The 136972-nt window shown below is 48.4% G+C and overlaps 1 protein-coding gene and 1 pseudogene across 3 annotated transcripts; both read right to left on the bottom strand.

The window, feature by feature from the left end:
* Window positions 1–51717: 51717 nt before the first annotated feature.
* Slc9a1 (solute carrier family 9 member A1) lies at window positions 51718–106363 on the bottom strand. 3 transcript variants are annotated; one of them, XM_004850693.4, is made up of 13 exons: window positions 105226–105360; window positions 100460–100622; window positions 65269–65729; window positions 61942–62192; window positions 60790–61007; window positions 59259–59461; window positions 57142–57231; window positions 56625–56695; window positions 56339–56512; window positions 56066–56180; window positions 55857–55958; window positions 55066–55138; window positions 51718–53804 (listed from the first exon to the last, which is right to left on the bottom strand). In XM_004850693.4, the coding sequence occupies exons 2-13, from the start codon at window positions 100566–100568 to the stop codon at window positions 53470–53472; spliced, it is 2202 nt and encodes a 733-aa protein (XP_004850750.1). In that variant the 5' UTR covers window positions 100569–100622; window positions 105226–105360; the 3' UTR covers window positions 51718–53469. The 3 variants fall into 3 exon arrangements, with proteins under 3 accessions (XP_004850750.1, XP_004850749.2, XP_087071612.1); XM_004850692.4 differs by lacking the exon at window positions 100460–100622 and having other exon boundaries at window positions 105226–106363; XM_087215486.1 differs by lacking the exons at window positions 100460–100622; window positions 105226–105360 and adding an exon at window positions 82436–82456.
* Window positions 106364–136598: 30235 nt separating this feature from the next.
* The window catches only part of LOC101702551 (di-N-acetylchitobiase-like), a 1348-nt pseudogene continuing 974 nt past the window's right edge, over window positions 136599–136972 (bottom strand).

The raw sequence follows: 136972 nt of genomic DNA, 5'->3' as shown, positions 1-136972 counted from the left end.
TTCTCTCTGTCTCTCTCTGTCTCTCTCTCTCTCATGTTGGAAACCAAACCCAGGGCTTTGTGCCTCTTACACCAGGCAAGCGCTTTACCTCTGAGCTACACCTTGAGCCCCACTCCTTTCCCTTTACATGCGACATTCCAATTTGTCAGCTAGTCCTGTTAGCTTCACCTTCAGAATACAAACAGAATCCAGCCACCTCCCTTCCTGGCTCCCAGTCCCAGCTTACTGACACCTCCATGGTTGAGGCCATCGTCCCTCCCTCAGGGATGTTTTGAATCTCCCTGATGCTATGCTTGTCTCCTACAATCTGTTTTCAACATAGCAAGTCAGGCTGATGTTTTAAGACACAAGACAGAACATGCTGCTTTAATGACTCCATGCCGCTTGGAGTAAGAGACAAAGCCCCTTCAGTCTCTGCAAGGCCAGGATCACCTCATACTCTCCCCTCCCCTGGTCTGCCTGCTCTTCAGACATGCTGGGCACACTCCACCCCACGGCCTTTGCACCTGCTCTTTTGTCTGCCTGACATACTTTCCCTTAAGACCCACATAATGTCCCTGCCTGCAGGGTCTTTTTCTTCCTACATCCTGTCCTCTGTGAGGCCTCTGACGACTCAGGATGGCAATCTCCCTCCTCACAGCAGCTAGCCTCATCTCTGCTTTATTCTTTCCACTGAACCTTACACTGGTCACCATGCTGTGGATGTATCTATTTGTATTTATTTATTAATTTATTTGTGGTACTGGGATTGAACCCCAGGACTTTGCACTGAGGTACACTGCCTAACCCTTCTTTTTTTGAGACAGGGTCTCAGTAAGTTGCCCAGGCTGGGCTTGAACTTGTGATCCCTCTGGCTCCACAACCCCCCAGGCGTGAGCCACCACACCTGGCTCATATCCCTCATATCTATTTATTTATTGCCTCTTTCCTCCTTGGAGTAGCAGTTTCAGGAGGGTAGGGATTTTATCTGGTTTTCTCTCTCTCTTTTTCTCTTTCCTTCTTTCTTTCTCTCTCTTTCTCTTTCTCTTTCTTTCTCTCTCTCTCTCTTTCTTTCCTTCCTTCCTTTCCTTTCCCTTCCCTTCCCCTTCCTTCCTTCCTTCTTTCCTTCCTTCCTTTCTTTCTTTCTTTGCTTTTTTGAGGCAAGGTCTCCCTATGTAGTTCACGCTGGCCCTGAACTCACTACGTAACCCAGGCAGGCCTTGAACTCACAGTGATCCTCCTGCCTCAGCCTCCTGAGTGCTGAGATTACAGGGGTGCACCACTGCACCCGGCTGGTTTTGTTTTCTGTGTAATCCAGTAGCTGGAAAGATATCGGTGCTCAATATTTATAGAACTGGGCTGGGAATATAGCTCACCGGTAAAACATTTGCCTGGCAAGCCTGAGGTCCTGAGTTTGATTCCTAGCACCACCAAAAACAAAAACAAAAGACATATTCACAGAATGAGTGGAGAGATGCTTGGGTAAGAGAGGAAGGAGCCCTCTTAAAAAGTAAAGTAGATCCTGCCCGGTGTGATGGCACATGCCTATAATCCCAGTATTTGGGAGGCTGAGGCAGGAGGATCTCTGCCAGTCTGAGAGCAGAACTGGACTATATAGTGAGTTCAAGGCCAGCTGAACTACACAGTGAGATCTTGTCTCAGAAAACAAACAAAAAAACCAAAACCCAGACAAACATTTATATACTTTAGGGAATGGCAGATCCCTGGAGTGGAGCTTTGAGCTGAGCCCTCCCAGGGTCCCTGAAAGTTGGCTCTTGTTTCCCAGCCAAGCCCAAAGCTCCAGTTCTTCTCCCACATTCACCTGTCAGAGGTGCTGTGACCTGGGTACAAATCACTTCCCTTACCCAGCCTGGATTTCTGGTTCCCTGGGGCACCACCACCTCCTACAGGCCTGCTTGAGACTCAGGCGATCAGTATCTTGGCTGGGAGTGGGCCGGGCCTCCTGTGCTCCCCAGGACAGGGCTTCCTTGCTAGTTTGTGGCACGTTCCCCACAGACAGGCAGACAGGATGGTTGTGGCGTTGCTTTGGTGGGGAGGAGAGGGCGATCAGATGAAGACAGGCCCTGCAGCACCCGGGGGGGTGGAAGGCCTTACTCTTTGGCCAGGGAAGGCACCCGGGACAGAGCTGCCCCATGAGATGTGAGCGGGGTGGGTCCCACTCCCCTCCCAGGGACTGAGCTGAGTCCATCCAACCCCTGTGGGAGTCGGGTGGAGAAGACAAGTGAGGAAACTGAGGCTCAAGAAGGCCGAGATTGGATGGGGGATGTAGCTCAGCAGCACAGCACCTGCCTGGCAAGCTCGAGGTCCTGAGTTCAAACCCTAGTACTGAAAAAAGAAGGCCATGATTATTTGCACGCATCGCATCTTCTCTCCTACAATGGAAGCTCCTCCTCAGGTTCTAGGGCAGCCTGCTCTCATTTCTGTCTCTAGGGCCTGCGCTGACCACTGAAAACAAGTGGGTGCTCATCAGGGGTTTCCTGCCCTAGCTGGCCCCTTTTTATAGTTATTTATTTATTTATGGTTTTCTGAGACTGGGTCTCACTATGTAGCCCAGGCTGGCCTTCAGTTCATAGCGATCCTCCTGCCTCAGCCTCCTGAGTGCTGGGTTTACAAGCGTGGGCCTCTACACCCGGCTTTCCACAGCCACTCTAAATAACAAATAGCTCACAATGCCTCTTTCCTGTATTACGATGCAATTCATAGATAATATATCCTATGAATACGCTCCTCATTAAATAGATCAACGCCCTCACTGAAATGTAGAGGAATAAGGGGAAGTAACCAGTAGTCTCTCTTTTTAACCTGTAAATACTCAGGCAGACTTCTGCAGAACAGCCCTAGTCAAATTTCTGAGTCACCGGAGTCAAGACGCGAGTCCTGAGCCAGCCGGTCTGGGGAGGAGCTTAGTCTGCATTTCCACCTGGCTCCCAGGCGTCGCCCAGGTGGGCTTTGCGGGCTGCAGATATGGGCGGCCGCCGGGTCCAGGCGTCCAGGTCCCGGGGGCCTCCGCCCAGAGCGAGCTCCGAGTGAGGGGCAGCCCCGTCCCGGGCCCGCCCGGCCGCCCTGGCGCCCAACCCCGATCCCGGATCCGCGAGGCTGGGCGCCTGCTGCCTAGGCAGCAATTTCCACGGGAGGAGCCCTGGGCCGGGTACCAGCCGCGGGCTAGGGAGGGAGGGGGGATCGGCCCCGCCCAATGACGACAGGGGGCGGGGTCCCGCGTCTCGGGTCCCCGACTGGCCAGCCCCATCCTCTTCCCTGACCCAGTTTGGGTCAGCCAATCCCCCGTGAATGGATTCACACACCCCACGCCCATTCCTCCAGCCCTCCCGAAACGACTCAGCGCTTCCCTCCCTTCTCTTTGCGCTCCCCGCCGGCAGGGGCTCCTGGAGGGCTCTGCTGGTCGGGTGCAGGGGCTGCGGGTCGTGCGGAGGCTGTGAGGCCGTCCTGATCCCGTCCTGGGCTTGGCTGGAAGGCAAAAAACCAATAGCTGCCCTTCCCTGCCATGAGGACTGCACTCTACAGTTTCCAAAGTGCTTTTCTTGCCACCATCCCATTTCATCCTCACGAACTTGGTGTGGTTGCTGTTTGACAGATGACAGAATTGAGGTCCAGAGAGGCTCAGTCACCAGCGCAAGGTGCCAGAGCTGGAAGGGCGTCCCAGGACCTGAAGCTGGTGTGCTGGACATATTTCAGGAGATGCTTCCTCGGTCTCAGGGGCTGCGTTATCCAGGAAGAAAACCCAGCCAGCAGTTGCACACAGGGCCCCAGATTTCCACCAGGATCCTTAACTTTGGATATCAGAGCTGCACAGCTATATTTCTCATTATATGGATGGGGAAACTGAGGCCCAGAGAGGGAAAGGGTCTTGTCCAAGCTCACAAGCCAAGTCAGGTTCTGGCTCCCACTCCTTGGGCTGTCAGATGAAGTTTGTGGGGCTTGCATGTCTTCCTCCCCTCCCTGAGACCTGGGGCTGGTGTTTGGGTACCATGGGGAGGGACAGTTTAGGGCCAGAGTACCTCAAATCAAAGAGAGAGCCCCCACAGGAGAGGGAAGGAGATTTAGTGCCTCAGAAAAATATATGCAAAGTGACAAAGATGTGTCTCTAAAGCAAGAAGGAGGTGGGAGGGAAGGGGGTTGATTTGATTTGATTGTTCACTGTTTGGTTTCTCAAGTAGAGGCTCAAACCCTGACCACAAGGGTGAGAGTCTTGAGGCAGCCACACAGAGCCAGCCACGCTGGGGCCTGTTTGGGCTCATGGGCCGGGCCTCCTGCTGATCCCGGCTTGAGGTGGGCTTGTGTCAGGCTCAGATGGAGGTCAGAGTTCGTTTCCTTTGGACCCACCAGGCCCTAGCCCAGAGGAGACTGGATTCTGAGTGGGCCCAGGTGAAGATCTTTGTCACTGGACTCAGGCTTAGTTCATGATCAAGGTCAGGGCTCATAGGATCACAGAACAGGAAGAAGCAGCCCTTGGTCCCTCCCAGAACAGACAGAGCCCAGGATTCCTATTCCAGGAGGGTGAGTCAGTGGCCAGCTTGGAGCGCACAACCCTGGGCTCCTGGGCCAGAGCAGAGGCTATGGGTGAGGTGATATCCCAAGGCCTGTGGCCACCATGGGTGTGGGGGGTGGAAAATGACCTTCCATCTCCATGCACACTGCTTCGCTGCTTCATACACCTTGCCTGCTGGCACTCTAGGGACCACTGACTGGCCCAGTGCTCTGGTGCATACAGAGGCAAGAGGTGCTCAGCCCTGCGGCAGCTGGACTGGGCTCAGGTTCTCTCCTGGTCCTCAGGGCTCTGTCCAGACACGAGCATTCTGGGAAGGAGGCTAACTGCACAAGTAATGTGAGCCCCCACCATGGAGCATGGCCAGCTACCCACGCCCCAGCATGGCTTCGGGACAGCACAGGGCCTGGAAGGGCATAGAGGCCTGCTGGCCACCAGCTCAGGTGCCCTCAAGGGCTTCCTATCCTGTCCTTGTGCCTGTGGCTGCGGCTGTGATCAGGGTTGTGGCTTTGGTTGTGTGACTGTGATGGTTGAAGTGTCCGTTACTGGTCTCTTTTCAGTGCCAGGGGAGGGACCAGTGGAGGAAGTATCTCTGTCCCTCAAGGGAAACTGCCAGGCCATATCACAGTACCACCCAGGACCCTGGAAAACTGACAAGACTTGAGTGACACATCCTTTCTGCTCTACTCAGGTGACAACCTGGCCTCATGTCGCACTGAGAAGGGGCCACCTCTGAATCTGTGTTCCCACCTGCACTTTCCCATCTTCTCCTCCCTGAGTCATTCCTGAGCATGAGTCCCTCCTTCATGGAAGGACAGCTGAAGTGGCTTTCTGTCAGCTGGATAATATGCCCGTTCTTCCCCCGCTGACTTTACTCCCATCTACTCCTCCCAGCTGGGCTCCTTACACTCTGGCTGCAGCAACCGCTTCTGTTTTTCGAACACAGCAGGCTTGTGCCCATCTCAGGGACTTCTAAGCCCATGCCTGCCTCCACCTCTCGACCTGTCTGTTTCCTTATCCTCCCAGGCCCAGCTCAAAGAGGCCTTCCCTAACCTTCCCTCTAGAGGGGCTCCCCTGTCCTCTCTAGCTCATCACCCCTCTTACTGCCTGCTCAGCACCAATCCCCATCTGCACAACCACCTTCATGACTTACGTGTTATCATTTTTTTTACACTTGATCTTAGCCAAAAGGCTGAGAAGCGATTGTTATCATTTTTTTTTTCAAAATGCAGTCTCAAATTCCTGGGCTCAGGAGTACTCCTGCTTCAGCCTGCCAAGTCCTGGGCATACAGGTGTATGCGACCACACCTGGCCACTCACGTGTTATTTACTTCACTGTCTTCACCAGATTGTAAGTTCCAAGAGGTAGAGACTGCCTTTTCTGCTGGTATCTGGCTGGTGCCTGTTAGGGTTGAAATATGAGGTGTCCCTCAGAGACTCATGTGTTGAGGGCTCATCCCCAATGCAGCAGTGTTCAGACGCAGGGCTGAGAGAAGCACCTGGACCGTAAGAGCTTCTCTTCAGTGAATTAGGCCATTGATGAGCTCATAGCTGAATGGGGAGATAAGGGTCCTGTTAGAGGACATAAGTCACTGGGGCATGCCTTTGGGAGGTACATCCTGTCCCCATCCCCTTTCCACACACGCTCTCTCTCTTGCTTTTTTTTTGAGACTAGGTCTATCTGGTAGTTCAAGCTGGCCTCGAACTCATGGAGCTTCTCTTGCCTCATCCTTCCAAGTGCTAGAGTGCTGGAACTACAGGTATATGCCACCATGGCTGGCTCTCCCTCTTTCTCTGCTTCTTGGGTGCTATGAAGTGAGCTGCTTTCCTCTACCCGCGCCCCCCCCCCCCGCCCCCGGCCCTGCTGTGATGTTTCTGTCTTGGAGCCAGCTGACCATGGACTGGAACCTCTGAGACCATGAGCCAAACAATACCTTTTCACCTTTGAGTTGTGTATTTCACGTATTTTTGTCCCAATAATGGAAAGGGCCGGGGATGTAGCTCAGTGGTAGAGTAACAAAAAACAAAAAACAAAAAACAAAAAACAAAAAACAAAAAAAAAGAAAAGAAAGAAAAGGAAAGAAAAAAAGAAAAGGCATGAGAGTCAGGCCTGCTTTCTGCTTTCCACTGGAATATAAAGGGAAAGGGCGAAGCTTTCCCTTGGCACTGGGCCCAGAGAGTGAAAGATGGGCCAGAACCTGCAGGGGCCCCCGTGTGGAGGCAGCAGAAGTTTCCAGGTGATCTCTCAAGGCTTTGAGTTCTGCCATGTTAAGAGGTCCAACTGCCCAGCCTTTCTTGTCTTCATTCCATCCTGACCACCAGAGTTCCCCCAGTGGACTTCCATTGCAGCCACTCCCCTTTTCTCTTTAGGAGGAGCCCTCCCTGCGTGAGTCTTTGTAGACTTTGTGGCCCCTCACTGCTCCTGAGGCTGAGGGGGCCACAGACCCCTTCCCACTCTCTGGGAGGCAGCATTTGCATATGGCCTGGGCCTGTCCAAGGGAACACTCAAGCCCAGCCCTCTGAGTCTGGCACAGATGAGGAGGGTTAATAATCCACTCAGAAATCAAAGCTTTCTAAAAGCTGAGGCAGGAGGATCATGAGATCAAGGCCACCCTGGGCTATGTAGCAAGTTCAAGGCCAATGTGAACTACACAGTGAGATCCTGTCTCAAAACAAAATAAAACAAATCCCCTCAGCAAGCAGCCTTTGGTAGCAGTGGTCAGTGTGTCTCGGTAGTCCCGTCTAACAGGGGCTTAGTCTGTCTGATGCTGCCACTTCCTTGGCTCCTGCTCCTATCCCAAATCTGGATCTCCAGGCTTTGCATAAGGTTTGGGAGCACCACAATACCTTCCTTTTCTTCATAGGTCAGCCAGGGTCAGATTCTGTTCCTTACACCCAAGAGCTCTGATTGCCACCTACCTTCACCAACTGCTATTGTCACTGTCACCTCAAGATCAAACTAATTCCAGCAGGACATAGTGCACATCTGTAATCCCTGCACTCGGAGGCTGCAGCATCAACAGCTTTCACCATCCTCATGTTCTCAAACTATCTGCTGGGAATAACAACCCCTGTTAATGTTGTTGGCAGGAAGGTATTTAATATAGGGCAAGTGAAATACATTTTTCAGAGTCAGAATGAGCAGAGCCTCCTGCAATGACTCCCAGAACTACACAGAACTGGCCCATCAAGAGAGCCACAACCAAGCCAGGTATAGTGGTACTCACCTGTAATCCCATCACTTTGGGAGGCTGAGGCAGGAGAATCACAAGTTTGAGCCTGGGCTATTTATTTATTTATTTACCTAGAGACAAGGTCTTGCTCTGTAGTCCAGGCTGGGCTCGAACTCACAGTGATCCTTCTGCCTCAGCCTCCTGAGTTCTGGGATTACAGGCATGCGGCACCACACCTGGTGAGCCTGGGTAATTTAGAGAGACCTTGTCTCAAAATAAAAAATAAAAAAGAACTGAGGATGTACCTCACTGTGACAGCCTTGGGTTCAATCCCCAGTACTGCAGGAGGGTGGGGAGGGAGAACCAACCCAAGAGTTATGAATTCAAGATACCTCCCACCCTCAACCCAAACTTCAATCCAGTGCCCCAGAAGCTGGGTTTAGGAATCTGCTGAGCCACACTGTGTTCCTTATTTCAACTGCTGTTGCAGGGCAACTAGAAAGCCAGAAACCTAGATGCTGGTGGCCCCCAGGTGGCTGCTGCAGAAAAACCTCTTGTTACTGCAAACTTGGTGGCTGTCAGAAACAGAAAAAGGGGATGAGAAATAATGTAAGATAAGATGACAGTAGCAACCACCACCACCACTCATGCAGTGCTTCCTGAGGGCCAGGCACTGGTGACTACTGGCTCTGTGTTATGAACATGAAAACGGAAACAGAGGACGGTGCTTCCCTTCAGCCGTCTGTTTGCAGCTTGCTGGGATTCAGAGGCTGCAAGGGAGGGAGGCGGTGTTGTCAGCTGTCCAGCTTCCCAGCTAGGAGGATGTAATGTCACAGGACCTGCCCTGCCACACCACTGCCATGTTGCCTGTCCATCAAGGCTACGACCTTCCACCGTCATGAATCATCACCAGAACCACCATCAAGTTATCATCAACCCTGCCGCCTCCTCTGCTGACATCAGGATCTAACAGCCATCACCTTTTCCATCACTCCACAGCGTCACTTTCAATGACACTGCCACTGCTGTCACGGTCGGGCTTATTATGTCCTTCCCCAGAGGTGGGCGGTGTCCACTTCCTGGCCTCTGTGCTCCCAGGGTAATTGCTTAATGAGACTGTGGCCGCCTTGAGTTTGCTGGTTACCCTGCACTGGGAAATCTGATGACCCAGGGAGGTTCACTTGCTGGAGGGCTCTGTGACTGTGAGGGTGCCAGGGAGCCTCCTGGAGGCCATTTAGTCCACCCCCCTGCCTCATCAATGTTTAGCCTTTGTGCTGGAGAAAAATAAGATGGCGAGACAGTTACGAGAGCTCTTAAAGTCATTCTAGGTCAGCAAGTGACTTCACCTCTCCAGGCCTTAGTTTCATCATCTGTGAGATGGGAATATGAGGTGCTGCCTTATAGAGTAATGGAAGATTTGAGGGAGCATGAATAAAGAAACTGGCATGGTGTCCAATGCCCACAAGGCTCTCAAATGGAAGCTACTAATATATTTTCTTCCTTTGGTCAGACACTTACATAGCGCTCAATTTGTGCCAGGTTCTGTTCTGAGCATTTCACAAATTTCAGCTCAAGGAAGAAGGGGAGAGGAAGGGGCAATAAAAAAGAAATAAGGGGGAGGAGATTTAGCTCAGTGGTTCCGCCACCTGCCTTGCAACCGCAGGGTCCTGAGTTCTATTCCAAGTACCAAAAAAAAAGAAAAAGAAATAAGATATGTTATGTACATGTACCAACTCCTCACAGTGAATGTAATCATGTACTGCAAATGTGTCTGAATAAAAAAAAAATTTCAACTCATACATTTAAACTTCACAAAGCCGGGGATTTAGCTCAGTGATGCCGCCGCCTGCTTTGCAAGCACAGGATCCTGAGTTCGATCTCTGGTACCAAAAAAAAAAAGTGGTAGTCGTAAACTTCACAAGGCAGGTGCCACTATTGTGCCCATTTTATAGATGAGGAAACTGAAGCACAGAGAGGTTAAAGTAGTTTATCCTAGGTTACACAGCTAGTTAGTGATGGAGGCGGGTGTTTTATCTTAAAAATTTTTTTTGAGATAAGATTTTTTTTTTTTGGTACTGGGGATCAAATTCAGGACCTTGCACTTGTGAGCCAGGCCCAGTGTGAGACAGGATCTTTCTATGTAGTTTAGGCTGGCCATGAACTCACTATGTAGCCCAGGCTGGCCTCAGACTCACGGTGATCCTCCTGCTTCAGTCTCTGGAGCTGGTATTTTAACACAGGGAGTTTAGCTCCAGAGTTTGGGCTCCTCACTTCAGAACTCTTTGGAGTCGGGCATGGGGGTGCACAACTGTAATCCCAGCACTGTGGGAGTCTGAAGCAGGAGGATGGCAAGCTCAAGGCCAACCTGGGCAGCTTAATGAGATCCTGTTTCAAAAATAAAGGAGGGCTGGGGATATAGCTAGGTGCTGGCAGCAAGTGCCTCCTGCTGTTGTAAACCTCTGTCCTTCCTGCCCTGTCCAGGTTGGAGAAGACTCTATTCTTTCTGTCCAGCACATAGAGAAGTCACTGCATGTGGTCCCTTATCTTGGGACAGAAATGCTCCCTTTCACCCTCTCTAGCCTCCCATCCCTTCCCTTCAGGGAGTCCTTCCTATTGTCTGACTGGAATTTGGGCTGAGGCAGCAGTGAAGGAGGGGCCTCCTCCGTGGGGAGGGAGGGGCCTCAGGAGATGTGTGGAGGGGCTGAGCCTGAGCTCCCAGAGTTCTGGGCATGGGAGTCGGGGTGAAGCTCTGAGGCAGGCCAGGGGCCTTGTTTCCTCTCACTCCTGGGCCTCCAGGCCCCTCGCCAAATCTCGTGAGCTTCCCAGGCTGAGCCAAACTCTGCACACTGCTGCTGCTTCTTGGTCCTCCCCTCTCCCTCTCCACTTGGTGCCTCCCTCACTGCCAGCTCCATGGGTGTGAGGCTACTTTCCACCTCCTCACCCACTTCTGATGGGCTCCACAGGGAGCTGGCAGTACCACAGCCTGGCCTGGTATCTCAGTGACACACAGCCATAGCACGAATTGAGCCCACATCTTCCCTCCCCAGCTCAGCTTCTGTCTTAGCCAGGGACCCAAACCCCAAAGAGCACTGGAAGTTGAGGCTGACTGGGTGGGTTCCTGGACACACGTATACACCCCTAGGTCCCCAAATGTGGGAGAGCTTCTTGCAGTGAGTCTAAGTAGGCCTGGCCTTCTGGTCTCTGTTTGGGTAACCCCTGAAGGGCATTTCAGGCCCTCAGCTCCCTGCAGGACAGAGGGAGGCTCTGGGACAACTTCTGCTTCACACTGCTCGAGGGGTGTCCCTATGACCCCTGCATAAGCATCTCCACCCCCTTTTGTTTCGAGGAACCAGGGAAGGGTTGGGAGGCTCTGGCTTGGCACCTGTGGGAAATTCCCTGAGGGTCCTACTTACTGCCTCCTCCCTGGGCCTCTTCATTTCCATGGCCACCACCTGAGGCCATGAGTCACCTGGTGTCTGAGTCACCTAAGCTTTCTGAGTCTGTCTTGCCTCTGCCCATCCCTTCTCCTCAGGGCTCCAAGCACAGCCAGCCGCTCCCCAGAGTCAGCCCTGCAAACCTTCCCATGGGCTTCTGACCTAGCATCCAGCTTGCCTCCCTGGCTCCTGCCACTGTCACTGTTCTCCCTACCTCCACTTTCCCACCTGCTGTTTCCTCCGCCTGCAGGGCTCTTTCTGCCCGCTCAGCTCTTTCACATCCTTCAGACTTCTGGGTCATGTTCCTCCCTAGGGTGAGCCCATGACTGCCCAGTACCTTGCCTCGGTGTGGATCAACTCTGAAGGGCCATCCCAGCTTCTTTGGGAAACTACTTCTGACCTTAGGTGAGGTGTCCTACTCCATCATCGGAGGGCTCCCGTCCTGTCACCCACAGCCCGTGTGCACTCTGTAACTCAATCTATCCATTTGCTGAGCACCTCCTGTGTCCAGGCAGGTTTGAGACACTGACACAAGACAAGCAGTGATCATGACAGGCAATAATCCCTCCCTGAATAAGGAGATTGATGATTCCAACAAATATATACTATGGTGTGAGGTAGGGATTGGTGTTCTGTGGACAGAGGCAAAGTGGGCAAAGGATAGGAAGGTGCTGTGTTGCAATGGTAATACCTGATCAGAGGCCTGTGTGAAGTGGGAGAAAGCCATGGACATCTAGGCATGGAATATTCCAGTCAGAGAGAGCGGCAAGTGCAAAGGGACTGAGGCAGGAATGTGCCCGAGGCAGGAATGTGCCCGTGAACCTGAGACACAAGGAGGGTGGAAGCATGAGGATGGGGCTAACAGGATTCCTATCACGCAGGGCCCCTTGAATTACTGGGAGTTTGGATTTGGTTCCAAGTAGGAGGCCCATGGAGAGCTCCCAGGGACAGTGGTTAGGAAGTTCATCCTGGCCGGTGTGGAGAACCATCTGCTGGGGAAGCTGAGGCTTGATCTCAGGGCACCGCAATAACCCCGGAAGAGATAGTGCCGGTGTTGGGGAGGGGTGGTATTGTGGTAAGAGATGGTTGCTCTCAGGACGTGGGAGGCAGAGCCAACAGGAGGGGCTTTGGGTGGTCTTAGACATGGAGGAGCTTGATGGTGCAAGATTAAGGCCTATGGAGGGAACTGTGGCTTTTATGTGATTCTTTGATTTGTCTGTCTTCTAAATAGAAACATTGTCTCCTTTTGTTTTGTTTTGTTTTGTTTTTGGTTCCGGGGATCGAACTCGGGACCTTGGGCTTGCAAGGCAGGTGCGGAACCACTGAGCTAAATCCCTGGCCAGGCCATTTGTTTTGTTTTGTTTTTGGTACTGGGGATCAAACTCAGGACCTTGTGCTTGCAAAGCCAGTTGCTGGAACCACTGAGCTAAATCCCCAGCCTCATTGTCTGCTTTTGCTCACTGAGTTTAGCCTATTATCTGGTAACCTGTGGATACTTCATAAGTGTTTGTTGAATGATTGAATAAAAGATGTGGCCCATGTGGAAAGTCTTATTTATCCAGGTCCACGCCCAGTGGTTTTTCCTTCCTGGCAGGCTTTTGGGGAGGCCCCAAGGAGACAGAGGTGCTCAAGTGTCGAGTGGCAAAATAGTGCCCATGAGCTGGTGGTCGTGTGGGTCATTACTAAGCAGTGGCTCATCGGATTCCACTCAGAGCCAGGCCAGGTTGTGCCCTCTCTGCTGCAAGGTGGGCACACTGCAAGGCAGGGCACACTGCAAGGCAGGCCAGCCTGGTCTGGTCTCCCTGGGAGTAACCCTCCCTGCAGGGTCTGGCCCCCGGAGCCCAGAGAGAGCCTGAGCTTGGAACAGCTGTGCCCAAAGGGCAGGTGCAGGGGCCCTGGCTCACATAACCCAGGGCCCAGGCAGTCCTGGTGCCTCAGGAGACCCAGGGGGACATGGAGGGATCCAGCACCGAAGGCAGGTCCTGCAGGCCCTGGCAGAGGAGCCGTTTGGCAGCAGCTCCCTCCCTGGCCATTCCTCCTCACAGCCGACCCGTCCAGAGTTTCAGGGTCTCATCCAGGGAATGGGGTGAGGGCTCTCCTGGGCAGGTTCTCTGAGATTAAACTGGGGCCCTGGGGACCCTCTCTCCTGGGCCCTCAGAGTTCTGTTTATGGGTGTGATTAATGACTCCACCTGTCAGCTCTCTGAGTGCAGGGACAGTGCCCACCTGTTGCCCAGGAGAGACCCAGCACCCTGCCCTGCACCTGGCTTACCTAGGATGCTCACAGAAAGTGTCTTGGGAATGAATGAAGGGATGAGGGAGTGAAGGCGCTGTGTAACTGCAAGGCAGAGGTGAGGAGGAGGCCTCAGCAGCTGGCCACTGGCAGGGTGTGGTCTGCTGCTCCTGGTCCTGCTCCAGAATCAGGAGACCTGGTGAGACTGGGAAATAACAATAATAAGGACAGTAGTTTCATCCCTATTGCTTCATTTAATCTACACAACAAAGTCACAAGGTGAGCACTGTCATTATTCCTAGTGTAAAGACTTGTAAGTGGAGGTTCTGGGAGCTTCATTAATTCACCCAAGATAAATAGACGGTAGGGTGCGGATTCCAGCCCAGGTCTGCCTGAGATCCTGGTTGTGGATCTGCTTGAAAGAGTTAGCGCTGACTCTGACCTGCCCCTTTCCTCTCCATTATTTTCATGGTGCTGGGATCAGACCCAGGGGCTCACATATCCTAGCGCTCTACCACTGAGAGACACCCCGGACCCCTCGCCTCTCCTTGTAATGTTTCTTTAATTTTTTTGGGGGGGGGACCGGGGATCGAACTCGGGTCCTCGCGCTTGTGAGGCAGGCGGTGGAACCACTGAGCCCCAATCACCCAATCTCCAGCCCCAATCACCTCTCCTTAAACTCTCTATCCCCATCTTTTTTGGTTTTTTTTGAGATAGGGTCTCACTGTATAGTTCAGGTTGGTCTTGAACTCACTACATAGCCCAGGCTGGCCTCAAACTTGAAGTGATCCTCCTGCCTCAGCCTCCCAAGTGCTGGGATTACAGGCATGTGCCACCACGTCCCAATCCATCCCTTCTTATTTCTGCCAGCTCCCAGCTCAGCATCTTTGAGCAGGCACCTGTCAGCCTGGTAGTTTACCTACCTGTGAAATGGGCACACTAATCCCTGCCCATTTGTACTGAAAGACCACGAGGACGGAAATGTTCTGTGTAAACAGTCAAGGGCTGGACAAGGTGAGGGTGAGCTAGTGGAAGTTGCTGCGGTGACTGCCCAGGGCCACCCCAGGTTGGGGAGGAACAGGCCCCTGCTGCTGGCCCTGGGGTCTGCCCTGGCACTGTGGGTGGGTGTGGACCTGGGGACCTCCAGGAGTGCAGAAAAACCCCTGCTGCTTCAAATTTTAAGGCTTCCAGGATATTAAATTTAAAAGAAATTAAATGGATTGTGCAAAACATGGTACATTTTAAATGTTTACATTTAACAAATGAATGCTTTTAACACTCACAAAATGCAATGCAATGTAATTGTGCTATTCACAAGCTAATTACAGGATTTATAGAAAATATTAATTCATAGAGCACAGTGGGGGGTGTGATCGAGTAATGAGACACACATTTAGAGTTGCCCAATGAGCGCTCTGTGCTTCTCTGCGATGTGTATCTTTGTCACTGCATGTCACCGCATGTCCTCCTCGGCCTGAGGCTTCCTCCATCTGGGCTCCTTCCTGCTCCACTTTCGCACCTACCTCCCCCATGCGGCCCCTTTCTGGCTTCCCTGCTTCTTCTCCGCCAGGGCCTTTGAGACCTGGCTTCTCCGTGCAGTCTTCAAGTCTCCATTCAAAGGTTCCTTCTCAGGGACCCGCCCCACACCATCCGGTTTTCAATTGTAGATCCTGCTGGGCAAGGTGGTGCACGCTTTAATCCCAGCACTCAGGAGGCTGAGGCAGGAGGATCACTGCAAGTTTGAGGCCAGCCTGAAATACATTAAAAAAAAAAAGTAGATCATCTCCCCTTCCTTGCCCCCTTTCGCATTTTTAAGAACATTTCAGGAACGCATATCACACACACATACACACACACACACACACACACACACACACAATTGGTTTATCTGGTGCACTGTTTCTGACCGCTGAACATAGTAGGTGCTTACTAAACTCTCAGTGGAGGAAAGCACTGAGCTACTGCTAATGTCAAGGGGCTGAGCTTTCTCCAGGGGGCTCCCCAGTTCCTTACCTGGCGCAGGTGTTGTAGGTGCTCAACAGTCAGCCAAGCTGCCCTGAGGCAGCCCCGACAGCTTTGCATTTCATGGGGTCTAGATAATGGGTCCCAAGAGTTTCTTGCTGCCTTCTCAGAGGCAGCAATTTAAACCCCTGGGCAACAGCTCAGGGTCTCTCTGTGGCCCCGCTACTGGCTCCTGGTGGCCATGCCGTGAAGTGCATCGGGTATGAGGCAACCAATCAGAGAGCCTAAAGGTTCTGCGCGCCTGGCCCTGTGTCTGCTTTGTGTCCCCGCTGCCTTTCATCCTCATCGTATCCCCGTGTGTGCACGAGGAGTCTGGGGCCCAGATGGTTGGGGGAGGAAGTGACATACCTGGCTCGCCGACCTGTACTCCGCGGACCTCTTTTCCGCTCTGCTCCTCCGTGAGCCGAGGAGTCTCAGGACGCCCCCTCCCCAGGGCCCTTGCTCAGGCTGTGCTTCTGGCTAGGTCGCCTTCCCGGCCTTTCTCCTCGAGCCTCAGCCCTGTTGTGTGGTTCCCAGGGTCCTGGGCCTAGTCGGGTGCTTTCTCTGGGCTCCCCCAAGCTCCTGTGCTTCTCTCTTGCAAGACAGAGGGGGTGCGGGTATGTGGGGTTTGGATGGGGGTGGGCACCATATCTGCCCTTCACCCATCTCTGCCCTCACTAGACTGTGAGCACCAAGCATCTTGTTTCATTTTTTGACTTATTAGCCCATTTACAAATGTTTATTGAGCACTTACCCTTTCTCCTTAAACTCCCTCACCCAGTACTGGGGATTGAACCCAGGGTCTTCACACTGAACCACATCCCCAATCCATTTATTTATTTATTTATTTTGTTTTTTGGACACAGTCTCTCTGTGTAGCCCAGGCTGGCCTCAAACTCACAGTGATCCTCCTGCCTTAGCCTCCCAAGTACTGGGATTACAGGCATGTGCTACACATTTGGCTCCATGAGACAAGGTTTTCTTAAGTCCCTATATTGTCAGGGTTTAAATTTGTGATCCTCCTGCCTCAGCCTCCCAGAGTGTTGGCATTACAGGTGTGTACAACCTCACCCAGCTCTAAGATCCATTTTGAACCCTGGGGACATAGTAGTAGTGGAGAAAATACACGATCCCAGCTCTTAGGAAGCCCACAGTTTTGCCTAGGAGTTAGATGCTAACAAGTAAATAAGGCCCTACAAGTAGTGTTGAGTACTGTGGAGGGGATTGCTGGGACAAGACAGGCTTCAGAAGGTCTGCTCTCAGTTCAGGATCGCAGTCAGCGCCAAACACATTTCAAAGTGACCTGGACAGTCTCAAGCTCAGCTGGCTATTAAGGGGCAGGGCCAGCTGCCTCAATGTCCCTCTTCTGCACACAGGAAAGCTATTATGGTCCACTTCCTAGCTGCGGGGCTTGGGAAAATCCCTTCCTCTCACTGTGCCTCATTTTCTTCACCTGTAGAATGGCATTAAGTATTACTGGCCTTTGAAGACTATTTCAATAAATAATAGTGCTAAAGGCCTGTAAAGGACTGCACACAGGGCCTGGCATAGGATCAGTTCTCCATACAGGGAAAGAAGGCTGGAGTGGAGGGCAAAGGGATGAGTAAGCTTCGGGACTGGACAGTTGGAGAAGGTTTGGTTGGTTTAGCTCTCTCTTCCTTGGACCACTCCGCCTGGGCAAGCAGTTCCAGGAATAACCACGAGGTGGCGCCTGGATCCCAGTTATGCGGAACTCGGCGAATCTAAACGTACTAGGGACAGAGAAACAGGCAGCTCCTCGGGCTACCTGTGGGTTGGGCTGGGGACAGAACATGGGTCTGCTTCAAATTCAGCCACTTCCAGTCTCTGTCTCTCCCTTCAGTTTGTCTCTTAGGGTTCCCTTTTCCGTGTTGAAGGACCCAGCCCCCCCCCCCCCCCTTGCCCCACAGCCCTTAATCTTGTGCTGATCAGCCCCTTTCCTTGCCTGCCCCTTAGTCACTTCCCCCTCCTTTCAGTAAGGAGCCAGGCAGGAGACTTAATTGAACATTAGTGGGGAGCCAAAGAAAATGACCACAGGTTCCTGCTCTTAGCACCCTGGGGATGGGTGAGAAGTGGGACTTGAAGCTGAAGGAGGGAAATGGAAAACATGCAGGAGTTACCCAAGACTTCCCTCCCATGTGGATGTTCAGAACACAGAAATGTTATCCTCATTTTGATATCAAACCTGCTGGATATCCAAAGTGCGAGTTTGTGTTCTCTAAAATCGAAGAGTGAATTCTAGGAACAAAGGAGGTTAAGAGTAGGAAAAATTTATTGAGAGAAAGATAGCTTCGATCTAAGACAGAAGGGGGACTGGAAAATGGGTTGCCCACTCACCCAACTTTTCAAAGGTGTTTTATGGAACCACGAGGTGAGGCAGGTTCAAGATGGGACAAAAGTTTAGTCAACTAGTAAGATTTCAAGTACAGTCGCTTAGGTAATATTGATCCAGTGACAAATCACAAGCTGGACAAAACTATGAACAACCAATAAGATTACGACAAGTATAGTGGCTTAGGTAATATTGATTAAATGGGGATCCAATGGGGGAAGCAAGTCACATAGCAAGCATACAAGGAATGAGCAAGGATTTTTGATAAGGGGTGGTGGGTCAGGGATCTTTCTTGGAAGATCTTGGTCCCCCATCCAGGATATTGATACCTATTTAGAATATCAATCACTGCTATTTATCCTACATGAGTATGGTAGTTTCCTCTCTTTTTACAATGCTGGCTGGCCTTAAGTGAATGTGTCTTGATTGTCCTCCATGTTGGCTCCTTGACTGTCCTCCATGTTGGCTCCTCATGGGCTGGCCCTAACTGCCTAGAAGATATCTAATTAACTTACCTATGTACAATAATTTCACAGAGGCAGATGCCAAGGCTCAGAAAGTGTTTCCCCATGTCCGTAACTTGTCCTTCCTGTGCGCCCAGTCCCCAGCGTCAGAGGTGAGCAGAGTCCTGAATGGGGCCCTCAGCAGGGACAGGAAGATCAGATCTGGCCCTTACCCTCAGGAGTTGGCAGTCTGGATGGCTAGGCTGGTAGGGACCCAGAGGATGCAAAATTTCAGGTTCCACTGAAGGGCAGGAAGGTGTGACTTTGTGGATTCTTCAGGGAATCAAGAACTTGCTCAAGTATAATTTTCAAAAAGGTAAAAATCATAATCTTCAAAAAAACCTGCATGATCTTCATACAAATAAAAAAACACATGTCTAAGATTTTCTTGAACTCATTAATCAAGAAGAAATCAGCAAGATATTGAAACAATTTTTTTTCTTTCGTTTCTTTTGAGACAGGATCTCCCTCTACAGTTTCAGCTGGCCTTGAACTCTCTATGTAGCCCAAGCTGGCCTTGAACTCCCTATGATCCTTCTAGTCTCAGCCTCCTGAGTGCTGGGATCACAGGTCTGCGCCAACATGACTGGCTCAAAACAATTTCAAATGAGACTGACTTTACAGGTTTTTACATTCTCTACTGGACAACATTCCTTTGTATGGTTATAAAAAGGATTCATTTGCATTATGATCTGTTTTCTGTAAGTTGCCTCTAACCTTAGAAGTCAGAAAGTTAATCCAAAACAATCAAAACTACACACTCTCACTAAAGAATAAGATCATCGCTGAAGGTCACCTGGTGGACACCCAGCCTTTCTCAGAGCAGACACCCAGGAACCTCTCTTGCTCTTCCAAGGGTTCCGTGTGTTTTCTTGACTGACCCTAGGAAAGATCAGGATGCATCAGGCAGCAGCCCTTCCTTCCTCCTCCCCTCCTCTCCCTTTCCTCCACTTCTTTTTCTTCTCTCTTTTTCCTGCCCTTCCGTACTGGAAATCAAACCCAGGGGCCTCTGCCACTGAGCTACATTGCCCAGCTCCTTCCCCTTTTTAGACAAGGTCTCAGTAAGTTGCCCAGGGAACTTGTGATCCTCTTGCCTCAGCCTCCCTCAGTACTGGGATTATAGGCTTGTGCCACAGCGCCCAGCTGCAGCAGCTGTTTCTGAGGGGCCACATCATCTGATTGGAGTCTGGTCCCTTTCTTCCATTTCTCCCTTTACTCATTCAGGCGACAAACGTCAAACTCTGGCCGGAGCTGGCTAGAGTCAGTGCCCGCCAGTAGGCAGCGCTGTGGCAAATGCTCAGCTGCACCAGAAGTCCTTTTGGGACTGGTAGTTGAGGGGTCGAGATGCTTTTATTTTTTTGGTTCCGGGGTTCAAACTCAAGACCTTGCGCTTTCAAGGCAGATGTGTGGTGCCACTGAGTTAAATCCCTGGTCCCTGAGATGCTTTTTGACCCTTGTTGGCCCCTACCGACCTCCAGGAGTCAGATTTTGTAATTGTGGGGATGTCACAGACTTCTAGAGTGAGCAAATCCCCAGCATTGCAGCCAGTCAGTCACAAACCCAGTTACTCATTCACAGAAGTGTCCAGGACCACTTCTGTCGTACTCTCATGCCTGGCCTTGCTGCTCCCAGAGCGGGCAAGGTCTTCCTGTCACCTCACAGAGGCTGAGCACTGCCATGTCACCAGCCCACCCCTGCCACCTCTCTGGGGGTTGTTCAGTGCCCCTTGGAAATTCACCGCATCTGAAGCTGGATAAAGGGCTTTACTTCTTCAGTCTCCTCTCCAGTTCTTATGGTCCCCACTTCACAGGTGAGAAGATATGCCCTGAGAAACTGCTGGAACCTCTGGTTTGGGGAAAGGCTGGGCCTCTCAGTGGTGTAGAGGAGATTTTTCTAGTTTTGTCCTTTTCCAGGAAAAACTAACCAGGATGGCTTCTCTGGACTGTTAGACACTTTGGAATCCTTGGACCTACCTCAGGAGAAGAAAAGGTAGACTTCTCCCCATCAGTAGATGAACAGTCAGAAACCCTAGCATTTGAATAGCAGAGGGATTGTGAACTTAGTTTGTCTCTCATAACGGTGAAGCAGGACCCACCGAAAAAGGACTAGGAAGTTAGCAGCTGCTTCCGGTGGCCAGGCTCTTTCCCTCAGTTTCCAGATGGGCCACTCATCTCCTCAGTGTAGAAGCTGAGGGAATCTGCATGGCTGCTTTGGTGCCTGGAGTCCCACTGAGGCAAGTCTGGGCCATACAACCTCATCCTGTCATCCCCTCTGTGACTACTTTTGGAGTGATTCCAAGTCCTGTTGGTTCTCATCCTCAGATGTATTAGGTATCTATTGCTCAGGTACAAATCTACCCCAAAACTTTGCAGCCTAAAACAGAACACACATCTATTCTCTCACCCAGCATCTGTAGTCAAGAGTCCAGGAGCCAGGGATTTAGCTCAGGGGCACCCTACCTGCCTCACAAGCACAAGGTCCTGAGTTCGATCCCTAGAACCAAAAAAATAAAGAGTCTGGGAGCAGCTTAGTTGAGTGCTTCTGACTCAAGGTCTCTCATGAAGTTGTGGTCAGGATGTTGTTCAGAACTGCTGTCACCTGAAGCCTTGACTAGGGCTGGAGGATCTGCTCCCAAGGCAGCTTACTCCTGCAGTTGGCAAGCTGGTGCCGGTCACTGGCAAATGTCCTCAACCCTCGGGCTTCTCCGCTCATGCATTGTCATGTGGGGCTGGCATCCCCCAAAGGTGCACTTCCAGATAGTAAGGTTGACACCACAATGTCTTTTGTGACCTTGAAAATTTAAAGTCACAGGCCTTCCCTCCTGTTCTATTATATATATATATATATATATATTTTTTTTTTTTTTTTTTTTTTTTTTTTCCTGTCACACATATATATGCTGGGCAATTGCTTTACCACTGAGCATGGCCACCAGGAGGTAGAGACTGTGAGAGCCATTTGGAGCCTGGCTACCTCATTAGCTTTTATTTATTTATTTGTTTGTTTGTTTGTTTGTTTTTTCAGTACTACGGAGATCGAACTCAGGACCTTGTACTTGCCAGACAGGTGTGGTGCCACTGAGCTACACCCCAGGCCCCCTCATTAGCTTTTAGGTAAATCTTCAGAATATAAACATTGTACACTGTGCTTCCCTTGCCTCCTAGAACTCTCTAGGCGATCTTAAGCAACTCTTCTTCCCATCAGGGACTCTGGCTGAAGAGGGCTGAGGATGATGTCCAGTGCAGACCCCAACTTCCCAATGCTTCCATCTTCCTTTGCCCCTCACTAAGCTGCACTTCCTGTGTCTCAGCAGCAAGTTCCAGCTGCAGCAAAAGTTTCTTCTCCTGGCATCTTCCAACAACAGCCTTCATGGGCACCTCGTGGTTTCCACAGGAAACTGAGCAGCAGGCTGATTTCTAAGGGTAGCCTCATTTGAGGCCCCAGGACCAACTTCAGACCCACTCACTCTGTCCCCATCCCATTCTGCCAGCCTGCAACAGTGAAGGTTCTTTTGGAGGCCAGTGACAAAATCTACCTCAGCTAAAAGTGAAATTTAAGCCAGGCATGGTGGTGCACGCTTGTAATCCCAGCACACAGGAGGCTGAGGCAGGAGGATTGCTGGGAGTTCAAGGCCAGCCTGGACAATATAGCAGGACCTTGCCAAATATATATATATATAAGGAAAGTAGAATTTAGTGGAAGGGTGCCAGAGTGTGTCAAGGATAGAGGGAAGTTGAAGAGCCAAGATCCAGGAAGGTCACAGATGGAGGAGTCCTGTTGACCTGGACAGCTGTGTTCCTTGCTCTCATTGTGGAGCACAGCTGGATGTGGCACAAAAGACCCTTATCTCTGCACCAGTGTCTTGCAGGAAGAATCTGATTGGCCCAGCTGAGTCAGGTTCCCATCTCCAGTCCAATCAGCAATGGCCAGGAAAGGGTGGCGCCACAGCCTGGTGGTGTGTGTATGGTCAGGCCCTAGAGTAGTAGTGCTGTCTTGTCCCAGTAGTCTCCAGTGACCCTTCTGTCCCTCTCCTAGCTGGAACCTGGGCCCCTGGATGAAAACCTTTTGTTCAAATTCTCCTCCTGGCACCATTTCTCTTTTATTCCTTCCTTTATTTTCTTTCTGCTTTGCTTTTCTCCAATGCTTATTTTTATTTTTTGTCAATTCTGAGGATTGAACCCAGGGCCTTGGGCATAGTAGGCACATGCTGTACCCTGAGCTATACCTCTGGCCCTTTTTAAGTCTGAGCAGGGTCTCCCCAAGTTGCCCAGCTGGCTGGAGCCTGCCACCCTCCTACCTCAGCCCCTGAAGTAGCTGGGATCACAGGCATGGCTGCACGCATGGCTAAAACTGTTTTGTATTTACATAAGCAACCTGAAACTCCTTTTTTGGAGCTGGGTGATGAACAACCAAATAAGGGAATGAATTCCAACTGTCCCTAATCCTAGAGGGTGATTAGTCCTATGCAGATGGGCTTAATGAGCATTGTATAGGGATTTCTAATTATCCTTAATGAGCTTCCAAAATTCATGGAGCATAATCGGGTGAGGCTGATTGTTACTCAAATAGCCCAATGAATCAAGTCTCCTGTGTCTGCACCCTTGTGCTGGCCCTTCCCACGCTGACTCTGCTTGCCTGTGACTTGCTCTGGCCAGTTGGATAGGAGCGACCATGACACGGAGGCCCAGCAGTGCTTCTGCTTTGGGCTTGCTCAGGCCGCTCCCAGAACTGTCCCATGAGGAACCTTTGCTCAGGCTTTCATCTTCTTTGGAGGAGAGGGAGGTCTAACCATCCTGTGGCAGCTGAATCCAGTAGAGCTATTCCTCCAGCTGAATATAACCCCACAAGGAAGCCCTGGAAAAATCAGCAGGAGAATGCAGTCAGCCCATAGAATTGTGTGAAATAAGAAATCATTGTTTTCAGCCCTAAATTTGGGGGTTTTATGTATCAACAGCTGACACAAAGGGTCGCAGTAGGAATCACAGAACATTATTTCTGTGCCACTATTTCCACCTATTCTGGAATCTTGGATTAGCCTTGTGCTACTATAATGAAATCTCAGAGGCAACTCACTTATAAAGAGAAAAGGTTTCTTTTGGTTCACAGTTCTAGAGTTTCCAGCCTAAGATCAGGTGGTCTCATTACTTTGGGCCTCTGGCCAGGGTGGCATATCATGGAAGGAGCATGTGGTAGAGCAAAAACCACTTACGTCATGAGCCAGGAAGCAGCAGAGAGAGGAGACAGGGGTGGGATTTCACAATTCTCTTGGAGGTCCTCGATGACCCAAGCCCCTCCCACCAGAATTCCAAGGTGATGGAGACCGTACTCTTCAGTGAGATAAATCAGACACATGTTTAAATACCACATTGTTTCTCTGGTGTGAGAGACCGAGGACCAAAGTGTATAATAGATATTGGGAATGGGAAGAAAATATTCAAATGGGAAGGGGAACAAGGGAGGGAAGAGGAAGAAAGGAAGGAAGGGACAAGAAAAAAGAGTGAAAATAGAAGGAAAAAATGGAAACAAAGCTTTTGTACATGGGGAGGGAAGTGGGGCTTGAGGGGAGGGGGATAACGGGGAAAAAAGAGGCAGGAGGTATGGTGTACAGGTGCGAATTCCCTGTGATGAATGTTATCAGTATGTATGCCTAAAACGTGCCAATATGTTTACATATATATATGTATAATATGTTGTATACATGTGTGTATACGTGTGCATATACACACATACATATACATACATACATATATATATATATATATATATATATATATGAATTCCAAGGTGAGCGCTTCAGCTCTTGTTCTTCTCCTGCCGGCAAATCAAGAAGAGTGAGATCAGGACATGCTGAATCTGTTTAAGCACAGAAGCCGAGTGTGGTACACATCACTTCTGTTCACATTCCTTTGCTAAAACTTGGGCACATAGCTTCACCCAGTTGCAAGGGAGACTGGGAAATGTAGTTTCTAGTCAGGCAGCATGTGCCCAGCTAAAATATGGCAGCTCTTTTTATTAAAGAAAGAAGGAAAAACACATGTAGTCATGACATATCAGTCAACAACAGACTATATAGGCTGGTGGTCCCATAGAAATATGTGGTACTCAGCTATGCTAACATTACTCTGGGAGGCTAAGGCAGGAGGACTGCAAGTTCTAGCCCAGCCTGGGTGACTCAGTGATTTAGTGAGCCCTGTCCCAAAAAAAAAATTATAATGGAGCTGAAAAATTCCTCTTGCCTAGTGACACTGTGGCCATTATAATGTTACAGTGCAAGGCATTACTCACATGTTTGTGGTGATGCTAGCATAAACAAAGCTACTGTGCTGCCAGTCATGTGAAAGTATAGCTCCTGCAATTAGGTCCAGTCCATAATACTCCATGATGATAATAAATGACAGTGCTACTGGTTAATGTATTGACTATACTATACTTATTGTTATTTTAGGGTGTACTTCCTACTTATAAGAAATTTACTGTAGAACATCATGCCCTGTTACTCCACCAGAGGCTTACACATCTTGTGTTGACTGTGGCTCCTGATGCCATGAGGGAGGGGCCCTTACCTATGCCATCTAGGTTTGTGAACACATACGCTGTGATGTTTGAATGGTGATAAAATCACCTCACCCACGCATTTCTTAGAGTGTGTCACCATCAAGAAATGCATGACTTGGGCCTGGGATGTAGCTCAGTGGTGCCATACCTGCCTGGTAAGCTCAAGGTCCTGAGTTTGATCCTGGTACTGCCAAAAAAAGAGAGAAAGAAATGTATGACTGTGTTTGAGAATCACTAGCTGTCAATGTTGTGGTCTGCCTCCACAGTATTCTCATCAATAAATACAAGTGGTGGCACATGCCTGTGATCCCAGCACTCAAGAGAGTGAGACAGGAAGAGCATGGCAAGTTTCAGGCCAGCCTGGGCTACATAGCAAGACGCTGTTTCAAAAACACTAAAAAAAAAAAAAAAAAAGTAAAAGTTTGAGTGTCCTGTGGACTCAGTTTATTGTAAGACAATAAAAGCTTTATGTATGAAATGGTTAGAAAGTTTTTGGCTTGCAAGGAACAGAATACTCAAAGTTGCATAATCTCTTTAGAGGTCTTGAGGCAGATCATCTTTGAATCAATAGTTTTCTGTCTTCTTTCTGATCTTTAACCTCTGATCTCTGTGTCAAATCCTCCTTCATGGCTGAAAGATGGCTGCAGAGGCTCCCAGCATTGGGTCCCCAGCATTGGGGCTGTGGTGACAAAAATATAGTGATTACTCTTCTGTGTCCTGTGCCAGAACTCTGTTTTAAGTGTAGTCACCCATTTGATCTGCACAACAATTCTATAAGGAAGGTGCAGTTAGTATTTTGATTTTGCAGATGAGGAAAATGAGGCACAGAAAGGTTGGTAACCTGTGGAGGACAACCCAGCTTGTCAGAGGCAGAGCCATTTTTAATGGCCAGTTTGGCTATGAAGACCCCACTTTGAACTGCTCAGCTGTATTTGCACAGGCAGCATCTTAGGAAAGGACATCTAGGGCAGGGCCCACCCTAAAAGACCTCTCTTTTTATTAGAGAGGAAAGTCTTTCCCAGAAGCCCCCAGAAGACTCCCCTTTCTTTTCCACTGGCCAGAGCAGGGTCATGTGTCTGCCCACCCAATCACCAGCAGAGGGGAACAAATACAATTATCTCTGACCAGTTAGCCGACTCCTGGGGCTAGGTAGGTAGGTTGCCCTCTTCCCTGAACAAAACAGCCTTCTTTTAACAAGGACACAGGGGGCTAATGTCTACCTAGATGGCTGACAGAACTCAGGGTTACTTGGAGCCTGCCAGCCCACTGGGATTAAAATAAGGTTGGCTCAGACCCCATGCCTCGCTCTCCACAAGACTTCTGCAGTTTCTCAGGCTTACAATTGTGTGGCTCTGGTTTCCTGCTTCTGCTGAACATTAACAGCTGTTCTCATTATTTCTGCCCTGGAATTGATTCATACATTGGATGCAGCCATTTCTTCTCCCAAGAATACCAGGCTGCTCTGTGGGCAGAATCTCACGGGAGATTAGTGGGTCTCAGGAAGAGTTACCTTGCTGCCCAGCACAGAGATGCAGAGGCAGGGAACATCCCTGCACCCACCCCTGCCCAGCCACCGCTTCCATCTACCTGTTCCTCTCTCGGCCCTACCTGGCCACCTCGATGCCACCAGGGCCTTCTGATTCTCACTTGTGACACCAGCAACTGGGTGTCCAGTCCTCCCTCTCCTAAAACGCTGTGTTGCCAGCCTGCCTTTGCTAGGCCAAACCCAATGAGGGCCTCAGAACAAAGGGGTCTTTTATTTCATGAAGCAGGATCTACTCTCATTAGGAGGAAGCTGTGGTTGTGAATAACCAAAAGTTTGCCTCTGCTCTCCTCTAGGAGCATTGGAAATTCAAATTGCCAAATAAGTAGAGAGCCAGGAGGTCCTGCCTGTTGCCTGTCAGGGCCTGTGTAACCCCCCACCCCACCACCCCTATCCTTGGGAAGGTCACAGAGTAGGGCAAGGTCACTTTCACAGAGACTGAGAACATAAAATCTAACTGCAGTAACAAGAACCTTCAGTTTTTGAAACTCCTCTCCCCCAAACTGGCACCTCTGGACTGTTGGAGGCATTGCCTAGCCTGGGGGTCTCTGCCCCTAGAGGCCCCAAAGCCTCAAGGATTCCTTCGATGGCCTGTTGTGAAATTTTGGGGAGCTGGAGAAGTGGGAGGGACCTTGCCCCCTGGCCCCCAGAGACCCCCAAACCTCTGTGGGTGTTTGTTAGGTGTTTGGCAGTGCCCAGGCCTTTGCAGTCTCCAGGCTGCTGCCAGGCTTTGCTTAAATAAGGAGCACCCCTCCTCCAGTCTGGGGGCCCCATCCCGCTGTCCAGGGGTTTGCCCCCAGGCAGGACAGAGCCAGCTGCGGAGCGGGTGGGGAGAGCTGAGCTGTCTGGTTCCTCAGGGGAGAAAGGGGGAACCATGTGGAGGAGAAAGAAAGGAGGAAGGAAGGGCAGAAAGGGCCTGAGAAGTGGTGTGGGGCGGCCTCAGGGCTTCTAAGAGCACCAAAGTGTCTTCTGCGCCTTTCCCTGGTGTGCAGTGTCTTGAATAAAATCCTGCTCACACCGAAGCTCAGCTACAGCCCTGCACCTGCGCTTGCTCCCAGAGGGAGCGGGAGGAAACATTCTCTGTTCTCGGCTCTCATCCCTCATCTGGGTCAACTCCAGGGCAGAAGTAAGGCAGCAGCTGTGTGTAATCATGAACACAGTCCTGAGAACAGAAGCGCGAGCTGGTGGAGGAGACCTTGGTGGCCCAGCAGGATTTGTGAGCACCAGTCTGCTCTCTAATGGGTGGAGCCTGCGGCCGGAGCCTGGTTCCAGCTTTGGCCCCTTGTAGGCACCATTCTCCATGTGTGGCCCCTGGGCCCGCAGCATCTGCACACTTGGAGAAATGCAAATTCTTTTTGTTGTTGTTGTTTTTTGAGACAGGGTCTTGCTTTGGAGCCCAGGCTGACCTCAAACTCATGGTGATCCTCCTGCCTCAGCCTCCCGAGTGTGGGGATTACAGGTGTGCACCACCATGCCCAGCTTCAGAAATGCAAATTCTTGACCCTGCTCAGACCTGTTCAGCGAAGCTTCTGGGGCTGGGGTCCAGAAATCTGTGATTTAACAAACCTGCAGAGGTTCTGATGTGCTTGCAGTTGAGACCCATAAACTATGCTAACAGAAGCCTAACTTGGTTCAGGTGTGGGTTAGCGTGGTGTTCCCATCCCCTCTGCCACCCATTCATTCGGAGACAGGTGCAGGACCCATTCTGGCCAATGAGACAGAGGAGGGGTCTGGAAAGACTCCCCCAAAGGCAAGAGAATCATCGGAGGAGAAGCTTTGCCCTGTCCTTCGCCTTGAGGCACTGTCAGAGGTGGTGTGGCAGATGGGTTCAAAATGGGGGCTCCACAATTAGGCTGCTGGGACAAAATAAGAACAGCAAGAACAGATAATATTTATCAAGGCTTCCACAGCCAGTGGCTGCTCTCTGCTCAGGAGCCGGCTCTGTGCAGAGTGGAGCCCCTCCTGCAAGCCGCCGTTCTCTTTGTGAGAAGTAGTGCGTGCTTTCACTTCTGCCTTTGGTTCACTGGTGGGCTGGGGGGTGGGTGTGTGTGCTGAAAACCTGCTGAGGCCCCTGGGGACCGTGTGACGAGAGTTGAGTGGCTCCTGACCTTGCCACAAAGTCAGCTGTGCTCGGCAGCATCTGTCATCAAGGGGAGAGGATGCACTCGGTTGAGGGCCGGGCACAGGCATATCCTGAGGCCCACGGGAGCTGCTGAGCAGGTGGCTCATTCCCCAGAGTTCCTTCTTGGGCTTTCTGGCCACCCCTCCCTGTACCCCCACCTGGGACCAAGCTGAAAGAGGATGGAAAGCTCGAGCCTGTGCCTCACCAAGGGCTCAGGTGGACATGGCAGCAACACTGGTGCAGACTGGAACCAAGAGCAGAGGTGCTGACGAGGTAGAAGCCTGGGTATTGATGAGGCTGCAGCCAACATCAGCAGAGGGACCTTGTGCCCTTTCACGAGAATGACCTGGGTGTCATGGAGTGGGGTGGGGACATTCTGTGCTTAGATGCTAAGCAGTCTGTACAGAGGTGTCAGCAGTGCCCGTGGCCTCAGGCCCCCTGGCCTCACCTCACACTCTCATCCCAGAGGAAGTTGAGTTCAGGCACCGCCCCCCACCATCACTTGCTAGTTGGTCCCCACTTGCTAGTTGCCAAGGCAACCCAGGCTGAGCCTCCGAGGTCATTTCCCTGACAATTCTGAGCTTCTCCACAGCCTGTGAACAGATGGTCCCGCAAGCAGCCAGCCCAGCCAGAAGCCGATCACGGTGGCACTGCAGCCTGTCTTCCTGAGCAAGTGGGGACAGGGCTCCCAGGCCTGCAGCCCTGTATGCAGGCCTGTCTTGGGCAGAAAGGGAGTTGGCCGAGGTAGCCCCGGTCAGGGATGGGGGTCTGGTCTTGTCCTGAGGGCAGGGCCTTGGAAAGAGGGGAGAATTGGTGACAGGCACTGGATGGGCACTGTGTGTATGACTGCACCCTCAGAATGGGCCCAGATTGTGAGACAATGCTTGTTCCACATGACTTCACCCAAGGGTACCCCTAGAGAGGAAGCTCTTGATGATCAAGTGAAACCTGTGGGTGTGACCGTCTTCCTTTCCTCTATTTTTTTTTTTTTTTGGTACCAGGGATCGAACTCGGGTCTTTGTGCTTGCAGAGCAGGCGGCAAAACCACTGAGCTAAATCCCTGGGCCCCTTTTCTCTGTTTTTATTTTTTATGGTTTTTTTTTTTTTTTTTTTCTTGAGACAGGGTCTCTCTATGAAGCCCAGGCTGGCCTCGGACTCATGGCAGTCCTCCTGCCTCAGCCTCCTGAGTGCTGTGATTATAGGTATGCTACCATGCATGGCTCCTTCCTCTATTTTTAGGACCTGGACAAAATTTGAGAAGATATGCCAGACACTGGTAGGCCTTACCTTTGATCTTCCTAATTGCAATGAGCCTTACATTTTAGAGCAAAAACACAGATTGTTCATGGGATTGTTCCTGTCCCATTGTCCTGAGCTAAGCAACAAGATTGTTATTCCCTTGGTGCAGAACTGGCCATACCAAGGTCGTGGATCATACCTGATGTGAGGCAGTGTCAGGGTGTCCAGCATGACTTCCTTACCTTATGTGATAGACAAAGAGCTTCAATTTTCTAATAGAAATGTTAAAAGCAAGCCAGCATTTTTTTATTTCCAGGACAAGGACAAATTCCCTTAAGAATTTTGCAAACGTCACATGTTCTCTTTCTCCTTGTTGCATATGTATAACTTATCCCTTGGTATAACTTGCTTAATTGTCACAGTTTGTTAATTCCATCTGCTTCCCAAGAGAAGGACGAATTGTCACATGTGACGACCTGGGTGCTAAGAGGCCCCCTGAAAGCCGCAGCTGATCCAGAGCATAAGTCAATGTCCTGGGAGTGAAGTGGCCAGGGAGCGGGCATAGAGGCTCCACCTGAACCCTACATTGTAGAGTTGTGCTCTTCAGAACCACCCTGACTACCACCACCTCTGGTGGCAAAACCTGTGTCTTTGCGGCTCAGCCAGCCCCCTGGAGATGGCTAGATCACACCAAGGTCTTCCCTTGTGGAACAGCAGCAATTTGCCTACCAGCAGCAGACCCTGCTGTGGAGCTGGATTCACCACCCTCTCCCTCTGCAGGAACTTGCTGGGCATCTGTGGTGGGGTGAGTCCCAGGCCCTGCCTCCCACCCCGGGCGGGGGTGGTGCATAGCACGGGGCCAGTAATGCCCGAAGCATTTGCTGCTCTTTCTTTGCCCCACATGCTGGGACCTCGTGACCTCACTACTTGGCAGAATGGCCTGCAGCGGGACTGGCTGTAGTGTGAGCTGAGCCATACCACCTCGTGCTGCTGTTTCCCCAGGTCTGGGGCCCTCAGTGGGGAGGTTGGAGTGGCCCATACTTAGTGGCCAGGGGAGGACTGGCTCCGCCAGCAGGTACCAAAATGATAGCTCTGCAGCGGACGCTGTCACTGCTGCAGAGAGAACAGACAATGAGATGACTTCTGGTATTGGCCCTGAATAGTACAGAAGGCTGCTATAAACCTGGAGGGAAAACCTGATTGCCTTGCTCTTCTCCTCCAGCACATTACTCACCACAGCGCTTCTGACACCAGAGTGTGGGGGTTCACACACAAGCAAGCGACTCTCCAGCAATGCCAGTGGGTGTCTTCTAATGCAGTCCAATTCGGTTTCTGTCTAGCTGCGGGGATCCCACGGGTTATTGACTGAGCCCCACAAGACTGCCCTCGCCTAGAGGCCAGTCATGAGCAGTAGGTTTCACTTTTACTTCTTTTTTTGTTTTTTTTGAGACAGGGTCTCACTTGGTAGTTCAGGCTGACCTTGAACTCGTGGTGATCTTCCTGCCTCAGGTTCCCAAGTGCTGGGATTACAGGCGTGTGCCACCATACCAGGGTTCACTTTTACTTCTGCCTGAGCAGCTGTAAACCAGCCATCCAACAACCACTGCTTAGGTTAGACTAATTTGCTAGGATAGCTCACAGATCTCAGGGAAATGCTTGCTTAATGCTTGGCAGCTTTTAATATTAATAAAGGATACACAGAAGAGGCTGGATGAAGACATACTCGGGTGGAGGTCGGGAAGGGTGTAGCAGCTTCTGCCCTCATACAGGGGGAGTGCACTGCCTTCCCAGCATCTGGATGTGTTTGCCAACACCTGGAACCCTACAGTTCAGGGATTTTTTTTTTTTTTTTTTGGTACTGGGGATCAAACTCAGGACCTTGTGCTTTCAAGGCAGACAGCCGAACCACTGAGTTAAATCCCTGGCCCAGGGATTTAATTATTTTGAGACAGGGTTTCATTGTGTAGTTCAAGCTGGCTTTGAACTCACTATGGAGCCCAGGTTGGCCTTGAACTCATGGTGATCCTCCTGCCTCAGCCTCCTGAGTGCTGGGACTACAGGTGTGCACCACCACGCCCAGCCTGTTCAGGGATCTTTATGGAGGCTTCTTTACAAAGGGATGATTATTAACTCCATTTTCTGTCCACGCCCCTTTGGGTGCTGAAAGCTCCAAGTCTATAATCATGGCTTGGTCTTTCCGTTGACCACCCCTATCCAGGAGCCCACTAAGTGTCCCCTCATTAGAACAAGGATGCTCTTACCATTCAGGGAATTCTAAGAGATTTGGGAGCACTCTGTCAGGAACTGGGAGCAGAGATCAATATGTACATTTCTCATTATCTCACAAAAGTGGAATCAGGAGAAATCTGAACAGAGCCCGGGGTGGGGAAGGATCATCTAGGATACATCCTTGTTCCTCCATACCCAGTAGTAACAGGAGTTTTTGAAGGATTTTCACTGTACACAGGCAAAAAGACACCCAAGGGCTTAGGTCATGAATAAATTCTTCAAGTATGGTGCTGGCTAAAGGCAATGAAGTCAGTCTAGTGTACAGCAGCGTGGTCCTTGGAGAATAACAGCTCAGAAGCCCTTGGCAGATCTGGGGAGGGGGTCAGAGTGGGACAGGCAGGAAGCCAGCCAGGCCAGGCCAGGCCAGGCCAGTCCTCCAGGCGGCACCTGTGCTCTTATGTCCTTGTAGCCTCTCCCCTTCCTTCTCCAGCCCCTGGTGCCCAGCTCTCTCTTTTGAAGGAAAGGACAGAACTACTAGCCCCAGAGGATAGTTTGGTCTGGTCCCCTCCCTCCAAAGAACCCTACTCCCTTGTGGAGAAGGGCCCACAACACCATTTTGAAGTGGTACACAGTAGTACATCAGAGGACGAGGGAGAGAGGGAGACAGGAAGAGAGGGAGAGGAGTCAGGCATGGCAGTGCATAGCTATGTTCTCAGCATTTAGGAGATTGAGGGAAGAGGATTGCAAATTTGAGGCCACCATGGGCTACAATGCAAGACCCTGTTTTGAAACAGACAAACAAAGGCACAAGACAAGGTTTCAACACCATTAAACCACAATAAGATGCTGCTATAGAACCCATGGGGGTGGGGGGAGAGAAGATAGCTAACACCAGGTATGGCTGAGGATGAGCAGCAACTGGAATTCTCATATATTGTCAGTAGAAGGATAAAATGGCTCAGCCACTTTGGAAAAGAGTCTGGCAGTATTTTATAAAAGTACATATTTACATACCTCATGAAGTAATTCCACATACAGGCATTTACCAAAGAGAAATGAAAATCTTGCCCACAAAAAGATTTGTATAAAGTTCATGGCTTTATTCACAATTGCTCCAAACTGGAAATAGCCCCGGTGCTCATCAACAGGGGAATGGATCCCCTTATGTTCAAACAATAGAGCACCAGTCATCAATAAAACAGAAGGGACGGCTGATACACAGAGCAACATGGATGCATTGCAAACTCACTGGGCTAAGTGAAAGAAACCAAACCCAAAACACCACTTACTGTATGAAGTTCTGGAACAGAAAAAGCCAATTTGGGTTAAAAACAAAACCAAATCACATAACAGTGGTTGCCTGAGAATCAGGGCAAGGGTGGCTGGGAACTGACTAAAGAGCATGGGGAAGTTCCCAGGGCAGAAAATCCAATAGTGCACTCACTTAAGCTTTTCTTCCTCTCAGTGCCAGGGCCACAACGGCCTCACACATGTAAGGCAAGCACCCTACCACGGAGCTATACCCCCAGCCCCAAAGTACACTAAAGATCTGTGTGTTTTCACTAAGCCTAAATTTTGTCTCCAAAAAAAAAAAATGTTAATGAATTTTGAATTCTAGTCAATGCTATTGAAATGTTTAGGAATGAAGTGTATTGATATCTGCAAATTACATTAAAAATCAAACCCATTGTTATTTTCAGTAGCCAAATGTGGAAGTAACTCCAGGATCCATCAGCAGATGAATAGATAAACAGAATATGATGCAAGCATACAGTAGAATGTTATTCACCTTTCAAAAAGGAAATTTTTTTTTTGGTACTGGGGATCGAACTCGGGTCCTTGCCCTTGCGCAGCAGGGAGCGAAACCACTGAGCTAAATCCCCAGCCCTCAAAAAGGAATTTTTTTTTTTGAGACAGGGTCTTGCTATGTAGTTCAGACTGGCCTTGAACTCACTATGTAGCCCATGTTGGCTTTGAACTCACAACGATCCTCCTGCCTCAGCCTCCTGACAAAAAGAAAATTCTGATACATTCTACAATGTGGACACACCTTACAGACACTATGCCAAGTGAAATAAGCCAGGTACAATTCCTGTAATTCATATCATGGGTAGACCCTCATACAGCCTACTGTGGTCTCTGCCTTCTGGTATCAAGCTTTTGTGTAATCCTGCTCCTTGACTCTGGGTAGGACGTGTGTTGGGTTTGCCTGTAACCAACAGAACATAGCGAAGAATGTGACGTCGCTGCCATAGTTAGGTTTCATAAGATTGTAACTTCTTTTTTGGTACCGGGGATCGAATTTGGGACCTTTTGCTTGTGAGGCAGGCGCCAGAACCACTGAGCTAAGTCCCCAGCCCAAGATCGTAACTTCTGCTTGCTAGCAGACTCTCTCTATTGCCCTCGTGGCTTGCACACTTTGATAAGGCAAGTGGAAAAGGTCCACGTGGCAGGAAACTGAGGGTTACCTCCTACCCACAGCCAGCTAGGAACTGAGACCAACCATCTGACACTCCTTAAGGAAAGGGATCCTGCCTACAAGTTCCTTCCCCAGTGGAGCCTTCAGGTGAGACCCAGCCCTGGCTGGCAATTGCAGTCTTGTGAGAGGACTCGATGCCAAACACCCATCTAAGCTGGGGCCAGACTCCCACCCTACAGAAACCGTGAGGTAATATACGTGCGGCTTTAAACTGCTGAGTTTGTGGTAGTTTGTTACCTAGTGCTAGATAAAGACCACAGCTAGTTATAGAGCTATTTATTTATTTACTTGGAAGGCTGGGGATCAAACCCAGGAACTGGTGCACGCTGTGCAAGTGCACTACCACTGAGCCACCTCCCCAGCCCTATACAACTACTTAGGTATTTTATTTCATTTGGGTTCAGTTTTGGAAAGTAATAATTTTTCAGACATCTGCCTATTTTTGCCTGATTTGTCAGATATGTTGGCATAAACCTATTCATGATATCATCTGTTTAAAAACTTGATTGTTAAAAAGAATAAAAAAGAAACCAACTTGGCAGTAAAATATAACTTCCATATAGAAAGGTGCATAAAACATAAATGCGTAGTATAATGTGTGATTATGAAGCAAACATCTGTGTCTTTACCAGCAAACTCCAGAGATGGCAGATTGCCGTCACTGCAGGGACCCCTGCACGCTCCTCCCTCGGGAGGGCCGCGTGCTTGCGTAATGGTGATGATTTCTGCCTACTGTTACAGCTTCATGGTTCTTTACAGTTCATCCATGCTGTGCAATATCATTTAGATTTTCCCACTTTTGAACTTTGTGTGAAGAGAATCATTCCCAGTATAGCTCAAGTTTTGCTGTGTTCACTTAGCGTTGGATTTACAATGTCAACCTATGTGGTTTTGAAGTTCTAGTTTATTTTCATCACTGTTTAATATTCCACAGTGTGATTATTTATCCACTCTACCATGGGTAGGCTTTTTCTTTCTTTCTTTCTCTTTTTCAGGTTTTTTGAGACAAAGTCTCACTATGTAGTCCAGGTTGGCTCAAACTTGCTATGTAGCTCAGGCTGGCTTCAAACTCATGATCCTCCTGCCTCAGCCTCCTAAATATTGGGGTTACAAATATGCACCAAGCCAGTCTTGAGTCTCTGAGGTTTTTTTTTTTGTACCGGGCATCCAACTCAGGCCCTTGCACTTGCCAGGCAGGTGGTGGAACCACTGAGCTAAATCCCCGGCCCCTCTCTGAGTTTTAATATATTTAATTTTTGTTCTTGTTGTTGTTTTTTGGGTACCAGGGATCGAACTCAGGACCTTGTGCTTGCGAGGCAGACGGCAGAACCACTGAGCTAAATCCCCGGCCCAATATGTTTTTGGTACCGGGATGAACTCAGGTCCTTGCGCTTTCGGGGCAGGTGGTGGAACCACTGAGCTAAAGCGGCGGCCGGCCCAATACATTTAATTTTTAATGTAGTTAAAGATATTACCCTTTATTTTATGGGCACACATGGTGCCTAGTTCTCTTGTTTGTGTGGTTAATTTTGTGTGTGTGTGTGATACTGAGGATTACTGAGTTACATCCCTTTTAAAATGTTTTTATTTTGAGACAGACTCTCACTAAGTTCCTCAGGTGGGACTCAAACTTGTGGCCCTCTTGCCTCAGCCTCCCAAAGTGCTGGAATAGCTCACATTTTTAAAAGCAAAAATTGTTGAAATCCTTGAGGCTTAGAAGGATGATGCATTTTATTTGCAATTCTTTCTATCAGGTGCTAAGGGCAGTGCAAGTCCAAGATCACCTTAAACTCAATTTATAGTTTGAAGAATTATAGGCTAAAAACCTCTGGCAAAGGCTGCGGAAGTCCAATCTATGCTCTCCTTCTCTTGCATTACCGATCGAATCAGTCAGCTGTCCACCTAGGACTGCATTTCCCAGCTGCCCTTGAAGTCAGGTGAGACTATGTGAGAAGTTTTGGTCAATGGACACAAATGGAAGCAATGTGTGTCTTCTCCAAGCACAGGCCTTAAAATTTAGGTGCATCCTCTGTCATGCCCATTTCCAAACATGAACCACGCTTTGACCATGAAGTTTAGACCAACATCTTAGTCGACAGCAGAGCAACAAGAGGAAGGGACCTGGTTACTGAATGACCGAAGGGAGCCCTGTGGCCTCAGCCCCCTGCACCGCCGAGCTCGGCACTGTTACATGAGAAAAAAAAATTAACTTCTGTGAAGCTACTGTATTCCAGGGTACGTTTGTTACAGCACCTTAGACATTTCCCTAGCTAGCACACATTTATTTAGTAATACCCTTGTCTCATGGAGACGTCCAGGCCATTGACCCAGATTCTCAGTCACTTCTTCCCACCTTCTCTTTGGGTCTCTTCTAGACTCTAAGGCTCATCATTATAACCACATCCTTGCAAGCACCCTTAACTGCCTAGTGACTCTTTCATTTCATCTTGTTGCACCAGTGAAATCCATCCTTCTTAGTGCTTGTACTCCGGTATCTGAGGATCCCAAAATCATATAACTGGGCCAGCTCTTTACTCTGTCCACAAACATAGAATGACCTAATATGGAAAACTTTGCTGTTTTCTTGTCAAGTACCATTTCCTTCCTCTCTCCTCTTTCAAGATGACTCTTCTACCAGGTGTGATGGTGCAGGCCTGTAATTCCAGCACTCCAGAGGCTGAGGCAGGAGGACTGCCATGAGTTTGAGGCCAGCCTGGACTACATAGTGAGACCCTGTTTTAAAAAAGAAAAAAAAAAAGACTCTTTCATTTCTTTTTCTGCCTTCAAATTTCCTACCTTCCTTCCTAGATAGAGCCAGTCTCATTTGGTGACCTTGCCTTATTCTTTGTCGAGAGGACTAAAGTCTTTAATTACAGATCATTCTTACCTTTCCTCCACTTAATCTGCAAACGTATCTACTTTGGCTCTCAGTGGGGAAGCTGCCTCTGCTCTCAGTGGTGCTTTCATTCTGAATCTCTGTGTCTTTCTATTATTATTATTTTGCAGTACTGGGGATTGAGTGCAAAACCTTCACTCCCAGCCCTTTTTAATATTTAAAATTTTAATTTTGTTTTAATTTCTAGACAGGTTCTCCTTAAGTCACTAAATTGCCCAGGCTGGGCTTGAACTTGAAAATTTCTTTTTGTTTGTTTTGGTTTGGTTTTTGAGACAGGGCCTTGCTACTTAGTTGAGTTCAGGCTGGTCTTGAACTCACGATGTAGCCAAGGCTGGCTTCCAATTTGAGGTGATCCTCCTGCCTCAGCTTCTCAAGTGCACCATCACTCCTGGCTCATGTTTCCTTCTTTACTAGGCCATTTTCCAACAGCTCACAAATGTTTCTAATACCACGGGCACCCCTCCCACTCCCATTCCAGAACAAAACACAACACCAGTATTAGTTTCCTACTGATGCAGAACAGATGATCATAAAATAGTGGCTTCAAACTACACAGATGTCTGGATTCACAGTTTCTGGGTCCAGAATCCAGTGTGTTTCCACTGGGTTCTCTGCTCAGCACCTCTGCAGGCTGAAAGTGAGGAGATGGCAAGGCTGGGAGTTCATCTGGGGCTCAGGATCTGCTGCCAGGGTTACCAATTGCTGGCAGAACTCAGGTCCGTGAGTTGTTGGGCTAAGATTCCCACTGTCTTGCTGGCTGCCAACAAGATGGCTTAGCTCCTAGAGGCCAGCAGCTATTCCCTGCCGGGTGGAATTTGCTCCTTCAGGGCCAGCAGGAAAATCGTTTTTTTAAAGCCTTCACCTGATTAGATAAGGCCCAGCAGGAAAATCTCCCTTGAGTTACCCAAAGACAACTGATTGGGGACCTTAATTATATCTGCAAAATTCTCTTTTGGCATTTAATGTAGTAGTCATAATTTATTTTTTTGGTACCAGGGATCGAATGGGACCTTGCACTTTCGAGGCAGGTGGCGGAACCACTGAGCTAAATCCTCAGCCCCTGGCATTTAATGTAAACTAATCACAGCAATAGGCCATCCTACTCACAGGTACTGTTGGCTGGTACTCAAGGGAGGATGGTATGAGGCATGTTCTGTATCTGACGAGAGGCAGGAATCTTGGGGCCGCCTTTGAATTTTGCCTGCCATGACATCTCTTGACTTTTACCTGCACTACGTCCCTTCTCCCTGACCCAGCAACCTTCCGAGGGGGACCAGACTAGCTCCCTCTACTTCCTGTTCACTCTTCAACCTCCTCTAGTCTGGCTTTCATCCACTGAGACTGCTTTTGTCAGGTGACTGATTCTCTTTTGCCAAATCCAACAAACAATTTTCTTCTTTTATTTTTCCTTTTGCAGTACTGGAGATCAAAACCACAGCCTTGTACATGCTAGATAAGTGCTCTACCACTAAGTTACATCCTCAGCCCCTTTTTAATTTTGAGACAGGGTCTTGCTATATTGCCAGGGCTGGTTTTGAACCTGTGATCCTGCTGCTTTAGCCTTAGCTGAGATCACAGGTATGTGCTGCCACACCTTACAGTACTTCTTTTGTTTTTGTTTTTGGTACCGGTGATCGAACTCAGGACCTTGCGCTTGTGCAGCAGGTGCCGGAAACACTAAGCTAAATCCCCGGCCCTACGGTACTTTTCTTTTCTTTTTTTTTTCTTTGTTAAATTCTTTTATTGGTACATTTTAGGTATACAACATAATTACATTTCTCACTGGGAATTGTACCTTTACATAATGCATCTTGGTTCTTATTTTTTCCCCATTCCTAGCCCTCCCTTCACCCCCTCCACCCTTCCCTATTTACAAAGACTTTATTTCCATTTTTTCCATTTCTCAAAATGTGGGCTGTTATTTTATTTTATTTGTTTGGTACCGGGGATTGAACTTGGGACCTTCTGCTTGTGAGGCAGGCAGCAGAACCACTGAGCTAAATCCCCAGCCCTACAGTACTTTTCTTTTGAATTTTTTTCTTTAAAATTTTTCATTATGGAAAAAATTTAAACATAAAAATTAGAGATAATAATATAATGAACAACTGAACTCCAATACTGAGCTCCAACAAAGGTCAACAAATGGCTAATATTTCATCTGTACTCCACACCGTCTCTTCCCTCTATTCTTCTGGACTATTTTAAAGCAAATCCAGTTATATATAGCATTAGTAAAGAAATCACTACTTCAGTATGGATTTATTTATTTTTTTCCCCAGTACTGGGGATCAAACTCAGGATCTTGTGCTTTCCAGGCAGGTGCAGTGCCACCGAGCTAAATCCCTGGCCCAATATGGATTTCTAAAAGATGATAAGTGTTTAGAATATGACCACGGTTGGACGGCTCTGTGGTAGCAGACTTACTTAGCACGCACAAAAGCCTGGTTCGTTCCCAGTACTGCAAAAAGCAGCAACGACCACGATAAGTGAGCACAGTAGGTTATCTCTGGAAATAGTAACAGTGATTCTCTAATGTTGCCAGACATTAGCCTTTACATTTCCTCGATTGATCTACAAGTGTCTTTTACAATAGACTGATTTAGCCGGGGATTTAGCTCAGTGGTTCTGCGGCCTGCTTCACAAGAGCAAGGACCCGAGTTCAATCCCCGGTACCAAAAAAAACCAAACAAACAACTTGAGTTACAATGGATCGGTTTAAATCAAGATTCTAACGGGAGCTGTTAATGCATGTTTCTTAAATTCCACTTGATCTTTTTACTTTTTTTATGTCTTGACACTCAATTTTTGAAGAGACAGGTCAATGTTTGCTTGAATTCCCCATGTTCTGGATTTGGCCCCTGAACCTTGCTGGTGTATTTGCCATGTTCCTCTGTGCCCAGAGCCCTTTCCACTGTCATCAGACCACCCCATCCCCAACCTTGCCCTAGGGTGGTATCCCAGCATCCACAGTGGCCTTCTCAAGGGCCACTCTCCTCCCAGCGGGAGGACACTGTGTTGTCCCCTGCTCTGCCCTCTGGCTAGCGTCTCAGGTCTCTTCTACCATTTCCTCGTCTTCCACCCAACTTTGAAACTTGGTGGTTCTTGAGGCCCCAGCAGACCTTCTTCCTTTTGCCATCCATTCTCTCTCCATCACCTCCTCCAGTTCCCTGGCTTGAAATGCCTCATAGACACTGAGAAACTTGTGACATTTTTTTTTTTCTTTTTGGTACCGGGGCTCGAACTTGGGACCTTGTGCTTGCGAGGTAGGTGGTGGAACCACTGAGCTAAATCCCTGGCCCCTCGTGACACTTTTATCAGCAGCCTGGACCTCTCCCAGAGCCCTGGGTGCTCTTTGGGGACACTTCCTCCATCACTCTACTCAGCTGTCTCACAGCATGTCCAACTTTTCCTATCCCCAAGAGGACTCTGGACTTCCCACTCCTGAAGCCTGCCCTCCCTCCCTCCTCCTCCACCGAGTGACAGGGACCACGGCCCCCAGTGGCCTGAGCCAGGAGCCTTCCTTTCCCCTGGCAGAGCCTGTCGGCTCCTCCAAAGCCTGGGGTCCCCATCAGTGCACCACTGGCCTGCACCTGCAGCCAGGCCCTACCACCTCTTCCCTGGGCCCCTGCTCCAGGCTCTTGCCTCCCTGCTTCCAACCCAGATCCCTCAGCAGATCCTGGATTCTAAGTACAGCCCAAAGTGATCCTTCAAAAGCCTCAATCACATAAGTCCCCTTTTCAAAATCATGTGCTTAAGATGTCAATGCACATGAATAAAGCCTCAGAAATGTACATGATGTGACTTTTGTTCCCTTTTCCTGGGCCTCTCCCCCCTTGCTTCAAACCCATCACAAAAGGTTCTTAGTTACCCCAAAATGCCACAGTCCTGCCCACACCTCTGGCCAGGACCTTCTCCTTACTACTCCACAGCAAGCTCTCTCTCTTTTGTTTTCAGCAGTAGTAAGGATTGAACCTAGGACCTTCACACTGAGCTATATCCCAAGCCTTCTTTTGATTTTTCACTTTATGACAGGGTCTCATTAAGTTACTATGTTACCCAGGCTGGGCTTGAACTTGCCATTCTCCTGCCTCAGCCTCCCAGAGTGCTAGGATTACAGGTGTGCACTACCCCCAACTGGCTGGCAGTCTCTTATTCTGCTGCAGTTTACATAGTGCCCTGCTCAGCCTAGGGGTCACCTCCCACTCTGCCCTGCCTTTCTCTACTCCGAATGAAGCAGGGTGTGTGTGCTGTGAGACTTGTCCACTGCCCATCTCCCCAAAAGATCGTGCGGGCCACCTCCATGACATGGAGAACTGTGGAGAACGGCCCGACATCTAAGCAGCCAGGCTCCCTGGAAACTGCAAAGCAGCAGCATGACCCTGCTGTGGCACAGACCAGCCATTCAGGGTGTCACCTTCGGCATGGTGTTTCAATTTTTAAAATCATTTTTTTTAAGTGGAGATAACATTGGCAGGGGGTGGACCAGGTGTGGCGGTGCATGCATTTAATCCTAGCACTCAGGAGGCTGAGGCACGAGGATAATAGAGAGTTCAAGGCCAGCCTGGGCCATGTGGTGAGATCCTGTCTCAAAAAATACAAAGATGGGCAGGGGGTGCAGCTCAGTGGTAGAGCTCTTGCTGAGCATATATGAGGCCCTGGGTCCCATCCCCAATACTGCAAAACTAACAATAACAAAAAATGGAATAAGATTATATTAAAGCACACAAATTATTTTTCCTGTTACTGGGGATTGAACTCAAGGAGTGCTGAGCTACATCCCCAGCCTCCCCTTTAAATTTTTTTTTTTTTAAATTTTGAGGCAGGGTGGGTCTTGCTAAATCACTAAATTGCTCAGGCTGAACTGACACTTGTGATCCTCCTGCCTCAGCCTCCCAGAGTGCAGGGATTATGGGGGTGTGCCATCACACATGGCTCCTAGCCTTTTAAAAAAACTTAAAATTTTGAGCCAGGGTCTCGACAAATTATTAGCATGTACCACCGAGCCTGGCAAAATACACAATTTTGTTTGGTAGTACCAGGGATCCAGGGATTGAACTCAGGACCTTGAGCTTTTGAGGCAGGAGCAGCACCACTGAGCTAAATCCCTGGCCCCAAAATGCACAAATTCTAAATGCACAATGTAGTGAATTTTGACAGCACACCAGTCATCATACAGAGCACCCTATCACCCCCAAAACTCTCTCCTGTTACCTTCCAGTCAACCCTAGCTCCCACTGTTGGTGGCTGAATTTTTTATATCCTCTTCAGGCAAGAGCAGTGGAGTGTTTATGTGCTATTGCAGCCAATCCACTTATCTTGACAACCCTATTTTTACCAATGAGACCTGTTTCTAATATTCAGTTCGCTAACTGGCACAGCCTGTGTGATTGATGAGGGGAAAAAACCCTCCTGCATCTCTCACTCGGCCTGGCTAGAGAACAGCTCTTCTGGCTGAGTGAGGGCCCAGGGCCTCCCCAGCTCCTCCCCGAAGTGACTTCTCTGACAGGAGCAACCGTCTGCCCTGAAGCAGAGCCTAAGCTCATTGCCGTCGATCGGAAATCACAGTTTCTGCTAAAATTCAGGCTAACAGCAAAGTAGGACCAGTAGGACAGGCTCCATATAAGGGACCACAGGGAGCTGGCTGGTGGCCTGGAGGGTCAGTCACAGGGCCTAGGGCAGGTGGCCTGCCAAGTCCATGTGTCAGTAGGGGGGAGCCCCATATGTCCCTTGGAGCACGTGTTCTGTCCAGCATGTAGCCCATAGCAGCCCACCTTGGGACATGCTCCTCTCTGATGCCCTGCTATCTGGTTTTAGAGCCACCTCTGGCCTTCCTGCCCTTTCTGGATGCAGTGTGGTATCAGACGCTCCCCTAGGAGGTGGAAGGAGGGACAGCTCTAGGTATGCTTGCCTGTGGCTGCCCCTTCTCTCCCTGCAGCCCTTAGCCTTCCCACCTTGCACTCAGACTCCAACTGCAGCTCCTGGGCTCAGTTCTCCTGGTCCCCTGAACTCCCTCTCTGGGCACCCCGGGGGGCTTGGCAGGTGGTTTCCATTCTACATGGGGCCCTTGCCCAACCTTGCATTTCGCAGAGTGAAAAAGACGCCTTGGGTGAAAATGGCTTTCCTTGTTCTCACTTGATCCTTTCACCGGCCTGTGTTGTGGGCAGAAATTCAGAATGGCCTGTTACAGGTGAGGAAATGAGGCTGCATGGAAGTGTCTGCCTCTGTGGCCTGCTGGTTCTTCTAGAGCCAGGTGCGCACTGTCTCTCTGTCTCTCCCTCTCATACACACACACACACACACACACACACACACACACACAAACCCCAGGTGCTCTGAGCCTATTTGCTGAATAGCACAGGGGAAGCCTTAGTTTCCTCGTCTATGAAGTGGGTGTTACTCCACATGCCGTCATTACCAGTCCAGTCCTCTTCACTTTTCCCCATTGCACAGGGCCTTGGAGGCCAACCTTTCCCAAGCCTACAGCTCTCACAGTTCTAGAACCTTCCCTTGCTCCCAGTCAGTAAAAGTGTCCACTGCTGCCATTCTAAGTGCTGCCCTAGCTTTTCTTCTTCATTTTAACTCTGCTTAACCCTTACTCTAGTCCCTTCATCAAAACCTTTTCAATCGCTTCATGATTGTGTCCTCTGTCTCACCTGGGCCTGACTGCTACAGGAATGACTACCAGACTGGCTCTGGGCAGTGAGGTCTCTGTGTGCTGCTGGGCTGAGGGGATTAGGCCCCTCCCCCATCTTGCTCAGTGCATGACTAACCTTCTGGGCAGGGGATAATGGTCAATGGTGATCTGTGGCATGTGGTGATGTCACAGTCACTCACTCTGTGACCAGCACTGATACAAGATAACCGAGATGTTGGCAGATCAAGTGGCTGTGGCACTTAGTCACTATGGTGACAAGTGTGATGAAATAGTGACAAAGACTGTTGCATGGGCTTCTGCCTCTCCATCTGACTCCTAGAAACACACACAATGAGCAGGACAACTTGAAGGCCCTGAATTCCCAACTCGGTGCAAGGGTGGAAAGTCAGAAAGGCCTAGGGTGGCTCTGGAAGAATCTTTGATCTCATCAGCCACAGGGCGGCTGTGGCAGAGGACCAGCTTCAGGGTGACCCACCATGCCTCCTATGCTGAGAGAAAGGCCCTGGTCAGGAAGGAGTGGGATCCTTTGGATAGAACTCTGACATCAGCACCCCCTGAACCTTCCTTTTGAAGGCAGCACCCCTTCACCTTCATTCTGAAGAAAAAAAGTCTTTCTTTGTATACAAAACCCTCAGTGTCGCACCTCCATTGCCTCCAGTCCTCCAGTGAGAATTCTATCCCAGGACAGCCCAGTCAAAACCACACATATCCCACCCAGGAGGAGGCAGTTTACCCACTTGCACCACAATCGTGCCAGTTTGTATTGGCAGGAGCCTGGGTGCATCCTGAGGTGTTAGATTAAGGAGGACAAAATCTGAGATTAGATGGGGCCAAGCTGGTAAGCAGGGGGGTAACTCACCCAGGAGTGAGGGCTGTGTTGGTGGGGCACCTTGGGCAGTGGCCAGTCTGCACGGCTAACCGGAAGGTGGACTCACTGCGGCCTCTGGCGAAACAGGCTGGGGTGTGGGGACTGGAGTGAATGTATGTATTCTGCTCTACCACCCTCTTTTCACTGCGTCCCAAAAGCTCTGCGCTTGATTTCTCCTATGCACCAGAGATAAGACAGTAGATGCCAAAAGGAATTGGGTTCCTTGTTTTTCTGACCCAATGAGAAGGAGGCCCTGCAATGTAGGAGACCGGATAATGGCAATGAACCAAGGAGACCAAGGGGTTTTTTGTTTTTAATAATAAAGTCCAGGGAAAGAATGGTAATTGGAGTTTTGATGCACCTGGAGCAGTGTAAAGGCTGACTCATCATGGGGTCTCTAGGATGCTATGAAGGGGAAGACTGACATCTAATTAAAAAAAAAAATTTTAAGTAGAAAACTCTACAGTTTTCCTAATAGGGATTCACTGCCTCTTTCTAGTTCCTAAACTCCCTTGACTGAGGGGACGACTAGTCCCTTCGAGGAAGGGCTCTCCAATGCTGCCCTAAGTGTATACTGTGAATTTCCCCCAGAAGGACCTGTGGTCTCTTTGTGAAATGGGGAAATCCTGGCTCTGAACTGATGATAACTCCTGGAGATTCAAAATGCCATCATGGTCCACCAGTTAGAGTGGGGGCTTATGGAGGTTAGGTGGCAGATGGTCTTAGCCCAAGTGCAAACAATGGTACCAAAACCTACCCTGTCTGTCTCTGTCTACTAAATGGCAGAATCCCCCATTGATTTCCTGACTCATGGAGTGAGGTCCCTAGGGAGTGGAAAGGCCAAATGGAAGCCCCTGAAGCAAGCTAGGGCTGGGGATTCAGCTCAGTGCCTGCCTGGCAAGCGCAAAGTCCTAAGTTCGATCCCCGGTAGCAAAAAGAAAAAGAAAAAAAAAGCAAGTCAGTCATGAGTGCATGCCTATATTCCTAGCACTTTGGGAGGCTGAGGCAGGAGGACTGCAAGATTGAGACAAGTCTGGGCAGCTTAGCTGAGTGCAAGTGGCTCAGGGCAAAAACACTGCATTTAAACCCCAGCGCCAGGAGGAAAACAAAAACAAAGAAGTCAAAGATAATACAGGATCCCTAAAGGAATTTCAGGGATTAGTGCCATCGTCAGAGATTCAGAAGATCTAGAGGCAGTCTTTCCTGTCCTGATTCTTCTTTTTTTTATTTTTTAAATAGGATTTCACTATGTAGTCCAGGCTAGTCTTGAACTTGCAGCAATCCTCCTGTCTCAGCCTCCCAAGTGCTGGGATTATTGGCATGCGCGACCACTCCTGGGCTCCAGATTCAGTTTAACTCACCTATTTATGGCTGGTGCAAAAGCAGGTGGCCTTGGAGAATGATCATAGATGACAGTAAAGTTAGTTAGATGGTCTGGCACTTGAAGCTGTGGTCCCAGACATGGCATTTGTACTGAAAGCTAGCAGCCCAACCCTTGCTGCTATGCATCTCCCACCATACTTTCCTATCTGCTCCACAAAGTAGAGTTAGAAATATTATAAAAATAGAAATATTTCATCTTCATGCAGCAGAGACAGCAGTGACTTTCCCTTGGTATCTCTGGGCTTTGCCTACTCTCTAGAGGCAGAAGGATCCCCATGAGTTCGAGGCCAACCTGGGCTACATACGGGGTTCAAGGCCAGCCTGAACTGCATAACAAGACCTTGTCTCAAAAGAAAGCAAAACATTATACTTGCCTATCACATTGATGGCATGATGGTAATTGGGTCCAGTGAAATGGAAATTGTAAATAATCTAGATTCTTAGTGAAAAATATTTGCCAAAGGAAGGGAGATAAGTCCCACAAAAACTCAGGGGGTACCACGTCGGTGAAGCTTCTAAGGGAGCCAGTGGTCCAGGGCATGCTAGGATTTCTCCTCTAAATCTCCACCAAACCTTATAATGCTCCCTACAAAGAAAGCAGCAAAAGATGAGACTTTGCAATTTTGAAGTAATATATACCCCACTCAGCTATGCTGCTTTAGTCATTTACTAAAAAACCCACAAGACCTAAGTTTTGAGTGAGGCTTGGAGCAAGAGAAGGCATGGAAGCAGGTGCAGGCTGCAGAGCACACTTCCTCTCAAGTGAGCACCATGACTGGGAAGTAAGCATGGCAGGAAAAGATGTCACAGTTCCAGCCTCCAATGGGAGACTCAAGGCCCAGTTAGACCCTTAGGGTTCTGGATTAAATTGTGGCCTTCTCTGCCAATGACTGTTCTCCATTTTAATAAAAACAGCTTCTGGGTCATACTGGACATGGTAGGGACAGAAGTTCTGACTGTGGGACACAGAGACTCATGCAACCAGAACTGGAAATGATCTGATCCACTTCATCATAAAATTGGACATGCATGGCAGCATTCTATTATTAAACAGCATATATGGGATCAGGTCTGAGCAAATCCAGAAGGTACGAGGAAATTGCATGAGCAGGTGGTTCAAATTCCCCTAGTACCTACTCTTATTGCTTCGATGCTTCTCCTGCAGTCCACACTTGGTGAAGTTGCTATAATCTGTTAACACAGAGGAGAAAGCAGGCGGGATTTCCAAATGGGTCGAGTGGTGTGTTAGCCCAACTACAAATGGACGGCTGCTGCATCGCAGCCACACACAGGTGTTCCCGGAGCAAAGTGGTGAAGGGAGGCCCTCCCAGGAGCAGACCTTTGGCTACATGGAGGATCCACTTTATGTGGAAGACGACCCGAGATACAGATCCGCACTGATACATGGGCCCTGGCTAACAACTTCGCTGGCTTAGCCACTGCCCCTGAATCAGTGCAGATCTGTGAAGGGGAAGATATGTGGATGGACCACTTGAAACAGGCCTAGGTAGTGAAGCTATTTAAACCTACATGGACGCTCTGAGAGAGCATCCACTGTGGAGGAGCTGCTCCATAACTGGGTGGTCAAGATAGTCAACTTCCTTCTCTGGTTCCTGGTCGGTGGACCCATAGAAGCCAGGGAAACAAGGATAGGGCTATCCATCCTGTGATAGGTGGAATAACCCCACCTACCAAATGTCCATGCTCTAATCCTTGAGATCTGCAAATAGGTTATGTGTGCTATGACAAAGGGTGAATTAAGGTAGCAGATAGAATTAAACGACCTAGTCAGTTGATTTTAAAGATAGGGAGATCCTAGCCAGGTGTGGTGGCACACATCTGCAATCCCCACACTCAGGAGGTTGAGGTAGGAGAATTGCTGTGTTTGAGGCCAGCCTGGGCTCAAAAACAAACAAACAGGAAAACAAGGAGAGTCACCTGAATTATCTACATGGTCCCAATGTAATCACAAAAGTCTTAACAGATGGAGGAAGGAGGCAGAAGAGCCAGTGTCAGAGTGATGGGAGATGGGAGACTGGACTGTCCACTGCTGGCCTTGAAGATTGCAGGGGTCTCTAGAAGGGCAAGAAAACAGATTCCTATTGAGCCTCCACAAAGGAATGCAGACCCGGCCAATACCCAGTGAGACCCATTTCAGATGTCTGGCTTCCCAAACCGTAGTAAATTTGTGTTAGTTTAAGTTGCTAAATTTGTGGTCATTAGTTACGGCAGCTATAGGAAGCTGATACACACAGGCTCAACTCATTTCCCTCACCAATCTGAGGCAGGTGGCAGGGTTGAATGTCCAAGTTGGTATCAGGAGATGAGCAGGCTGAGTGTCCTGAATGGCACCATTTACTGGAGTTTCTAGGTCTCTTTCAGGAGTTCATCGAGATCAATTCTAGTTTCATATTAATACTAAGACAGGACTTGCCTTTTTACTGCCACTCTTCCAAGAGTGTATCATGCAATTTCCCAGAGGCGATGTGACAAGTGTACAGCAGATGGAATGCTTAGGACGTGAGAATGTGGCTGTCTTCTTTCAAGCCAGGCTGTCAAATAATGATCCTCATCTCATCATTTTTGTTTTGAAAACTATTTTTCATTAAAAATTTTATATTTATATGTACATGTAATGGGTTTATTCATTTGAAATAAATTAATATTTTAAAACTTTGTTTTAACTTCTAATCCAATAAAATTGATAGATAATAGCTCACACAAACACAAACCCTTTGGGATCCTGGATAATTTCTAAGAGTGTGAAGGGCCCTGAGATCAAACCATTTGAGACCTGCTGCCCTCGGGGAGCAGCTCACTACCTGGCAGGAGGCAAATTACACTGACCCCCTCTTTCTCCAAGGGAGCAGCTGTGCATCACCTGCTCTGGATGCCCCGCCCCGCCCCAGGGCTCAGCCAGCACTGTCACTTTTGCACAACACAGAAGGCCTAGTTCATCACTCTGCCCTCCCACGCATTACCTCCCCAGCTCCACTTTATGCTGAAAGACTTCCATCCGGCAAAGGTCCCACCTGAGGATCACACTGGTCTTCCGCTGTGCCCTGCTGCCACAAGCTGCTGACTGCCTCGAGCAGCCGAATAGCACCACAGGGAGACAGCGCACTGTAAGGCTGGTTGCTGGCGGGTAGAAGGCAGCGCATGCTTTGTATCAGTGGCCAGTATAGGGCTTCACCTCTCTCAGCCAAAATACACAGGCTCAGGGACCTAGGGGTGGATATGACTTTCTCCTTCACTATTATTCCAAATTACAAAGGGATGTCTGCCTTCTATCCCCCTGACTTCACATCCAGTGGGTCTGGAGTCCTTAATGCCCAAAGAGGAATATTTCCTCCAGGAGACACAGATATGGCTGCTTTAAGTTAGGAGTGTCCTCCCTGCTCATGTTGGGCTCTGTGTGTTGCTTAATCAAAATATGGAAAAGGGATCAGCTGTATCGGTTAGGGTGATCAGTGTGGGTTACCAAGAGGGAAATAAGTTCCTGCTACACAGTGGAGATGTGGTAGGAAAACTCTCACTGGAATCCAGGATTCACAGACACCTCCCAGTTCTCTCGTGTTTAATCATGCTGGTTAGTGGGAAACTGGGGAACCCAGGAAACATCAGAGCAGGCAGAACCTCAACTGCTCAATGGGAACAAAGGTCCAGGACACCCCACCAAATAAAAGCACCAATCAGCCAGGGGTAGTGGCACACACCTGTAATCCCAGCACTTGGGAGGCTGAGGCAGGATATGGGAGTTCAAGGCCAACATGCTCTACATAGTGAGTCCAAGGCTGGCCTGAACTATATAGCAAGACCCTGTCTCATTTGAAAAAAAAAAAAAAAAAAATCAGCCAGGATGCTGGTCCATGGAAAGAGGAATGTGGAAGGGGGAAGGATGTAATGGCTGCTATCTTAGGCCTCAGACCAGCCACAAAAGTGGGGGTTTGCCATTGTTATTTGTGCACCCTGTTGTCCCTAAGAGCTGGGTGTTGTCTGTTTTACATTAGTTTCCAGGTGAGTGCAACAGAAGGATGACAAAGACCTGCTGTGGGTGAGATTTTGTTGCTGTCAGGGATGAAGATTTTTGCTTTTGTCTTCTTCCATTAAAGAAAAACTGAGGTGAAATTCATATAACATAAAATTAACCACTTTAAAGTGAACAGTTCAGCAGCATTTAGTACATTCATAATGTTGTGCAACCACTACCACGATGTTATCGAAACCCTTTCAGCATGTCAAGCAGAAATTCCGTAACCATGAAGCAACAGGGACATGCCTTTTTGATCCAAGGACAATAGATGCTGAGGGAGAGAAGTGGCTCTGCCTGGATGCCCTCCCTGTTTCTCCTCTCAATTCACGCACAGCACTGCCTTCCCCTCCAGCTTTCTGTTGGATTTGGCTGATGGGAGCACCACCAGGATCAAAAAAGAAAGATCGTCTATCCTGTCTGTTCCCCCTGACACCTGAGGCCACAGCTCTGGCCGGCAGCCCCTCCCAGTTCTTGTCCTGGGGGCTCCAGCGGTTGTAACAGCTTCCTGAGTGAGCTGCCCGGGCCCACCCCATGTGTGCCCACAGCCCTGCCCCAACCCTGAGTGTACCATCCACTCCCTGCTGGGCACCATTATAGGTGCACAGTGTAGTCCCTCCTTAACAGTCTTTTTGCCAGTGTCCACTTCAGATTTCACAAACCAGCTCTATACTCAGGTCCCAGGCTGAGTAAAGAGCTTTCCCGGAAGGGCCCAAGTTCTGAGGGGCTCTAAGTGCACACCAAGGCCCTCTGGTGGTCAGCTCTTGGAAGTGCACCAAAGGGGTCCAAGCTGCTGAATGGAGCCCATTAAACACCAGAACACATTTCATCTAGGAGTTACGATACCCATTTCACAGATGAGAACATAGGGTTTCAGTGACTGCCCACTGCCTTCAGGACCAAATCTTTGTGTGTGTTTGTGTGTTACTGGGCACTGAACCCAAGGCCTTGACACTGAGATACATCCCAGCCCTTTGAGACAGGGTCTTGCTAATTCTCTATGTTGCCCAGGCTGTGCTTGAACTCATGATCCTCCTGCCTCAGACTTGCAGAGTTGTAGGATTACAGGCGCGTGCCACCATGCCCAGGAAGAATCAAAATCTTGACCATGGATGGCAAAATCCCATCCTTGCCTCTCCTGCTGTCACTACAACCCAGCCACATAGGCCTTTCCTCAGATCCCAGGATGTTCACAGGATACCTGGGACCTCCTGAGGCCTCAGCTGGTTACCTCAGCAGTGTATCAGCAGAGTCTTCCTCATCACTGCTCCCTTAATTCAGGTTTCTCACTGGGGTTTTCCACAGCTGCATGAACACTGCTGAATGCTGCTCTTCCACACTAGGCTGAGGGGTCCCAGGGGCAGGTAGTCCTGCCCTGCTCACTGCTGAATGCCTGGCATCTGGCAACGACCACACTGGCAGTTGATGGTAGCTAAGCGTTTCCGGGTCAGCCTCTGAGCTGAGTAACGCAGGCTCCTTCCTGAAGCCCCTCACCCCAGGAAGCAGCCCTGGACTCTGTCAAAAACTCACATTGATTTATTAGAATATGAAAAAGGTTCAGTTTCTTCTGTACAGGTGGCAGAGCGGCAGCAGCTGCAGTGGCTTTGTACATGGTTGTCAATGTCACCTTGTGTGGCGACTCCTGCCCAAAACAGCACTTGCATGGAGAAGACATGGACACACGGGCTGAGCACCCATGCTCCTGTCCCCTAGAAGAGGGACACTCCGACTATTGCACGATCCTGGGGAAGGGAGTGCCCAGGGGGAGGCCACCCATAGGCCTGGGCCTGGCCATGGTGGCAGTGAGGGTGGGGAGTATGTGCCTGTGAGCAAAGGCCTCTGGTGACCCAGGACTTTGTCCACCCCAGCAATTCCAGCTGGGGCAGGAGACCGGCAGGGGAGGCCTTCTCCCCAGAGCTGGGCTCTACAGCAAGCTGGGTGTGCACTTGAGGGAGAACTTTGGTGAAAGGGAATAAGAAGGCCAGCTGGGCATGGTGGTGCATGCCTGTAATCCCAGCACTCTGGGAGGCTGAGGCAGGACTGCAAGTTTGAGCCCAGTGTGGGCAACTTATTCTGTCTCAAAATTAAAAAAAAAATTCAAGATGCATCATGTAAAGGTACAAGTTCCCAATGATGAATGTAACTGCATTGTATGCCTAAAATGTACCAATAAACTTAACGGAAAAAAAGTTTTTAAAGGGCTAGGGATGTAGCTCAGTGGGAAGGACCTTGGTTCAATCCCCAGAACCACAGGAAAAAAACCCAAAAAAACCAGTCCAGCAGGAAGTGAGGGTGAGGCTGGAGAACTAGGAACAAGGCAGGTGCCAGGAGGCCCTGCACCTGTGAGATTGAAGAATCAGGACAGGTTGGGGCCATGTCTGAGATTAGAGTTAAAAGCCCAGCAGGCAGAAGACCGATTTGGTGGAGGGTGTTGCACAGACAGGCTCAAATGAGGAGGGCTGAGAGGGCCAGAGATCTGACAGGCTAGGGGTTTTCAAATGCTCTAAAAACAGGAGTACCTCTGTGGAAACAGGTTTGTGTACGTGGAAGTAAGGACAAACAGAACATAAAAAGGCAGCACTTTCTCGAGCCCCAGAAAGTCCTTCCCTGGGAAACAGCCCCATGAGGGGCCAGTGGTCCCTGTCACTCCAGTCACTTCACTATCCCAAGAGCCCTGGTTCCACACAGAGAAGCCCTCAGCCTGTAGCTGTGAGGACGGCTCAGGTGACTGGCCAGGGTGACATGGCTGGAAGAGTGGGGAAGGACTGCCATGGGTCACTCAATTCTCCCCTAGCCACCCATCTGTGGCCCTGCTGTTTCCCCTGGTAGAGGAAGGCCTGCCCGAGGGCCAGGAAGGCTCCAGCTCTTTCCTTTCCTGGTAGGACCACAGTGGAGCCAGAGGCTCTTTGGTTAGATTGGTCTGAACAGGTGGGCGACGGAGTAGAGGCAGGGGCCTTGTGGCTGGGAGACTCTGGTCTGGGCTCTGCTCCGGTATGTGACAGCCGGGATCGGGGGAAGGGCAGGGTCTGGATTGCCAGGCCAGCAGTTCTGCCAAATGGATTGGGAAGGCAGTTCCAGTGGATCGGGGCCGCTTCCCAGGAGGCAGGAGGAAGCCGTGCTGTGTGGGGGCTGTGGGCCCAGCTGCCATGCGGTGGGGGTTGGGGCGGGGCCAATCCAGGCCAGGAAGGGCGAGGGGAGCCCCCTAGGTCCCCTTCAGCCCCTGCTCTGGTGGGAGAGTCTGTGGTGGGACGGGCGCCGCCCCTGACCCTGGTGCTACTGAGCCTTTGGGATGAAAGGCTCTCCTTCCCCAGGCTCTGGGTGGGGGCCTGGGTCACTGAGGCAGCGCTGTATCCTCTGGGAGCTGGGGCTGTCACTGGGCACAGGGGTGAAGACATCATCGGTGCCTGGGGACGAAGGCTCCTTGGTCCGCATCATAATGCCACCATCGTCCTCATCATCCTCAGCCACTGTGACTGGATCACGGCTCAGCCCCAAGACCTTGCCCTTCAGCTCCTCGTTCACCAGGTCCACAGATTCGGGCGACTGTGGGGAGGCCGGGTCGATAGTGATGACTGGCAAGTCTGCCTTCGGCTCGTAGGCCAGCGGGTCTGGGGACCAAGAACAAGGGCCAGGCTATATTCTGCCCCTGATGCCTGCCCGGCGTGGGCCACACCTTAAGCGACCCTCAGCCCACAGCAGCTCCCAGAGACTTCCAGTGAGTACAGCCACCTGGTGGACTTCAGAACTCTATTTCCCTTCTAGGTATCTTCTGGAAAGAGTTAAAGATATCATATCACAGTGATCCGTGCATACTCATGTTTATAGCAGCACAACTCACAATAGCTAAATCTTTTTTTTGGTACCAGGGATCAAACTCAGGACCTTGCGCTTGCCAGGCAGGTGCTGTGCCGGTGAGCTAAATCCCCCACCCCACAATAGCTAAATATTGAAAGTGGCCTAGCTGCCCACCGACAGACGAATGGATAAGGAAAATGTGGTCTATATACACATGGAGTTCTACTCTGCCATAAAGAAGGATAAATTTGGGTCATATGTAGGAAAATGGATGCACCTGGAGGCCATAATGTTAAACGAAATAAATCCAACACACAAACATGGTCTCTCTTATATGAGAAACCCAAAGTATAAGTAATCTAAAGGACAAAATAAAAGATAATATGAAATAGGGAGACAGATCCTTTGCAAATGGGATGGGGAAGGAGGGAAGACAGGGGAGGCAAGGGGACACAAAAAGAATTAAGATGTGTTAGGTGTATGTACCAGCTTCCCACAATGAATGTTATCATTATGCTCAGCAAACATTAAAAAAAAAAGAACTCTGTCTACATGGCCCTGAGGGGCCCCTCCGTCCCCGGCTTCTCTTCCCTCAGATTGTTCCTTTCCTTAGACCAGGGGCCCCCTAGGTGTCCATCAAGAAACAGGCCTTGGGGCCGGGGATTTAGCTCAGTGGTTCTGGCGCCTGCCTCACAAGTGCAAGGTCTTGAAGTTCAATCCCCGGTACCAAAAGGAAAAAAGAAACAGGCCTCACCTCTGAGTCACGGCCTGCTCCTGGGGCCCAGAACTGTGAAAAGGGCTCCCTCTGTCACCTCCGGGAGCTGAGACCCGGCCTGCTTACCAGGCACTCTGTCTGTCCCCAGCTCCACCACAGTCCTCACTGAGAGCCCTACCAGGAGCCCCTCTGTGCCCAGGGACAGGAGCAGGCTGTTTGGACCTCTGTCCACATGCAGCCCCACCTGATGTTGACAGTTCATGACCTGGGAAGAGATGAGGGCGAAGCCTGGCTCTTCAGTTCCTGTCTGAGCCTCAGCAGGCCGTGCCCAGCCCTGAGACCCCTCTCCACGCCCTTACCTGAGCCGATTCGGGCCCGAGACATGGTTGGTGAGTCCAGCTTGTGGGCGGGCACCGTCAGGTAGTTGTTCATCTACCAGAGAGCAGACAAGGTGAACGCAGGCAGCCAGGTGGGATGGACCCATCTATGAATGCTGGCCGGGTGCTCTGTATTAGGCTTTTCCTTGTGCCTGCACTGCCACCCCTGCTGGGACTTTTGAGGGCTCCTGGGGTCCTGTCCTAGGCTCCCACAGTCTCCCTGGGGAGCCTCAAACATTCCCGTGCTGCCCCAGCTGCCAGCTCCAGCCCATAGCTGCCTGAAGTTCTAGACCAAGAAGCTAACAAGAGAGGGGCACCTGGGCCATGGATGGCCCTTAGGTGTCTTAAGCCCATCATATCACAACTGAGCTCAGCTCTTTACCGTCCTTCAAAGCACTGTTCCCTCCTTAGGATCCCCTGTGCGGCCATCTCTGCCAATTACCCCAAGTACTGAAGAAGCCTGGATACAACCCTGAGCTCCTTTTCCTCCCCTCAGTCTCACCTCAAACTGGTGACCAAGTCTTACCAGTTCCACTTCCTTAGTGTCCCTTAAACATCCCCACCCCTCTACTCTCCCCTGCCACAGCCCTCATCTGGGGCACCTGCCCCCAGTGTCACCCCGTGGGATAAAGTGCAGTCCCCCACACCGCTAACAAGCCTCTTCAAGCTCCTCTGGGTTTCTGGAGTGGGCACATTCCTCAGAGGGGCTTGGTGGAGCACCGAGGGTGCAGACTCCCCAGGAAGGAAGGCACGGGCTCCAGTCCCGCACACACCTTCTGCTCCAGCTGCCGGGCCTTCTGTCTCCGAAGCAGCATCTGGTTCCAGGCCTCCTCATAGGGGTCAGCCACCAGCGTGTGTCTATTGTAGGACCGTAGCTGCGGGAGGAAGAGCTGTCAGGCCTGGCCACATGTGGGACATGGGGGCTGAGGCTCCTGAGGGCTGCAGGAAGGAAGGGGACAGCAGGGCATGGGTGGGGTCTCACCCGCTGCCTGGTTTTTTGCAGGTTGTTCCTCAGGATTTTGCGGATCTCCTCCTCCTTGTCCTTGGACAGTGCTGGCAGGATGCGCTCGGCAGGCAGGGCCTTGGGGTGGATGTTCCTAGGACAACAGGGCACAGGTCAGGTCTCCATGGATGGCCCGAGCGGGAGCTCAAAGCCTCAGGCCCTTAGTATGGCCCCAAAGATCTTGCACTCCAGGCTGGGGTTGAGGGTTGGGATATGGTGTAGGCATTGCCCAGATTGGCCACAGGCACTCACTGCATGGAGACTGTGGAGACGGCAGAGGGGATCTTGCCCATGCCCCCACTCTCCACCAGCTCGATGGCCTGCTTCATCTCCATCTTGTGGTAGAAGGCGATGAGCTGAGGCTCCTTGGAGCGCTCGCCAGCTATCAGGCACTTCTTCACATACTTCTTATTAAACCGGTTGAGCCTGGTGGGAGGAGGAGGGAGGTGGATGGAGCCAGCTCGTAGGTGTGGGGATGCCCAGGCACTAGGGAACCCTTACCTCCCCACTCCCCTCGCCCACCAGGCCTGCTACCTACTTGTCCTTCCAGTGGTGGTGGCCATAGTGGCCACAGATGTCCTCAATTCCTGTCAGGAGGTGGTCCAGGAACTGAAACAGGTCCAGGGCCAGGTCAAGTCTCACTGCTGAGCTCCTTCCATACCCAGAGCTCTCTGAAGGAACCCCACTGTCCACCCTATTGTCCTCTGCTCAGCCTGGCCCTGTAGTTCCAGAAGTAACCACGAGGTGTCGCCCATCCCTCACTCATCCTTAACTGGGTACCTCAAACCTATCCTGGAGGCAGCTGAGTCCCCTTCTCTGAACCCAGTTGAACCCCACACCTGTGTCAGGTTCCAATTAGAGGCAGAGATGGTGGGTGTAACACCCTGTTGGCCTCCTTTCCTAGCAGCTAGACTCCAGCAAGTGGCCTCAAGGGTCGAGGGACCTCTTTGTACTGGAATGTGGAAGGAAGAAGTAACTGGAGGCAGAGGCCCAGCTGTTCCTCATCTCCCTGAGCCTCCTCTTACAACTGAGGGCCCAGCCCCAGATTCCACTACCTGTGTGTGGATCTCCTCATTGATGGAGCGCTTCGTTTCTTGCTTTTTCTTCACAGCCAACAGATCTACCAGGGGCCGAATGGTCATACCCTGGGGGCACAGGAGGAAGTCAAGCACTCTGGTTCCAACGCCCTGGCAGGGAGGCCAGAGCCTCCCACCTCCCCCAGGGCCCAAGGTGAGGATGGTCTTTTGGCCTTGAGGTCATCTTCCAGGACGGAAGGCTGTCTGTTCTCCCCACCTCCATCCCAGAACTTAAAGTCAGGTCCTTAAGGTTGGCTTCTCCCTGCGGAAACACCCAGAAGTCTGACAGCGCAGCCTAATGACCCTCACAACAGTCACCTAGCTGGGGCCTGGGTTCAAATGCAGGCTCCAGGACAGACTCTGCAACCTGAGGAGTCAGGCCTCTTAGGGAGGGAGAAGCATCTCTGCTCTGCTTCTTGCACAGGCTGCTGAGAGGACCGAGAAATAACAGCAGCAGCTAATTTAACTGCACACTTGTCAGGTGATGGACTGGGTTGTAAGGTTCGCTAGTATTAGCTCTTTAATGCCTACAACAACTCAAAAAGGCAGGTCCTCTTACTGTTCTCATTTTACAGATGAGGAAACTGAGGCTCAGAGGAGGCCTGTATTCAGCCCTAGAGTAAGCAACTTCCTAAAGTCCCAGTGAAGTAGTAGAGCCAAGATTCAAACCTGGGCAGGCTGGGTCCAGAGGGGCATCCCTGACCCAATTCTGCATTCAATGAAAATGGGTTTGGAAAGCCATTAGCATATACAACTGCAAAGTCAGGGTGAAAGTATCTTTTGATGATGAAAGCAGGGTAAAATGACAAAAGAGGCAGCTCTCTCTACTTCAGGAGACTGAGGCAGGAGGATTGCCACAAGTTCAAGGCCAGCCTGGACTATATAGTGAGTTCAAGGCCAGCCTAGACTACATAGTGAGACCCTGTCTCAAAAAAAAAAAAAAAAAAAGATAGAAGGAAATACATCCAGCCCTAAGAGGTTTCTCTTGTATTTTCTCCCGAGAAGACAAAGATACATTTCATCTAGAGCTTTGTGAGGATCGGTGTCCAGAAGACAGAAGTGATGGTAAAGAAATGGAGGCCAAGACAGAGTTTCACACCTGCCCAGGGTCACACAGAGTCAGGTATGGTACAGCAAAGTGCACCATCCCAGCGTGGGTTCCTTGGGGACTAGGACCAGCAGTGGGGCTCTCAGCAAAGCCTGGGACACTGAAATGCTCAGAAGTCACTGACCAGCAAGCTGGAAGAATTCTTTGGGATAATCTAGCCCAGTCCCCTCACTTCACAAGCCAGGAATGGAGACACAGAGATGGGCTTTTCCCAGGGTCACACAGGCAGGGGCAGAGGTAGGGCTGACTGCGGGCCTCTTGCTACCTGACTCAGACACCTGCCCAGCTGCCTGTGTTGTGGTGTTATTCCCACTTTACAGATGCAGAAACTGAGAAGCCAAGATATTAATTACTGAAGCCCTACACTGAATCAGGGGCAGAGTCAGATTTGGGGCTGCTGACTTTACGCAGTGTGGCAGCATTTTGCTTACTTCACCTTCTGGTTAATCACTTTAAAGGGACTCCTTATCACAACTCTCATTTTACAGCTTAAAAACTGTAGCCCAAAAGGGAGGTGGCTGGATCTAGATCAAGGTGTGTGATTACTAAATTTCCCCACTGACTGGTTTGGCATAGTTCAGGTTAGGATAAGGGGTGCCCTACCCTGTGTGAGTGCTGCCCACCCTAAGAGTATGTAGCCTGGATAAGATATAAGGGAAAGAGGGTCCCTGTTTGTTGCTTCTTGCTTGCTGCTACTTCACTGCCGGCTGCCTTCTGCCTGCCCTGCTCTGCCAAGAACTGTTTCTCCTCTACGATGCCTGTCTGTCATACCACCCTGCCTTGGAGCCAGCTAACTATGGACCAAAACCTCTGCAAACTGTGAGTCAAATAAACCTTTCATCCTTTAACTTTGGGTTTTGGGTATTTTGTCTCGGCAATGAGAAAAGGAACTACAGCAGTTATGCAGCAAGTTAGCAGTGGAGCTGGAACAGAATCCAAAGCCCCATTTCAGCAATGCTCTTTTCAGGGAGTCAGGCGGGCCCGGCACCTGCACAAAGACGGTGAAGAAGATGACGGTGATGATGGCAGTGAGGAACAGTTCACACATGGGGAAGTGCTTCCTGTCTAGGAGGTAGCCCAGGGAGAAGGCGATGGCCCCTCGCAGGCCCCCGTAGGCGATGATGAACTGGTCCTTGGGGGTCAGCTTCACAATGCGGAACTTGTTGATGAACCAGGTCAGGCCCAGCACACCTGCCAGGGATGGGGGAGAGGAGGGGTCAGGCTGTCCCCAGCACCTCAGGGAGTCTGCACTAGGGTCTTCTGTATCCAGGAAGCCTCCACCTAGCCCACCCAGCTCACTCATTTCTTGAGACCCTCAGCCCAGTGCACCCCAAGTTCCTTAATGCAAGAGCTAGATGGGTCCTTAAATTGGGCTCCCCAACCTGGATATGCTTTGGAGACATCACAGAAGCCTCCAGTTGGCCAGAAGTCAGGAGGGAGAAGGGAAAAGAGAAAACAAGATTGGTGACAAGCGGATACTTATTAAACATGATGGGCTCATGGGAAATCATTATTCTATTCTGCTCTTCTATATATTTAGAATTTTCCATCATAAAACATCATTTTATTTTTTTTGGTACTGGGGATCGAACTCGGGACCTTGCACTTGCGAGGCAGGCACCGGAACCACTGAGCTAAATCCCCAGCCCCAGAAAACATCAGTTTAAAATGTAGACAGGGTCTAACCTCAACCCACAAAACCAAGATCCCTGGAGAATAAGGATCGGAAACAATGGGCATTTTAAAAAGTGCACCAAGTATACATGAAACAGCCAGGCTTGGGGAGCACAAATCTAGCCCTCATCTCAAGGGGAGGCGAGATCCAGAGAGGGGCAGCGACTTAGCCACCGAGACGAGGCAGATCTGGCACATGGAAGTGGAACCTGAGGGCCGAGGCCTGGACTCAAGGGATCAGCTTTGCAGAGAGGGGAAGGAAAGGGAGCAGCCAGGAGCCACCCCGAGCCCTTCCACACACAACCCATCCCACACCACCATATTTCTGTCCTTCCACACAACACTCCCACACTGCACCACACACCACACATTTCAGCCCCTCCATATAATGTACCACACACACATACAGTAAACATAGTAACAGAGCTTAGCCCCTACACACGTTATTCTAAATACACACAAACTACATCACACACTCCAGCCCCTATGAATAGCCCCCTCAAATACACCATGACTTTTCAGTGTCTGTATCACACAGCCACCCTATAGCCTGGCTCCTCAACTCTCAACAGAATGCATTACACACACACACACACACACACACACCCCTCAGCACCCCCCCCCCCCATACAGTACCACCACCTCCTCATGGCCTGGCCCCTCTGCTCAATGCGTTACACACACGACACCACACACAGCTCCCACAGACCCTAAAAACAACCCCTCTTCCTCATACACATGACCACCCAGCCCCTCTGAACCACACAGCCTTCTCACAACCTCACCCCTCCACACACCACATATACACACACACACTCCTCCCTTGGCCTGGATCCGGGCCTCACCCAGCACCCGGGCAATGAGGCAGAAGAGCAGGGTGCTGATGACAAAGGTCCAGTTCCACTGGTGGGAGCCGGCCACAGTGGAAACGCCAAGGAAGATGAAGATGAGGGTCTCGCTGACGCTGCTCCACATCTTCAGGAAATATTTGATGGTGGTGTGGGACTTGTGGGAGATGTTGGCCTCCACGTAGGGACGCATCACCACTCCTGAGGCGATGAGTCTGGGGTCAGCAAAGAGCAGGTTCAGGGCTGGGGATTTAGCTCAGTGGTTCCAGTGCCTGCCTCGCAAGCAAAAGGTCCTGAGTTCGATCCCCAGTACCAAAAAAATCAACCAAACAAAAGAGCAGGTTTAGAGGTGTGTGGCACTGTCCCAGTGCCCTCTGTTGCCAGAGGCTGACAGAGCCAGGATGAACAGGTGCCTGTTTACTGAGCAACTCTTGAGGGCCAATATCCATTGTGTACTTTGCACATCTATTCTTAATTCAATTGTCCCATCAACCCCACAGGGCTGGGAACAGACTTGCATTTTTCAGAAGAGAGATCTGACATTTGGAGAAATAAAGTTGCCTGCTAACTCTCATACTGTAGTAAAGGGCAGTGCTAAGGTCTGTCTAACTCTGAAGCCTGTGCCTTCTCCCCAGGACCTTGTTGGGTCTGTCCAAAGAGTGCCAAGGACACTCTTCTGGGGCCTCTCCAGTTTTTTTTCTCAGGATAACGGCCCTTCCCATACCAGGGGCACATGAGCTTTGTTCCAAGCAGTAGCCTGAAGCCTCCCAGCCTGGCACCCACAGTGGGCTCTGCTCCTGCTAGCCAGACTTCCTCCCTGTCACCCAGAATCCCCTCAGTGCTTCTGAGGTCAGTCCTGGGTTCTACCCTCCTATGCCTGGACTAACATCAACGCAGGGTGCTCTGGCCCCATCTACTTCCAGCCAGGAATTCCTTCTCCACATTCCCAAATCCCACAGAGCCCAGAAGGGCCCTTCTAGAAAGCCTTTGATGACCTTAGGCATTTAAATGGCTGTGGAGCAAGTCTGGAGCCTGGGGCTCATGTCTCATGCCTGAAGCCGAAGTCTGGGCCCTGGGGAGCTCCTGAAGGCCACACAAGTCTGGGGACTCCTCCCACACCAATCCCACAGCCTGCCGTGCTGGACTCACGCCATGATGCCCGATAGGTGGAAGAGCTCAGCTGACAGGTAGGCCATATAGCTGTAGAGGAAGACGAAGAGCGGCTCGATGACGCGGATGTGGGCGGTGAATCGAGAGGTGAAGGCTGCAATGATCCCGTAGACCACACCTACAAACACCCCGCCCAGGGCTACCACGAAAAAACTCAGGAAGCCAAGAACGATGTCTACGATGCCCACGTGGTCATAGTTGGCAAACTCCTCAAAGAGATGATACAGGACCTGGGGAGGATGTGCAGGCTGGTGGATGGGTTGGCAGGGTAGCCCCATGCCTCCCTGGGGTCCACTATGGTGATCCCATCCCCTCAGTGGACTACAGTCACAAGAAGAGACCATGTGATTGGAGAGAAACCCTAGTGCCAACCGGATGCTCAAAAACCAGGGGGCGGGCCAGGGATATAGCTCAGTGGTTTTGCTGCCTGCTGTGCAAGTCCAAGGACCCAAGTTCCATACCCGGTACCAACAACAACAAAAAACCAACCCAGGGGGCCAGAGGGGCTTGACTGTGACCTGCTGCAGGCTACACTGGTTATGAGCACAAACCCTGGAGCCAATGGACTCGGGCCGGAATTCTGGCCCTGTTGTTCCCTAGTTGTGTGCACTGGGCCAAATACTCAGTCTCCCTGTGCTTCAATTCTCCCATCTATGAAATGAGCGCAGAAAGTGTGCCCACTTTTCAGGGCTGTGGTGAGGATTAATTAATAAAGGGAAGGCACCCAGGACATTGTTAGCAGCTACCGGTACTATTAAGTTAGCCTATCTCACTCCTCTCTGGATTTCAGTCTCTCCTTTAGCACAGAGCAAGGAGGTTCAGACAATGAGCTAAAACAGCAGTTCTTAACCTCCAAAAATCATGTGGCCAGGCAATATCAGACTTGGACTCTCTGGGTGTGCTGAGAAAGCTCCACTAACAAACTTCACAGTGGTTGCAATGAACAGCCTAGTTCAGATGCTGTGGAACTAGAGACTCTCTGAGGCTTCCATCTTCGGTCTAGGAAATAGATGGTCTCTGTAACACTATTGTCAGATGTCAAAATGGCACTTCGTACACTGTAAAGCCTCTGAAAAATCTTCAGCCTAGTCAACACTAAATAACCTCTTGAGACAGGCAGGCCATGGATGCCTGCTCCCTTGCTAAATTGAGGCTCAGAGAGGTAAAACAAGTCAGAGGGCTCCCAGGCCAATAGGACTGGGTCCAGAACTTGTTTGGTGATGGCTGTGGGCTCAGGCCTCCTCAGTAGGCTCAGTTTTGACATTTTGCTTTCCTAGGGGCTGGCACTATGGTTCCCTTTTTACTCAAGTCCAGTCAAGTTCCAGGCAGTGCTACTAGCAACCAGCTGGGAGTTTCCAGGCCTGATAAGGAGAGAAGAGAAGACGTGAGGATCCATGACAGGGAAATCTCCAATGGCCCCCAGCACCTGGGCAGTCCCTGGAGGCAAGGGGGTAGGGACCTGGGGATGAGCCGCATCAGGGCACAGCCTGCCTAGGGGGCAGCTTTACTGTCTGGGACACCCATGCCCAGGCTCTGGTGCTGCCTGGACCTCAGTCATCTGGGAGACAGGGTGGGGCACTAACAGCAGACAGCCTTGTCAGCAGGTGAGCTCTCAGCCCTGGGCTACCTAACTCCACTCCTAGCTGGAGGGGATTCATGGGCTACCCATATGGGCCAATGGGGCAGGTGCAGAGGACGAGGTCCTCCCTTCTTTTGGCAGAGGCTCTACAGCGAGGCAGTGTGGCATAGCTCTGTGTTTGGGCTCTGGACTGGAACAGACTGTGCAGATGTGAACCCCAGCAACATCTCTTATCAGCTAATGTGTCCTCTTGGTGCCTCAGTTTCTTCATCTATAAAATTAGGATAACAGTGCACTTGTGGATCAGATAAGGCAATACACATCTGCACAGGAAGTACTCGATAACCACCAACAATCACCACTACGACCATCCCCACCGGGGGAGATGCACCGCGGGTACAAAGCATCTGCATCTGAGTTACCCCTTGATACAAGCACACCCACTGCTCCCAGTAGTGTCAACCTGATCCCTGCACCTACACTGATTTTAACAATATTAATGAGGGAACTCCTGTAGGAACCCTGAAAGGGGGGCTGGGGCTATGGCTCAGTGGTAGAGTGCTTGCCTAGCATGCATGAGGCCTTGGTTTGGTCCCCAGAACCGCCCCCTCCAATCTCTTGGAGGATGATGGGCTGGGTCCTGAGAGGCCTGTGTCACAAATGGGCAAATCGAGGCTCCTGTGTTATCTCAGAGCTAGACGAGACGAGGACAGAGGATTGCCTGCTCAGGCCAAGCAGCTGCTTCATCCAGCCCCTTGAGGACCAGGCAAGGGGGAAGAAAGGAAGAGCAAGCCAAGGCTCAATACCAGACTAACTGCTTAGAGGTGCTGCTTCCTGCAGGGCCGGGGTGAGCAGGGAGCGTGTGTGAGTGGGGACTAAGCACGCACACACGTTCTTGTATTTTCCCATGCCTGTGGCTGTTTTCTGCGTGGTCCCACCTAGGAGGAGGACATGAATATGCACATACACATACTTGTTTCCTGAGGAAACTGCTGGCTAGAGGACACATGCAGGCATCTGCAGCATGGCTACATACAGACCTTTGTTGGGTGCCTGTCCTCACTAGACCCTGGGAGGAAAGCACTAACACTCAGCCACTTTGCAACTGTCATACATGAGGCCCAGAGAGCTAGTCACTTGCTTAAGGTCACACAGCAAGCAAGTAGACAACCCATTTCACTTATCACCTTCTGGAGGTTCGTGGGAGGGGGCAAGGCCTCTTTCCATAATCTCTACCCCAAAACTCTGCACATACTAATTTCTAACTTAAGACAAATGAGAACTAAAGGGCCCTCATGAGAGATGAAATGGGCTATAAAGAGGAAACTGAGGCACAAGGAGAATAAGTAATTTGGCCAAGATCACATCAAAGTGAAAGTCAAGGAGGGAGCATATAAACTAGTAAGGGCAAGAGCTCAAGACCTGGAATGAGACAGATCTGGTTTAAGCACAAAGGTTCTATCACATTCTAGCAGGTTATTTAACTTCTTTGGGCCTGTTTCTTCCTCTTTAAAATGAGGACAGTTAAGTCTCTCCTCAGGTTGTCCTGAGGATTAAGTGGGAAAATCCACGTCAGAGGCCTCAGCATGGTGCCTGGCACACAGCAAGCACATGCAGGCAATGGTGGTTTCTATTACTGTTATTAGTGGGTGGGTGTGGGATTGGCTTCTGGACCTGATTTGGGCTTGTGCTCTGTGTGCATGTGGGCGTGGCCCCTGGCCCCTCACCACAGTGACGGCGTCATTGAGTAGGGACTCCCCAAAGACGAGGATGTGCAGCAGCTCATTGATGTGGATCTCCTCAAAGACGGCCAGCACAGCCACTGGGTCCACGGCTGAGATAATGCTGCCAAAGAGCAGGGTGTCCAGCAGGCCGATGTTGTTGATCTGCTCATCGCCCACCTGGCACACAGCGAACATGAGGCCGCCCAAGAAGAAGGCATTCCACAGTGTGCCCACCACGGCGAAGATCAGGATGGTGCCCAGGTTCTCTGTGAACTGCCGCAGTGGCAGGAAGTAGCCTGCATCCAGGATGATGGGCGGCAGCAGAAAGAGGAAGAAGACGTCTGACTGTAGGAAGGGGGGCGTTTCGCCCACGCCCTTGATCAGGCCCCCCACCAGCAGCCCCACCACGATCAGCAGGCAGCTCTCCGGGACGATGCTTGAGATAGTGGGGATCACATGGAAACCTGCGGAGGGCGAGAGAATGGGAGACCGTGGGCTTTTGGGGGAGCCAGGAGAGCAGAAGGTTGGGGACAAGGTTGGGGACCCGGAGAGCAGCTGGCAAGAGGTATACAGGCTTGGCCCCAGAAGGCTGCCCTGTTAACTCTCTGAGCCTCAGTTTCCTTCCCTGTAAAATGGAAGGGATAATACCAGCTTCACAAGGTTGTGGTATAAAACAAGTGATGTTTTTAAAGTGCTTTTTTCAAAGGATATTCCTATGCTGTCTTTGTCACTGTCATAAAATATTAGAAAGCAGCAGTCTATGTTGCCAGAAGGCAGAAATTATAAATTGATTACTGAGGCACTAAGTACCTAAGGCTATAAACCTACATCTGAACCCAAGGCATCTTTCCAGGCACAAGTTCAGGGAGGCAAACATCAGCTCCACGGGAAGAATAACAATCTAATGATACTGTCTGAGGGAAGGTGGTGAGTTCCCTGTCATGGAGGTATTAAAGCCCAATGCAGGCAATGAATGGTGAAGAAGTGGCACAGGAGATAGAAGAAAGCATGGAAGAATCAAAGAACATTAGTGCAGGAGGGAACCTGAGGACAGTAAGGTCTGGAGTCGGCATATCTGCAGGGCACATGCTGAGACCTCCAAGCCCAGATGTGCAGGTGGCAGACATCTGCACATAATCATGGCATGACAGGGCTCCAACAAGTCAACAGCAATGTTTTGGCATATGAGACAGAATCTATTTGCTGCCCTGTTTCTAGCCCAATTCCACCTACTCTAAAGATGGGGCAACTGAGGCTCAGAAAGGAGAGAGGACATCTCAGAAGTTCACGGTAAATGAGCAGCAGAACCAGAAGGGGACCCAGATCTGCCCCTCAGCTCCCAGCAAACTCGATTGTTCTGAAATTCAAAATTTCCTAGTCTTTTTCCCCATCAAGGCATCTACATGCCTCTCTGCTTGAGATCCACCAACCATTTCCTCAAGCCAGTCCTGGCCTGCAGCAACATGCCATTTTTTGTTGTGGCCCACCTTGGGGCTGCAAACCAGAGCTGGGAGGTAGCAAAAATCCCTGCTAGACAGGGCTTCTCAATGCCAGCTTTAACCCTAGAGTTCCAAGTTCCCTATAAGTTATTTGGTTTTGTTTATCTGATTGTTTTGTTTTTGGCAGGGAGGGGGGTGAAGGAGACCTGTGCATCTAGTTGCATGCTAGGTATCCTAATCCCCAGGGTCAACCTGGTCAGCTTTGCTCAGGCAGAAAGCCCTCACCCCTCACTAGCCAATAAGCTCTGTGGAGGCACATTTCATTTCTGGTCATCCCAGGTTTGAGGACATGGGACCAAGGTGGGTGTCTTGGGGAGCAGGGGTGGGATATTATGCATTTGCATGCATCCTGAGGAACTGCAGCAGCCCTCTTTCTGTCTCTTATAGTCTATTTAGACCACATGCCCTTAGGTCTTATAGCATTCACATCCAGGGTGGGCCTTCCCATTATCTACACCCATAACTATGCCAATCGGAGGCCTAATCACACACCCTTAATACCAGCATCACACACTTTAGATCCAGCCAGCTCTGAAAAGGTCCACCTGTGACTGCATGAGGTTTTGGGGAGACTTCTAGACACAAGCCATAGTACTTCCTGCCAACCTGTCTGGCCAGGCCACTGCTCTCAGTACCCTGAGATCCTTGGCTTATGATGTTTCTTTTTTTTCTTTTTCTTTTTCCAGTGCTGGAGTGGTGCACACTGTGCAAGCTCTCTACCACTGAGCCACACACCCAGTCTATCCCTGAGTCCTTAAGGAGAGGGGGATTCCTCCTCTCTATGGCCAAAGCCCCTTCTCTTCTCAGGTACTGACTCAGGTAATGCTAGCACAGCTACAAGTCAAGGATCATCCTCAAAACACTATCCAGGCTGGGAATGTAACTGAGTGGTACAGTGTTTGCCTAGCATGCACAAGGCCCCAGGTACAATCCCCAGTGCCAAAACAACAACAAACCCCCCAAACCCCCAAAACTATCCAGGGCCAAAAAACACTATCCAGGCCCAGAACATGAGCACAGTGCCAAACTCCCAGAAGACATGCAAAACATGTTGGAGGAAAAAAAAAATAAAAAAGAAATGTCTCCATCTTAGGCCGGAAGGCGACCTCAAAGCCACTTTGTGTTTTCCTGATTTCAAAACAGACCTGACCAAAAGTCATCTCTTATGTTGAAAAGTCTCCCAGACTTTGCAGAGTCCACCATTTATGCCCAGTGCTCAGCCAGCTGGTACACTGGGAAGGGCTGGGCCACGTTGCTCCAAGTCTCTCCTGCTGTACAGTCTAAAGACCAAACTTTCAGCATTGCCTCTGTCATCTGGTCTTGCTTCATGTTCTCCTGTTCTCCCCACAGGTACTCCTTAAGATTCAGCCAAATTTCTTGCAATTGTCCCAAATGAGCCATTCTCTTCAGCCTGCAGACTTCTGCCTAGTCTACTTTCTCTCTCTGGGCACCATTCCTGTACTCTCCACCCCCACTGTATGGCCCACACTATGTGCTTCTACTTCTTCCAGGAAGTGATCCCTGACTACTACGTCTGCCCAGGTCAGGGCAGACCTTTTTTGGTGTCTCCCTCTCTCACAACCTTCAGTACACAGCCATCTCTTGGAGCAGGGACTCCCCAAAGATGAGGCTATGCAGTAGCTCACGGATGTGGATCTCTCTGGCACCTACTGAGGTCAGACAATTCAGGCAGAAGCAGTGGAGACAGGGCCCACCCCGAGATCTGTGATACTCTGGAGGGGAGAGAGGAAGGCATGGTTGCTAATTTTGGATCTTGAATGTCCCCCAAAGGCCCATATTTTAAAGGCCTGGTCCCCAGGGTGGCACTACTGGGAGGTGGCAGAAACTTTACCCACCACCTAACAGGAGGTCTTTAGGTCACTGGGGGCATACTCTTGAAGGAGACTGGGGGGCCTCTAGTCCCCTCCTCAATCTTTTTTGCTCCCTGGGTCATGACATAAGTGGTTTTGCTCTGCCATGTGCTCCCATCACAATGGGCCTCGCTAAAGGCCCAAAGCACTACGACCAACCAGTCATAGACTAAAACCTCCAAAACTGTGAGCCAAGCCTGGTGTGGTGGCTCATACCTGTAATCCTAGCACTTGGGAGGCTGAAGAGGAGGATTACTGTGAGTTTGAGGCCAGCCTGGGATACACAGTGAGTTCAAGGCCAGCATGAACTACATAGCCAGACCCCATCACAAACAAACCAACAATCAAACCAAAACCAAAAAAAAAAAAAAAATGGCTATTGTGGCTTTCTTCATGATAGCCCGCCCTGCTTTTCCCAGGGTGTACTTTTTCTCCTTCACTTGGCCCAAGCTTGCTCTGCAGAGCCAGTTTCTCCCTCACTCTTTACTTTTACTTTTTTTTTTTGGTACCGGGGCTCGAACTCAGGACCTTGCGCTTGAGAGGCAGGCAGCAGAACCACTGAGCTAAATCCCTGGCCCCTTTACTTTTACTTTTTAAAATAAACTTTGCCACTGCTTTTTGCTTAAAAAAAAAAAAAAATTAACACAAGGCTTTAGGAGAGTAGAGCTCTTGCAAGACACAAGCCAGAAAGCTGCTTCCCAATGCAAGAAGTCCAGCTCCAGCCAGCTGATTCTCTTTGAGTTTTCTGGCCCTGCACCAACAGGTGTCTTATGAGACAGCAGAATCTAAAGAGCCCAGGGCAGGGCTTCTACCTCCACCAAGTCATGAAAAAATGCCTCCCACTCTCTGTGCCATCAGTCCAACCTACAGAGCATTCCTGGGCCATAACATGCCAGTGAGCTGGAGACCCAGCAACAAGTTGGTCACAGCTCCCGGAGGAGAAGGAGGAAGGTATGTAATGAAGCAAACCAAGGACAATAACATGAAGGATGCGTCTTGTTCCTGAAGGTGTCCTACAAGCCAGCACTGTCCTGGCTGTGTACATACCATCATATTCAGTCCTCACAATAGCCTGTGAGGTAGGTATTCTCCCACCACAACCTTTCTGTGGTACTAGGAATTGGACCCGGGGCTTTTGCACTAAGTTACATCCCCAGGCTGTTCATTCATTCATTCATTCATTTATTCATTTGTTCATAAACTGCCCAGGCTGGGCTTGATGAGATCCTCCCTCAGGTGTACACACCATGTCCAGCTTGTGCCCATTCTGCAGAAGACAAAGCTGGGCTCTAGAAGGTGAGGTGGCTTCCTGTGAGTAGGAGAAGCTCCTATACATAGCTTAGGTGCCTCAAACCAGGAGCAGAGAGATAATCAGTCCTTTGCTCAGATACCAGTACTTTTCCTGAGAGGGTTGTGCCGGGCACTGGGACAGTGAGGCAGCTTAGTCTCAGTACCTCTGTGAGGAGCTCACAGGGGTGGCCATGCTTTCTGGACCATAAGACCACTGACATAGGTAGACAGCTACAGGAAGGATGAGAAACTGTAGAGTTCCAGAGGAGGAGAACACACTTCACCAGGCCCGCCAAGGACTAAGTCCTGGGGCCTCCTGATTTGGGGAGTGGCCAGCAAACCCTTCTACTTAAACCAGCTCCCAGGGTAACAGGCTGGAGCTGTATTCCTGAAGCAGCCCCTGCCTTCCCCTAGTCTTCAGTTTGGCCTGGACTCCCAGAGAGCAGCAGAAGCTCTGGGCCCTGGAAAGCACTCAGGGCAGGGAAGGGCAAGGCTGGGCTGGGCCGGGCCCAGACTTTGGGGTGAAGTCTGGATCTGGCCCACAGTAGGCGGCATATTACTGGAAAGTGCTTCCAGGGTGGGGGAGGGGTGAGCTCTGTCCGGAGGAGGACGCTCCTTCCAGCTCAGAGAAGGGAGGGGTAGCCCTGGGCCTGTTTTCCCAAGGCCCAGAATACACTGATTCTCCCCACCCTGAAACTCTTAGGGGTCCCTCAAAGCATGGGAAGCTTGCCGACAGACAGTAGATGTGGTGAAAGGGCATGGAAGAATGGAGGGTCCCAGGTACCCTGATACTGAAGCAAGATCCCAGAATGCCAAGTGAGGTGGAACTTCCCAGGGCTCCAACTAGTGACAGTGGTGATGTCACCAGGATGGAATTAGGGTGGGGCGGGGCAGTCAGAATCAGATTCAGACATGAGAGCTGGAACGGACCCATGGAGAGCATTTAATTCTCCATTACATGGTTAGGAAAATGGAGACTCAAAGGGAGCCAGTGACCTGTCAGTGGTCATACGACCAGTTCCACCAGAGAGCAGTGCTGCTCCAAGGGCTCCTTTCTGGCACGGTCCTCCCAGGGGAGGAGGCAAGAAGGTGTGGAATTCAGCACCTGAATCCCCAGGGCAAACTCTGTTCTACTACTCAAGGCTGTGTGCATGCACACATGCAGGTACGCAGACGGACATGTCACCAAACCTTGGGTTGGTGGGAGCTCTCAGCCGTTCTGAAGCTGTTCTGCCCTTTACCTCGAGAACATTTTATCCACATCTCTCAGACTGTCCCCATCTGCTCAGACTGGCACTCTCAGTTGCCAGGGTGACCAGATCCCTATCCCACTTCCCACAGCCCTCCTCTGGCCAAGAAGTCAGAGGGGAGTGCTGGGAAGGGGACTGCAAGGCCCACCAGCACTGGGCCACCAGGGACCCAGGGTAGGCTGGGGGCTCTGCCGCCCTATTTCCAATCCTGAGGACTGAGCTGGGGCTGCAATTAGGTCAGGTCCCAAGGGATTTCGACTTGCACAGTGGTTCCATTTCCTTAACTCCCTCTTCAACTGTCCCAGCAACCAGTCTCAACTACATCAGTGAAAGGTAATACCTCACAATGAAAGCCCAGCACTCAATAGTTTATACAATGCACTCTGACACTTTTTATCTCGTTTGCTCCTCACTACATCTCTGGGAGGTAACAATTTTACAGACTAGGAAACTGAGGCACAGAAAGGTTAAACAACTTGCTAAAGTCACACATCTGGGAGTTGGGATTCAAAACCTAGGCAGTCTGGCTCCAGAGTCTGTGTGCTTAACTACTCGCCACATAATTCCTAGTTTTCTTCAAATTTTGTTTCCAAGGGGAGCATCTGCCCACTACTCTTCGAAGAGGCCCAAGGCACTTCCCAGAGACCCACGAGTAGCCATTTCCTCTGTGAAATGGCTGTGAGCTCTTCTCCAAGGAAGTCTCCCACTGTGCCCCTTCCCCTTTATTGGCCTTGTAAAGACCTCAGGAAGTCCTACCTTTGGAAGCCAGCTCCTCCTGAAAGCCTTCTGGAGCTAACCCAGCTAGAAGGAGTGAGTCTTTTCTAGTAGCTCTTAGGAACACTGGCAGTTAGTTCAGAATTTTGACCCTTCTCACCATCAAGGCCAGCTGTGAGCACCAAGGGGCAAGATAAACTAGACAGGGCTGACCCAGCTGCTGCCTCAGTGGGTTCCCAGTAGAGAAGACACACATGTGGCACCAGCCACCCTGCCCTGTGTTCCACCTCCAGCCAACTGGGTTCCAGCTGGGGAGCAGCAGGGTGGCCTGTGCAAGATACTTTACAGCTCCTTCCCCAGTTTCCCCAGCTGTTTAAAAGCCTGCTTCAGAGCGGGTCTGGAGTACAGGGAAAGACAGTAAGGTAAAGAATGCCAAATAATGCTGGTATACAACAGTAATGGAAAGTGGTGACTACCACTATTATTTTCTTGAAAACCTGAGTGAAAGCAGGTGTGGTGCACAAGCCTGTAATCCCAGAACTCCGGAATCTGAAGCAGGAGGATCACAAGCTCAAGGTCATCCTGGGCTACAGAGTGAGTTCCACACATAGCAAGACCCTGTCTCCAAACAAAACAAAACCTAAGTAAAACATGAATAGTAAGTTAGCGTGACCTGTTGGTGTTCATGTGTTCATTGCTGGGCTATAAGTTCCTTGAGGGTGAGAATTTTCTAGTCATCTGATCTCCAGCTTCTAGGTCAGAGTAGGTATTAACTACTTGTGAATTGAGATAAAGCTGATTGGTCACCCAGGTGAAGCACTGCATGCCTATAATCCTAGCTATAGGAGGCTGAAGCAGAAAGATCTCAGGTTCAAAGCCAGCCTGGGCAACTTAGCAAGACACTGTCTCAAAATTTTTAAAAGTACAAAGGGCTAGGGTTGTAGCTCAGCGACCCCTGGGTTTGATACCCAGTACCACAATCAAACAAAAACGAAACATCTGACTCAACTTATTAGATGTAAGGTACAGGAAAGAGGGAGGAGGTGGAGATGGAGCTGCGCTTTCAAGAATATGTGGTATTAGCTGGAGGTGGTGGCACACACCTATATCCCAGCACTCAGGAGGCTGAGGCAGAAGGATTGCCACAACTTTGAAGCTAGCCTGGGCTACATAGCAAGACCCTGTTTCAAAAGACCAAAAAACAAAACAAAACGGGCCGGGGATTTAGCTCAGTGGTTCCACTGCCTGCCTTACAAGCACAAGGTCCCCAGTTTGATCCCCGGTACACAAAACAAAACAAAACAAAACAGAATACGTGGTATTAAAGAAAAAAAAAGTAGGCGGTGTTCCCAGAGCAGGGACCATTTGGACTGGGCTTTGAAGGATCAATAAAAGTACAGTGGACCCTTGACTTGCGAACTCAATCAGTACCCGAGGGCTGGTTGTAACTCAAGTTGATCGTAAGTCAATACAGCTGAGATCTGGATATTTACCTGGGTACACACTATAGACACCGTGAGGCAGATGAATCTTCCATTAACATAATTAACCCAAGTTGTTCATATGTCAGGCCAGTCATAACTTGAGGGTCCACTGTATGCCTAAAGAGAAAGGGGGTGTATCTTCTAAAAGGCCTTCCACAGTACCTTGCACGCAACAAATGGATACTACTTGGGTAATGAAAAACAGGAAAGAAGACAAACAGGAAGGCAGACTAGCTTCATCAAGTCTTTGCCAACATACACACAAGGAGACTGTTGTGAAAATTAAGTGAAGCTGGGCGTGACAGCACCAGGTTGTAATCCCAGCCACTGGGGAAGGTGAGGCAGGAGAATCCCAAGTTTGAGGCCAACCTGGGCAACTTAGTGAGATCTTGTCTCAAAATAAAATTTTAAAAAGGGCTGGTGACATAGCTCAATGGTAGAGCACTTGCCTAGCATGTGCAAGGTCCTCTGTTCAATCCCCAGCATCCCGCAAAAAGATTAAATGAGATGGTGTGTAAAGTACTTAGCACAATACCTGGTACACGGGTCTGAGTCCCATTTCCTCTCAGTAACTAGGACGATGATGCTACCTCCAAAACTGGCTGTGTCATTGAGATACTTTAATTAGAACTAACTGGCCCTGGTACCTCAAAGAATAACACTTTTTTTCTTTCTTTTTTTTTTTTTTTGGTGCTGGGGATCGAACTCAGGTCCTTGTGCTTGCGAAGCAGGCAGTGGAACCACTGAGCTAAATCCCCAGCCCAGAATAACACTTTTTAAAAACTATAAGCAACCCCCCCAAAATAAATAAAACTATAAGCCAATAATGTCCACTCAATAGGACTACATGTGATCGTGATCCACTTTAAGATGTACTTTCTGGCACAGAGAAAAGAGAAAAGTGTGTGTTGACACATACAGCATCTGATGTGCGGTGCCAAGCTGGGGCTTTTACACCTCTCTTCTCATTTCATGTTCTGCCTAGACCCCCATTTGGTGGATGAAGAACGGAGGATCATGGAGGTGATCCACCCAAGGCTCCCTGGCTGGGAAGGCAGTCATAATTAGAACCCAAGTCTCCTAATTACCAGTTCCTGCGCTCTGCTGCTCCAGCGAGACTAAGCCTGTCAGGATCAACAGGAAGAGAATTCAAGTCTGCAACACTACTCCCCCACAAAAACTGCCATAAATAAATCTGTTCCGAGTACCTGGGCAGGACTCATTCTGCACACACTGGTGGAAGTCAGTCTCTCTGTGCCTCTCCCCAACATTCTTCCAAATAGCGCCTCTGTTTCTTGCTTGTTTCAGTCCACATTTCAGGGAGTCTTACTCGGTTGATCCCCACCTCTAAGAACATCAGGTGGATGAGAAAGCAGCTAAAAAGCTAGCAGAAAAAAGCAGCAATGCTAGATTGGTTGCCCAAGGCCTGGACAAAAGAAGGCTGGCCGGAGAGCCAAGACCAGGTTGCTGTCCCAGCTCTGCCCTCCAGTAATCCTGAGCTCTGGGCTAACCACTACAACGGAAGGGCTTCAGTTTCCTCTGTGCCAACGGGAGACTCAAGGGTTGGCCACAGAAGCACCTTGTACACCGTGAAGTGGAAGAGATGGCTAAGACCGGAAAGGTCTGAAGAGGCATGGCGGGCTGGAAGGGGCTGGGCAGCCCCCAAGTAATAAGCACAGTGATGCAGCTAGGAGCCCTTTGTCGGATACCCAGCAAGAGAAGCTGTTGCAGCCAGAGGCTGGTGCACTGTGGTCAAGACTCCAAGGTCAAGGACCTTGGCTCTGGGGACAAGCCCCTCACAGTGTACTGTTTTTCTCTTGGCGCCCCCTTCTCTTCAAAACCTTCCATTCATCAGCCTCTCTACTCAGGGTCCAGATGTCCCCCAACCCCACATCTACACGTACACCGGGAAACTCTCCTCCTCAAACTTTACCCACTTCTCAAAACACAGTTAGGTATCGCCTTCTCTGAAAAGCTTTCCCTGCACCCCCAGGCTGAATCAGGAACTCTTCCAAACTGAGGTGCTAGGTGCTGAGGTCTGTGAGGGACCCCAGCACCCAGCCCCCAGCCCTGGGTCCTGAAAAGATGATGCTCAGGAAAAGCAGGTTAAGAGGGCTAACGTTTAGCCTCAATGGTGGGAGAAGAGTGTGAACAAATGAACAGAGAGTGAACCTCAAAGCTGTCTGAAGCTCCTAAGGTCTGCAGTCAGCCTGGAAATGAGGCTGGGTAATGAAGGAGACACGGGGGTGTGGGCCTGAGGCAGGCAGCCGGCAGAAGGAACTGGATGCTGCAGGCAGAAGGAACTGGATGCTGCAGGCCTCAGAGGGTCCCCCAATCTTCACACGAGTCCCAGACCTCAGCCCGGCCCCAGGGCCGCTGTCCCAGCCTGCTGCCATTCTACTGCCACTGGCCTTTGCCTTGGGGCTCAAAGACCCCCACCCCACCCTGCAGCAGCAATTTTGGGGTCCAGCCAGCCCTCCCCAGTCACTCAAGCTCTCAATAAACCAATGTTGGATGAATTCCACGCAGCAGATTCTCCCTCCCTGCAGTGAGGCAGAGGATGACTCACACAGGGGAGGGGAGCGGAGGGAAAGGGACCAGGACAGCAGTAAACAGTGTGCTGAGACACAGAACAAGGGCAGCAACGGTGCCTTTGCTGCCTGTCCAGGGCCACGGCTCCAGCAGCTGGCAGGGGGGTTACCTGGGGTAGGGGAGCGGAGGGGAAGGGGTTTTACTTGGGACAGGTGCGGTAGGAATTCAAGCTCCTGACTCTCAGGGCCAGCCTGAGTCTCTGGTAGGTGACCAGGTAATTCTTTTGATTTTCTCAAAGTGGAACTGTATTGCTTGGGTTTTTTTGTTTTCTGCTGTACTGGGGTTTTAACCCAGGGCCTTCACACTGAGCTATAACACCAGCCCATTTTTTATTTCTTAGTAAGTCACTAAGTTACCCAGGCTGGGCTTGAGTTTGCAGTCCTCCTGCCTCAGCCTTCCAGAATAGGCCTGTACCATCATGCCCAGGTGCTTTGGTGATTTTAAACAGAACCTAAGGTCATCTAAATTTTTTCTACAATGGTATATAAACTCTTTAAGAGGAGGATCATTTCTCAGGGATTCTTCCCCTTTTCCTTTTTGTTTTTGTGTTTTGAGACAGGGTCTCACCAAGTAGTTCAGGCTGGCCTTGAACTCACTATGTAGCCCAGGCTGCACTGGAACTCATGGTGATCCTCCTGCCTCAGCCTCCCAAGTGCTGGGATTACAGGCGTGCACCACCACACCCAGCCCCCCTTCTCCAATACCTTCTATCCTAACCCTCATTCCAGTGTATGCTGTTAGGTTAACCAAAGTTAAATTCAGTTTGGTTCTGCATCCCTAGCTTTAAAAATATGTGTAAAAGGGGGCCGGGGATTTAGCTCACTGGTTTCATTGCCTGCAGCACAAGCACAAGGACCCAAGTTTGATCCTTGGTAACCCCCCGCCCCAAAAAAAAACACAACAAAAAAAATATGTGTAAAAGGGCCGGGGATTTAGCTCAGTGGTTCTGCCGGCTGCCTCGAAAGCGCAAGGATCCGAGTTTGATCCCTGGTACCAAAAAAAAAAAAGGTGTAAAAGACAATTTTTACCATAAAGAAGTGATAAATGTTTGAGGAGACAGATGTTTAACCCAATTTACACATTAAACAATGTAACTCACAGAACTCCTTTTTTTTTTTTTGGTACCATGGATCGAACTCGGGACCTTGTGTTTGGGAGGCAGGTGGCGGCACCACTGAGCCAAATCCCAGGCCCCACATTAAACAATATAAACATCTATAGAAATATCACATGGTACCCTGTGAACATGTACAATTTGTGTGTGTGCATGCCCACATGTACGTTGTGGAACAAAAAATAAATTGAAAGCCAGGTGTGGTGGTGCATACCTGTAATCCCAGTCATCAAGAAGGCTGAGGCAGGAGGATCTCAAATTCAAGGCCAGCTTGGGCAACTTAGCAACATAGCAAGACTCTGTCTCAAAAAATTTACTTATTTTTCTTCTCAAAATAAAAAATTTACAAAAGGTTAGACATAGCTCAGCATGAAAACCCTGGGTTCAATCCCCAGTACTGTAAAAATAAAATTAATTTAAAAAGTTATATATAGCCAGATGTAGTAGTGCACACCTGTAGTCCCAACATTCTGGGAGAGTGACTCAGGAGGATCGCAAGTTAGAGCCCAGCCTGGGCAATTTAGCGGCTCAGTGAGACCCTGTCTCAAAATTTTAAAAACCAAAAGGTTATATATAAATGGTCAAACTGCTTCTATGGCATACAGGCTGCTCTAAGCACTTTACTATGGCATCTTATTTCATTCTCTCAACAACCCTACCTAGTGCAGTAGGTGCTATTACCGTCTCATTGTAAGATACATGAAGAGAAGGTCAGAGGATGGCCACTTACTTGCCCCTGGACACATGGCCAGAACAAAAAGCAGTGTTTTGGAGCCATGTGACGCTGGGCTGACCCCATCCCTCATAGCACACCCTCACTGTGCAGCTACCTCGTAGGGAGGGCCTTGCCTGAGCCATAGTAACGGAGCAGTCATCCAGCAATGGCGTCAGAGTGGAGGCTGGTTTCTCATGTCCTGATGTCCTCTATGAGGAGCCCCAGACAGGCTTTCTTGTGTCACTGGCAGTGAAATCAAAGGGCCTTTGCTTCCAGTTTCTCTGTACCTTCATTTAACTTCACGGTATCATTGGCATCAGAAAAATCTAAGTGACATTCCTGGCAATGGGGGCTCTCCTTGGCTTCCAAAACTTCAAACCCTGAATGTGGAGGAAGTACACACACAGAATGCTGGAGCTGGAAAAGAACCTGGGAATAACCTGGTTTCAAGCCACCATCCCTGCCATTCCTGGTGGCCCTGGTGTGTGACTCCCTGGCTCGGCTCTTCCTCCCCATGGTCACCCCACTGCTGGCCAGTCCATGCTTCCTCAGCAGCTCTCAGGATATGAGGCCACATGAGGAGCTCCAAGTGCCAGTTTGCCCCACATCTGAAGTGCGGTAGGGGTGGAGGAGAAACAATCAGAGAGGTTCTATTTCTAGACACTTTAGAGCCATGGGAAAGCTGAACTTTTCTTTTCAATGAGGGTAGAGTATAATGCGTAAAATGCAAATTTGGGGGAAAACTGAAATTGAATATACTAATACCTTTTGATCATAGTGTCCCTTCCAGTTAAAATTTGTTTAGCCGAGAAACATAACAATGTATAGTACAGTGGTATCTCTGTTCACAAATGCTGTTGTTTGTGAACAATTTAGTTTGCAAACAGAAGTATTTGGCAAAATTTTGTTTTTGTTTGTGAACTCTGCCTCAGGTGATGAACATGACTGCAGCCATCTTTCCCACATGAACACGAACATGGTCATCTTTTCCAGAATCATGGAACGTATTAAGTTTGTGAACCAAGGCACCAGTGTATTAAAGTTATATATAACTTCAAATTGCTGAGAACACCATCATACTGGAATACAGACAGGTAGAGTATTGAGAGGTGACAGTAGGGAGGCAACACAAAAAGAAATCCTACAATTTCCAGTGCAGTCTACCACTGGTTGTCCTAGAGTCTTGTGGAGCCAGACATAGCCCTCCATGAAGAGTCTGACTACGCTGGAGGGTTGGGTGGTTGTTTCCCCCTCCAGACCACAGGCAAGTTCCTACCCTGTTCGTCTTTATGTCCAGCACTGAGCCCAGGGCCTGGCACATGGCAGAGAGCACAACTTGGCTGGTGAGCCTGCATGACCACCTAGGGGCTGAATTCCTATCCGACCCAACTTGCTCTCCAGCAGTGGGCACTAAGCACATCAGCACTAAACTCTACTGAATTGGCCTTCACCTTGAAGGGCCTGCAAGGAAAGCAGCGATATCTAGCAAGGCAGGACAGGGAAATGAGCATGGTGTAGATAGAGGGTCTCTACTGGGAGCAAATAACTGTGAAGGCTGGAGAGGAAGTGGCTACTTAGATGGTTATAAAGCAGCCTTTTCTCTGGTCCTCACCACAACCCTGAGCAGTAGATAGCAGATAAGGAAACAGAAGTGTAAAAAGGTCCAGAGACGACCCAAGATCACAGGGTGACAGTGGAGCCAGGTCATAACACCAGACCACTGACTCCCAGTCCAGGCTCACCCAGGCCCAGGCAGTGAAAGGCCTTAAACACCCTGTGAGTATGTGTATGTGTGGTAAGCAATTCCCAATCAATGTGGTGAGCCAGGCAGAGCTAGGGCTGACCTGGAATGACATGAAGCCCTACCCACACACACCTCAGGGAAGTCACGAGAGATGGTGCTGGCCACCCAAGCTCAGCACTCTGGGATGAAGCAAAGCTGTCCAACCACCCAGCCATCAAACCTAGGCTCCAGTGGTATCCAGCACTGCCTCCTACACAATCCAACAGGATGGCTGAGGCCTCCACTCCCACCTCTAAATGCCGAGAGACCAGAAAGATTCTGATAAGCTAGGTGTAGTGGCACACACCTGTAATCCCTGCACTCGGGAGGCTCAGGCAGGAAGATTGCTGCAAGTTCAAGGACAGCCTGGGCTACATAGTGAATTCAAGGCCATCCTGGACTATATAGAGAGACCTTGTCTCAAAAAACAAAAACCAAAAAAACCCCCAGAAAAATTCTGAGAGATTCAGAGGGAGGAAGAGCCTGTACCCAGCCCAGGCTTCAGTTCACTGGGTGTTCTGAGCAGGCCCTTGACGTTCTCTGACCTCAGTTTCCCCAATCCCAGCAGCTTGCTAAGAGCCTTTCTAGCTCTGACATCTGACCAAGGCGTCTGTTGCGGGACAAAGCCAGGCTCTGTAATCCCTGTTCCTGCCAACAAGTATGGCGACTGGGCCCAGGACAGTGTCTGTTGATCACACGAAGCAGGTGGGGCAGTGGAGCTGGCTTCTGATCCTGTTCTAGAGTTTTGAGTGGGGCCAAGCCAGCCCCTGTCAGTGCCTTTTTGAGAAGGTTGGTGGTGCATACCTGTATTCTCATTTATTCCGGAGGCTGAAGCAGGAAGATGACAAATTCAAGACAAGTCTAGGCAACTTATCAAGATCCTGACTAAAAAGAAGAAAGAAAGAAGGACAGAAAGAGAGAGAGAGGCTAGGGATGTAGCTCAGTGGTAGAATGCCTGAGTCACTCCCACTACAGCAAAATAAAAAAATAAAACTAACTTCTCTGTGGCTTCTGACAAATGGTACTGCCCTGAGCCTCAGTTCCTTCCTCTCAGGCCTAAGAGGGATAACACTGGAATAAGCAATGTCTGTGGTACGGCATTGCTCGGAGAAAGAGAAGAGATTAGAGGTAAAAACATGCTGGGGAAAGCAATAACAAAAGCAGCCATCCAGAGATGGGTAGAGATCACTATGACAGTTCTGCCTTCAGGGAAGGCACAGGGGTAGATAACAGCGTTTTGGGTGAAAATGGGATGCCAAGGGGGCTTCTGTCTTCTGCAGGGAAGGATGCATCTACTCTGCAGGGCTTGGCCTACTCTGCAGTCTGGTGTGGGTTCAACCTGCCTGGAAGTGAGTTCAGCACAAGCACAGCGCAGGCATAAAAGCAAAGGGGCTAACACTTTGCTGCAGCTACAGCCCAGTCCCACTGCCAGACCCTAGTGAGGCAAGGGCCCGGGTATCAGGGCAGCAAATCAGGGTAGGGGCAAATTCTTTCTGTGGTTGTGTAGCCAGCACTCTGGGGCCTGTGGCAGAGGGACAGGGCCCCACCTGTAAGCTGGGAGATGCTGAGAAACACGGCAGGAAAGGGAGACATCTAGAGAAACATACAGGGAGTCAGCTCAGGAATCTGTCGTTTTATCCCAAACTCAGCTACCAGTAAGGAAGGCAGAAAGGCCTGGGGTTAAGAGTGAGCAGAGAATCAGGCAGCCTGGTCTCCTGCCACCAACCAGCCATGTCTCCTTGGAGGTACTGAACCTCTGACCCTCAGTTTCTTCATATGAAAAGGGCATCTCGGAACATTTCCATCTTAAAGGGCTGTTCCCAGGAAATTCAGTATCTCAAACTACAGCCAAAGGTACTGTCCCCTCTCTTTAGGGCCTGCTCCTGGGTCCTGAGAGGGGTTCTGGCATCAGACACAGCTGCCAGAAGCAGCCAGAAGCCAGGGGACCAGGGCACACTCAGAGGTGGCTCTGCAGAAGCAGAGCATGGTCATGGCTGGTTTCAGGCCACAGGAGTCTCAAGGCACTGAGGGAGGCCGAAGGAGGTGGAAGCCCTCTGGAGCCCCGCAGAACCTGCTCCTTGTCACCTGTAAAATCTGCAAAACTCCTTTACACAGAGACCATGATGGTGACACAGGTCACAAGATGGGCTTGGTAAAAGCTGCAGGTACCCTCTCCGGGCCACATCCTGAAAGCCTCCCAACACACTCCTCCTGGCAGACCCCCAGGAAGGTGGGGGCCATAGGGGCAGGCTTGGAGGGCCTCACTTTGCTCCCCCCCCCCCAACACACACACTGGGGACAGTGTCATTCAGGTCTCTAGGAGCCAGGAGATATACTGAGTGGAGGGGAGAGCTGAGAATGCTCAGAGGAGGCTGCCCTTCAGAGGACACTATAGAGAAATGATGAGGATGTGGACAGCAGCAGGCTTTGAGAGCTCAAGACCTCTCATTGGGAAGAAAGGGCACAGATAGAAGCCAGAGGAGACTAGAAGAGGCAGTGCTCTGCAAGGCCATCCAATCCAACCTCTTCTCACAGAGGCAAAGAATGAACCTCAGAGAGGGGCAGAGACTTAGCCAAGGTCACAAGGCAAAGTGGTAGCAATCTGGGACTCACATTAGGATGGTTTACTATGAAACTGATCCTCTTGTACCCCATGGTGCCAAACCACTTCACTTTTTTTTTTTTTTAAAGACAGGGTTTCTCTATGTAGTCTAAGCTGGCCTTGAACTTACTATGTAACCCAGGCTGACCTTGAACTCTCGGTGATCCTCCTGCTTCAGCCTCCTGACTACTGGGATTAGGATTACAGGTGTGTGCCACCATGCCCAGCCACACTTCACTTTTGACACTTTGCTTACCTTAACTTCATGATTCTCCTCATAGCCCTCTGACCTGGGTATCACCGTCTTCACTCTACAGCTGAGGAAACTGAGGCAGAGAGAGGTAAAGGGACTTAACCTGGACCTGAGGCCTCATCTTTCTGCCTCAGAGCCACAGCCTCCAACCATGCTACCTGCAGCCCTGGACCCCACTTTCTGTCCTGCTGCTGGACCGCGTGGGGAGTATGGGGAGCAGCAGCCAGGGTGCACTGCCAGCTCTCTCACTCCTCTGCTGTGTGACCTCAGACAGGCAGGTCATCCACCCACTCCAAACCTCCAGCCCCTCTAAGGCCCAGAGCAGTGTGATCATGCCCTCAGTCTGCATATTCCCAGAAAGGACCCCAGCTAAGGGAATGGAGCCACATGGCTGCACCTCCCAGGCCTGGGTCTGCCTCTGCTTAACACTGTATGTGCTGCCTTGGGGACACAGCAGCCCTCCAGCCGGATGCCACCGGAAGGGAGAATTACCAGCAAGCTCTGTGTTTCCCTTAGCCTCAGCAGTGCCACGAGGCAGACATCACTGTTTCCATTTTCTAGTGGCCCAGAGCTTTAAAAAACCTGCTCAAATGACACACAGCCAGCAAGCAATCAAACTGGTATTAGATGCCAGGACTACTTGATTCCAGAGGGCAAGTTCTGGAAGGCCTGATGACTTCATGCCAGGCCTGGTGACTGCCTCCTGCCAATGAATTGTGTCTGAAGCATAGGTCTGCGATGAGGACTGGGAAGGAGGCTAGAGCCCCTCAGCGATGAACAAAGCACAGAGGGACAAGGGTCCCAGGCAGGGTGAGAGGTTGCCTGCTTCCCTACTCTCCTGCCAACTGGCAGACCCCACAGAAGTACATGCGCTATGCCTAGGAAGGAGATAAGGAAGCCTTTGTTAGCTCCTGCTTCCACCTGGCCTTGTGTCAGCTTCTGGGCCTGTGCAGGGCTCACTGTATGATCCTGCACAGAGTACAGAGGCAGGGCGCACATGCCTCCCCGTGGCAAGGCAGGACACAGAACTTAGGCAGACTACTTCTAATCAGCTTACTCACCAGCCTCCCCTTGGGATGAGGTTGTCCATGATAATGACAACGAGCAGATAGGGCTTCCAACTCCTCATTACTACCCAGTGAGCTAGGCACTATCAGACCTGTATCACAGATGAGAAATCTAAGGCTCAGAGAAGCAACGTTACTTGCTCAAGTTAGCAGGTGGCAGGGCCAGAAGGAATTCAGACCCAGGAAGCTGACTCAAGAGCCAGTCAGTGCTTGCCCTCCAGGTATTTCTCAACAGTTCCTCATCTACAGCACCAAGAAAATGATCTGGGTGACAGTTTTCTCAGTGCTCCAAAGATGGCCGGAAGCAGGGCTCTCTCAGAAAGCCCACAGAAGCAGGCATGGTATTGGGGATGGTGCTGCTGGGGAAATGGAATGAAATGTTCCCCAACACTAGCCCCCATGCCGCCCCAACTCTTTCAGTAGGTTATACGCTGGCCTCGGGCCTCCTTGGCCATGGAAGGGAGGGGACTGGATAACCTCAAAGGTTTCTTTCACCCTGACTTCCCAGGATTCGAGGTTATCCAGTTTCACCACTTCCCTCGGTAAGTCAGCTCACCATGTGAACCTCAAGGTCCTCGTTTATAAAATGGGGCTATCTCTACCCAAGTCAACAGGGCCAGATGAGGACCACCCCCAGATAAGGAGGGCAGAGCCCAGAGGGGGCCAGATAAGGCAGGGCTGGCTAGAGCTCATGGTGGCGGTGCCTCCTATACCTAGTACAGGACTTTTTCTCATCACCATTCATTGCCACTAGAATATGTCATTCCAAGACCTCACCCTGAAAGCAGATACCAGGGCTCTCCCCACACCCCACCCTTGGCAAACAGGGCACTCCCAGGTGGGCCCTGCCTGATTATCACTGCCTTGGTGCTTTCATAATGAGCTGTGGCTCCAAGAGGTGATGGAGCTGGGGCACCAGGAGCCATTTCCGCTGCTGTGTACCTGGTACTGAGTGAGACGGCTTAACACCTGGGAGAGTAGAGCCTACCTGGGCCATAGTTCTAAATCTTAACAGTCTTATCTCACCAAATGTTTCCTGGGAGGGGGCAGGGTGAGAGAGGTAAAGGCCTCAATCCATGCCAGTCAGGTTTGTTTCCGGATTCTTGACCTTGGCCAGGCCTGTGGTACCGCATGAGTGGACAGGGAGCAGGGCTCCTGGCTTGACTTCTTAGGTGTGTGGGGCGGGGGAGCATACTGAAGCCCAGGGTTGGGGTCACAGTTAGGACAGGGAGGATGCTGTGACCTACTGGGTTGCCTTCCTGCTTCTCAGACCAGAGGACGCTGGGCACACCTCACTGCCTGGATGTTCTCGTGACCTGAGTGGCTTTGGCCAGGGAGAAGGGGAAAACTGGAGGCTTGGACATTTTGTAAAGTGCTCTTCCTCCTAGGAGGAAGCCCTACAGATAAGGAATGAGAGGGTCTGAGCTAAGCTTGGGCCCAGAAAGAGTGGAAGCCTACTAGGGGAGATCCCACTGCCTAGGAAGTGGCTGTACAGACTCCTAGGAGGTGGAAACCCCTGGTTCAATTCTGACTCCATTACATTCTGGCTCTGGACCTCTCCTGGGCCACAGTTTGCTCCTGTGTAAGATGACAGGGCTGGTAAACTTTTCAGGGGTCTCCTCCAGCTCTGACAGCCTATGATCTCACATAATAACTAGAGCGCGCGCGCGCACACACACACACACACACACACACATGTGCACACACACCACTTTCCATTTTGCTCTGTACTTCCATGTATATTATCTCATTTAAACCTCATGGCTTCTCTAGGAGGTGAATACAGATTCTATTATGCTAACATTGAGCAAAGCAAAGCACAGGGCATTTAGGCCAAGAACACACAGGGAGTGACAGAGCCAGGACTTGCTCCTGATCTCTGGAAACCAAGCCCTGGGCTGCACGTAGAGTGAAGCCGGGAGAGCAGCCCTGCCAGGTCAGGGTGCAAGGCTGAGCTACTGGTTCGGGGATCATCCCAGACACTCCCTCTCCAATAAAGGAACCTTTTTCAAAAGATCAGATTTAATTTTAAAAGTAAGTTGCAAAACAAAATGACCATGAAAGCTAAAAAGTTGGTTTTATAGAAGTGGAGAGTAGAACAGTGATTAGCAGGGAAGCAGAGGTGCAGACAGGATGGTTATTGGGTCCGGGTGCACAGCTGGGTAAGCAGAGTAATAGTCCTTGTTCTATAACACAGCAAGCTAACTGTGGCTGCCAACAATCGAGTATTTCAAAAGAGTTAGTAGAAAGCATTTTGAATCTTTCTAACTCAAAGAAATAATAACTATCTCAGGGGATGGATATGCCAATTACCCTGATCTGACCAGGACAAACTGTATGTATGTATGTATTGAAAAATAAAAATATTTTTTACAAAAGCAGAATAGACTGCATGCTTCTTTTTATGTTAATTTTATTAAAAAGAAGTTCACACTATCATAGAGAAAAACTCAGTTGGAAACATCAAACCACTAAGAGCACTCAGCTTAAGGGGCAGAATGGAAGGGATATGACTTGCTTCTGGAACTATAGGTGTGCACTACCATGCTTGGCTCCACTTTTTTTTTGCGGAACCAGGGATCGAAATCAGGACCTTGCACTTGCCAGACAGGTTCTGGTGCCACTGAGCTAAACCTCCGGCCCTCTTCCACGTTTTTTTTGTTACAATTTTTTTCTTTCTTCCCTTTTCTGAAAAAAAAAAACAAAAAAACGGAAGGGAAATTTTCTGAGCACCTGCTCTGAGTCATAATTCAGTATTAAACACTTTACTGTAATAGACTATCTCATTTAATTCTCACAAAAACTCTACAGAGTATAAGAATGCTCAAAGTAGTTTTCTTCATTACAGTCAAAAAAGGGAACCAACTCAAATGCCTATCAACAGGAGAACGAGCCAACTGTGGTGCATTCACATGAGGCCATACAGAACAGCAATAGAAAGAACAAACCACTGGTATAAGAGACAACAAAGAGGAACCTCACAAATACCTTGAGCAAAAGAAGCCAGACACAAAGGGTACCTATTGTGTGATTCCATTTATAGAAGTTCAGGAACAGGTAAAACCATGGATGATTATGGCCATCAGAATAGCAGTTACCCCAGGGGAATATGGAGGCTCAGACTAGGAAGGCCACATGGGGACCCAGGGAGTATACAGATGTCCTTTACCTTGGTCTGGATGGCTAATATGCATGCAGATATTGTAATACTCAGAGCTGCTCGCTTTAAGATGAGTGCATGTCATGATATGAATGCATGTAATTCCTCAAATAAATGCGGGAGGACATGGGGGTAAGAATTATCTGCAGAAAAATGACACTCACAGATCAGGTCATCAGCCTAGTCACAGAGCTGGCAGGGAGTAGAGCTGGGACTCAAACCAGGTCTCTGGACTCTGATGACCGTAGGCTATCAGGCTACATTGACCCCCTGACTGGCCAGAACAATGCCTTGTATCTCCACATGTGGAGCCATCCAGACCCCTCTAGAGGCAGCCTTGCTCCTGCTTCAGATGTAGGGAGCCACTGCCACAGGCCACAGTGGTTCAGACCCTAAATGGAATGAGGCTCACAAAAACCCTCAGAATACTGAGAGCTGCTCTTTAGCCAACGAGGCCAAATGGGGGCAGAAGTCAGGCCAACTAAAACTTTTTTTTTGAGACAGGGTCTGCAGCAACACTCCTGTCTCAGCCTCCTGAGTGCAGGGGTTACAGGTGTGCACCACCATGCCCGGCCCAACTAAAACTTCAAAGTCTACTGGGAGCTGAGGCAGAGGGAGGCTTGCTCTGTGCCAGAAGAGGGTATCTCTAGTGCACATCTACCACTCCTACCAGGCCCTGGCCCACAAAGTGGGATTTCAGATGTGAAGGATCAGGCCTTCAGGGCTATGTAAAAGCTACACAGCACAGCTGGCCTGGGCTTGGTTCCAACACCTGGCCCAGTGGTCTAGCCTCTGGGTCACACTGCCTCACGCTTTCCCATTAGGACCCTAGCTCCTGTTGACCCAGAAAAAGCCAGATCTTGCCAGTCACCTCACCCCTCTCCCCAACCAGAGACAAGGCCTAGAGGAGCTGTAAAGAACTCAGCTCTTCTAGGGCCGGGGATTGAGCTCAGTGGTTCCAGCGGCTGCTTTGTAAGTGCAAGGTCCTGAGTTCGGTCCCTGGTACAAAAAAAAAAAAAAGATACATATCTAAGAACTCAGCTCTTCAGAACCACCTGCACACTGCTTCACACTCCCAGCCCTGCCCAGGCTGCCCAGGCTCCTCAGTCCTCCCTCTCCTCTTCTCCAAGGGAGCCACCCCTGCTGCTTGGCACAGATCCCCCTCTCTTGCTACATCCTTCCCACTCTTCCCCCAACTCCTACACAATCCCTGTCCCAAACCGCTTCCTGCAGTTTTCCATCTGATCAGTTTCTTAGGAAGGATAATTATCCACGGAGGAAGGAGGCGGAAAACTCTTAAGAGCCAAGAACACTGAGAGAAAACTTTATCTAGTCCATTCTCCACCTGCCAGGATAGCCTGTGTCCTAAATACAGGCTGGTCGTGGTCATCTTCCTCCTAAAACATCTGCAGTTTCCATGATCTGCAATACAGAGTCCACTCTTTTTCTCTGTACTGAATCTGAGGCCTCCCTGATTGGCTCTACCTCAGGGTCAGGCCTCGTTGCCAACACATTTTAAGTGACAACATTGCCAAAACCCATCTGCTACCAAGGCCCATGCTGCATTGTGCCGAGTCCCTCTGTCACCGCAACTGCTTTGTATTTTAGCTGTTTACACGTCTGTCTCCCACAAAGTGTGAGCATTTCAAGGGTGGGAACCACCTCCTACACAGCTATGCCCAACACATAGTAGGTGTTCAGGGGCAAGTTGACAGGGAGGCCACCTCCCTCTGCAGAAGGAACAGGGAACAGTATGGGAAAGGAGAGCTACTTAACATCACCACAGAAGGGCCTGGGCTGGGGGTCAGGAGAGCTGTGTTTAACCCTTGCCACCATCCACTGCAGCCCTTGGCCAAGTCACTTCCACTCTGGCCTTCTGCTTCCTCCTTTGTAAGATGACAGGGTAGGCCAGGCTCCCTCATCATTTACCAAGCATTGCCAAACTCACTGCTATGCTCTCTCCTCAGCATGCTCATTTAACTTCCTCAGCTCTGTGTGTGGGGTCCTCACAGCTGCAAGAAGAAGAGCCAGAATTTTTGGCTCCTAAACGCTTATCTTTTCCGTTAAGTTCCCTAGACTCAATGCTTTGTCTCTAGGATCCTACTCAGCTCTAAAGTCTCATTCTAGGTCTGCCTTCTCCTGTCCTGACAACAGCCTCAGGCATGAGCCAGGGTTCATCTGGGAAGAGGCATATCCAGGTCCCAGAGCTCTGCGGTGCCACACCTTCCACATGACAGATCTGGTGACTATCTGCCTGCTGACTAGCTCTGAGACTGGGCAGGGAAGGGGTAGTCAGCAGAAGTCCCACAGGGCCAGCACCCCACTCAACCCCTCCTCCTCCCATATGCCCTTGTGGCCCCTTGCTCGCCTCCCTGGTAACCACTCTCCTAGGCTGGCACTACTGCCCGTGGCTACCCTGGCTAGAAGGACCTGTAGAGGAGCTTTGCTCTGCTGCCTCACAGGCCCAGGCTGAGGTCCTGGTGGGTAGGGACTTCCTTTGCTCAGCTCCTTGTGGCCAGCCACAGCCCGGGCCATTTCCCCACCTCCGACTCCCAGGCTGTCTGCACATCCCTCCCCAAGTCAGATCATGCCACCCTGCTCAAAACCTTCAATGGTCTACACAGCACCTACCATCACCTCGAAAACCCAACCCAAAGTCCACAGACCCCACACAGAGTCTCACCTCACCTTCCTCTTTGTTCTCACACCAACCTTTCCCTTTTACCCCACTCCCCCTTCTTCAAACATGAGCTCCTCAAGGCCCCGGTCATTGAAAGGTGGGCTCCTTCCTGTCATTTGGCCATCTCCTTAGAGAGCCTTTGCTGACCATCTGATATAGCCTCTGTGTCTCTTTCATGTTTGTTTTCTTCATTGCTGCCTGACACTGTCAGGTCCACTGACCAAAGCTCTCCGCTGACATAACAGCTCCCTGACATCAGGAGCCTCTTCTGCCTTGATCCTGGCTGTGTCTTCAGCATCTAAAATAGAGTCTGGCACCGGGGGAAGAGAGAGCTGGGGTGGGGTGTATGCTTAAGCACATCAGCCTGGGTGGTCAGGGAGGCCGCTCTGAAGAGAGGCTATGTGACCTGAGGACTGCGTCAGAGTACCAGCCTGAGGCCGTCTATGGACAGTGTTCCAGGCAGAGGACAGGCAAGTGCCACTGCCACATGGAGGAAAAAGCCTGGCAAAGCACATGTTGGCGGAACACAGGAAGGCCCATGAGGTTGGAACACAGGACAGAGGTGCAGGGTGTGATGTTGAGAAAGGTGCAGACCACATACATCTCTTTTCAATTTTATCCAGACTTTATGAGACCCATCAGAATGGTTTTCAGCTGGGAACACCATGTTCTGGTTTGCATTTCCACCAGGTCCCTCTGGCTGCACTGTGGAGAACTGATTACAGGCAGACAGGAGTGGAGCTGAAGACCTTCCAGGAGGCCATGGGAGTCACCCTGAGATGCTCATGGCGGGGACAGGAGAGCAGGTGTAGAGATGCAGTGAAGGGCAAGCCTCTGCTTCACATAGCCATGCTTCCTGGCAGCCTGAGGAGCCCTGGCCCAGACTACACCCCTCTGGCTGGAATTCCAGATGATCAGCAATCCAGCAGCCCACCTACCCAATCTTATGTCTCACACATAGTTGGCTGAGGGTCCTCCTTGGTGGCCGCCCACAGCAGCTGCTCAGAGCCTTGGCAGGTTTCACAGCCCTCTCCTGCCCTGCCACCTCCTTTCCTTTTATGGGGTCTGGTGAAGGTGCCTGCACCTAGCCTCTGCTCCCAGCTCATCCCAGCTGTGTTCCTCCCCTCCCCGGAGGCCTCCTGTGCTTTCATCAGTAGCATAGCAATCACCAAGTGCTTAATTATCCTGATTTACTTTCCTGAGGTAGCTGTGAGCTGGATAAAGGCAGATACCATGACTTGCACCCTTTAGGGTTGTTGTGAAAATGAGACAATAATGTACTATGTGGAACCCTAAGGGCAAGGCCAGGCACTAGCAGGAGCTCAACAAACACTAGCTCCCCTCTTATTGCCTTATAGGCGGACACAAGTGTGGCTGCGCACCTCTGCTTTCTCTGCCCACTCAAGCAGGTGGGTGACGTATAGTCTCTTCGAGGGTCGGAAAAGTCCCAGCGGGTTTCAAAAGCAAAGGGCAATGATTCTGGGTTACTTCTGGCTTGGCATATTCAAATCTCTGTGGCTTTCTCTAGCCCTCCCCTCCATATGAGCAAGCAAACTCCCGTTTAATCTTCAGAACCCAGCTAAAAGAGCTGGGAAGCCTTCCCTGATCCACCACCTACACGCCCTGCTGAGGCACTTCACAGTACACTTCGAATGCCTATTTACATGTTGGCCTCTCCCTTGAGGTCAGGATTACAGTACTGTATATGTATTCGACTTTCTATCTTAAGCACAGCATTATTTATCAGTGTAACTCAATGTATGATCAGTATAAATCTCTCTCCCAACTAAACGACCAAAATCAGACAGTTCCACTCACAGTCTCATTTATACCCTGCCCCAGTACTGGTAACTTTCAGTCCCACGCTAATGACCTCTGGCTGACCCTCATCCTCATCTCATCTCTTCCCTTTTTTTAAAAAAGCTGGGAATTACCAGGCATGGTGGCAGATGTCTGTAATGCCAGCATTAGGAGGCTGTCGGAGCAGGTCAGCCTGGGGTACGTAGTGAGTTCAAGGCCAGTCTGAACTGCATAGTGAGACCCTGTCTCAATAAACAAAACAAAGTGAATCCAGGCTTTGGTACTAAGGTACATCCCCAGCCCTTTTTATTTTGAGACAGAGTCTTGCTAAATTCCCCATGTGGGATTTGAATTTTGATCCTTTTGTCTCAACATCCCAGAGGGCTAGGATTATAGGCATGGGCCATCATGCCCAGCTTTATCCTTCCTTTAATGCTACAGGACCAGTAGCAGCTCCCACTACTGAACATTTACAGTATGCTCAGGGCCTTACAGACCTTACCCCATCTGACTAGGGAAACAGACTGACAGGGTGCTGCCGCTAGGAAGTGGCAGAATTTGCTACTCAACACCAGCACACCCTACCTGGCACTTATCATAGCTGGGCTATTTTTAAAACCATTATCCGTTCTGCAAAATTGAGTGCTTTTATGGCCACACCTCAAGTTGTCTTACGAAATCATGCTTTGCTCATTAAATGTTTCAGGAGATGAGTCTTGATACTCCATTAGGTGGTAGAATGTAATATAAATGTTACATGGGAGAAATAGTGCAGGAATTGGAATAGGAAGCCCTGGGTCTGGCTTCAGTTATGCTATAGTTGGGCCATATGGCCCTAGCCAGGTCACCTAAACTGAGGCCTCAGTTTCCTAATAGGTTTAAAAAAAAAAAAAAAAAAATATATATATATATATATATATATATATATATATAAAATAGCATCTCCCTTAAAAGATGGGGGGGGCAGCGGCTGTGGGTGTAACTCAGTTGTACAGCACACGCTTAGCATGCATAAGGCCCTAGGTTTGATCCCCAGCATAAAAAAAAAAAAAGGCATGATGGTATATGTCTGTCATATCTGTCATCCCAGGCCCCTGAGGTAGGCTCTCTGAGGCAGGCAAGCTGAGGCAAATTCAAGACCATACTGGATAACTTGGCAAAACCTTATCTCAAAGCAAAGAAATAAAAAGGACTAGGAATGTAGTTCAGGGTTCCCTAGTTTCAATCCCTAGTACCACAGAAAGAGAAGAGAGGAGGAGAGGGGAAGAGGGGAAGGGGAGAGGAGGGGAAGGGAAGTTTCTTGATAGACATGCTTGTAATCCCAGCACTCAGGGAGGCTGAGGCAGGAAAACCAAAAGTTCAAGTTAATGATACCCTGTCTCAAAAAAAACCAAAAACGGCTGGGGATATAGCTTGGCAGTAGAACACCCATGGGTTTCATCTCCAGTACCACACACACACAAAAAAAGTTTTTGGAGCCAGAGATTTAGCTCAGTGGTTCAGGGGCCTGCCGAGCAAGCACAAGGTCCCAGTTTGATCCCCAGTACCAAAACAAACAAACAAACAAACAAACAAACAAAAGTTTTTGGATACATGCAGGAAAGTTCTGTACCCATCCTAGGGGTTTACTTATTAAAAGGATCAATATATTTAATGCACAGCCACCTCACCCATCACTGGACACAAAACAAGGCACCAAATTGTTTTGCTGAGTGATTTTTCAGCTGCTGCAAAAAACAGCCAGTTTCTTCCTCTTGATCCTACAGCCACCATTTATTGTGTTCCCACTGTGCCAAAATCTGTACTACCATCTTACATGGGTACTCTCCCAGCACCCTCCCCAGTCCCTGCCAGCTAAATGTTACCTCATGTTACAGATGATCAAATGAAGACTCTGAGGGTAAGTGACTTGCTCAAGGTCACAGTGTTACAGAGAAGTGGAACTAAGATTTGAGCTGAGGTCTATCCAGCTGCAAGCCAGTGTTCCTAACCAGAACCCTTGTGTGCGTGGTTCCAGAGGGAACTGTTTTGCAACATTCCTCTGCAACCCAGAGATTCTGCTCCAGGTAGAAGCTTCTGGCCCTGCCCAGTTAGATCTCTTCAAGCACCTCAAGGACATCCTGCTACCCTTCACGGCCTAGCTCAATGATCACAAAGCCTCATCAACCTGCCCAGTGGGGAGATCTCTCTCCCTGCTTTAAACTCTCATACAATTCCACCTGCATGTCACATCCCACCTACTTGCTACTGCTTGTCTGTTCTGTGTCCCTACTGTGTCCTCAGACCATAAGAGAAGCTGGGCAGGGTGGGCTCAGTCAGGGGTTTGTTGGGTTTTGTTTTCTTTTCTGGTACTGGGGATCGAACTCAGGACCTTGCGCTTTCAAAGCAGGTGGCTGAACCACTGGGCTAAATCCCCAGCCCTGGGCTCAGTCAGGGAGGGTGGGTGGAGTGAGTACTTGCTCTCCTTCTCCCACCTATCTATAACCTCATCTTAGGCTTTGCTTAGCTAGGGTTGGCCCCTCCCCATGCTGTCGACCTGCCTACTGGGTATAGCTTCCAGATTCCTGTGGGCCCTGGCCCAGGACCCAGGATAGAGAATCTTGTTTGATGGCAAAGATGCTATGAAAAGCACCGAACCCAAGTTCAACACTGGCTTGTAGACTACAAGCCCCGAGGGATTCAATGGGTGCAAGCACAGCCTCAAGACTGGCTGGTTCAGAGGTCCTGAGCCTCGAACTTGCTTTCACTGTAAGGACCAGTGTGGCTAAAGCCCAAGAGTTTTCCTGATCCCTGTTAGGTACCACCCAGCAGGATGCTGCCCTTCTTCAAAGGGCCCACTGGAAAAATTGAGATTTCCCAATGCTTAGATATCAACACTTAGCCAAACACCTACTATCTATGCCCTACTGTCTGGAGACCCCTCAATTAGAGCAGGAAAGAGCCGGTTCTGCCATGAGTTCTGGGCCTCAACTAAAAAATGAGAAGCCTTCTTCAAAACATCTCCATTCTCCCTTTGAGCCTAGGCCCACAGGTCATGAGGGGGTTCTTTTTACCACTAACATTCTTGAGTTAGAATATCCTCTACTTTTCACTCCTAGAAGCAAGGTGAGAGCGGAGAACAGGGTCCTTAGTCCAAAACACAGCAGAGGCCAGTCAAAGCTTCCTAGCATGGTGCCCTCAAAGCCCACCCACCCTCTGAGCCTGTCCCTTAGGTCAGCTGTCTCCAAGGTTGCTGCTTCCCTTCCCCGGGCCTCAGAGGTGCGGTTTGGGACCCAACCACTTTAGGAAAAAGGGGAAGGGATCTGAGTCACACCTGGGCTGTGAGCTAGGCTCACCAAGGCAACACAGCAGACCCAGGGGGCAGTAGGAAACCAGTTTGTCCCCTGCTCCAGTGCAGAAAGAGTTTGCTTGACTGCTTTGATTCTCAACCCAGAAATGCTTTTTTCTTCTTTAAGGAGTCATGTGCCCTTCTCCTCCTTTAAGACACAGTCCACTTGACCAATGGGGCTCATTCCCCTTGCCTCAAAGTTGTTCCATGGTTCCCCAGCTAAACCCCACTTATCCCAGGATCAAGCACCAATTTGTTTTTGGTACCAGGAATCAAACTCAGGACCTTGTGCTTGCCAGGCAGGTGTGGCGCTGCTGAGCTACATCCTTGGCACAAGCACCAATTTGCCCAAGAAGCAATTCTAGACCAGCTAGTCTATAGGCAGAAGCATTGAACTTTTACAATCTGTGGCTACTATGAGCCTCCCCCACCCCCTAAGCCCACTTATACAACTGTCTGCAGAGCATTTAAGGTCTCCCTAGGTAATTCAGGCTAGCCTTAAACTCACAGCTATCCTCTTGCCTCAGCCTCCCGAGTGCTGGGATTAGAGACGTGCACCACCGCGTCTGGCCATCTGCAGAGTATTCTGGAGGGACCATGAACTCCACCCCAGACTCTCAGCCTTAGAAGAAACCTGCACACCAGAAGAAGTGAGCCCCTAGTCCACTCTCCCACCTAGGCTAGAATCCCTTAGTAAGCACTCCTGAATGATTCTCCTCCTCTTGCCCACCTCCCTATACTACTTCTAGAAGCTTCCCCCTTTTCTGACCTCCCAGCATCCCCATCTGAACCACACAACTTCCCACCTGTGCTTTTTTCCCTTTGGTGTTATCATACTTCCCCTATGGACCTGTTTATTCAATCCTGAAATCATCGACTGGAGTCAGAGATGAGCATCAACCTATACTTTAGAATTCTGTGCTTTAAGTCAGGCTCCATGACAGCCCTGCACCCCCACCGACCAAGGATAAGGCTGTGGGAACCCCCTCCAAGTCCCTCACATCCTGCCCAGGCCTCTACAGAGCAAGAGCTCCCTGGACTGGCTGACTTTCTTGCCAGAAAGCTCCTAGAGATCTTTCATAGAGAAATCAGCAGCTAGGGAACTAAGACCCTAGCTGGCCATAGGAAAGAGGCAGAAGACTGAGGTCCGCACAATTTCCCACCTGTGCCTTCTCCCTGTGAGCACATCTTATAGAGCTCTTTTTTTTTTTTATGTTGGTGGTTTTATGAAAACTAAATCTGCCTTCAAGTGCACACAGGCTCACACACTCATATATGTATCCAAAAAGATGCACAAGAAAGTTAACAGCAGCTGGGCGTGGTGGTGCACTGTAATCCAAGCACCTGGGAGGCTGAGGCAAGAGGATTGCCATGAGTTCCAGGCCAGCCTGGGCTACATAGCTACATAGTGAGGTCAAGGCCAGTCTGAACTACAGAGTGCGACCCTGTCCCAAAAAAACCCAAAAAAGTCTGCAGCAGTAACGTGTGGGGTATGACATGGTGACCAGGAAGGTGAGGAGGGAGACTTACTTTTCATCTTAATACCCTTCTGTACTATTACTGGGTTTTACTTTGCTGTTTTTGTTTTACCATGAATGTTGTTTACATGTTTTATGTATTCATATAAAAATATATCTACCACAGAAAGGAGTTTCTAGCCCCAGACCACCCCCAACACACATAAAAACAAAGAGAAGCCATAAGTAAACCTGTCCAGGTATGACTATGAATTAACAAGATTGCCTTCTTATACAGTTTATGGCCACTGGTCTCATTAATTCAAAGTCACAGTGCAGCTTATGGCTTAAGGAATATTCCATGGAAGAATTTAATTCAATTAGGGCTCTTGGCAACTCCTTGAGGAAGCTCTGGTATCTCACTTTTACTTACTCAGATGGAGGGCAGAGCAAACAGACCCAAAGAGACCCCACCGAGCCCAGAAAGGACACCCCTGCAGACCATCATTAGAGCCAGGCTGAGGGAGGGGGACACACAGCACCACCTAAACACTGGCTGAGGACTGATGCATCACTCCCGAGAGCATCACTTTCAGTTAAACCTCCAGGCCTGGAACTCTGCCAGGTGCCAAATAGCCTCTGGACCTTTTTCTCCCTTCTCTCTTCGAAGGCAACCTGGTTTCCAGTCTTCTCCAGGCTCTAGGCAGGGACTCGTCTCCCCACGGAAGTCTGTCACATCATATGCTCCATCATTCATTCGTTCCCCAAATATACGCAGGAAACTTTCCCTGAGCGAAACACAAAGGAGAAAAAGAACACACCAAGGTCCTATCTTCAAGAGGCTTATGTTATCATGGGACCTGGGTACTAAGTATAGCCACCCTATCTAATTCCCTTCCTTTCTTTAAGACTCTGCCCAGGGTTCCATCTCCTCAGAGAGGCCTTCTCTAACCACGCAGGTCTCAGGGACTGCCTGTTTCCTCTGAACTTTGCTGCTCTGCACATATCCATATCCTGTCTCATCTTGACAGGTCCTGAGCAGACTGGAAGCACCTACTGAGCAGGGCCTGGGTTTCACTCTTCTTCATTCCCTACCAGCCACAAGTTAAATGCCTGCTGGCTGTTCACAGTCACAGTGCCTCTTCCACTTGAGCTCTGAATTATCTGCTCTCAGTCCTGGCTGGCCAGCACACAAATACAGCTTCACCTCTGTCTCACACACAGCTGTGATTTCTCTCCTCTGCCTTTGGTGGCCTGGTCTCAAAATGGCTCAGCACTGTGGAAGGGCCAGTCTGGAATCAGAGGTAAGTGTTCCCCAAGGGTCTAGGGAGGGGGCATAGAAACAGAACTTCTCACCCTGAACCTCAGTCACAGTTGCTTAAGGACATATCTTTTCAGGAAAGAGCTTGCTAGGATAATCTAGTGAACTCCCTGATGTTAGTAAGTACTACTGGCACTCAGGGTTCCGATCTAATAAACCCCAAAACTGGCCCTTTGGGGCCTCACTGGATGACCATTAGGGGGAAGAAAATGAAATCAGCATGATCCCAGAGAAGGGGGGCAGCCCACTGATCCAGGCCCAACCCAAAACTTAGTTCAGTTAAAATTAGATTAGCCCATAAGATTAAAAATACCCACATATAATCACGGGCCGCCTTAAAGTATCAGTTGATGTTTATTGGCATCTAAAGAGATGGTTTGGCCCAGTGCGGTGTGTGCAGACAACCTTGGGGAGACACGTCTGACTCAGACGTTTGCAGGGGGAGTGAGAGCTGCGAGGAGGCCCACACTGGCGATGGATGACTCAGGAATAACCCAGGTCCTGGCTTTGCTGAGTGAGCCTTCTCAGCCTGCCTCACAAGGAAAGGGGGCAGGTGGGAGGTTGACAGGAGGAGGAGAGGAGGAGGTAGGCCTGCCTCCTGTGTGCAGGCTGCCATTCCCAGAGGGAGTCCAGGGCCCCTTAGCTTCAGGTCCCTGTCATTCCTGTGTTTGTCAACACCAACCACCTCTGAGATGGTAAACACTGTGGGATTTGGAGTGGGTCATAGCTTTTTCCCCAAACCCAAAAAGTCATCCACTGAAAACAGCCAAACCTTTAAACCTTCCCAGTTCAGAATGATAAGGGAGAAGTTAAATTTCTGAACTAAAAGGGTCCTTGAAGTCAGCATAATGATGAAAAGTACACAGGCTCTAAAGTCAGATAGATCCTGGCTTAAATGCCAACATTTTCTAGCCTTTGAAACAGGAACTTAATAAGCAGCAATTAATTTACAAATTTTTGGGGGGGGGTACTGGGAATTGAACTCGGGACCTTGCGCTTGTGAGGCAGGTGGCAGAACCACTGAGCTAAATCCCTGGGCTGATTACAAATTTTTAAAAAACATATTACAAATTAGGGAACAGTCAAGCATGGTGGCACATACCTATAATAGCAGCACTTTGGGAGGCTGAGGCAGAAGGAATACAAGTTTGAGCCCAACCTGGGCAATTTAGTTAAGATTCCCTCAAAAAAAACCCCCAAAAAACAAAAAAAATGGGCTAGAGATATAGCTCATCCCTGGGTTCAATGCCCAGTGCCACCACCAATAAAACAAAACAAAACACCCTGGAATTGAGCTTCCTTCGCAGAGGAACTAGTGTCCCTCCTGACAAGCATTCAGGTCTCCAACATGGTTATATCTGGTCTTTTACTCTCCTCAAAGCCCATTCAGATCGAGGGTTCTCCTTGACCCTTATAGTAACCCAGCAAGTTGGCCAGATAGGAAAGAGGAGGGGGCCTTGGATCAGAAGTCCAAGAATTATTATATGACCTTAAACAGGTCACAGCTCAAGACTTTCCTTAGATGTAAAAAAAGATTAAATTCCATCGCTTCTTGGCCTTTTGGGTAAGAGCAATTGTAAAAAAAGACTAAATCCTACATATGCAAGTGTCTTGGAAACAAATCACAACACTAATGAGAATTACTACTAAACATCTCCTGCCTTGTAGGGCTAAGAAAGTTGTGCCACCTGCTCCCATCACAAAGGCTGTCTCTCAGGAGATCATGTTGAGCACTGAATATAACTAAAAGCAGCCCAGAACTCAAGGAGGTCACACTATCAAGGTTAGCCACAGCCTGCAGGCTACAGGAAATCCCCTTTTAACAGTCCCTCCCCTGCCCAAGGAGGAAAGAAGCAAGCTCTGGTCAGAAAGCTAAGAGGGCACCAACAGAGAGATCATAGGCAGGGTTACCACCTCAGAAGAGGAACAGGCCCGGCCTGACCACAGGATTTGTGTACACCCATGCAGATTCCATGACAAAGGACAGACCCAAAGCCAGGCACAAAACACCTACAGCTTTCTCAGGAAGAATGGGTTCCTGCTGTGGACATCTGTCCCCACCACCACCCAGAGAGAGTCCTACTGTCCTAAAATGCAGGTGCAGTGAGTTGGGAACCACTCCTTAAGGGCTTTGTGCATCTACTCAGAGGCAGGCGATGCAGCTGCACCCCCACAGGAGGCTATGCCAAGTCGTGAACAGAAAATACATAGCAATTCAGCATCACTGAAGATAACCCTTGAGCTGTTTCCTCATCTGCAAAACAGAGAGTGCCTTTAACACATGATTTTACTAGGAATTAAATGAGATTACTTTTATAAAGTACCTGACACTACTCTGTAAATACCCAATAAATGTTAATTATTAATATCCCTCCCCCTTCTGACAGAGGAGATGTCACAGGGCAGGCCAGGCCTAATGCCAAAGCTGTGGATAAACAATAAGGGAGAAGGGTTTTGGGGAAAAAGAGGAAGCAACTGTTAGGGCTGGAGTGGGCTAGGAGGACTTCCTAAAAGGGGAGTACTGTAGTTTAGATCTTAGACATCTCCCAAAGGCCCATGTGCTAAAGGCTTGGTCCCCAGGGTGGTGCTGTTATGGTAGGAGGCTGTGGAAACTGTAGGAGGTGGGTTCTAATGGGAGGTCTTTAGGTCATTCAAGGGTGTGTCGTGCAGGGGATTTGGAGACCTCAGCCCTCTCCTGGCCATAAGGTAGGTAGCTTGCTCGGCCACACCCCTGCCATGATGTACAGCCTCATCCCAGGCCCAAAGCAATGGGGCCACCCAACCATGGACTGGAACCTCTAAACCACGAGCCAAAACAAACCTTTTCTTTTAATGAGCTGATTATCTCAAGTTTTTGGTGTCATGATAGACACCAAGGCTGACTAACATAGGGAGGAATCTGAGAGGGCCTAAAAGCTGCTACAGTGAATTGGGTATCCCCAAATCAATCTCTACCTCCAACAGTATCTTTACCTCACTGATAAGGCAAGTTGGGTTCAGAGAAGGGAGATATATGAACCCAGAGTCACACAGGTACTGAGAGGTAGTGTCAGGACAGTCCCCAGGGTGTATGACCACATCTTGCCTTTGTACCTGAGCTGGTTGGGAATGAGAAAAAAAGGTGTCTCATGGGTGGTCAGTTAAATGAAGCCCAGGCCACATGACCAAGCTAGGCCCTTCAGGTGTCCTGACACTCCTGGCATGTATATCTTACCTGATGCCTTCCTCTCGGGCCCAGCTGACCTCCCCACAACTGTCCTGCAGTCAGTCAGCTGTTTTCCCAAAGAGAAAAAGTCCATCTCTTTCTTTTTAGAGAGTCCCATCTGGGCTTCTTGAGATTGTTTCAAGGTGACCTTTAAGCTGTTTCTTCCTCTCTCCTTTTGAAAAAAAAAAAAATAGGAGAAGCGAGTTCTAGTCTAATTTGTTGGATTGTTTTTGTTTTGTTTTGTTTGTTTGTTTTGTGGTACTGGGGATTGAACTCAGGACCTTGTGCTTGCCAGGCAGGTGCAGTGCCACTGAGCTACATCCCTATCCCTTCTAGTCTAATTTGTATAGGAAACCAGTTGCTGGCTCCAATATCCATGCATGTGAAGTGGGCAGTAATGACCCTATTTCTCCTAGTCACAGACTAGTTCTAAAGAGGAAATGGCAGGACATATCTTGCAAAGACCAAAACCCGAAAGCTCTAAGATATAAAGGGACAAAAGAAGTCTTTTTTTCGTCCCCGGTCAGGACACAAGATGAATACCTGCTTTATGGGTTCTTGGTAACTCTGCCAGGAGTTTCAGGTCAGGAATATGGGCAAACAACACAGGGGAGCTGCCAGCAGTGAGCTGAGTTACCGTGAAGTTCTCCCAGGAACAAGCACTTCCCTGGGAGTCAGATGAACTGGGACAACGCAGAATTTATGCAGAAGCCAAACCAGTGCGGTGCAGAGGCAGTGGGAATGGCTCTACCTTAAGGCTCAGGTACACTCTCATAGTTACCCCAATAGTCCAAATCCTTTTAGGCCACTAGCCCCTCTCTAACAAGGAAAGACAAAATCCCTGATGGCTGGAGGGAGAGAAAAAAGGCCCAGAGAGGGGAAATGATATGCCTAATGTCACTCCAGGCCCCAGCTTAAAGAGAACCTAGAGGCATCTATTACTCTAGAACATCAGCTCTAACTGTGCCCCTCCCGCATCAGTCTCTGCAAGTGTCTCCTTGACGCTGTGCTCCCTGATCAGAGTAGGAAGATGTGCACACAGCACTTTCCATACTTACAAGGAGGGGCAACTTGCAAGGGAGGCAGCTGCCACTGCTGACAAAATGAGGGCTCCGACATAACTCCTACCCACGCTGGGGTGTCAAGAGAAAAGGCAAGACCCCAAAATAAACTCCCAGGCACTTGGGTATCTGACAGTGCAGAGGGAACTTGGTCTCAACATCCCAGCCATATCCCCCAAGGCAGTTGGTGCCATCTCCCCTCCTCCAAGACCAGCTTGACCAGCAAGGGAAGGCAGCTCAAGTGAAAGAATAAAGTAAGTTGGACAGACATCAAACCCTGAAACCTTTCGGAAGGGCATCCAATGGCAGTCTAGAGTTGAGATATCTGTGATCTTCTAACCTTAGAGGAAGACTGTAGGAAGCAGGGAGGCAATTAATTGCCTTAACTGGTAAAAATATGAATATGATGGGCTGGGGATTTAGCTCAGTGGTTCCACTGCCTGCCTTGCAAGCGTAAGGACCCAGTTCGATCCCTGGTACCAAAAAAAAAAAAAAAAGAATATGGTAGCTGCTGTTTACTGAGTGCTCCCTGTATGTACAAAGTCAGCTTTGTATGTATTCATTTATATCACTGTATCAGTGCACTACAGATAAATATTACTCCTGCCCCTTTTTGAGGGAAGGGTGGTATTTGTTTAGGTTTTGGCTTTTTTTAAGTGCTGGGAATAGACCCCAGGGCCCTGTACATGTTAGGCAAACATTCTACCACCAAGCTACATCCCTAACCCTTATTTCCCATTTCATACTGAGGAAACTGAGACTTAGGGAGCATTAAGTGGCAGTGGTAGCTGAATTCTACACTTCAACCTCAATTCTAATCTCGATTCTACACTGCAGGGCGTGGGGGTGAGCTTTCTGAGCTTTTTGCCTCCCCCCACCACCATGTGGTACAGAAGATTGAACCTAGGACCTTCTGCATGTTGGGCAGGCACTATCCCCAGTCTTTTTAAATTTTATTTTGAGACAGTCTTACTAAATTGCCCAGTCTACCCTCAAACTTGCAATCCTCCTACTTCAGTCTCCTGAAAATCTGGGATTATAGGCAGGTGTCTCTACTCCTAGGGACCCTTGAGGTCTTTTGGTCACCTTCTCCTCTATTCTCTTTCTCAGGGTGGCCAGATGCTAGGGCTCTTCTGTTTTCCAAGTCAGAAAAATGCTTTTCCAGCTGTGCATGGTAGTGCACATCTGTAATCTCTGCACTCTGGGAGGCTGAGGCAGGAGGATCACAAGTTCAAGCCCAGCTTGGGCAACTTAGCAATTGAGACCTTATCTTAAAAAAAGAAAAAAAAAGGGCCGGAGATTTAGCTCAGTGGTGCTTCTGCCTGCCTTGCAAGTGCAAGGTCCTGAGTTTGATCCTCAGCCCCCCCGCCAAAAAAAATAAAGGGCTAGGGGTTCAGTACAAAGGCCCTAGGTTCAAACCCTAGTCAAAACAAAATAAAACAAAACAACAACCAAAAACCCCAGCAATTATAAAAAATGCCTTTCCAATACAGAGACACAGGCTTTTTGGAACTGCAAAGGTCTTCTTACCCAGCCTCTTTACTTTACAGTGGAAACACTGAGGCCCAAGGCTGAGTGATTTGCCTGGGTTTCCAGAGTCAGTGGAACACCAGAAATGTCAGACCTGCAAAGGGCCACAAAGATCAACTGCAGGGCAGGGAGGCCTGACTGCCCAAGATCAGAGGAGGAGGGATGAGAAGCCAGGTTTCCTGATTTCTAGACTGATACTTTGCCACTGGACCATCTCTGGTCTCCAGCTGCCTGGGGTTCAAGACCCAGCACTCTGATGGTGACAAAGCAGGCCAGGCCCAGCCTGCTCCCATTAGGACAAGAGACCTCAGGCCTGCCTAGAGAAACTTCAGACTACAGAGTGGGGTCTCTGCGGTCATGCCTTCATCCTTCCAGCAGGCACTGAAACTCTGTGTGTACCGGCACCCAACCCCTAGTACAAGGCCAGGTACAGCTGGGAGGTTGGGGGGGCTGGAGGGAGAAGACAATTTATACACAACACTTCTGAGGTCTCTTTGTGATTTCATACAGGCAAATGACATATCATGGTCACTTCAGATTCTCACAACAAATTGAGACATAAGGTTTCATGACTCAACTGATACAGTCAAATAGCAGTTAAGATTCTTGCCATTTCACGAGAGGGAGATCTGCAGAAAGGGGCCCAGCTGTTCAAGGTCATATATTTATGTCAGAATCAGGCCACACTGTTCCTCTTTCCCAGTCCTTGATTTTTTTTTTTTTCCAGTAAACTGGCTACCATCAGGTATAGGTGTTGATGACCCAGCTTCCATGACCAGGCCCCACCACTGTGACCCGCTCAGCACCAAAGCCTTGCGCCAGAGAGCCAACTCCTGGGTCTGTCAAAACAGAGGCACCACTTCATTCCTGCAGCATGTCCCACAGCCTGCCCCACACTAATCTGGCATCGGCACTCAGCTCCTGCATGTCCTTGGGAAAGCTGCAAGGCTTCCTGCCAACAGTCTCAAACTCCCCAAACCCAAATCTCCAGGCAAAGAGGGGACTAGAGTCCCAGGACCTTGAGCCTTCTACAGCTATCTAGGGACAGGCCAAAACAGCAAAGGCAGCTTGCAAACCCCCCTTTGGACACCACTGCCAGGGGCTTCTGGGCTATGCAGGCTCAGGTGAGCTCCAACTATCACCCAGCAGAACAGGGTGGTCAGGCTGGGCAAGGAGCCCAACCCTCTGGGAGGGAACAACTTTTTTTTTTTTTTTTTGGTACCGGGGATTGAACTCGGGTCCTTGCCCTTGTGCAGCAGGCGGCTAAACCACTGAGCTAAATCCTCGGCCCCAAGGGAACAACTTTTTTATTTCCTTCTCCCCAAAAGAATATTTCAAAGTCTCTTCAGAAAAACCACCCAGTGCCCCCCCCCCCAAAAAAAAAGAAAAAGAAAAACTCTGTACCTCTCCTACTTGAATGAGCAGTCAATGTCATGGTCAGTCCAGACGGCACACTGAGACACAGCTGGGTGCCAACCTTGGGTCAGACCTAGCTTCATCCTCCTCCACTCTACCACCACCTTCAAGACAACCTTCAAAAATTCCCATAAACTGTACAAAAGATGACATTCCTGGGCCGGATACTGACTCAGGGGCTTCTAACCAGTCTGGGCAGACAGAACTGGCAGATAACATTGTGGGAATGAAAGAGGGTGAGACTATGGAGTCCCTTAGTTTCCAGCACACTTGTAAGTCTCCTGCAACCAGATCCCTGCAATACCCAAACTCCTCAGACAGACCAAGTAGGAATACAACCTGGAACACCCTCTCGTGAATCAAGTAGTAAACTGCACTGGTTGCTATTGACAGAGTAAAAGGTGACACTTGCTAGAAGATACTCCAGTCTTACACACACCTGGGTGCCTGGTTCCTCACTGGGTCTGGCCCAGCCAGACAAGACCTGCCAGGCCTGGAAGCCTTGCTGTAGGTACATAGTTTCAGACGCATCCCATCGAATCCTGCTCTCTCTCCCATCCGTAACGGTAGCTTCAATCTTGGGAGGCCTCAGACCTCAGAGGACACAGAGCTGGAGTTCGAGAAAGACCAAGATGGCAGAGTGGAAGCTGTCTATGTTACAGGAGTAGTTCAGCCCCTTAATCTTGGGCAGCCTCAAATATTAAGAGATGGGGCAGGAAGCTCACCAGTCTGGTGGCAGGACAGCACCATCAAGCAAATCGCACTTACCTATCTTCATGAGGCAGGCCAGCAGGATCCAGAGAGAGATCTCAAAGGGTGTGCGCACGTGTGTGTAGTCGATGCCCAGGACTGGGAAGGCCTTTCGATGCTTTGGGCCATGTTCGACAGAATGGTTCACAGGATAGCTCACTGGGTGGTGTGGTGTCTCCGGTGGGGCAGTGGTGACATCCCCAATCGAGCGTTCCCGAGGTGGCTCTGAGCCCGGGATGGTGCTGGCAGTAGGGCTGAGGACAGGTAACAGGCCCACCAAGGCGACCATCACCAGCAAGGAGGGGAAGATCCGAGGCAGGGCCAGCCCCCAGATGCCAGACAACCTAAGTATCATTCTGCTCCCTCAGCCCAGCAAGATCTGAGACATAGGTAGCAGGGGTCAGTAGGTGGGAGAAGAGACTGAAACAGTCTCTAGGAAAAGTCCATGTTTTAGAGTGGTACTTTCCTGCAAGTAGTCCCCTGGGGGTGGAGGGAAGCTGGGGTCACAATCTTAAAACTGCAAACTAGGGAAGTGGGAAAGGACACAGAACAGACCACGGAAGACCAAAGGGTCTGGAACTTCAGACCTGGGAGAGAGGAATAGGAGCAACTGAACCTAGCGACAGAGGAAGGGACAGGATAGGCTGGACCCAAGGCAAGGAAAAGGAAGAGGAAAGAATGGGAACTTTGACTGAGGAAAGTGACCGAGGCGCTGGGATTCGGCGAAAGGAAGAGGTAGGGAGCCTGCGCTAAAGGAAGTGGAACGAAGAGGGCGAGACCCGCTCCAGGAAAGGAGGGAAGGGGCTGGAAGCCTAGCGTGCAAGGAAGGAGTGAAGCGGGAAAGCGGCCAGGAGCTTCCACACCCAGAGGAGGGCCAGAGTCCAGGTGCGCCGGGCTGAGAATCCGGGGAAATGGAGGGTGGAGGGAGGCGGAAGGCAGAGGAAGACGGCCTGGCGGGAAGTTGCTTCGGCGCGGGCTGGGGGCGGCTCGCGGCAAGCCGGCAGCAACAAGCCCCTCCTGGCGACCCCAGCGAGGCGCCGCGCTCTGCCCGGCCCAGCTGAAGCTCCTTCACGACCTGCTCCAGCTCCCCTACCAGTTCTAACCTGTGCGGCAGCGGACTGATGCCTCCCTGAGCCCAGCACTGCCACTTATAGGCACCAGCGAGCAGCCGGCGCAGCAGGCTAGAGGGACCTGTCGGCGCCCGCGGAGCACAGCGGCCCCTGTCGCCCAGGAGAAGCCTCGCGTAGAAGAGAAAGTAGAGTCAAAAATGGCACCAAAAAAAAAAATCCGGAATCTACGGAGATTCTGACACGAGTGAAATACTATTGTTTACAAAGCGCTTTCACATCCACATTTGTTGACTCATGAGGGCATACCAATAATTCTGTGAAGGACATATTACGTACATTCTTCATGTACCGTGTGACCTTTAGCACATTACTTAGCCTCTCTGTTTCACAGCTTGCTTGCTTTCTTTTTCTTTCTTTCTAAGGTTTCAAAAAAACTATTAACATGCATTTTGCCTGTCTTAGCCAATCAGATTTATATTTTGGATGTTTGACTTCATTTCACAAAGTTTGTAAGAAAGACTGAAGAAGATGAAGAAAATTTAGTTAAAACTTTTGAGTTTGATACTTTTGCTGTATGTTCCAGGTTCATGGTTCCACAAACCTTGATGAAGTCTCCAACCAAAAAAGGAGGTTAGGAAAGATTTATCGGAAAAAAGAATAGCTCCTGGATTTCCAGGAGGGGGTCCCAAAGGGGTGGTCCTGTTTCACAGCTTTCTTATCTGTACAGTGGAGATAATACCACAGTAGTACCTCTATCAGAGCGATAATATATTCTATGTAAAGTACTTAGAATGCACCCTAGCACATTACTTTACACTTTGCATTTTACAGAGGAGCAAATAAGCAGAGACTTAGCTACCCTGTAAGTAGTGTATTAGTTTGCTGGGTGTGCTGAAATGAAATACCACAAACTGGATGGCAGAAATATATTGTTTCATAGTTCTAAAGGCTAGAGGTCCAAGATCAAAGAATTGGCAAGGTTGATTTCAGCTGAAGGCTGTGAGGAAGAATCTGTTCCAGGCCTTTCCCCTACCTTCTGGTGCATGGCTGGCAATGTTTGGCATTCCTTGATTGTGTCAGAATAACCCCAATTTTCACCTGGAGTTCTCTGTGAGTCAGGATCCTAATTTGCCTCTTTATAAGGACACCAGCTGGGTTGGATTAGGGGTATACCTTAACGATTTCATCATAACCTGATCATCTTCAAAGACCCTATTCAAATAAGGCCACCTTCACAGGCACTGAGGGCTAGGACTTCAATTTTTTTGGTGGTGGTGAGGGTGTGCAATTCAACCCACCACAGTAGTGGAACTGAGAGTTAAACCTATGGTGATGGTGTCATATAACTGTAATCCCAGTGCTCTTGGAGGCTAAAGTGGGAGGATCACAAGTTTGAGCCTAGCCTGTGCAGTGTTAGTGACTTAGCAAGACTGTGTCTCAAAAATAAAGGAGGGCTGGGGATATAGCTGGGTGCTGGCAGCAAGTGCCTCCTGCTGTTGTAAACCTCTGTCCTTCCTGCCCTGTCGGGGTTGGAGAAGACTCTACTCTTTCTATCCAGGATGTAGAGAAGTCACTGCATGTGGTCCCTCATCTTGGGACAGAAATGTTCCCTTTCACCCTCTCTAGCCTCCCATCCCTTCCCTTCAGGGAGTCCTTCCTATTGTCTGACTGGAATATGGGCTGAGGCAGCAGGGAGGGAGGGGCCTCCTCAGCTGGGGCACCTTGTGAGAAGGGCCTCAGGAGATGTGTGGAGGAGCCCATGTCTCAAAATAAAAAAATTTTTTTAAAATCAAAATAGTTGTATGTGTAGTTCAGCACAAAGCCCCTGAGTTCAATCCCCAGGTTTAAAAAAAAAAAAAAAAAAAAAAAGATAGAAAAGAAAACCTGGGATCCTGCTTCAAAGATTTAAATTCAATTGTTCCAGGATAGTGCTCCACTGAGTTATGGGTGTTTTTTCAAAAGCTCTAATGTATAACTAGGGCTGAGGAGTTTTTTTGTTTTGTTTTGTTTTCAGTGCTGGGGATCAAACCCAAGGTTTGTACATGGTAGGCAAGTGCTCTACCACTGAGCCATACCCCCAGCCTGGGGTAAGAATTTTGGTTTTTGGTGGTGGTACTAGGGATTGAACCCAGAGCCCTTTCTTTTTGGTACTGGAGATTGAACTTGGGCGCTTGCTCTGCAGGCGGTGGCACCACTGAGCTAAATCCCCGGCCCCTCTTTTCTTTCTTAAAACAAGATTTCACTAAATTGCTAAATTGCCTAAGCTGGACTCCACCTTGTGCCACCATACCTGGCTTCCAGGTAAGAATTTTTGAAATCACTGAAATGCTGTGATATTTTGCAAAAGACTAAATTAAGACCAAGAAAGTCAAAGTCAAGGTCACAAAATGATCTCAGAGAGGATCAGTTCAGTGTAACAAATATTTTCTGGGCCTCTCAACAAGGTTTTGGCTTGGCTCCAGCAATACAGATATAAGACATGAAGTGAAAGATGATACTGTTTAGGAGAGGGCACAAAGCACATCCAGGGCTTCTGAGTGCCAGTGCTGCTCTATTTCTTCACTAGGTGAGAGTACAAAGGTTCCATAGAGGCAGATGTTGTGTGACAACTCATCTAGTACTCATGCTTCATGCAGTTTTCCCTACGTGTGTTTATCCTTCCACATAAAGGATATTACACAAGGATATGATGGTAAATGAGCATGAAAACACTGAACTGAGCTCTCTGTACCTCACATTTTCTAGGCATAGCTCCAGCCCCCTGAGAGATGATAAAGGGCCAGAAAAACCTTCAGAGAAAGCTAGGGCACTTCTTTCATCTGGGAGCAGATGAGAGGAGAACATCAGCTATAATGGAAGTAACGAAAAAGAAGGGCATACCAGGAGTGATGGCTCACATCTTTAATCCCAGCACTTGGGAGGCTGAAGCAGGAGGATCCCCAGGAGTTAAGTTCGAGACCAGCCTGGGCTCCATAGTGAATTCAAGGCCAGCCTGAACTACATAGCGAGACTCTGTCTCAAATCAAAGAGAGGAACAGCATTTCAGTCAAGGATCAGAATGACAATAATGCCTCACAATTGTTCAGCCCTTGATAATTCACAACCATTTGTCCAGATCTATCAATGATCCAAGTCCTACTGCATAGCGAGGACTCAATATGTCATAGCAAATATTCTTATTCCCTTTTTACAGATAAAAAAAACCAAGGCTCAGGCATATGAAGACATTTCCCCCAACATCACACAGCTATTAGGAAACAGATGCAGGACATAAATCAGGCTCCTAACTTGGAGTCCAGTGGGTTTTTTCAAAACACCAAAGGTTCCCTGTAGAATAAAGAAAAGAGGGAAAGGAATGGCACTAGGGGAAGGAGGGACTTTCCACAGGTGCCCTGGGGCCAGAATCACAACACCTGCACCTTTCCAGTCTGGAGAGCAACTTTCACTGATGTAGTTTGATTTCCCCTCTCTGAGTCTCCCTCTCCCTAGTCCTGAATGAGTCCTCGGGTGCCAGCCTGAGAGGTAGCAGATCCCAAGAGGACCAGGAAATGTCTCTGAGCTCCTACAAGGCCTGAAGAAGGCTATAAAAACATGACAATACAGTAGTGCCTTGGTATTTGTCATTAATTGGTTCCAGGAGGTTCAACAAGTATCAAATAAGAGTATCTAACAAATTATTTGGGTTGGAAAGGGGATCAAGTCACGAGGGAATTGGCACTGACAAGTTCTAGTTTGCACGTCACATACCAAACAAAAGAGCACTACGACAAAATTTTTGTGTCAAAATGTGCCGGCCAGGCCTGATACCATAGGCCTGTAATCTCAGCATTTGGGAGGCTGAGGCAGAAGAATTGCTGCAAATTTAAGGCCAGCCTGGGCTACGTAGTGAGTTCAAGGTCAGCCGGAATTACAGAGCAAGACTCTGAAAAAACAAAAACTAGTGCCAAGTTTCAGCCAACCATAGTGGCACATACCAGTATCTTCAACACTCAGGAGGCTGAGGCAGGAGGATTGCCACAAGGTCAAAGACAGTCTAGGCTACACAGTGAGTTTGAACTCAGCCTGGAATACATAGCAAGACCCTGTCTAACTAAACAAAATAAAATAAAATACACAAACAGATTTGATGAGTTTCAAAGCAGTTGAATATCAAGGTATGATTTTACTGGGAAATAATCCTGGAGAGAAACCATCTAAAACAGCCTGTGGCTAAGGCCTAGCCCCAGGGAGGCAGCAGGATCATCTATAGGTTTCAGCCACAGTGTCCAGGTGCAAATCCCAGCATCACTTACTATAAGTCTTCTAGTGGAGCAGTCTCTCTTCCACAACAGGATGGGGAGGGAGGCAGGCAATGGTGCCAAGCTCATGGTGCCGGGATGAAGGTGTCAGCCAATGCACATGAAGCCCTTGGGTCACCCAGCAGTGCCATGTATCTCTAGCATCATTATTTTTACTTGCATGCACCAAGGTCCTCGAATGTAGACTTGAGCTAAAGACCACCTGATGCTATAGACTCACAGAGGCAATAGACAGGCTGGAAAGACAACTCATATCTCTGAGACTGGCCCCACCAACAGATTGCATATCTGTAGTGTGCTAGGAGTTTAATACTTCTAAAAAAATTGTATTGCTGTTTCTTTTTTTCTTTTTTTTTTCAATTTTTATTTTGTGAGACAAGGTCTCGCTATGTAGTTCAGCCTGGCCTTGAACTCACTATGCAGCCTAGGCTGGCCTAGAACTCATAGCAGTCATCCTGCCTCAGCCACCCAAGTGCTGGGATTATAGGTGTGCACCACCATGGCCAGCTGTATTGCTGTTTGTTGTGTGAGTTAAGAGCATCATCTTGTTAAAGACAATAAGTTAAAATATACTACAGGCTGGGAGTGCTTGCCTAGCATGCATGAGGCCCTTGGTTTGATCTTTGGCACCACAATAAAATAGTAAAATAAAATAAACTTCAATGTTTGTAACCTTTTCACTGGAGGCTGTCAGAAAGATTGCAAGTTCAAGCCCAGCCCACCTGGGCAATTTAGTGACTCAGGGAGACCCTGTATCAAAATTAAATAAATAAATAAGGCTGGTAGCTCAGTGCAAAGATCCTGGGTTCAATCACCAGTACTGGAAAAAGAAAAAAAGGAACGTTTTGGGGCAAGTTGGTCTTGACTCAGAAAGGCACGTCTCTAATCCTTTCATTGAATCCTTTCACTAAAAGAGCTGGAAATTAGCTGGGTATGGTAGTGCACACCTGTAATCCCAACACTCTGGGAGGCTGAGTGAGGCAGGAGGATTGCAAGTTCAAACCCAACCTGGGCAACTTAGTCCTTTTTTTTGGAGATAGGGTCTCATTATGTAGTTCAGTCTAGCCTTGAACTCAATGTGCACCCTAGGCTGTCCTTGACTCTAGGCATGCACCACCATGGCCTCTTTTCTTTCTTTCTTTTTTTTTTGGTACCGGGGATCAAACTCGGGTCCTCGCACGTGAGCAGCAGGCGGCGAAACCAATGAGCTAAATCCCCAGCCCTCTTTCTTTCTTTTGGTCTGTCTTTCTTAATCTTTCTTTCCTTTGTTCCATGTGTTTGTTTGTTTGTTTGTTTGTTTGTTTGTTTGAGACAAGCTCTCTCCATGTAATTCAGGCTGGCTTTGAATTCACTTTGTAGCACAGGCTGGCCTGGAACTCACAGTAATCTTCCTGCCTCAGCCTCCGGAGTGCTAGAATTACAGGCAAGTACCACTACACCCCATGTACAGTATTTGTACTTGTCCAAATCTTTTGCCTCCCAGTGTGCTGGGATCAGAAGCATGCACCACATGCTGGGCCCAGCCCTAGTTTGTTTGTTTGCTTACTTGATGTAATGATAGCAAAGTTTTATGAAAGGTAGGAAAAGAAATAGACTCTACAGAGCAACTTTGGGCCATGGAAAAGTAGGAAAAGAAGTGCACCTTTCAGCATGAGGGGAGGACATCTGTGCAAGAGAGAATACAGTGGAGATAGACAGATAGATAGATAGATAGATAGATAGATAGATAGATAGATAGATATCACGTGATCTTAGCCAAAAGGCTGAGAAACGATCATATATATCAAATATATATATATTTAAAACAGGATCTTGGGGCCAGAGATTTAGCTCAGTGGTTCCACCACCTGCCTTGAAAGCACAAGGACCGGAGTTTGATCCCCGGTACCACAAACAAAACAAAACAAAACAAAAACAGGGTCTTGCTAAGTTGCCCTGATGGGACTCAAACTTTAGATGCTACTTCAGTCTTTCAAGCGCTGGGATTACAGGCATGTGTCACTGTACCCAGCTCTCAAAGTTAAATTTAAAAAGGGACGGAGGGTGCAGCTCATTGGTAGAGAGTTTGCCTAGCATGCTCAAGGCCCTGGGTTCAATCTCCAGTACTGGAAAAAAAAAAAAAGCTCATATTTGGCTCTATTATATTGCCCCTTGTTTAGCTGTGTATCTGTCTCTCCTACAATGATTGTCATCATTTGAAAAAAGGACCCTATGTAGTTCATCCTTAACTGAACACTGAGCACGATGCAGCCAATGTTTATTGAATGAATAAATGAACCTAGTCTGGATGAGTAGTCTTCAGACTTGTTGTTCTTGTGGCCCTGAAGAAGTTTTTTTAAACTCTGAACCTCACTCCCCTCTATGTCTGTGAAGCTTCCAAGAATAAACACATGGCTCATTTAAATTAATACAATTTGTATACAAAGGGACTAATTTGGATGTGTGGTCAGGATGTAGGAAATCACAAGGGATCACGGAGGAAGGTGAGGGTGGCTGTAGTCAGGCTGTTCCCATCCTAGGCCTGAAGGGACAAGTCCTCTGCTTTAAAAAGGCACTAGCCAGGCATGGTGGCGCACACCTATAGTCCCAGCACTTCAAAGGCTGAGGCAAGAGGATTGCCCTGAGCTCGAGGCCAGCCTGAACCACATAGCACAACCCTGTCTCAAAAAGCAAAATAAAACAAAAAGAGAGAGAGAGGCACTAACTTCCTGTTCACTGACAATGCAAGCCTAAGTAGACCTCACAGGGCTGGAAGCCAGGGGCACGGTGCAGTTATGTCTTCCACCAAGTCAGCCACAAGGGATAGGCAGGTAGAGGACAGAGAATGGATTTGCAGGGATACCTGCAGGCTATCTGGCACATTTTTAAATTGACAGTTAGAACGTTTATTAGGGCCAGATGTGGTGGCACACACCTGTAATCTTAGCACTCTGGGAGGCTGAAGCAGGAGGATCACAAATTCAATCTCAGTCTGACAGCTTAGTGTAAAGGCCCTGGGTTCAAGCCCCAGTACCAAAAAAACAAAAACAAAAACAAAAAATTTATCTTAGGGGTTGGGGATGCAGCTCAGCGGTAAAACACTTGCCTAGTATGTTTGGGTTTGATCCTCAGCACCCCACTCCCAGAAAGTAAATCATTGCCAAGTATATACTTAGCATATAGTAAATATTAATATTTAAAATAAAACTGCTCCCTCACTCAACTGATTCTAAGTACCTTTGTGATTTGATACCCACTATCATTTATTTAAAGAAAATATCAGAACAAGATCTACTTTCATAGAGAGAAATGCTGGATCATTACTTTTCTTACTGAATGTATCGTTACATTTTGCTTCCTCTCAGAGAATGTTAAACTACTGTAATATATTTCATGCTTGAAAGTCTGTTATGGATCACCTCGTTCATACTTCAACAGAAATGTATATATAAAATTATAACTTAAAAAGTCTTGTAATTATTTGGACATGGTGGTGTACACCTGAAAAACCAGCACTCAGGAAACTTAGACAAAAGGTACTTGAGTGCCAGCCTGGGCAATTTAGATAAATAAATAGTAGATAAATAGATAAATAAATAAAATTTAGCTGGGCATGGTGGTGCACTCCTGTAATCCCAGCACTCGGGAGGCTGAGGCAGGAGGATAGATGTGAGTTCGAGGCCAGCCTGGGCTACATAGTGAGTTCAGGGCCAGCCTGAACTACAAAGGGAGACCCTGCCTCAAAAAACTAAAAACCAAAAAATAAAATAAAATAAAATTTACCTCGGGATTGAAGTATCACTAAAAGTTATTATCATATTCCTATACAATTAATCAAAGCAACATAAAATATTATATTATATTTTTTCTTTTTTTTTTTGTCTTGAGACACGTTCTTGCTACATTGCTAAATTGTCTAGGCTGGGCTCAAATCCCCAGTAACAAAAAAATATATATATCAAAAATATACACAAGCCAAGTAATGAGAGTGTACATTCGCTGGGAGGCTGAGACAGGAGATCAAAAGCTCAATTCCAGCCTGAGCGATTTAGTGACTTACTGAGACCCAATCTCAAAATTAAAAATAAGGCTACATGGCTTTCTTCATGATAGCCCACCCTGCTCCCTCCAGGGGTACTTTCATCTTGCTTTTTCCTCTTTTACTCTCCCCAACCTTGCTCTGCAGAGCCAGTTTCTCCCCCACTCTTCACTTTTACTTTTTCAAATAAACTTTATCACTGCTTTAAAAAAATTATGTGTATATATATATATATATATATATATATATATGGATGTAGCTCAGTGCTAAGGTCTTGAATTCAATCTGCAGTACTGAAAAAAAATAGTTAAGGGCTGAGACTCAAGGTAGGTGCTTGCTTGGCATTTGTGAGGCCCTGAGTTCTATCCCCAGCATCACTGAAAGATAAATGATAGTAATGTATAAACAAAAATAAGGCTGGGGTGTAGTTCAATAACAAAGTGCTTACCTAGAATGCCTGGGGCCCTAAGCTTGATCCCTAGCACAGGAAAAAAAAAAAAAGAAGAGCTCTTTGCCTTCTGCCCTAGATGTTTTTACCCTCTGCCCCACTGTGGAGCAATATTGTGGGGTAAAAATCTGAGCTGTAAGCTCACGCTTTTGTGAAGTATGAGGAGGAAGTTGGGAAAGTCGGATCTGTACGTCAGAATCTGCTCTAGGGGCTGGGTCATAGGAAAGAGCACAGTTGACACTTAGGGTCCTGATCAGTTTCTTTGTGGTCTCTGGGCCATGTTTGTGAACCCCATTTGAACATTGCTGGCCCAGCAAGGGAGATAAGAGAGCCTCACAGGGAACCTGTTCACAAACGAGGTGCAGTGGGACTTCAGAGGAAAAGGAAACTTCCACAACGGCAGGGCTCCCATCACACCCCCCCGCCCCCCCGCAGCGCATGGACCCCTCTGGCTGGGCACTGATCACTTGCCCCTTACTTGCTGCTACCCCTTCTGTTTCCTAACTAGAATACAAGCTTCTCTTGCTTTTTTTTTGGTACTGGGGATTGAACTCGGGACCTTGTGCTTATGAGGCAGGCGGCCAAACCACTGAGCTAAATCCCTGAAGCACAGCAGCACTCTAGAAATGGTTAATTCACTGACTGACTGACTGAATGAATGAATCAACCAATCAATCAATAGCATTTGAAGGACAAGTAGTGCTTGGTAAGAAATGGGAGAAGGATTAAATGGGTATTCCTGAGATTACAGATAGAACTTAAAATAAAAAATGAGTTGTGTGTGGTGTTGCACACCTGTAATCCCAGTACTTGGGCAGCTGAGGCAGGAGGGTCATGAGTTTGAGGCCAGCCTAGGCTACATACTATAATGAGTTCAAGGGCAGCTTAAACTACATAGTGAGACCCTGTCTCACACACACACACAAAAAAAGCAAAGTGAACATCTAGTGGCCCAATATTTTCCTAGCTAGATGGAGTCCTTGAATCATATACCCTTGTCACAGAATGGGACCCACATTAGGTGTGCCCATCTGAAACTGTCGGCGTGAACCGAGGGCCTCAGGACTAGGGCAGGCTGAGTAGACACTTGTTTTTCTCCTGTGGACCTGGCTGAGTCTGGTGTCTCTCTGGGCCCAAATAACCTAATCACATGGCAGATCACACAGGGGTGTGGTCCTGGCTCTGTGTGCAGAATAAACCAGTTTGCTTCTTCTTCTTTTTCAATACCAGAAATTGAACTTAGGGCCTCACAGTGCTAGGCTCTAACAAGGAGCCGCACCCCCTGTACAACCTGTTTACCTTGTTTAAAAAAGATAAAATAAAACAGGTTATGCTATAGGCCTCAAACCAGTGCCAAAGTGCTACTTCCTGCAGGTCTGGCTGTGTGGCCTGCAAGTCCCCACAATCCCTGAGGGCATGGAGAAGATCTTTCTTATAGGCTGTAGAACTTCCTTGTCCCTTCATCTACTTGGCCAAAGAGCAAGTTTTTCAGCAAGTTAAGCTTCTTGAGGCTCCAAAGGACTGCTTCTTCCTTTTCACCTCCATCCCCTGTCTACCACCTCTGAGGGCCAGTGTCCTCCATGCAGCACACAATGACAACCTCCTCAATGAGTCTGTAGCTTTTTGTCACCTAGTACCTTCAAACCCCCATGTTCAGCCTCCCCTTGCATACCTGTAGCCTTTGAGAGTCGGGCTACTCTTCAAGGTCCCTACTTACTGTGCATTTACTCTGTGCTGTGCTAAGAGCAGACCCACTCTATGGCAGGCGTAATTCTCACTAATCCCTATTTTCCAGATAAAGAAACAAAGGCTCAATGATATTAACATAAGCAAAGTCACACAGCCAGAAAGTGCCATAGCCACCATCCAAGCCCATTTCTGTCTGATTCTCTTTCCTCTCTACCTCAAGGCCAAATTCCACCTTAAAGATCACCCAATCAAGCCAGGCTTGGTAGTACCCATTTGTAATCCTACCACTCTGGGAGGTTGAGGAAGGAGCATCAAAAGAGGCCAGCCAGGGCAAATTAGGGAGATCCTGACTAAAAAAATTAAAAAGGGCTGGGGATATAGCTCAGTGCAAGGCCCAGGGTTCAGTCTCCAGTGCCACAAAAACAAAACAATGATCGTCTAATATGGGCTGGAGATGTAGCTCAAGGATTGAGCATGTGTTTAACATGTGGGAGCCCCTAAGTTCCATGTTCTGCACCATAAAATAATTAACTAAAGTTAATATAAAAAAGAAAAAAGACAACTGAATTAAATTAGACACCTAGTAATAATAAAGAAAATAAAATTAAAATAAGACAGTCATGGGGCCAGGGATTTAGCTCAGTGGTTCTGCCACCTGCCTCGAAAGCACAAGGTCCTGAGTTCGATCCCTGGTACCAAAAAAAAAAAAGACAGTCATGGTGGTGCACACCTGTAATCCCAGCACTTGTGAGGCTGAGGCAGGAGGATCGTCTAAAGTTTGAGGCTAGCCTGGGCCACATAGTAATTTCAAGGACACCCTGAACTACATAGTGAGACCCGGTCTCAAAAACCCAGGGGCAAAAATAATTTTCCCCTAGAGCTAGGGATGGTGGCACATACATGTAATCCCAGTATTCTGGGAGATTCACAAATCCAAACCCAGTTTGGGCAATTTACCAACTTAGTAAGACCCTGTCTCAAAATTAAACCTCTCCCCCATAAATAAATAAATAAATAAATAAATAATAAATGTCTGGAGATGTAGCTCAGTGCAAAGACCCTCCATTCAATCCCTGAATGGTAGAATACTGCTGACTTGGTTTCTTGTTTAAACTTTTCTGCATCTTCTGACATGTTTACCACAGACATGGCTTAATATGTAATCAGGACAGGATAACTACTAGGTGCTACAGGTGCTCTTATGAGAGGCACCCAATCCTGGTGTCATAGGTCAGGGAGAGGTTTCGGGAAGAAGATGTTTAAAAACCAACATAATTAATGCTAAAAACAGATTTAGTTGTGTTAAGTTTATAATTATTCTTTAAGCTGTACTTACGCTTCATGTACTCTCCTCTGTGCCTCTTTCACAATTTAAAAACACAGGTCCACTTCCCAGTGGCAGTAAACCATGCACACACTGACTCCTAAATACCATTTTTTCTTCAATAAACGGAACCAGAAATCTTTGGAAAAATGAGTGATTCTAGGCATTAGGCAGGGAAAATGACAAGGGAAGTCCAGAGCATCTTATAGAGCCAGAAAGGAAATGCTCAAAAAACAAAAATGGGGCATGTCACCGAGACAGGAGTCTATGTGGGAGAGCTCCCAGTCATTAAATCTGGGATGGTGTGAGTTACAAAATAAGTAACAGTACTGAATTTTAACCTAAAGTATAAAAGAAATATGGATGAATCCATATTGACATAACTGATTGAATAAATAATGGAGGGAAAGAAACAAAACTTGAAATTATTCAAAATGATTTATGTCTGCTCCTTCCTCAAAGAGATACAGTTTAAGCCTGAGGGTGAGCTAGACTTGTGTAATTTGTGTCAGAAGACTACAGAATGGAGTCAGGTATGGTGGCACACACATGTAATCCTAGCACTCAGGAGGCCGAGACGGAAGGATTCACACAAATTAGAGGCCAGCCTCAGCTACATAATGAATTCAAAACCAGCCTAGACTTCATAGCAAGCCGCTGCTCCAAAAAAAAAAAAAAAAAAGAATACATAGCCAGGCACAGGGGCACACACCTGCAATCCCAGCACTCAAGAGGCTGAGGCTGGAGGATCCCCATGAGTTCCAGTCCAGCTTGGGCTACGCTACATAGTGATTGCCTTCATTATTTTTCTTGTTGCTGAGAAAAAATACCCAAGTTAAAAAAAATACCCACAAGTTAAAGGAGGAATGGTTTATTTAGCCAACAGTTTGTAGAGGTTTCAGTCCGTAATTGGCTAGCACCAAAGGCAGGGTGGGACGGCAGACAGGCATGGCAGAGGAGAACATAGTTCATGGTGGGCAGAAGGTAGCAAAACAACAAAGGACAACCATAGCTCTTTCTATCCCTTATATCTTATCCAGGCTACTTAGGGTGGGTAGCACTTACACCCTCAATCCTAGTGTCCTTGATCTTAGCATTGCACCATGATTCAATCCCAGTGTCACACACTCTAGATCCAGCCACCTCTGAAAAAGCCCCACCTATGAGCACATGAGGCTTTGAGGGAACATCTAGATACAAGCCATAACAATGAGTTCAAAGCCACCCTGAACTACATAGCAAGACCCTGTCTCAAAAAAAAAAAAAGAATGCATAGTGGAATGTCTTTAATACCAGCATTCTGGGCAGGCCAAGGCAGAAAGACTGCAAGTTTGAGCCCAGCCTGGGTAGTTTAGCAACTTAGTAAGACACTTTTTTTTCCCTCTCCAAAGATTATTTTTTTAAAGATTATTTATAATTTGAAAGTAAATGAGATTACTTCTAAATTTTTGATTTATAATTCACATATGGATGATTTTTTAACATTTTATTTTTATTAATACATGTTTACAGTACATAACAATTACATTCATCATGGAATGTTGGTATATATACATAACACACCTTAATTCTTCTTATGTCTCCTTCTGCTCTCCTCTTTCCCTCAGACCCTGTCTTAAAATTCAAAAAAAAAAAAAAAAAAAAAGGGCTGGGAATATAGCTCAGTGTGAAGGTCCAATGTTCAATCACCAGTACAATAAGAAGAAAGAGAAGAAGAAGGAGAAGGGGGAGAAGGCAGAAAGGGAGAAAGAGGAGGAGGAAGGGGGGGAAGGAAAGAAGGGGAGGGGAAGAAAAACAGGAAGAGGGGGAGAAGAAAGAAGGGAAGAGAGGAGGAGAGAGAGAAGAAGAAGGAAGGGGAGGAGAAGAAGAATAGGGCAGGATGGAGAAGACAAGGAGTAGAGTGAGTGGGGTGGGAAAAGGGGAGAGGGAGGAGGGGTGGATGTGGCTGGATAACTTCTAGGGGAAAAGCCTGGCAACAGCACCAAGCAATCAAGGTTAACATCACACAGAAGTTATGGTGTGGCCTGTCATGAGAAGGGCACTGTGCCTCTATGGAATTCTTCCTCGGCTCCCTTAACTCCAGTCCAGCCAGTAAAGAGGAAAGCATCAGGCAAACCCAAACTGTGTGACATTCTGCAAAATCCCTGACCAGTGTTCCTTAAAACTGTCATGGTGTAGGGCCAGGGATTTAGCTCAGTGGCACTGCACCTGCCTTGGAAGCGCAAGGTCCTGAGTTCGATCCCCTGTACCAAAAAAACCCAAAAAACAAAAAACTGTCATGGTGTAGCAGTTGTGGTGGTGCATGCCTGTAATCCCAGCACTCCGGAGGCTGAGGCAGGAGGATCACTGTGAGTTCGAGGCCAGCCTGGGCTACGTAGTGAGACCCTGTCTCAAAAAACAATAGGGAGAGAGAGAGAGAGAGAGAGAGAGAGAGAGGGAAGAGAAAGGAAGAAGGAAGAAAAAAAGCAGGAAAGAAAGAGAAAAGAAAAGACTGTCATGGTCCTAAGAATAAGGAGACATGAGGACTCAATGTGATATAGTATCCTGGATGGGATCCTAGGAGAGAAATGGACATTAATGAAAAATTAATGAGATCCAAGTAAGTTTGTGGACTTTAGCTAATGGTAAGGTATCAATGCTGACTTTTTTTTTTAAACAGAGTCTTGCTATGTAGTTCAGGGTGGCCTTGAACCCACTATGTAGCTCAGGCTGATCTTGAACTCCCAGTGATCCTTCTGCCTCAGCCTCCCAACTGCTGGGAGTATAGGCATGTACCATCATGCCCAGTGAGGTCTTTTATTTATTGGTTTTCAGCACTGGGCATTTAACCCAGGGCCTTCACACTGCACTACATCTGCAGCCCTTTTTTGAGGATCTTGCTACATCACTAAATTGCCCAGATGGGCTTGAATTTGTAGTCCTCCTGCTCAGCTTCCCAGAGTGCTGGGATTACAGATGTGCACCACCACACCCAGCTCTCTCTTCTTTTTTTTAGTTCTGAGGATCAAACCCAGGGCCACAGGCATTCTACCACAGAGCTACAAACTCAGCCTCTGATTTCTTAGTTTAGACAAATGCACCATGGTAATATGAGATTTTAATAATTAGGAGAAACTGGGAAAGGGGTTTATGGGAACTGGACTATCTGTATGGATTCAACTTGACATAACTGTAGCCATCTTGAATCGTAACCATTATGATTGGCCCTGAATAACCCTAGCTGCTTTTTCCTGCAGTCTCCTGGAAAACCATAATGGATGGTATCCTTAGAGTCACATGAAGCTTCACAACCAGGCACTGTCTCAAGCATGTGCCTGACTCTTTGATACTATCTTAAGATAAACCAGTACATTCCAGCAAGGATGTAGTCACTTTTTCCTAACCCATAAGTACTCCCCTCTTTCTGACACAAATTGTGGGGATCCAATCGGTCTCACTGCTGCCCAGGACCAGACTTCCATGAGTAAGGTCCTCAGTAAACTGTGCTCTGTTCAATCCTGAATCTGCCTGCCTCTCTGGCCTCATTGTACCTTGGACTGAGTTCTTCCAGAATACTATCTTTCCAACTTTATCATTCCACAATAAAATAAAGACTAAAATGTATATTAGATATTGGGAAATGGGAAGGAAATTTTCAAATGGGAAAGGGAACAAGGGAGGAGGGTGAGAGAAAAGAAGGAAGGGACAAGAAAAAGATGAAAATAGAAGGAAAACATAGGAAACAGAGCTTTTGTGCATAGGGAGGGGAGGGGACTTGTGGGAAGGGGGAAATGGGAAAAAAGAGGTAGGATGTATCATGTACAGGTGCAAATTCCCTATGATGAGTGTTATCATTATGCATGTCTAAAATGTACCAATAATGTTTTACTATTAAAAAACAAAATTAATAAACTAAATTTTAAAAATTATTCTACAGTAAAAGCTTGTTATATAATATATATTTTTATATACATGTGGATACTCATGTATAATATACATGTATATAGTATGTGTATGTACTGTGTATGAAACCTAGGGGAGAAAGATATAAAGAAAGAAAGTAGTAAAGAAAAGAAAAGAAAGGTATAAAGAAAGCCTCATGGGCCGGGGAGTTAGCTCAGTGGTTCCACTGCCTGCCTTGCAAGCGGAAGGACCCGAGTTTGATCCCTGGTTCCAAAAAAAAAAAAACTTCATGTAGCCAGGTATGGTGGTACCTCTCTGTAATCACAGCACTTGGGAAGATGAGGGAAGAGCATTGCAAATTTGAGCCCAGCCTGGGCAATTTATCAATTTAGCGAGACCCTGTCTCAAAATAAAAATAATTAGAAGGGCTGAGAACGTAGCTCAGTTCAAAGGCACAGTGTTCAATCCTCAGTACCATGAAGAGAGAGGAAAAAAGAGAGAGGGAGAGAGAGAGGTTTTGTGTATCTAAGCAGAAACCTCTGTCAAGAACAAAATTAAAAATTAATTTGAAGCCTAATTGACTTAATTTTCAATTGTTAAATCAGCCAACAATTTATTCCATAAAATAAAATATTCTGATGGATTGAGCACTGGAGGTTGATTTTAAAATAGAACAGGGTTATGGCTGGGCATGGAGGCACAAACCTATAATCCCAGTAAAATAGGGGATTAGGGCGTGACAAAACTGGCTGGGGAAGTGGGCGTGACTTGTTAATTATAAGATCCTGGGCACTTGTGCAGAACAGTTCTTGGGCCACTCACTGCAGTTGGGCCTCTCCTGAGAACTTGAGCAGGGTTTCAATAGGATGGCCTGGACCTGACACCAGCCTGAGGCGTGGGATCCCAGCACCGCCTCTCAGGACCTGTATATAGATGTTCTTGAGGGTTTCCTCGAGATATGGACAATATAAAAACACATCAATGCTATAAAGAGCTTGCTGTTGTAACTTTCCATGATAGCACATGCTGTGTCTCCCAGGTACAACATGTATTTTTATTTTTGCTTTTACCCTTTTTCTCTTTATTAGGCCCAAGCTCGCTCTGCAGAGCCAGTTTCTCCCCTACTCTTCAGTTTCACTCTCTGGAATAAACTTTGTCACTATCTTTTTGATCATTTTGTCCAGTTCTTGGTTCTAGATGAGAAGAACCTGGAATCTAACTCCAGAGGGAGAGGCAAGCAACTCAGAACCCGGTAACATTTAGAAGCAGCCTACCCAATAACACCAGCACTTGGGAGGTTGAGGCAGGAGGATCCCTTGAGTTTGAGGCCAGCCTGAGCTACACAGTAAGTTCAGGACCAGCCTGAACTACAAAGCAAGACCCTGTCTCCAAAAAAAAAAAAGACAGGAAGGAAGGAAGGAGGGAAGGAGAGAGAGAGAGAGAGAGAGAGAGAGAGAGAGAGAGAGAGAGAGAGAGGGAGGGAGAGGGAGAGGGAGAGAGACAATGGAACAGGGTTTTTTAAAAAAACAGAAACAATAAAAAATGTGGTCTCGTCATTTCAAAGATACTTTTTGTGTGTGCTTCTGGGGATTGAACCTAGAGTCTTGACACTGAACTATATGTTCAACCCTTTTTATTTTTTATTTCAAAACAGGGTTGGTTGCGGTCAAACTTATCATCCTCCTACTTCAGCCTCCCAGAGTACTGCGATTACAGGTGTGGATCACAATCCCTGGCTTTGGGTTTTTTGTTTTGTTTTGTTTTGGTTTGGTTTGGTTTTTTTGAGACAAGGTCTCACTAGGTAGCCCAGGCAGGCCTTGAATTTGTAGCAATCCTCCTGCCTCAGCTTCCAGAGTGGAGTGCTAGGATTATTGGCATGTGCCACCATGCCTGGCCACTTTGGGTTACTTTTTACAAAAAAGGAAATCTTCAGAGGATTAAAGGCAGCAGAAATTTGTCATGTAGACTGAAACAAGCCTGTTTAGGAAATTTGCCTGTCATTTCTCATTTTGCCTAGTTTCTTGGAAGATCAGATAACAACTTCCGGTTTGGTTTTTTAGTATGAATGATTCCAAAGGGTTTTTTTTTTTTAATGGTCTTGGGGATTGAACTCAGAGCTTTGAGTGTGCTAGGGTGGGGCTCCACCCCTGGGATACATTCCAAACCCTAGACCTAAGTAGTTTTGGGAGGGCTGTTTTGTTTTTGGTTTTTTGGTTTTGGTTTTGGTTTTTTGAGACAAGATCTCATGTAGTTCAGGCTAGACTTGCACTATGTGGCTCAGGCTGACCTCAGATTTTTAGCAATCCTCCTGCCTCAGCCTCCCAAGTGCTGGAGTGATAGGCATGGGCCAGGCTGGACCCAAGTTGTTGTTTTTGTTTTTTTGTGTGTGTGTGAGACAGGGTCTCATTATGTAGTTCAGGCTGGCCTTGAACTCACTATGTAGCCCAAGCTGGCCTTGAACTCAAGGCAATCCTCCAGCCTCTGGCTCCCCTGTGCTGGGATTACAGGCGTGCACAACCACCCCAGGCTGACCCAAGTATTTTTTGCTTAACACCTCTGATAAGGCCAGAAGCTTGGGGAAGATGTGAGGTTGAATAGATGGCTTTTAGGTCCTCGGGAGTTCATCCTGGGGGGAGCAGGGTTGAAGGCTGCACAGCAAGGGTGTGGCCTAATTACTCAGTGACTCAGCCAGAGTCACACACACAGTTCAGCTTCCCAACATCCCCTGAGCCCCACCCCTCCCCCACCCAGTACCAATGCTCCTTCCTTCCTGAGCCCTTTCCCCTCTATCTGGAGAGGTCTAGCTCTGGCAAGAGCTGAGTCAGTAGCACAGAGATGGTCAACTCCATCCCCAACTGGTTCAGCTGTTTAAGAGGCTCCACGTTTAGGATCTCAACAGTAATGGGTGGGTCCATCTTTTAGCTCGCCCAGCTCAGAGACTCCTGGTCAAGGACTTGCAGGGTGTAGTCTTATATAAAACTCCAGCCAGTTTTACCTTGAGCACTTCTACCACAGACCCCTGCTCACTACTCCTGCAAGGAATCCAATCCTTTGGGGAAGGAGGGCTCCAGAGCAGAAAGAGAGGAGGGGGCTTCGAGACTGGGTCAGGAAGGACAACTTGCCACCCAGAGAGTCATTACCACTTACTCTTCAGAGGGCCTGCTTGGAACTCCAAATTCATCCAGGTAGGATTCTGGGGTTGGGGGAAAGAAAAAGGAGGTGAAGCAGGTATCAGGACTTCATTTAACTGTTTTTTTTTCAGTACTAAGCATTTAATTCAGGATCTTGTGCATGCTAGGCGAGCACTCTGCCACTGAGCTTTTTATTTTTGTTTTTGAGACAGGGTTTCACTAAATTGCCCAGGCTGGGCTCTAACTTGGATCTTCCTGCCTCAGCCTCACAGAGTGTTGGATTACATGCGTAGGCCAGCTTCTCAAACTTAACTTTTGACTAGCCTCAGATTTAGAAGTGGAAGCTCAATGGGCATGGTGGGACATGCCTGTGATCCCAGCACTCTGGAGGTTGAGACAAGAGGATCACTGAGAGTTCAAGACCAGCCTAGGCTACATAGCAAGACCTTGTCTCAAAATTAAAAAAAAAAAAAAAAAGAAGAAGCTCTGACAAGCCTGCAGCTCTGGGTGAGTTGATCCTTGGTCTTCCTCATTGTCTTGGCCAAAAGTTTAGCATTTTGCAGCTTCTCTTCCCCCTCACTGTAAGACCCGCTGTCTTTACCAAAAGCTCTGAGGAGCTGACTGTAGTGAAGCACACCCGGGGATCCCAGCAGTGCCTCCAGAATGTAAGACCAAAGGCCTTACCAAATGCTCCAAGGAGCTGGCTGCAGCGAAGAACACCCGGGAAGGAACACACCGGACAAGTTGGAAAGTGAAACAGACCTTAGTCTGGCCAGAACGGCACTCCCAAAGCAAAGTAGCTTAGAGAGGCGATCAGCCCAGAGTCCGAGGCTCTTTTTATAGAGGCTTGCAGGGGAGTTAACAGGCGAAATTTACTGAAGAAGGAACAAAGGTTTAGTGGTCTTACATTTGTATGTTAATTAGCCTGACCAGTACTGTTAGTCAGCAGATGTTTTGTAGATTGGTCTATAGGTAGTGGTGTCCAGAACAAAGGGTTGGATAATTATGACTGATAGGGATCTTATCCAGTGTCCCAGAACTAAGAAGCATCTTTATCTATTTACTCACATTCAATCACAGGTGGGGCTAGGGGAGTTTTATGATTACAGAGTTATGCAGTCTTACACCCACCCCCACCCCCATCCCAATCTTCTTCGGGACAGGGTCCCACTCTGTAGTTCAGGCTGGCCTTGAACTCAGTAAGTGGGACAGGCTGGCCTCGAACTTGAGGCGATCCTCCTGCCTCAGCCTTCCAAGTGCTGGGATCGAAGGTGTGCACCACCATGACCAGCTTTTGTTTTTCTTAGCTCACTATTTTTTTTCCTTTTTTTTTTTTTTTGGTACCGGGAATGGAACTTGGGTCCTTGCTCTTGCGAGGCCGGCAGCAGGCGGCAGAACCACTGAGCTAAATCCTGGCCCTAGCTCACTATTTCTTCAGAGTAGTAGGCTGGCATTTGTGTTGCAGGACAATAAAATAACAAGGTGCTGAATCTTGAGACTTTGCTTCTGGGTTTCACACCTTCTTTGCTTAAGGGCTTTCTCACAATATACTAGCGCACATCATGTACTTTATTTTATTTATTTATTTTTTTAAATTTTTATTAGCACATCTTTTTTTTTTTTTGGTACTGGGGATCGAACTCAGGACCTTGCGCTTGTGAGGCAGGCGCTGGAACCACTGAGCTAAATCCCCGGCCCCATCATGTACTTTAGAGACATTGAAAAGTGTGTATTCACTCACTTTTTAGTGCCCCAGGCAATCAGGGACAGAGTATCAGGTCCATGTCTTGTCTTAGTCACTTAACCGGCTATTGGCACAAAATAACCAACACCCACAGCTCAAAGGAGGAGAGGTTTATTTGACTCACAGTTTCAAACAGGTTCAGTCAAAGTCAGCTTGCTCCAAGGCAGAAACAGCATGGTGGAAGGGCCTGGGTGGGAGAAGGTGGTTCAACCTGTGGTAGCTGGGAAGCTTGGAGAGAAGGGAGGGGAGACACCTTTCCAGGTCCCTCCCTCAATGACCCAACCTCCAACCAGGCCCTACCTCCTAACAGCAGTTCATCAATGGTTGAATCCACTAAACAGCATAGCACCTCCACAATCCAATTACCTTCGAACACATGAAATGCTGGGGGAACATTTTAGATCTAAACCATAACAGTCCAGCAGTAGCCTCTTCTTTTCTACAGTAACCACACTTCAAATGCTCAGATTGGCCAGCACAGTGCAACCTCAAGCAGAATTTTGCTTGTCTCCAGTTCCCCATGACACTTGCTCAGTGGTGGTGGATTGACCATGGCCAAGACTTCCTGCTTCTGAGGGAAACTTCCTGATTCCTGCCATAGATTTGAACCACGCAACTCTTAACACTCTTCAACTAGAGTGTCAGCAGCAACTGTTGTGACCTATGCTTCTCATAAAAAGTATGAGGTTTAGGGCCAGGGATTTATCTCAGTGGTTTCGCCGCTTGCTGCCCAAGCACAAGGACCCGAGTTCGATCCCCAATACCCAAAAAAAAAAAGTATGAGGTTTGTGCTCATTATTAACTTCAATAAGCTTCTGGTAGCCCAGGGCTGAGGAGATATTTAGTTTCATCTTGGCATCCCTGATTACCTACAAAGTGCCAGGGTCACCTACAAGTCCTCCCTGTTTCTTTCTGTCCCCTTCCCCACCACCACTCCCAGTGTTCACTTACCAACTTCAGCCCATTCTGCCTCCTGTCTCCCAATCCCTGCTATAACCCCTGTGCCAGGTGACCTTCCTCTTGCCTAGATCATGACAGCAGTCTCCTTGCCAGGTTTCCTCTTCCAGGCTGGTCACTGGTGTTCGTTGTCTCCACGTTGCAGTCAGAATGATTAGTCTATTATAGCTCTCCTTGCCTGGGTAAACATCCCACTGCGTCCTCCTTGATAGCTTGAGATGGAGTCTGCAGTGTTAATGTGGTTTACAATGCCCTTCTCCAGCTTGCCAAAGCCTCCTTTTTAATCTCACTCTACTCCTGCCTGGTTGAGCTAGTTGCAGTTCCCTAAATGTGCTCAAGATATTTCTTTAGCCTCGAAGCTCTGTCTAACTCCTGCACATCATTCAGGTCTCAGCCTGGACACCACTTTCTCCCGGAATCTCTCCCAGAGCTCATCCACCTGCCAGGCTGGGTTAGAAATCCTCAGTGTATAGAATCAGGATTCCCCCAACCCTGGAGGGGTTCAGTTCCCCAGTGGGTATCACTACTTCAATCACCTCCTGTGCTCTCTGATGCTTCTCACCACTCAAGGCCCATCTCAAGTCTGGAGTTGTCTACAACTCCTGGGGAGTGAACGAAAGGTAGCTTCTGAGTCAGGATGTCCCTAGCTCAAGTCTCACCTCACCTCTGCTACTTCTAATGATGCCAGCCTGAGCTTGGCACTTTTCCTTTGAGAATCTCACTTCCATCTGCAAAACGGAGATGATCACAATAATATCCACTTCGCACTTGTTATGAGTAAAGCTACAGATGTTAAGAAATATTGTTATGAAGACTGAGGATAAAGATTCTCTTCCCAGTTGCATCTTCCCGAGATATTGTGTATCCCCTAGGTTTCAGAGATTGGAGGCCAGCAAACAGATGTATGTGATTATGATGGTTATAACCAGCCACTATTTATTGATCACCTATTATGCAGGAAGTACTTTATGTATATTATTTCTAACTCTCAAAACTATCCAAGAGACAGGCTACATCTATTTTATCTTCCTCTGCAACCTGAGGCTGAGAACAATTAAATAACACAAGTTCACAGAGCTATTAGGACCCTGGGAGCAGGAATCTTGAGACTTCTATCTAGCAGGATGATGTTAAGGGTCTCATGGCTGTCTGCCTGCTGGCATATCTCTTAGTCATCAGCTGAGCTGTGTCCAGATAAAGAGAAAAAAAATCAAAGTGAGAGCCTCGTAGAAGGTGGCTAGGCACAAAGACAGGAGACTTGAAATGGAAATTAAAGTGTGGCTGGCTCCACTCAGCACTCTCACAAAGCCCTGGTTCTGTGGTTGCAAGGGGTGAGAGGTGGTCAAGAAGAGCCTTGGACTTATTCTAGCAGCTTCAGCACTGAAATGCTACCGACTATGAACTATGTGAGGATGTTGATCAGAGTGGGATCTGATGGTCAGGTCACTCACAGTAAGGGGCTGGTTAATTCTTCCAAGGAGTCTCTGTCCTCGCTGACCAAGAATTTGATCCAGGAGGAGATGCGGTGTTCATAATGAACCACTAGGTGGCACTATAGGAGGAAGCCACACAAATTACCCTATCAGAACCTCCTGACCTGAAGAAGGGATTGTAGAGCAAGAAAAGGTAAACTCTTCAGTTTACAGAAAAGCCAGGCTGTCGAAAGAAGTTATCCAAGTTGCCTAGTTTTGTTTTTGAGCCAGTACCAGAGACACGGGTCTGCCTAAGTCCAATGTACCTGCCTTTTAATGCCCATTGGACCACATCTGCAGAGGGACAGACAATCTGAGCCTCAGTCTTGCTGTCCGTGGAATGGAGGATTAGTCTGGTTTGTTCATCCGTACTGTCGCCACTAGTCACATGTGGCTATTTGAATTTAAATTATTTAAAACTAATTAAAATTTAAAATTCAGTTTTCAGTCACACTAGCCAGATTTCAAGATTTTGGTAGTCAATTGTACATAGTAGCTCTCATTGGACAGCACAAATATAGAACATTTCCACTCTTGCAGATGGTTCTATTGGACAACATGGGATGATATTTAAGGTGCTTCCAGCTTTAGTATCCTGTGAATCCTCTCTGCAAACATTGGCAGGTGTAGGATTAAACACAAGATTTTCCAACTTTCAGCCTGAGTTCTCAACCATATACAAGCACTAGAGGATACAGAAGAGAATACAACAGATAAAAATCCTCCACTTGTGGAGTTGATATTCTGATGGGCCTAAGATACTACGTACGAAAACCACAGCTCCTACCAACAAAGTAGCTTTGTTAAACTTTAATGTACATATACATCTAGTTAAAATGCAGCTTCTGATTCAGTAAGTCTAGGGTATAGTCTGTGAGCCTGCATTTTTTTTCTTTTTTTGGTACTGGGACCTTGAGCTTGTAAGTCAGGCGGCAAAATCACTGAGCTGAATCCCCAGCCCTGCATTTTTTTTTTTTTTTGAGACAAGGTCTCACTATGTAGCCCAGCCTGGACTTGAACTTGCAGTGATCCTCCTGCCTCAGCCTCCCACATGCTGGGACCACCTGCAGGTGCCACCACACCCAGCTCCTGAATTTCTTTTTTTTTTTTTTGGTACCAGGGATTGAACTTGGGTCCTTGCACTTGCGCAGCAGGCAGCGAAACCACTGAGCTAAACCCCCAGCCCCTAAATTTCTAATAAGCTCCTGTGATACCAATTGTTGTTGGTGCAAGGGTACACTTTAAGTGTAGCAAGGATTAGAAAGGTTTGTGGCAGGACGGAGTTGGTGTATGCAAGTCAGCTAAAATAATATGTTTGTATTGTGGATCTTCCTGGGAGGCCTGGGTTCAAATCTCACTCCCAGATAGTACTTTCTTCTGAATCCTCTGCATGAGGCTAGGAAGTCTCTTCTGAGTCCCTGTCATCCCTCACACTTCTCAGCACTTTTCATGCCACAATGCCTTTCCTTTAAAGTCCATGTCTCAGCCACCCACATGGAGAGGCCATCTGTGTTCGTTTCATTCCCGTACTCCCAGTTCCCAGTACAGTGGCAAGTAGCAATGCTGATTTGATTTTTCAGTGTTCTTTACTCTTTTTTTATTCCATTAAGTTTATTGGTACATGTAAGGTACACAATATAGTTACATTCATCATTGGGATCTTGTACCTTTACATGATATATCTTGGTTCTTATTTTTTCCCCATTCCCTTGTCTTCCCTTCACCTCCTCCACCCTTCCCTATTTACAAAGACTTTGTTTCCATTTTTTTCCTTTTCTTGTATTTTTTCTTTTCCTTTCTTTCCTTTCCCTACCCCTCCCTTCTTTACTCTTTAAATAATATAGATACAAGTGCTTTGTCAGACTTGCTAATATTTTCTCTTTTTTAGTTTTTATTTTTATTAGTCCATAAATGACCACATTCTTCATGGGGAGTTGGTACATGTACATAGCATATCTTAATTCTTTTTACTTCCCCCTCAAAATAAAAAATAGGAGCTGGGCTGGGGATGGAGGTCAGTGCAAAGGCATGGGTTAAATCCTCAGTCCAATAAATTAATTAATTAATTTAATTTCCACCAGGTGTGGTGATATACACTTATAATCCCAGCACTCTGGGAGGCTGAGGCAGGAGGATAACAAATTCAAGCCCAGCCTGTGCAATTTAGTGACTTAGCAAGACCCTCAAAATAAAAAAATAAAATAAAATAAAGGGCTGGGTTGTAGCTCAGTGCAAATGTGCAAGTTCAACTTCCAGTACAAAAAAGTTTCAATTTCTAATTGTTACTTATTAGAATGTAGAAATACAAAGAGATACAGTAATTTTGTTTGCTACAATCTTATTAAATTCATTTAAGAGTTCTAGTAGCTCCTTTTTTTTTTTTTTTTTTGAGGCAGAATCTCATTATGTAGTTCAGGCTGGCCTTGAACTCACTATGTAAACCAGGCTGGCCTTGAACTCATGGCAATCCTCCTGCCTCAGCCTCCCAAATGCTGGGATTACAAGTGTGTGCCACCATGTCTGGCTGATTTTTGCTTCTTTTTGTTTATTTAGTAGCTTTTTAATTGTGTGTGTGTGTGTGTGCGCGCGCGCGCGCTCGCATGTGTGTGCTTTTCTAGTAAACCGTCATATCAGCTATGAATAAAGACAGTTGTACTTCTTCCTGTTCAACCTATATGCCATCTACTTGTTTGCTTTTGCAGTATTGGGGATAGAAACCAGGGGTACTCTACCTCTGAGCTATATCCCCCAAATTTTATTTATTTATTTAAAAAAAATTTTTTTTGGGGGGTACTGGGGATCGAACTTGGATCCTTGAGCTTGCACAGCAAGCAGCAGAACCACTGAGCTAAATCCCCAGCCCTATTTATTTATTTAAAAAAAATTTTTTTTTACCAGGGATCAAACTTGGGACCTTGTGCTTGTGAGGCAGGTGGTGGAACCTCTGAGCTAAATCCCCTGGCCCATTCCCCAAATTAAAAAAAAAAAAAAAATTTTGAAGTGAGGTCCTACTAAGTTGCCCAGATGGGACTCAAAGTTGTAATCCTCCTGCTTCAGTGCATTTATTTTTCTTGCTTTATTTTATTGGTTACTACTTCCAGTACAAGACTGAATACAAGTAGTAAGAGCAGACATCCTTATTTTTTCTCAATCATAGTTGGAAAGTATTTAGTACTTTACTATTAAGAATAATATTAGAAGGGCCAGGGATTTAGCTCAGTGGTGTTGCCGCCTGCCTTGCAAGCGCAAGGTCCCGAGTTCAATCCCTAGCACCGCACACACACAAAGAAAGAATTATATGTTTGGGCCAGGGAGTTAGCTCAGTAGTTTCATCGCCTGCTGCGAAAGCGCAAGGACCTGAGTTCCATCCCCGGTGCCAAAAAAAAAAAAAAAGAAGAAGAATATTAGAGGGCCGGGGATTTAGCTCAGTGGTTTTGCTGCCTGTTGCACAACCGCAAGGACCTGAGTTCCATCCCTGGTGCCAAAAAAAAAAAAAAGAATAATATTAGACCTGGGCATGGTGCCACACACTTGTAATCTCAGCGCTCAGTGAGCTCCAGGCCAATCTGAACTGCACAGCAAGACCTTATCTCAAAAAAAGAACGAAAGGGCTGGGGATTTAGCTCAGTGGTTCTGGCCCCTGCCTCGCAAGCACAAGGACCCAAGTTCGATCCCTGGTACCAAAAACAAAATAAAACAAATACAGACAAGTTCAAGAAGTGAATTTATTTTTCTCATAAGAAATAATGGAGGGGCTGGGAATTTAGCTCAGTGGTTCCGGCGCCTGCCTTGCAAGCACAAGGTCCCGAGTTTGATCCCCAGTACCAAAAAAAAAAAAAAAAAAAAAGAAATAATGGAAAACTAAATAACTGGTTCTGAGGCCCAAAAATTACACATATACATTCATTTTTCTGGGACTTTAACAAATTTTGTAATTATTTCTTTTTTTTAACCCTATCTGTGGTTTTCACAGTTTTCCTCTTAGCTTTACTGCTGGTATCACTAACTTTCTTTGGAGCTGTGGTTATGATATTTTACACAAATAAAGCACACCCCCCCCCCAAAAAAAAGCACAGTGACAAATGTTTTAACACACTAACACAAGCACTGTATATTGTCTGGGAGAGCAGTGCTTAGACTGAAGCATCACCCCTTTGTGTCCCACTGAGATGTGGCACATGACTCACTCTCAGCCTGTACTTGTTTCTTCGGGGTTTTTCTCTGGTACCAGGGACCATGAGCTTGTGAGACAGGCACTGGAACCACTGAGCTAAATCCCCGGCCTGCAGCCTCTACTTGTTTTTTCAAGTCAGATTTTCAGTTTGACTGTCAAGCAAAGTTACAAACACCAAGCAGGTGTTTTTAGAACTTTGTTGTTCGGTAGTGAAAAGTTTGAGCTTGGAGCTGTTCAAAAACCAAGGTATCACTGTATTTTTCTTTTTTGAGTCAGGGTCTCATTATGTAGTCTAGACTGGCCTCAAACTGGTGGTGATCTTTCTGCCTCAGCCTCCTGAGTCTGGGAATACAGGCATGTATCATCACGCCCAGCCAGCTATAGATTTTTGTAGATGCTCCCTCGTTATCATAAATAAAGATTTTAGCAAATGAATTTGATTTGGGTAGCAGGCGGCAAAACCACTGAGCCTTTTCTTTTTTTTTTTTTTTGGTACCAGGGATCGAACTTGGGTCCCTGCACTTGGGTAGCAGGCAGCAAAACCACTGAGCCAAATCCCCAGCCCCAAATGAATTTGATTTGAATTTTATCAAATGCTTTTGCTGTATTTATTAAAATGATTGTGTCATATTTTCTTAGGCTGTTGATTTGAGGAGTTACACTAATTTTCAAATGTTGGAGGAACTTTGAACTTCTTGGATAAACCCCACTTGGTTATGACATATTATCCTTTCATATGTTGTTTGTTTGATTGCATATATATATAATTTTTATTTTGGATATGTTTTCCAGGCTGGTCTTGAACTCCTAGACTCAAGTGATCCTCCTGCCTCAGCTTCCTGAATATCTGGGACAACAGATATGTGTCAAACCACACGAAACAATTGCTAGTATTTTTTTTAAAGATTTGTTTGCATCTATGTTCATTTGGTTTGGTTTGTGCTTTTATTTTCTTATTATATCTATTGGAGACCCCAGAAGAGGATCCTGATCTCCTGCTCGGTGCTGTGATGCAAGGTGAGAAGAAAGACTTAGAGACAGAACGAAAGAGAGAGAGAGACAGAGAGCTGAGATGGCTAGTGTTTGAGCAAGCAAAAGGCCCTGAACAGCCAGAACCATTGATATTTATTGGTGACACAATCATTGTTAAGTTGGGGTAAGGGAGCTATATGTGGTTGCTAGGGGTACATTGCTGATGCAGGCAAGGCTTGTAAAAGAAAAGACAAAGCATTCTTGTGTTAGGAACAGAACAGACCAGATATAAGTCGTGGTAAATAATTAACCTTGTCTTTTTAGTTAGGAAGGTTTTAATTCTGGAAATGGAATTTAGGTGTGAGTTACCCTGACCGCGGCTGCCATGTTATCTCATATTAAGCCCCACAGCTTCATGGGCCATTTCTTTGGCCTCTGATGTGACCATTGGCACAGAGGTTATGCTAACCTTCACATCATCCACAGTGCTTTCATGAGTCACGTAGGCTCTGTCAGACTCACTTTTTAAAACAAGCCACTTGTGGGGTTAACGCTTTACAGCATGCACTGCTTATAGCCTGCTTTGGGCATAATCAATAGGGCGGTCTCCCACAAATATTTTTGTCTGGTCTTAGTATTGGGTAATGCTGGCCTCAAAATAAATTTTAAAATGATACCTCTTCTAATTTTCAGGAAGAATTTGTATAGAATTTATATTTCTTCTTTAAAAGGATAGAATTCACCAGTGAAGACATTTGGGTCTAGAGTTTTCTTTGTGGAGGATTTTTTTTTTTTTTTTTGGTACCAGGGATCAAACTCAGGACCTTGCACTTGGGAGGCAGGCCTTGGAACCACTGAGCTAAATCCCTGGCCCTGTGGAGGATTTTAACTACAAATTCAATTTTTTAAAAATTTTATTTTATTTTCAATTTCTTTAATAATTGTTCAAGTTAACTACTGTATTTCTTCTTGAGTGAACTTTGGCAGCTTATGTCATTCAATAAATTTGTCCATTTCATTTAAGTTATTTTATTGACATAAAGGTTTTTTTTATAAAGTTTAAAAAAAAATATTCTTGGGCCAGGGATTTAGCTCAGGCACCATGCCTGGCTTGCAAGTTCAAGGTCCTGAGTTCAATCTCTACATAGTGAGTTCAAGGCCAACCTGGATTCCATAGCAAGACACTGTCTTCAAGTAAAAGGAAGAAAGGAAAGAAAAAGGGACCAAGCTCATCCATTTGTCAGAAACTCAGTCCTACAATAATTAACTTGTGCCTGTGGTAATGACATTAACCCATTCATGAGGGCTGTCATTGTGATCTAATCCCTCTCTCTTTCTCTCTCTCTCTCTCTCTCTTTCTCTCTCTCTCTCTCTCTTTTTTCAAATTTGAGGGCCAGGGATTTAGCTCAGTGGTTCCACCACCTGCCTTGCAGCCACAAGTTCCTGAGTTCCATCCCCAATACCAAAAAACACCAAAACAAAACTGTTTTTCAAATTTAAGATTTATTGGAAAAAATACAAACCAAATTGCCCCTCCAAGGCGAGGTTTTGAAACAATCTCTTGTAAGCCAATAATTTCCACTTACGTTTCATGCATTTATTTTTTTGAGACAAGGTCTCGCTGTGTGTTTAGGCTGGCCCTGAACTTACTTTGTAGCCCAGGCTGGCCTCGAACTCATGGTGATCCTCCTGCCTCTGCCTCCCAAGTGCTGGGATTGCGCCACCATGCCCAGCATTTCATGCATTTTTAAATCATCATTGATTTGTAAAGGTATATATATATATTTTGGTACTGGGGATCGAACTCAGGTCCTTGCGCTTGTGAGGCAGGCAGTGGAACCACCAAGCTAAATCCCTGGCCATAAAGGTATATTTTAATAGCAGAGGGGGAAATTTGGCATAATAAAATTTTGAAAGCATTTTTTTCCTAATTACAGTGTTAAAACATCTTACAGAACATTTACTATAGTATGTTGACTTGTTTCTTGCCTGTATGTACCTGGATATTTTGATAAAAATATGATTTTTCAAATTCAATCAAAACACTTATATTTTATCTTTTTTGAGTATGCTAAAATATATAGCAACATGACAAAAATTTACATTTTTTATCTCTTCAAGATACTGTACTAAAAAATGATACTGCACTAGATTTATTTATACAGATCAATTTTCTATATCTTAATAGTTTGACAAAAGATCTTCATCTCTGTCACAGCTTTGGCTTTAAGACTTTCCACATTTCTTCAGTTTACTGTTTGGCTACAGCTTCTCCAGAGCAGTCGAGATAGTCTGCATTCCACATACCAATGCCCCGTAAGCCATAGTTTGTATATATGCTGCCTTTTAAGAAATGCTCTGAGGTGGGCCAGGGACTTAGCTCAGTGGTTCTGTTGCCTGCCTTGAAAGCACAAGGACCCAAGTTCGATTCCTGGTACCAAAAACAAACATTTAAAGAAATGCTCTGAGGGTGCCAGGGATTTAGCTCAATGGTTCTGCCTCCTGCCTTGCAAGTGCAAGGTCCCGAGTTCGATCCCTGGTACCAAAAAAAAGAAATGCTCTGAGGGTTATCATACCACACTTGAT

The sequence above is a fragment of the Heterocephalus glaber genome, unplaced genomic scaffold (assembly GCF_053883595.1).
Source record: "Heterocephalus glaber isolate CG9 unplaced genomic scaffold, H.glaber_assembly_v1.0 deba00001452, whole genome shotgun sequence".
Classification (NCBI taxonomy): Eukaryota; Metazoa; Chordata; class Mammalia; order Rodentia; family Bathyergidae; genus Heterocephalus; species Heterocephalus glaber.
The sequence above is the reverse complement of the archived record's forward strand: the minus strand, read 5'-3'. Positions and strand labels throughout refer to the sequence as shown.

Excerpts from the sequence above, each read along its gene's own strand:
- Slc9a1 (XM_004850692.4), bottom strand. The coding sequence starts at position 105,562 with ATGATACTTAGGTTGTCTGGCATCTGGGGGCTGGCCCTGCCTCGGATC. Across the intron at positions 65,730-105,225 it reads GGCCTGCCTCATGAAGATAG|GTTTCCATGTGATCCCCACT; the intron begins GTAAGTGCGATT and ends CGCCCTCCGCAG. Across the intron at positions 56,181-56,338 it reads GTCTCCACAGTCTCCATGCA|GAACATCCACCCCAAGGCCC; the intron begins GTGAGTGCCTGT and ends CTGTTGTCCTAG.